Source organism: Liolophura sinensis, chromosome 11, assembly GCF_032854445.1.
Source record: "Liolophura sinensis isolate JHLJ2023 chromosome 11, CUHK_Ljap_v2, whole genome shotgun sequence".
NCBI lineage: Eukaryota > Metazoa > Mollusca > Polyplacophora > Chitonida > Chitonidae > Liolophura > Liolophura sinensis.
This window is the reverse complement of record NC_088305.1, coordinates 23,033,802-23,168,900: the sequence shown is the minus strand read 5'-3', so window position 1 is coordinate 23,168,900 and position 135,099 is coordinate 23,033,802. Positions and strand designations below refer to the sequence as shown.

The window sequence follows — 135,099 nt, the reverse complement described above, 5'->3', positions numbered from 1 at the left end:
GTACATTCAAAAAACCAATCTGCTAATGTCAACAGAAGTGTATTGTCTGAATGGTGCTAGAATGTCTTCTGTTATTATAACACAATATGCGGTTATATTCAGCATAATATCTTTTTAGTCCCATAGAATTTTGTTCAATTAAAGTAGAATATGTGTATCACAGAACAGAATATGTGTATCACAGAACAGAATATGTGTATCACAGAACAATCTGCTGGAATAACATAAATCACTCAGATGCTATTTCATGTATGTATAAGTATAGTTATGACTGGACGTCCGTGTTCGAGTATTTATATTTTTTTAATTTATTTGGTTGTTGCATTAAGCCGAGTGGTTATATGATACGTGCTCCCCAAGCACAACAATGCAAATCGTGGTCGCTAGACGAGAGTCCAGTCTCTTTCTACGACTAAGAAATCTTATAATTCCATACCTCCTAGCATAATCCTGGCCGTCGCCGTATATGTGAAACATCGTGAAGCAGGGCAGATAACAACAATCAAATAAACAAACTTTCATTGTTGTCGACGGTGCTTTCTGTGTGGTCTTGTACGAAGTTCTCTGGGAATTACGTGTTTTACACCAATATAACAAATGTTACACAACTAAGAGAGTTCGCACGTAACTCGCCAATAGTGGGTTACATTTAACAGACGGGCTCTTGTTGGCTCAGTCATATAAGGTGTTGGTCGTCGATGTATCGATCACAAAATGTTGACCAGTCACATCTAGTGCTCGAATTAATCGATGATTGGGCCGACGTTTTTCGTCAGGGGTTTGTCTGGTATATGGGCTACCGAATTTGTGGGGGTAATGCGCAGTTTTCCACACCACGCATCTATATTTACGCACGAATCACAGGGATATCTTACTATAGGTACCTAACTACATCTGGGGCCTATCCCTGGACTGTTAATACATGAGGTTTTCAAAATGGAGATTTCTCAATCTTAAACCGACTGTCCATCCAGGTTTGTGTTGATAAACAAGGGAACCAGCACTTTCAAAATTTCATTTCTCGAACAAACTGTAGATAATTTCAATAAAACGCTAAGAAAAATAACACTTTTTCAGTAAAAAAAAGTATGGAATACTCGGTACAATGCTCACGCCAGTCAAGCCAGTCGATAATGTAATACACATTGCATACACTCAAAATATTAAGCTTTTATTTTAACAGACAGTCTGTTGTTTGAGTGATTCTAGAGTGTATCCTACTGTTGTAACATATTATTCTGTTACATATAACACGCATATTCTATTAATTCAACATAAAGATTCTAACAGACCAATGGGATATTATGTTGAATAGGACAGAATATTATGTTATAAAAACAGAATACATTTCAGCATCGCTCAGACAGTAGACTTTCTGTTCAAATTAACAGACTAATTTTTTGAGTGTAAAAATCACCCGATGAACATTACCAATAATGTAATAATTGCATGCATTCCATTATGCGATACGCATATTGTAATGATCTTACATTAGCAAGCGCTGCTCTGCATAGTTTAATAATTATTACATTGCAAGATTTTATTACAATCCGGGAGCACATATAAACTATCGTATGAATAAAAAGCTCTATGTATTGCGTTTACCTCTGATGAATTAATCTGTGGGCAATTAGTTCAGTGTCTGTGCCTGGTCCCTTTGTATTGTGTTTTTGTAAAACAAAAAAAAATGTGATAAATGTAACGGCAACACCGCATTTTGAGTAATCTTGGACCAGTGATAGTCCATCACTGATGGTCATTGCAAATCTAACGAATTGCAATTAACACCACTGCGTTTTCGTTACCTAATTTGGCTTCAGGCATGGAAGTAGAGAGCGTGCAAATTGCTGGTAGTGTGGCGTTCACATGAACAGAACGAAAAACTTATAATAGGGGTAAAGGGTGTCGCTACTCGCTGTCGAACGGGATCCTTCGTCATCATCTTAAAGTGTTCGAATGTTTAGATGCAGTGTTTGTTTCCGTGATAGCAATGCAGCTCGAGGTTTCGACATTTTCAAAGGGCCTAAGGTGTTGTTCTACCAATATTTCTGACTTTTTTCTGTAAGCAACTTTTTACCTCCACTGTTTTCCCTCGGCAGTGCTCACTACAAACTCAGCATCAAAACCACCGCCACATACGGAAACATTTTCTATGCGCGTGGCACCTACTATGACTTTGAGAGGCTGTACATAGAGAACGGGATCCTTCATTATTTCCTCTTCAATCCGACCCGATACGGGATAGGCGGAACGTACGGCATCCATGTTGAGGGTCAGGGAGTTCTGGCTAACGGCAGCCTGGGGCCGATCAGTATAGCAGATGACAGGTGGCACACGGTAAGTGCAGAAACCTTCACCTGTTAGCGCCTTTCTTGCGATGTTGCAATGTTAGCAAAGCCGCATGTAATACATGCGTACGACATGTACATTAGCAGTATGCGCATAAATTGTCATTACAAAATTAAGAGGGGGAGACACCTCCGTGATCCAGGTGGATAGCGATCCAGTGCGGGGAAGTGACCCAAGCAAGGATCCTCTTTCCAATGTGTTAGCTGTGAGTTCAAGTCCAGGTTAGGCTGGTTTCCTGTCTGGCCGTACCTGAGAAAGCCTGCAGCAACCTGCAGCTGGTAAGGGGCTTCCCTTGGGCTTTGCCCGGTTTCCTCTCCTTGTAATGCTGCCGGCGGTCGTATAAGGAAAGTATTCATGAACGTAAAACACCAATAAAATAAATAAATAAATGAACAAAAGCAGTAACTCAACACAATTTTAGTCCTAATTTTTTTTAAGGCGAGAAAGATTTTCCCTTACCATTCTGGGGCCACTTTCACAAAACTTTGTAAATCATTTCTGGTAACATTTTTCTTAAAGGACGTTGTCTGGGTTATACTGCCATAAGGCGATGTTATGCCATGCACTCCAGCAAAAACAAAATGTTGTTAGTGTACTTCTTTCGTCTGAACAGGTGGAATTTTTCCGGAACACAAGGTTACCTGGAATGAATCGCACATCTTCTGGACTCGTTCTGGACGACCACAAAAACGTGGACAGCAGACCCAGGAAAAATGTGGCCATAAAACCGCCATTTTACATCGGAGGGGTCAGTATATGAATGGGCATTCATGGAGGAAATTCATACGACGCTTAACGACGCATTTTTATTTTGGTGAAATAGGTCTATCCGTATTTTATACTCCAGAGAAAATAATTTCACCCTGCGCAGCAGACGCCACGACCGCATATTGGTGCTGACACAGTATTACAACCATAGCCTTGATGGGCAGGTTGATAAGTTCAAATCACAGTAGAGTGAGTGTGCGTTTTAAAGGCGTGCAATTGTCACCTAGGAAGTAGAATCAACGTATGGAAGCGTCTCTTAATGTCAGATATCTACATGTACACTTTTGTATTCTGCGATATATTTGTTTATATAGTCATAGTATAGCAATGAAAAGCTCAAAATAATCCTTATAAAATGGGAAAGATGAACATATACAAACCGATTAGAAATTAAGCCTGTCCTAATTGTATGACAACGACAGACAGTGAAATTGGGCTAAAGCGTATTAATCCCCTTCTGGTTTTATATTTATCAGTTATGATAAAGAAGTCATTATGTGTCCTTTTAAATAAATATTAAAATTAAATATTTCGATTTTATTCCATGTCAACGTCATACAAGTTAGTAATATAGCATTAGAAAGGATTTGATCGGTGTGTAATCCAGATGTATTCTGCATATCGATCTGATGTGTTCTGAGAGCTTGTATAATGGTTTGTTGTGGTGTTCTGCAAAATAGGCACAAAGACAGTGTCTGTTACACACTTGCATTTCTTCGCAGAAGTCACATATGGATACCCTCAGTCGTAGCTTTATTCTTCATCGGGTCCAATCTGAACTAATAAATTCGGACCATTTGGATACTAGCTAACTCACGACAAAATGTGTCAATTTATGTAGCCTGCAGACAAGTTTCTACGCTGAGAAAGCCTTTACACTGCAAAGAAAGCTTTTCCAGCGCAGTGTATGCGTTAATTTGCTTTTGAATATAGTTTCTATTCTGTACAAGAGTAAAACATTAATAGTAAATTTTTGTCAATCAGCTCAGGAGAAAATGTTAAGATATTTTTGAATGACCCTAACAGGCCACCGTAGTTAACTCACCTTTTGTGCTTTTTGTTTCAATGAATTTCCTCATTGTCGTTCCTCAAGCCGCATAACGAAGTGAGATTCATATATTCACATTCGCAACCTTTTTTTTCAGAGTCCGGTGCACGAAGGATTCCAAGGTATTATCAAAGATTTCGAAGAAGTCAGAAATAACTTCATTTTCCACGAGACATCTCAGCCAATGAACGTGAAGCATTATAGGGAACCACCATGTTGAGCAAATCCAAGATGGCGCCATTGAAGTGCCTTCCGTGACTGAAAATTGTTAACTTGTTCTTTTGTTGCTTTTGTTTTTCCGCGTCCTAAGTGAAACACTGTTCTACAATTAAAAAGAACAACTTTATGAGTTCTTAAGCAATGTATCAATTAAACTATGTATTATAAAGTGTTTATCCGCTAACCTATACGGAAATACGAAAGATGCATTTCGGCACTAAGGGCTGAATACAAATTCACTGCTCGTAAACATTACCGGTGCTTTTGAGTAATTTAACAAGATGCAACATGGAAGTATATGTTAGCCCATGTGTAAGGCATTAAAACATATACCATAATTTCAGTAGTATTATAAATGATTGATTACGTCTCAGTTTCATCGCCGGTATATTCGAATGTGAACGTAAAAGCACACTTATATTTTAAATACGAATGTGTCTTTCCTGGGAACTAAGAATGTACGCTGTAAGATATAGGCCTACCTCTCGCGACGTACATGTACCATTTCTTACCTCTGAAGAGGAACTGTGTAATGCCCTGTATACTCTACTCTTATCATATCTACAAAGTTATTCTTTTAACTTGTACAAATAAAGTTTTTAGAAATTGACATAAACGAACGTATGTTTTTTTTTTCTTTTTTTTTAAATTTATTTATTCCACGATGTAATTAAAAGATAGCAACCTGCTTAGGGTCGAGGGGTTTGTCCCGGACTCTGTCCGGTTTCCACCCACCATAATGCTGGCCGCCTTCGTTTAAATGAAACATTCTTGAGTACGGCGTAGAACATCAATCAAACAAATTAATAAGTATTAAATAACAGGCTATCTGGTGAGATGTATGAGGCGGTTAATAATAAAACCGTTATGAAGCTGAATTGTCCATTAGTATCTGCGACACACCTGACAACTTCGGCTATGGAATCCTCCGTGTTCCTATGGTTCCTGTGTTCTCAGGGACTTTCTGGCAGTAATCCCCCACATTCCCATGATTCCTATGTTCTGGAGAACTTGTGGCAATAATCGATGGATCGCATTTTATGGGATCATTCTTGCTGACACGTCTGAAGTTGTCTTCCACAGGACACACCTGACAACTTCGGCACTGGAATCCTCCATATTCCCATGATTCCTGTGTTCTCGTAGACGGTGACAGTAATCCTCCATATTCCCATGATTCTTGTGTTCTGGGAGACTTGGTGACAGTAATCCTCCATATTCCCATGATTCTTGTGTTATGGAAGACTTGGTGACAGTAATCCTCCAGATTCCCATGATTCCTGTGTTCTGGCAGACTTGGGGACAGCAATCCTCCATATTCCCATAATTCCTGTGTTCTGGAAGACTTGGTGACAGCAATCCTCCATATTCCCATAAATCCTGTGTCCTGAAGGACTTGGTGACAGCAATCCTCCATATTCCCATGATTCTTGTGTTCTGGAAGACTTGGTGGCAGTAATCCTCCATATTCCCATGATTCCTGTGTTCTGGAAGACTAGGTGACAGTAATCCTCCATATTCCCATGATTCTTGTGTCCTGAAGGACTTGGTGACAGCAATCCTCCATATTCCCATGATTCTTGTGTTATGGAAGACTTGGTGACAGTAATCCTCCACATTCCCATGATTCCTGTGTCCTGAAGGACTTGGTGACAGCAATCCTCCATATTCCCATGATTCTTGTGTTCTGGAAGACTTGGTGACAGTAATCCTCCATGTTCCCATGATTCTTGTGTTATGGAAGGCTTGGTGACAGTAATCCTCCACATTCCCATGATTCCTGTGTCCTGAAGGACTTGGTGACAGCAATCCTCCACATTCCCATGATTCTTGTGTTCTGGAAGACTTGGTGACAGCAATCCTCCATATTTCCATGATTCTTGTGTTATGGAAGACTTGGTGACAGCAATCATCCATATTCCCATGATTCTTGTGTTATGGAAGACTTGGTGACAGCAATCCTCCATATTCCCATGATTCTTGTGTTCTGGAAGACTTGGTGGCAGTAATCCTCCATATTCCCATGATTCTTGTGTTATGGAAGACTTGGTGACAGTAATCCTCCACATTCCCATGATTCCTGTGTTATGGAAGACTTGGTGACAGTGATCCTCCACATTCCCATTATTCTTGTGTTATGGAAGACTTGGTGACAGTAATCCTCCATATTCCCATGATTCTTGTGTTATGGAAGACTTGGTGACAGTAATCCTCCACATTCCCATGATTCCTGTGTTATGGAAGACTTGGTGACAGTAATCCTCCACATTCCCATGATTCCTGTGTTATGGAAGACTTGGTGACAGTAATCCTCCATATTCCCATGATTCTTATGTTATGGAAGACTTGGTGACAGTAATCCTCCATATTCCCATGATTCTTGTGTTATGGAAGACTTGGTGACAGTAATCCTCTACATTCCCATGATTCCTGTGTTATGGAAGACTTGGTGACAGCAATCCTCCATATTCCCATGATTCTTGTGTTATGGAAGACTTGGTGACAGTAATCCTCCACATTCCCATGATTCTTGTGTTATGGAAGACTTGGTGACAGCAATCCTCCATATTCCCATGATTCTTGTGTTATGGAAGACTTGGTGACAGTAATCCTCCACATTCCCATGATTCCTGTGTTATGGAAGACTTGGTAACAGTAATCCTCCACATTCCCATGATTCTTGTGTTATGGAAGACTTGGTGACAGTAATCCTCCATATTCCCATGATTCTTGTGTTATGGAAGACTTGGTGACAGTAATCCTCCATATTCCCATGATTCTTGTGTTATGGAAGACTTGGTGACAGTAATCCTCTACATTCCCATGATTCCTGTGTTATGGAAGACTTGGTGACAGCAATCCTCCATATTCCCATGATTCTTGTGTTATGGAAGACTTGGTGACAGTAATCCTCCACATTCCCATGATTCTTGTGTTATGGAAGACTTGATGACAGCAATCCTCCATATTCCCATGATTCTTGTGTTCTGGAAGACTTGGTGACAGCAATCCTCCATATTCCCATGATTCTTGTGTTATGGAAGACTTGGTGACAGTAATCCTCCACATTCCCATAATTCCTGTGTTATGGAAGACTTGGTGACAGTAATCCTCCACATTCCCATGATTCGTGTGTTATGGAAAATTTGGTGACAGCAATCCTCCATATTCCCATGATTCTTGTGTTATGGAAGACTTGGTGACAGTAATCCTCCATATTCCCATGATTCTTGTGTTATGGAAGAATTGGTGACAGTAATCCTCTACATTCCCATGATTCCTGTGTTCTGGAAGACTTGGTGACAGCAATCCTCCACATTCCCATGATTCTTGTGTTATGGAAGATTTAGTGACAGCAATCCTCCATATTCCCATGATTCTTGTGTTATGGAAGACTTGGTGACAGTAATCCTCCATATTCCCATGATTCTTGTGTTATGGAAGAATTGGTGACATTAATCCTCTACATTCCCATGATTCTTGTGTTCTGGAAGACTTGGTGACAGCAATCCTCCATATTCCCATGATTCTTGTGTTCTGGAAGACTTGGTGACAGTAATCCTCCATATTCCCATGATTCCTGTGTCCTGGAAGACTTGGTGACAGCAATCATCCATATTCCCATGATTCTTGTGTTATGGAAGACTTGATGACAGCAATCCTCCATATTCCCATGATACCTGTGTCCTCGAGGACTTGGTGGCGGTAATTCTCCATATTCCCATGATTCCTGTGTCCTCGAGGACTTGGTGGCGGTAATTCTCCATATTCCCATGATACCTGTGTCCTCGAGGACTTGGTGGCGGTAATTCTCCATATTCCCATGATACCTGTGTCCTCGAGGACTTGGTGGCGGTAATTCTCCATATTCCCAAAATTCCTGTCTTCTCTAGGACTTGGTGGCGGTAATTCTCCATATTCCCATGATACCTGTGTCCTCGAGGACTTGGTGGTGGTAATTCTCCATATTCCCATGATACCTGTGTCCTCGAGGACTTGGTGGCGGTAATTCTCCATATTCCCATGATACCTGTGTCCTCCAGGACTTGGTGGCGGTAATTCTCCATATTCCCATGATACCTGTGTCCTCGAGGACTTGGTGGCGGTAATTCTCCATATTCCCAAAATTCCTGTGTCCTCCAGGACTTGGTGGCGGTAATTCTCCATATTTCCATGATTCCTGTGTCCTCCAGGACTTGGTGGCGGTAATTCTCCATATTCCCATGATACCTGTGTCCTCTAGGACTTGGTGGCGGTAATTCTCCATATTTCCATGATACCTGTGTCCTCGAGGACTTGGTGGCGGAAATTCTCCATATTTCCATGATTCCTGTGTCCTCGAGGACTTAGTGGCGGTAATTTTCCATATTCCCATGATTCCTGTGTCCTCCAGGACTTGGTGGCGGTAATTCTCCATACTCCCATGATACCTGTGTCCTCCAGGACTTGGTGGCGGTAATTCTCCATACTCCCATGATACCTGTGTCCTCGAGGACTTGGTGGCGGTAATTCTCCATATTCCCATGATACCCGTGTCCTCGAGGACTTGGTGGTGGTAATTCTCCATATTCCCATGATACCTGTGTCCTCGAGGACTTGGTGGCGGTAATTCTCCATACTCCCATGATACCTGTGTCCTCGAGGACTTGGTGGTGGTAATTCTCCATATTCCCATGATACCTGTGTCCTCGGGGACTTGGTGGCGGTAATTCTCCATATTTCCATGATTCCTGTGTCCTCCAGGACTTGGTGGCGGTAATTCTCCATATTCCCATGATACCTGTGTCCTCGAGGACTTGGTGGCGGTAATTCTCCATATTCCCATGATTCCTGTGTCCTCCAGGACTTGGTGGCGGTAATTCTCCATATTCCCATGATACCTGTGTCCTCGGGGACTTGGTGACGGAAATTCTCCATATTTCCATGATTCCTGTGTCCTCCAGGACTTGGTGGCGGTAATTCTCTATATTTCCATGATTCCTGTGTCCTCCAGGACTTGGTGGCGGTAATTCTCCATATTCCCATGATACCTGTGTCCTCGAGGACTTGGTGACAGCAATCCTCCATATTCCCATGATTCTTGTGTTCTGGAAGACTTGGTGACAGTAATCCTCCATATTCCCATGATTCCTGTGTCCTGGAAGACTTGGTGACAGCAATCATCCATATTCCCATGATTCTTGTGTTATGGAAGACTTGATGACAGCAATCCTCCATATTCCCATGATACCTGTGTCCTCGAGGACTTGGTGGCGGTAATTCTCCATATTCCCATGATTCCTGTGTCCTCGAGGACTTGGTGGCGGTAATTCTCCATATTCCCATGATACCTGTGTCCTCGAGGACTTGGTGGCGGTAATTCTCCATATTCCCATGATACCTGTGTCCTCGAGGACTTGGTGGCGGTAATTCTCCATATTCCCATGATTCCTGTGTCCTCGAGGACTTGGTGGCGGTAATTCTCCATATTCCCATGATACCTGTGTCCTCGAGGACTTGGTGGTGGTAATTCTCCATATTCCCATGATACCTGTGTCCTCGAGGACTTGGTGGCGGTAATTCTCCATATTCCCATGATACCTGTGTCCTCCAGGACTTGGTGGCGGTAATTCTCCATATTCCCATGATACCTGTGTCCTCGAGGACTTGGTGGCGGTAATTCTCCATATTCCCAAAATTCCTGTGTCCTCCAGGACTTGGTGGCGGTAATTCTCCATATTTCCATGATTCCTGTGTCCTCCAGGACTTGGTGGCGGTAATTCTCCATATTCCCATGATACCTGTGTCCTCTAGGACTTGGTGGCGGTAATTCTCCATATTTCCATGATACCTGTGTCCTCGAGGACTTGGTGGCGGAAATTCTCCATATTTCCATGATTCCTGTGTCCTCGAGGACTTAGTGGCGGTAATTTTCCATATTCCCATGATTTCTGTGTCCTCCAGGACTTGGTGGCGGTAATTCTCCATACTCCCATGATACCTGTGTCCTCCAGGACTTGGTGGCGGTAATTCTCCATACTCCCATGATACCTGTGTCCTCGAGGACTTGGTGGCGGTAATTCTCCATATTCCCATGATACCTGTGTCCTCCAGGACTTGGTGGTGGTAATTCTCCATATTCCCATGATACCTGTGTCCTCGAGGACTTGGTGGCGGTAATTCTCCATACTCCCATGATACCTGTGTCCTCGAGGACTTGGTGGTGGTAATTCTCCATATTCCCATGATACCTGTGTCCTCGGGGACTTGGTGGCGGTAATTCTCCATATTTCCATGATTCCTGTGTCCTCCAGGACTTGGTGGCGGTAATTCTCCATATTCCCATGATTCCTGTGTCCTCGAGGACTTGGTGACGGTAATTCTCCATATTCCCATGATTCCTGTGTCCTTCAGGACTTGGTGGCGGTAATTCTCCATATTTCCATGATTCCTGTGTCCTCCAGGACTTGGTGGCGGTAATTCTCCATATTCCCATGATACCTGTGTCCTCGAGGACTTGGTGGCGGTAATTCTCCATATTCCCATGATACCTGTGTCCTCGAGGACTTGGTGGCGGTAATTCTCCATATTCCCATGATTCCTGTGTCCTCCAGGACTTGGTGGCGGTAATTCTCCATATTCCCATGATACCTGTGTCCTCGAGGACTTGGTGACGGAAATTCTCCATATTTCCATGATTCCTGTGTCCTCCAGGACTTGGTGGCGGTAATTCTCCATATTTCCATGATTCCTGTGTCCTCCAGGACTTGGTGGCGGTAATTCTCCATATTCCCATGATACCTGTGTCCTCGAGGACTTGGTGACGGAAATTCTCCATATTTCCATGATTCCTGTGTCCTCGAGGACTTGGTGGCGGAAATTCTTCATATTCCCATGATACCTGTGTCCTCGAGGACTTGTTGGCGGTAATTCTCCATATTTCCATGATTCCTGTGTCCTCCAGGACTTGGTGGCGGTAATTCTCCATATTCCCATGATACCTGTGTCCTCGAGGACTTGGTGGCGGTAATTCTCCATATTCCCATGATACCTGTGTCCTCGAGGACTTGGTGGCGGTAATTCTCCATATTTCCATGATTCGTGTGTCCTCGAGGACTTGGTGGCGGTAATTCTCCATATTCCCATGATACCTGTGTCCTCGAGGACTTGGTGGCGGTAATTCTCCATATTCCCATGATACCTGTGTCCTCCAGGACTTGGTGGCGGTAATTCTCCATATTCCCATGATACCTGTGTCCTCGAGGACTTGGTGGCGGTAATTCTCCATATTCCCATGATACCTGTGTCCTCGAGGACTTTGTGGCGGAAATTCTCCATATTCCCATGATTCCTCTGTCCTCGAGGACCTGGTGGCAATAATCGATAGATCGCACTAGTAGTGTCATTCGTGCCGTCACGTCTGAAGTTGTCTTCAACAGGTATACCTCAAATGCAAAATGAGCTCAAGTAAAGATGATACCCCAAAGCTGTATTTTTTCTATATCTATCGAGCAGATTGAGAGCAGAATGTTCATAAAGTGAAATAAGATGATGTAGATAGCAAGCATGTTGGAAAGAAATGTGAATGCGCTAGGCTATACGATGTCCTGTATTGCGCGTTGATTTCTACCGGTACCGAATTAAGCCGCCTGAATAATAGCTCGCAATAGCCAAAGAGTATAACAGAGTGAATTGACAACAGATTTGTTTAATTAAGGTAGTCAAGGTCTCCAGCGTCTGTGCAGGGTTCTTCAGACCTTGTCGAGGTCCCTCCAGCCTCGGTCTACAGTACCTGGCCATGTTCTTCCTGCCTTCCTGCATTCCTGCCACTGCCAAGGTGCCTTCATCCTCTGTCCAGATTCCCCCAGCTACACGTAGCTTCTACAAGTTTCCGCAAACCTCTGTCAAGGTTCCCCATCCTTAATTTTGACCAGATATTAATGTATCGCGAAGTTATAGGTGCATTTGGTCTACAGTTTAATCCACATAGAGAGGTTAGAGCAAGGAAGCAGGACTGGATGACCTGGTGTCAATACTAATAATGTGACTGGGAGAGGTGTCACGTCTGGTGTAGCGACAGCACTTGTCACAAGAGATCACAGCATGTTACGGAAGCCGAATGAGGACGGTCACCATTTGCGTGATTTGCTCCATCCTCGTGCAGCGGGCCGCGACCATGTGATGTAGGTCACGTGAAGGCAGATCAATAGTAGTAATCTGGGGCGCAGCCCGCTGAAAGTAATTGACATATGTTTGTTTGGGACAGTCTTAAACCTAGCACTATACTCGTGAAATGGATAAACTTCCTCTCCCCTTGTATACACGTGGGTAGATATGCCAGCAACCTGTTGATGGCTGTGGGTTTCCCCAGGGCTCTGCCCGGTTTTGTTTCACCATATTGCTGGCCACCGTCGTGTAAGTTAAATATTCTTGACTAAGGCGTAAAACAACAATAAAATAAATAAATAAATCGATGAGACAACGTTGGACGGTCACTGAGCCGCAGCTGTGATATATCTGTGTGTGTACATGCGTGCATTGTTCACGAGGTTTATCTATAGCGCCCAGATTCCGTATACTGTAAACTTCCGCGCCGACAATTTCACAAAAAAAAACATGCTCGAACCCTACCTTATTTTAATATCCACCGTTTCCCTGTAACCCTCGAAATGTAATATGTCAAACCCAGCATTGGTAAACCATCTTTCAACAGTAATCCAACCTTTTAAACTTTCGCATCGGACAACTTAAATCAACGACTGTCATGTTTTTTTTTGGTTTTTTTTGTTCCACCCAACATTCTGTTTACAGGGCAATTCTTAAAGGGAATGTTGGGGGGAATAAGGTTTCCTGACAATCATTCTGACTGACAGCAGGATTCCAGAGGAACCCTAGGCCCAGCCTACCTGTACACCAGCTGTAGGTCTACAGGTAGGCTTATAAGCATTTTAATACCAGTTCGGTGTTGGTCTGCGCTCCTTCAGATAAATGCCAGATGTGAAATATTTTACTTTTACTTTTACATTTCCTGTCAAAGTAGCAATACTGGGACAGGTGAAATTGTCAATTTCTGCACTGCTAAAATCAGACGCGCCCTCTCGCGGTCGATCTATTTCAGGTCATGTGATCTCCAGCTTGGCCAAGATGGCGGTAGCCGCGAATTACCCGGCGGCGATGTTTTTATTGACGATTCTATATTTCATCGGTGTTTGTGCCTCACAGGACCTTCCATCTCTGCGATTAGTCAACCTGGTAAGACTCTTCAGTGTTCTGAATGAAAACTTTATTTATATACCGAGTCTGAGTGTCATTTTTTCGAAATATTTGGTGTTCGATAGACGCATGTGACGTGAAACTGAAACTGACTACAGACTGGTACAATAATAGTAGACCTACTCTCGCTAGTACTATTAAGTGCAACAGCCGAAAACATGTACCGCACACTTTTCTGCTGAAAAACTTGACACTTACGAAATACCGTATCTGAATACTGCATAGTTCAGGTGAGCACAAGGTCAAATTTAGCCCCATTAAATCCATCGACATTCTTCGTCGATTAATTTTTAATATCCCGGTACAACGTATGACAGAGAATTTTAAAATAACACACTAAAGGCTAGGTCTAGGGGTCACATAAGACAAATTCAACTTATAGGTGAATAGTTTTCATATTAAACCTCTCTTTTTTTCCCAAGTTTATGTTGTAGTGAGAAATTGCGGTTTTGGGATCTATAGCTGTTAGAGGCGTGACCAGCTGACAGAGACAGCTACAGTGCTGGTTTATTTATATGTTCATCCTGTGCTGTATATAGAGCCCCATTTGCTGGTAACACATAAAATATTTTTGAACAGACAGATGGCAAGACTTACAGCTGTACAAACTAATTAATTCAATAACATTATATGTAGGCCTACAACTTTCATATTTTATATTTCTGACACTCATTCAGTAGGTAGACACGGACAACATAATTATATAAATGTCAGAATGTTAAATAAGGAAGGTTATTTAGCACACTGAATTACAAATTAGCATGCTTCGTGCAATTTATTTGTTACGTACAGTCTGAAGTCGTCGTCATATGACTGAAAAATTGTTAAGTACGACGTTAAACCCCAAGCACTCACTCACTACAGTCTAAAGAACATGTGTATTTATCTAAAAAGTTATATCCCAGAAGAGAGGCACAAGCACCTGAATGTATGCTAAGGTTATGAGGTCAGCATGTCCTGGGGATTGAGGGCTCTTCTCTTCCCTCTGTTCATTAACACCCCCTCTCCCCCCCCCCCCCCCCCCCCACACACACACACACACACATCCTCCCTGTTTGAAAGGCACATCAAACATTTGTTTGTATTTCTTAGTATGTGCAGAAGAAAAATGACATCAACTTTTAAAACCACCAGGATGACCCAAATTACCATTTCATCCTAAATGACTACAGTTTCCCAAACAACGAGTGTGTCCAAAATCAACAGGGTGTCTAAAATAAAAAGTGTACCCAAAATGATCAAGCTGCATTTTAAATGAAGACAGTGACCAAAGTGATCTGGTTGCATATTACATAAAAATGAAGAGAGCTAGGGCTCAAAATTATCCTGCTGCATTAAATGAACATGGTGTGTAAAATGATCTGGCTGGCTAAAATGGAGAGGATGCTGAAAATGAAGAGGCCCGAGTGGGAATTAAGTAGCCTGCATAGGTGAAGCTAATGGTAGTACCTGTCAAAACGACGCCCCTCTCTCTGGGGGAAAAAATCGGAATTGGGAATGTTAAGCTGGTTATGCATTCCAGGCATGATGATTTAAAGATGTCATTTTTTCCAAATTTCTGTCTTTTGATGGAAAGTCTGCATAAAAAAGAGGGAATATGAAAACGGCTACAAAAATTTTCAGTGTTTTGGGGGAATAATTTTCTTTATTCCCCTTTAAACCATAATCATTGTTTTAGGGCTCCTATTCTTCATATTCCTATCCTTTAAGGGATAATTTAGTATAAATGGATAACTTAAGCCTAGTTGGCATATTTGTGGAAATGTTTCTGCATTACAAATAATGGATCAGGATGTGCAGTACTGAGTATTAAGGCACACAAGGTGCTGGTTCAATTCCGACCTTTAATTTAGAGAATTTGTAGATTTTTCTGCATTCAGCATTTACGAGAAGGCATGGAAGAGGACAGTGAGATTTCAGGAAGCTTTCATGTAGTCTGTCTTAAAAACACTGGTTCAATCCCAGCCTTTAATTTAGAGAATTTGTAGATTTTTCTGCATTCTGTATTTACGAGAAGGCATGGAAGAGGACAGTGAGATTTCAGGAAGCTTTCATGTAGTCTGTCTTAAAAACACTGGTTCAATCCCAGCCTTTAATTTAGAGAATTTGTAGATTTTTCTGCATTCTGTATTTACGAGAAGGCATGGAAGAGGGCAGTGAGATTTCAGGAAGCTTTCATGTAGTCTGTCTTAAATTGCTGGTTCAAACCCGGCCTTTAATTTAGAGAATTTGTAGATTTTTCTGCATTCTGTATTTACGAGAAGGCATGGAAGAGGGCAGTGAGATTTCAGATAGCTTTCATGTAGTCTGTCTTAAATTGCTGGTTCAATTCCGGCCTTTAATTTAGAGAATTTGTAGATTTTTCTGCATTCTGTATTTACGAGAAGGCATGGAAGAGGGCAGTGAGATTTCAGGAAGCTTTCATGTAGTCTGTCTTAAATTGCTGGTTCAAACCCGGCCTTTAATTTAGAGAATTTGTAGATTTTTCTGCATTCTGTATTTACGAGAAGGCATGGAAGAGGACAGTGAGATTTCAGGAAGCTTTCATGTAGTCTGTCTTAAATTGCTGGTTCAAACCCGGCCTTTAATTTAGAGAATTTGTAGATTTTTCTGCATTCTGTATTTACGAGAAGGCATGGAAGAGGACAGTGAGATTTCAGGAAGCTTTCATGTAGTCTGTCTTAAATTGCTGGTTCAACCCCAACCTTTAATTTAGAGAATTTGTAGATTTTTCTGCATTCTGTATTTACGAGAAGGCATGGAAGAGGACAGTGAGATTTCAGGAAGCTTTCATGCAGTCTGTCTTAAATTGCTGGTTCAACCCCAACCTTTAATTTAGAGAATTTGTAGATTTTTCTGCATTCAGCATTTACGAGAAGGCATGGAAGAGGACAGTGAGATTTCAGGAAGCTTTCATGTAGTCTGTCTTAAATCAATAGAACTTGTCTTTCACCAGTATAATGAATATGACGTAAAAGCATGTAAACAAGTCCTAGAAGTTGGAAAGTTTGTCAGTAAGTTGCTGAGGGTCATTGGTTTACCTTTTGGCACTCTGGATTCCTGCACTGATAACACCAACCATGAAATTCATAGCTTGCAATGGGTAATAAAATGGTCTTTGCATTATTAGATGTTTTGTTTTTTTCCTGTTTCATCAAGAAGCTTTAATATTTTAACTCACTTAACATGCACTGTGCCTTTAATATAGCTTTATCGTCATGGAGACAGAAGCCCTGTGGAAAGTTATCCAACCAATCCGATCACAGAGAATGACTGGCCTCAGGGATATGGCCAACTGACCAAGGTACATGTACTACATATCAAATCACATTTGTCAAATCTACTCAGATTTTTGTACCATACATTGTATACAACTGTGACATAAAGTTCAAACTATTTCACTGTCAATTGCATTGTAAAAACTGAAGTATACTTTTGTTTTTGATTTTTTTATTGTTTTGCTGTCCATAAAGTTTTAATTTTAATCTTGAATGTGTATTTTATTACAACACAATAAAACACATTTGTGAAGTCTGCTCTGATATTCTCCTATTCATTGTGTATGATATAAGTTTGTTTTTGTTTTTAATTTTTTATTCTTGGCTCTTACATTGAAACCTGAATGTGTATTTATTCCAAATGGCAGCAGTTCCATGTGTTAATGTACTGGTATTACAATGATCGGGCATGTCAGCAATCTGCGGATGGTCGTGGGTTTCCCCCGGGCTCTGCCTGATTTCCACCCACCATAATGCTGACCGCCGTCGTATAAGTGAAATATTCTTGAGTACAGCGTAAAAAACCAATCAAATAAATGATCAGCATGCTCCTTTTATTTTGCAGGAGGGGATGAGGGAACATTACCAACTTGGTCAATTCTACAGAGAATATTACAAAACTTTTCTTAATGCTTCCTATGACAGATTCCAGGTGAGTTTTGAAATGATGTCTTGAGTTGTAAAAGGCTAATAGTTTAAAAGTGAGTTTTCCCATACATGGGAAGGTCTGTCAGCAACCTGCAAATAGTCGTGGGTTTCCACCGGGCTCTGCCCAGTTTCCTCGCACCATAATGCTGGCCGCCGTCGTATAAGTGAAATATTCTTGAGTATGGCATAAAACACCAATCAAATAAATAAAAATAAAAGTGAGCTTTCTCTGTGTTGATTTACATGTACGTGTAGGCTATAAAACAGTGAGTGTTAAAATAATGTCATGGTTGTAACATGCTAGCAGTAGGCATGAAAATGATTTCTGAATTGTAATAGGCTAACAGTGATAGCTGAAATAATGTCTTAATCGTAATACATGTAGAGATTGGTGAAATCTTGTCAAATTTAACCTGTTTCCTAACTTGATATTGTCCTTAACCTTTTCAACAGGAGACGTGAGCAGAATTTTTCTGTGACATCATATATATAATGGGTCGTACTTTGATGCTGCATTGCTCCATTATCCTTTGTTTAAACCCTTTCAAACTTTAGACATTCAAATGGCATGATCTTGTTAATATGCTGACCAATTTTCTAGATCATAACTTGAGTAGTTTGCGCACAGAGTTAAAATGAAAACATAGCCTCAAAATCGCATGGTCTGGTGACCCACATTGCATCACCTGTCAGGTGTCATGAGTAGAGCGCGGGCTGCTCCTGTGTGACACACGTCAGTGAGGTGTTGTGTGAAAAAAATTGTCTGACTCTAGTGTTAGAGAAACCTTTCTGCCAGGTAGGCACAAGTTTTGCTGAATCAAGATGGTTTTCTCTGCGGCGGACAAGGAATTGATCACCTTTTCAAGTAAAACAAGGTAGAACATTATTTTCAAATGTCTGCAACATGCATTTTTGACTTTGGTCCCATGAACAGAAATCTGAAAGGATGAAATTGAAATTTGGTCTATATATTTAGGACGTAAAGGCTTTTAAGTGTGTAAATTTTTAGAACTTGAAATAAGATGGTTTCTGAAATATTGAATGTCAAAGGACGGCCCATTTTATTATGCCCACCTGATATATAATCTCATAAAAGGGAAAAGAGAGAAGCAGGACTGTAATACCATTCTTTGCTGTACAACTGTGTCACCTGTTTCAGATATCAGGACACACCTCTATTCTGGGCAGGTGTCTCCGCCGTGACGCAGGACTGTGATACTTTTCTCCCTATCATCAACTGTGTCACCTGTTTCAGATATCAGTCCGTAGCTCTAACCTGGATCGGTGTCTTCTCAGTGCTGAGTGCCACCTTGCAGGACTGTACCCACCCACTGATACATTCCTACCTAATGTTACCTGGCAGCCCGTTCCTATTCATACAGTTCCGGAGAAAAATGACAGTGTAAGTTTTGGCATCAGCTTACATATGTAACAGTACTTCAGGCATACATTAAATAACCTAAAATTTTGCCCCCAAAATTACATTTTTAGATATGTCATTTTTTAGGTACAGGTACACGTTATGGCATAAAGTGTTTCTTCTGGGACTGAATATTATATTTCTCCATCAAACCTTCCAAACAAACTTTAAAACATCTTTGTAAGATCAATAGAACTCACACAATCAGGCAGATTGTCATTGGCCAAAATTTAGGTAATTTACCGTAAAATAAGAAGTTTATTGTTTGGAGCATTCCCTACACTTCCCTACACAATAATTACTTTTAAAAAAGGTACATCTTTTTTTACAGTTTTTCTTTTGAAATATTCTGGTATTGGGAAGTTATTCAACAAAATTTAATCTGTATCATTTACTTTGACCATTAAATCAGACTTTCACATGGAAATTCTTGAATAAATATTCTCTAAATATTCTCCGTATCCCTGAGGCCACTCTCTAATATATCTTTAAAAAAAAAATTAGAAAAATGAGCTAACTTGTTACTAACATGTAAATATTTTTTTATACATGTGGTAAAACCATTATTAATCTTTTTCCACTTGATAAATGTAGTAGGCAACGAAAGACTACAATGTATATGCAAGTTGATAGTTACGATTGATGTCAAATGATTACATTTTTTTGATATGTCAAATAATTATTGCAATAATTTTTTGTAATGTCCGAGATACAGCGTGTTCTTAGAGCTATCCCTCTTATGAAGGTCATGGGTTTCCTCCACCATAATGCTGACCACCGTCATATAAGTGAAATATTCTTGAGCACAGCGTGAAGCCCTGTGTCCTGCACCAAAAAAAGCCATTCGTGACATTCTGATGTATGGAACATGTACCATGTACATGTAGATCTTTGTAAGATATCTAAAGCTGGCAGTAATGTGTGTAATGTGTCGTAATTATATAGGTATGATTATTTTAAACTATAATTGCCCATGTAATACCAGTGTAATTATCCATTGTTTAATTTCCTGTTTGTTTTAGGTGCTAGCTCTCCAAGCTCCTTGCCCAGCTTATGACAAAGCCTATGATGACATTTTACATTCTGACATTGTTAAGGAGGAAGAAAAACGTAATAAGGTTGGTGTTTTGTTATCAAAATCAACATCAAATCCCTTATTACAAATTCAAATAAAATTGTCTGATAGAGAAAATAATGGTTGTCAATTCTAGAAGTGATCTATCCAAGTTTTAAAATGATAATTTGTAGAGTTATGCCCCTTGATGTACAGTTACAGGGATAACTTCAGAGTAAATCAATGTAGGATCATATAATACCATTTTGGCATGTCACATATCAACATGCAGTTTGTGGAAGGTCTACTGATATTAAGTTATTCAATTATTGTTTTACACATATAGTTTGGTTTGTAAAAAAAATGTACTTTCAGAAGCAAATAAAATTTTTAAAGTGATAAATCTTGCCAATCACAAAAAGTGTGTAATGCATATATACATGTAACTGTTGCAGTGTTAATAATATTGCAGTATTGTGACTTGCAAAATTTTCCTTTGGAACTGATCCCAAAATTTGTAATGAAAAGGTTAGTAATAATTTGCCTATATAATTTATAAACCTATAAAATTAATAACTTGTGTTTACAAGCACACAACAACTACAAGTGTTTTATGACTTATATGAAATCCTTATGCAGATGCCTGCATTTACAACCTCTACTCTAATTCCTTGACCTATCACATATTAAAGAGCAACTTTCAGGGCAGTTTATGCATATTTTAATTAGATTTTGGACTGGAGACAAAACTGCATTGGTTGGATAGGTCAGCTTCAGAGATTCACAAGAGGTACAATTTTATCAGTCAACACAGAATATTGTCTTCAGAATAGGCTGGAATAAACCCGTTGCAACTTGCACACAGGTAGAAGAATTTTGGTATATCAGTTTACCTCTGTAGGGATATACATGTATTCATTAGGACAAGTGAATACACCTGAATATTTGGAGGTATTCTTTGTGTTTTGAGGACTAATCGGGTTGAATTATTATCTGAATGAATGATACATGCGTATTTGTTTGTATGTATTTGAAATAATTATCATGGCTTTATCAAATGTGATCACGGATTGACATCAAATAGTCCTTTTAATCCCTAACCTGAAAATTTAATATTTTGAGAAGATAAAGTTTGGACACTCAACGAATTCTTTATTAGTATTTAAAAGGGTATTTATTAGTATTGCTGTATCTCGCAGCAGCTGATAGGCTTTAGACCAGTGACGTGTGTATGTACCAAGAATAGCTCAAAATATTGCTTTGCAGTAAATATTAATACCTGTACTAGATATTACAGTGTGAAAATGATTCAAAACTTTGAAGATGTTATTTAAGAACTTAATTAACAATTTTGAACAGTAATATGTGCATAGAAGAGGCTGGTATTTTGTAAAAAGTAATTATTGGGGTGCTTGTTAAATTAATAGCAAAAATTGGAATGGATTTGCACTGATGGATTTTCTGCTGAAGCTATCTCCTGTATAATCACTTTACAAAGTGAAACGCTCTTAAGACCTGTGTTAAATCACCAGTAACAGTAATGAGTGAAAAAAGTAGTCTCATTATACAGGCATTACACAGTGGACATGTAGATTGTCTATGTTGTTCAGCTTAAGAGACTGGCCGCGATAGCTCAATTGGTAGAGCGTTGGACGGTAGATCCAGGGTCAGCCCTTGATTGGGTCACACCTAAGACCTTAAAAGATGAAGTTGTAGCTTCCTCGCTTGACCTTCAGTGTTAAGGGGATAGTGCAAAGACTGGTTGACCCGTATCAGTAAAATGGCTCAGGTGGGGCGGCTTGCTTGCCTTTGGTAAATCATCTCAGTGAAGCAGCACTAGATAAAAGAGCAGTGGAAATCGGACCCTGCAACAAGGAGGCACATTACATGCACTCTAAGGTCTCCTTTGTTGCCATGTGACTGAAAAATTGTTAAGTACAACGTTAAACCCTCAGCACTCACTCTGTATAAGGGGACCGCTTCAATTGCCTAATGGATAGAGCACCCGCCTTGAAGTCGTGGGACTCAGGATCAAAACTGGGTCGGGTCAGATCAAAGAGTTTAAAAATGGTACTTGTTACTGCCTCGCTTAGCGCTCAACACTGTGAAGTTGGAGTAAGGAAAGATGACTGGTGACTGGTTATTGGGTAAGGTGTCATATCTGGTGTCTTCCGCATGATACATGTACTTCAGTGGCAGCAGCACTTTGGCAGCATGGACTCGTCCTGCCGCAAGAAAACACAATATGTATGTACATGTATGTACACACACTTAATGACTCCTCATCGTCATATGGCTGAAAAATTGTTAAGCACTACATTAAACTCCAAGCATTCGTTCATTCATTCTACTGAAGGGTTCACAGGCATTCACCATAACAGATAATAGAATCTTTTACTGTCTTCAGGATTTCTACATTTTTGTTGGAGAGAAGACAGGGTTAGGTCATGAAAATATCTCTAACATTTGGCCAGTGGCTGATACACTCTACTGTGAGGTGAGTTTGTTGGCAATGTCTCTAACATATGACCAGTGGCTGATACACTCTACTGTGAGGTGAGTTTGTTGACAATGTCTTTAACATATGACCAGTGGCTGATACACTCTACTGTGAGGTGAGTTTGTTGGCAATGTCTTTAACATATGGCCAGTGGCTGATACACTCTACTGTGAGGTGAGTTTGTTGGCAATGTCTCTAACATGTGACCAGTGGCTGATACACTCTACTGTGAGGTGAGTTTGTTGGCAATGTTTTTAACATATGACCAGTGGCTGATACATTCTACTGTGAGGTGAGTTTGTTGGCAATGTCTTTAACATATGGCGAGTAGCTGATACACTCTACTGTGAGGTGAGTTTGTTGGTAATGTCTCTAACATATGGCCAGTGGCTGATACACTCTACTGTGAGGTGAGTTTGTTGGCAATGTCTCTAACATATGACCAGTGGCTGATACACTCTACTGTGAGGTGAGTTTGTTGGCAATGTCTTTAACATATGACCAGTGGCTGATACACTCTACTGTGAGGTGAGTTTGTTGGCAATGTCTTTAACATATGACCAGTAGCTGATACACTCTACTGTGAGGTGAGTTTGTTGGTAATGTCTGTTACATGTGATAAGTGATTGACACACTCTACTATGAGATGATTTTTTGGGTATAAACATAAAGTTTCATGATACACCTGTGCATGTCTGGTTCTGAGATACTGGGAAAATGACGCATTTTTTTTTAGCTCACCTTTACAAAGTATAGGCATAGCTTAGGTCATACAATGAACTCCTGTGTCCAATAACAGGGAAAACATGTGGAACAAAATGTTAGGGGTTGTATCTTAGAAAGTACTCCAGGTGTTCATATCAAGGTTTGAACACATGTAAAACACAATAGCACGAGAGGAATATTCCATTGTTGATATGGTGTGTACATATTAAATACCGTAAATTACTGAATTCCTGACTTTAGTGTATTGTGTATTAGACTCAGTGTTGGGAGTTGGTATCCCAAAAAGTACTGCATGTATTGAGCTCAGAGTTTGCACATGTGCAGAGCGCCATCGCACAAGGGAGATATTCCATTGTTGATATGGTGTGTACATATTAAATACCGTAAATTACTGAATTCCTGACTTTAGTGTATTGTTTATTATACTCAGTGTTGGGGTTGGTATCTCAAAAAGTACTGCATGTATTGAGCTCAGAGTTTGCACATGTGCAGAGCACAATAGCACGAGGGGGATATTCCATTGTTGATGTGGTGTGTACATATTAAATACTGTAAATTACTACATTTCTGAAGTTTCACATGCATATAAAGCATAATGACACAAGCAGGTTGTTTCAACGATGATGCTCTGTGTACATATTACTTACTGTAAATTACCAAATTCTAGATTTTAGTGCTTTATGTATGAGCTGAAGTTTTGCAAGCATGTGTCTGTCAGCTGTGCTACTAAATGTAAGTCCTTTCTAAAGGTTTACTTTTGTTGGCAAAGTTGAGGGTAAATGATGAAATATTTTTGAATATTGCATTGACACAAAGCAAGTATTTGTAAATGCAGAATTTTAATATTTAATTTTGGTTTTTTTATGTAGATGTCTTTAGTATTGTTGTTTTTGGTTTTAGAGTCGTCACAACTTCTCACTTCCCTCCTGGGTGAACAGCTCTATCATCAACAAGCTGAGAACCCTGGAGTCTTTCTCCTTCACCCTCATGTACAACACTACTCTCCTTCAGAGGCTCAAAGGAGGTGGGTAGCTCTGTGTGTGGATATCAACAAAAATCTGGTACACACAAGTAAATGTACATCTATAAACACAAATGTGTCACATGTAACAGTGAGTATGCGGGGTCCTCCATGACCATGGCACAATGAGGATGGTTATGCATCATGGGTTTCTCCCGTGTTCTGCCTGGTGTCTTCCCACCATAATGCAGGCTGCAGTGAAATGTTCTTGCCAAGACACCAATCAAATTGCTAAAAGCAGACCTGAGTAGTTCTGTGTGTGTACATGTATGTATATCATCAAAAGTCTGCTACATATAACCACAAGTCTGCTGCATGTATGACGTGGAACTAAAAGTGTACCATACAACAGCACTGTGCTACAGTGGCTGAAAGCAGACCTGAGTAGTTCTGTGTGTGTACATGTATGTATATCATCAAAAGTCTGCTACATATAACCACAAGTCTGCTGCATGTATGACGTGGAACTAAAAGTGTACCATACAACAGCACTGTGCTACAGTGGCTGAAAGCAGACCTGAGTAGTTCTGTGTGTGTACATGTATGTATATCATCAAAAGTCTGCTACATATAATCACAAGTCTGCTGCATGTATGACGTGGAACTAAAAGTGTACCATACAACAGCACTGTGCTACAGTGGCTGAAAGCAGACTTGAGTAGTTGTGTGTGTGTACATGTATGTATATCATCAAAAGTCTGCTACATATAACCACAAGTCTGCTGCATGTATGACATGGAACTAAAAGTGTATCATACAACAGCGCTCTGCTACAGTGGCTGAAAGCAGACCTGAGTAGTTCTGTGTGTGTACATGTATGTATATCGTCAAAAGTCTGCTACAAGTATGACATGGAACTAACAGTGTGACTTACAACAGCACTCTGCTACAGTGGCTCAAAGCAGACCTACATGTAAGCAGACCTACACTAAAGTCTATAACCACAAGTGTTCTACATGTAAAGTAAATCTGTGACGTACAATAACACTCTGCTACAACTTCATTATAATTTGCTTATTGAATTGAAACTTTACAGAAATAAATAAATTTAAGGGTGAACCAACAATGCAAACTATTCACAAAATTGACCTTTTTTTCTTATTTACAGGCCCACTTTTAAAAGTAATGCTGGAAAATATGAACAACAAGATCAATAGAATAAATGGGACGTTAGATGCCGAGAGAGCCAGAATGTATATGTATTCAGCAGTAAGTCAGTGGAATCATTTAACAGCTTACAGCTGTAGAACAAATGGAAAATGTGTTTTGCAATTACTGTATTTTATTTTGAATTACTGTATTTAATCCCAAATTTCATCCACAACTGAGTTACTCTGGTTTTTTTTTGTGGACCGTGTCATGTTTCCTTTATAGATTATTTCAGGTTTTTACTCCGAGCCTTTTCCTCTAGGCCTATGGCAGGATTTCCCTTCGCTGTTTCTGGTTTCCTCTATACTTTACCAGGTTTGCTGTAAGCATGTTTCCTCTATACTATGTCAGTTTTCCTCTATGCTCTTCCAGGTTTCCTCTAGGCTGTATCAGGTTTACTCTATGTTCAACCAGGTTTCTTCTGTACTCAACAAGATTTCCTCTATACTCAAGCAGAGTATGTTTTGTCATGATTCTTCTAGTCTGTGTCAGGTTTCCTCTATTCTCAGTGTATGTTTCTTTTATGTTCTGTGAAGGTTCCTTCAGGCCCTGAAGTTTCCTCTATACTGTCATTTTCACTCTGTACTCTACCAGGTGTCTTCTAGACTGTATCATGTTTTCTCTATGCTCGATCATTTTTCCTCTATGCTCTGTGTATGTTTCGTTTATGTCCTGTGAGGTTCCTCCATGCACTCTGATTACTTCTTGGCTCTGTCAGGTTTCCTCTTGGCTCTGCCAGGTTTCCTTTTGGCTCTGCCAGTCCTCTGTCAAGCTTTGGAAAATTAAGTAAATCATTCTAAGTGACTTTTAGAATCACAAGGTCCAATGAAATGTGTTGACGTCTTTCCCTGTAATGGTGAATAAGTGTACTGTACATGTACTGTTTCCATCTAGCATGACACAACAGTAGCTGCCTTGCTGAGTGCCCTGGGTGTGTTTAATGATATCAGCCCACCATATGCTGCCTCAGTGATTCTGGAGCTTCATGAAGATCCGGCCAATACGTACTACGTCAAAGTGTTTTACAACAATGGTTCTCAGCCAATGCTTTTAACAGTACCAGGTAAGTTTATAATATAAAATATTTTAGCATTTTATTTTGCCATTGTTCTGGTAAAATAAAATAAGTGTGCTCTTAAAAAAAATGGGTTATTCACTAGGTGAAGCTACGGAGATTTATAAGAATAGTTCCAAAGAATGGTGTACAATGTATGAATCTATGTGAAAGTAGTCCCATTTTGATTATACTAAAAGCCAGTTACTGTCGGTGATACCAAGCTTTCTTTTTTCATACGATTTTTTTCATATGATTTTTTGGCTACGTTTTTGTTGGTGTTTATTTATATTTCTGGCTATCAGTGCATCTGTTAGCAACTTATTGGGGGATTTCTAAGAAATTTTGTTCACATGTTGACCTTGGCCTGATAAGAGTTTATAAAACACCAGTCCATTCGCTTTTGGGATCAAGATACCGATTCAGAAAATTTTTGTCAATTTTTCTGTCAATGATTTTTTACCTGTCCCTTGACAAATACAAGTAGGACAGAGGACAGTGTTGCCTCTGGGTCTGTATAACTGGAATTCGTAAGTGAGGATTTGACTTCAGATTACCTTATTTGACATACAGGGGCCTCGTGGCTCAGTTGGTTAGCGCGCTAGCGCAGCGTAATGACCCAGGAGTCTCTCACCAATGCGGTCGCAGTGAGTTCAAGTCCAGCTCATGGTGGCTTCCTCTCCGGCCGTACGTGGGAAGGTCTGCCAGCATCTTGCGGATGGTCTCGGGTTTCCCCCGGGCCCTGCCCGGTTTCCGCCCACCATGATGCTGACTGCCATCGTATAAGTGAAATATTCTTGAGTACGGCGTAAAACACCAACCAAATAAATAAATAAATTATTTGACATACATGTAGAGGTTAACCATGTTAAGGTTACTGATGAATGTATTTCCCATTGCCCATTTTTGTGAGCTGTTGGACCATGTTAAGGTTACTGATGAATGTATTTCCCATTGCCCATTTTTGTGAGCTGTTGGACTTTTCACAGCCTGTACACCCAATTGTTGATGACACTTGTTATAGCATGGACTCAAAAAATTATTCATTAACTTTGCATTTTCTACTGAAATAATAAACAAACAACACAGGAATAAAAAGCAACATTTTATTTCAGGCTGTTCAGAAAAGTGTCCCTTTGAGAAGTTTGTGCAGCTGACATCCAATGTGATACCTGACAACTGGGCGAAAGAGTGTGGTGTACAAGATGCAGCTGCAGTCATCCTTCAGTTTAGTGAGTATTTCCCTTGTGTGGTGTATAGGACGCAGCTGTGGTCATCCTTCAGTTCAGTGAGTATTTCCCTTGTTTGGTGTAGAGGATGCAGCTGCAGTCATCCTTCAGTTTAGTGAGTATTTCCCTTGTGTGGTGTACAAGATGCAGCTGTGGTCATCCTTCAGGTTAGTGAGTATTTCCCTTGTGTGGTGTAGAGGACACAGCTGCAGTCATCCTTCAGTTTAGTGAGTATTTCCCTTGTGTGGTGTAGAGGATGCAGCTGCAGTCATCCTTCAGTTTAGTGAGTATTTCCCTTGTGTGGTGTATAGGACGCAGCTGTGGTCATCCTTCAGTTCAGTGAGTATTTCCCTTGTGTGGTGTATAGGACGCAGCTGCGGTCACCTTCAGTTTAGTAAGAATTTCCCTTGTGTGGTGTAGAGGATGCAGCTACAGTCATCCTTCAGTTTACTGAGTATTTCCCTTGTGTGGTGTAGAGGACGCAGATGCAGTCATCCATCATTTTAGTGAGTATTTCCCTTGTGTGGAGTACAGATCTGCTGATGTTTGGGATAACCTGTGTTTATGGATTGTTTATGATTTGGTTTGTTTCAGGTTTGCTGATATTTGAGATACTCAGGGAGTATTTTTGATGTGGTTATTTCAGGTCTGATGTTGTTTTTGATGACCTCTACCTGTACTCATTGTGTGTCTTTGATGTGGTTTGTTTCAGGTCTACCGATGTTTTGTATGCTCAGTGTGTGTCTTTGATGTGGTTGTTTCAGGTCTGCTGATGTTTGGGATAACCTATACCGGTGCTCATTGTGTGTTTCTGATGTGGTTTGTTGCAGGTCTGCTGATGTTTGGGATAACCTATACCGGTGCTCATTGTGTGTTTCTGATGTGGTTTGTTGCAGGTCTGCTGATGTTTAGGATAACCTATGGTGGTACTAATTGTGTGTTTCTGATGTGGTTTGTAGCAGGTCTGCTGATGTTTGGGATAACCTATACCAGCGCTTATTGTGTGTTTCTGATGTGGTTTGTTGCAGGTCTGCTGATGTTTGGGATAACCTATACCGGTGCTCATTGTGTGTTTCTGATGTGATTTGTTGCAGGTCTGCTGATGTTTGGGATAACCTATACCGGTGCTCATTGTGTGTTTCTGATGTGGTTTGTTGCAGGTCTGCTGATGTTTGGGATAACCTATACCGGTGCTCATTGTGTGTTTCTGATGTGGTTTGTTGCAGGTCTGCTAATGTTTGGGATACTTGTTGGAGGTTTCGTGATCATAACAGTACTCTTTGTCATCATAGCCATCAAGTGTACAAGGAAATCTCCGAGGACAAAATACTCTTTAGTGGCTCAGGAGGATATTAATTAATGGTTAATTACATATACAGGTGCTAAACACATGAAAATAGTACCTGGGAATACAAGTAAATATGGTGCAATACAGGAATTACATGTCAATCCTGAAATTCTCAACACATTTTTATAATGTGATAGACATTTGGCTGAATGTATGTATTTGTGAAAATATTTGCTTTTTGGAAAAATCAGAAGCAAGTTCATTTTTTTCACCGTAAGCTTTTGACTTGTAACACTTGAAGCCCTTTTTCATTCCAAGAGTGCTCAAAAAGCCTTATTCACATCATGTGACATGTCATATCTTCTCATCCAGGGTATCATGTCAGACGAAAACAGATCAAACTATACCTGTTTTGTCAGTTGTTAAATGGAAATATAAGTTATGGGTTTGATTCACCTTCAGTTAAAATTTAGAGCTTCGATCTTATTTGGGGCAGTATATTTGGTCACATTACTTCGGTTGAAACTGAGGGTGAAAAGAATGAATGACTAAGATTTACTTCCTTGTCAGCAAGATTTCAGCTATGTTGTTGGGAGGGTGAAAGGAATTGTTAAGTGTACTTAATGTTGCACTCAATATGCAAGTCTTATCACATTACACATTTTTCAAAGCCGGTCCAAGTAAACATTATTACTGTAAGATTTTCAGACTAATTTTCCATTTGGATTTTGTTATTTATTTCGCATAATTTTGACAGTACATTACAGGTATAAAAATTATTTGCACATCCGAATCCATAATCAGTATTTAAGAGGTGGCTGTGAAGTCTTACAGGAAACTTAGAAGTTTTAAGATTTTAAGAAAAAAGTTCAAATCTGGCAAAGGAGGTAATCAGTCCATCTGATATGGATACTAAGGCATATGTGGTAATTTTGTTAAATTAAATAAATCACAGCTCTGGTCGGATTTTTGAAACAGGAACATAATTATTGTGATTTAAATTAGGCTCGCAGAAATACATTTATCATGCATGACAATAAAATATATGTGTTCTTGCATGCTAATAGAGATGAGAGAAATGCTGAGGAAAGTTAAGGCAACACATTTGAGTATTCATACCAATTTATAATTTACAACGAAAAAGTTATTGAACAGAATCGTTTTTTGGAACAGAAAACCAGAAAACGACGATATTAAAATCAGTGAACAGTGAAATAAGGGGGTGGGGGGTGGGGGTGGGGGGGGCGAGGGAGAGAAAAATTAAATAGATCGCCCAAAAATCTGTGAATGTGTAGGAAGGTTACTATAATGGGTTGAAGTGCCTATTCTGATTTCAGTGGGCTTGGGAAATGTGGCTCTTTAAGAAGACATTGTGGCCGACATACAGCTTTGTGTTTTGTATATATCAGAGGATAAGGAAGAAATATTCTTGTTCAAACTTGTACATATATTTCAGAGACAAACTGTTACTAACTTATCTTCCTAGGTAAAACATAAAAAGTCTCGAGATATATTTTGTTTTTACAGGGTTTTTTTTGTCTATACCTTCTTAAACATTCTTTTTTTTCTGTGTTCAATAATATCAGTATCCTTAATAACTGTGTAGAATCTGTACATTGCATGAAGGACATGAGGATTGCATGACAAATATTGCACAAGTGTTGTATTCCATGCCTTGGGTGACCTCTGTGGCCGAGATGGGTAGCCTGCCAAAGCCGCGCAATGTTCTAGGAGCCTCTCGCCAATGCAGTCTCTGTGAGTCCAAGTCCAGCTCATGCCTGCTTCCTCACTGTCCATAAGTGGTAAGGTCTTCCAGCAACCTGCGGATTATCGTGGATTTCCGGTTTCCTCCCACCATAATGCTGGCCGCCGTCGTATAATTGAAATGTTCTTGAGTATTGCGTAAACCACCAGTCAAATAAATAAATAAATAAATAAATATTCCTTTCCTATCGTAATTTGACCTGCGTAAACAGAAGGTTCAGCTAGTAGTATAATTACCAATACCTTCTTAAAATAAAGCTACGTGTCGATCTTATAGGAAGCTTCATGTGCCTGCAAACCTGGAGTGTTTGATGTTTGTTTTTACTCTGATATGTCACATTATTCATTGGCTTAATAGGTCCACGAAAACTTTCTGGTTCTGGTATAGCTGCCTTATCATTTACAAAGTAAGCCCTTATCGGGTATATTTGAAGAGCTTGTCTGCTTTTATTTGTATTCTCGCTACAGCTGACGGGTTAATTTCCCACTATCCTACATAGCATGATGACTTTGTTGATAAAGCTTTAATTGATTTCTGTTCATTACACTTTGTTTGGGCGTTTTCATGAAACAGCTGCGAATTATGATATATTGTTGTTCGATAGCGGAGGCAGTTCTTTCTTGACAGTTTCACTTAAGTTGTTGTTCGCTACTTAACAGCTTTATACATGTACGACCTTGTTCCCAGCAACAATTTTTCCTTGTATTATACCATATAACTAAACCACTGCCTGTTTTGACATGCACGTAACATGTTCCTTAGTTACTGGTAACAGATATCCTATATAAAGACCTCTGTGGAAGTTTGAAACTGCAGTTGGAATATAACAGAATATAGAAACTTGACAAAGCGTTTTATTAATTTTCCTATGTAAATTCTCCTCACCAGTGGATATATATATATATTATATATAAAGTATGTCTGCCAAATAAACACATTAATGAACTCTGACGTATTAAAAGCGATCCGCAAAGATTTCAGTTTCCACACATAAAATATTTCCAACAGGATTGCGTCGGTTATTGTATAAGATTTTGAAAGTTTTCTTTGCGAAAATAATTCAGTATGATTTTCTTTAAATATAAATGTTTACAATCGACCAATGTGGCTTTGTTTTTAGAAGTTCGCTTTGTCATAGCCGGTGTACGTCATTTATGTTTGAAAACATGTAAGAAAGTTTGTGATGTCGTTGATGGTATGATGAATGAACCACGGCCACTTTATCGACACGACTTCAAAATCCAAATGCTAATTATAAACTGTTTAGTTCAGTTTATTTCTGGCCTTAGATAAGCTACATGTCAAAAATTATGAAAAATCATCAACACAATCATCAACAGTGTTTTACTGTGATAAATATTAATTTTTGGTTAACGAACGTTGCAGATCATGTTGAGGTGCTTGGCAGGTTCCCTCACCCTGACGTCAAATGGTATCCATTTATTCAGCCGTCACTTACAAAGCACGCAGAATACACCACGGGCCCGTTCTAAGAAGCGTTCGCAAGCTGCGTCTGGCAGAATTTCCATGACAATATTAAGTGAAAAGATACGTCACCATGGAAAATGCGCTTCACCCAGCTTGTGAAGGCTTGTAGAACGGGTCCTTGAGAACCAGACTGTTTTAAGGCTGGGTATATAGGGAATCGGTGAAATTTGCCTGCCCGTGTGTTTCCGGTCTGTCCACCCAATGTCTGCCCCGGGATCTCACCTGTGAACAGTGGAAATGATGGATCTTGAGCAGTTTGCAGGGGTTTAACACAGCAAAGTTTAGGATGGATTTAAACGCCCAAATAATCACATTTTCCGAACCGTACGCGTTGCTGGCGAAGTCTACCTCTTTGAGGAAGTCTTTGGAAATAGCCGAGTGTACAAAGAACAGAAATGCGTCGTGAGAGTCCTGGTACCAGCTTTTCTCTTCGCAGTAAGACGCAATGGGGTAATGACATCCTTTTGGCATCGGGACAGGGTACCGTCGGGTCAGAGAATACATAACTTTATTCTCTCTAAGGTAGTCCAGATCGAGGCTCTCGAAACCGTCGCCCAGATAATTGTCGGCGTTTACGACCATCACGAAACGGCGTAGGAAAAACTCGGAGACAAACTCGAACATTTGCCTGTAGGTTGGGTTGTCGGACGTGTCATGGACGAATACTTTTGTCATGTCGACGCCGTAGTCTTGTCTCAGTTTGTCGTACAGTTGATGAGGTCTATGACTCAACAAGTGGACCGACGCCACTAGAGGGTTATGTACGTTTCGAAGTAAACTGTAGACGTATTCACGCTGTCTTCTCAGGAGATTGGGCCGAGAAACATGAGGGTAAAGAGAACCGGCAATTTCTCCACTTTCCATGAGAGGAAAAACGCAAATTATGTCAAGGAACGGTTTTAGCAAAAGACTGTGCTGATAGAACGACTGCGTCGATTGGTTGTGCTGAAACATCGGCGGTGCCGTTTGGTTCAACTGTTGGAACAATTGTGCTGATCGAAGGGCTGGAATGGGTTCATCACAGATGACGGTGCATGAAAAAGTTCCGTGGTAAATATAAACTAGAATGAGTCCGGTGATCATTGTGATACAGATGTATACCATCCTCTGTGAAGTGAGCTGAAACATCACAGAAACATGCGATATAAAAACACCAGTACACTGAAGTTAGCAGCAGGTTAGTTATTAGTTATTAATTATTCGAATAACTAATAACTAACTCAGCAACGGGTTAGTTATTGGAATAACTAATAACTAACCAGCAGCGGGTTAGTTATTCGAATAACCAGTAACTAAACCAGCACCTGGTTAGTTATTTGAATAACTAATAACTAACCAGCACCGGGTTAGTTATTCGAATAACCAATAACTAACAAGCAGTGAGTTAGGTAATCGAATAACAAATAACAAATTTGCTGCTGATTAGTTATTTCAACTCAGTTATTTGAATAACTAGTAACTAACAAGCAATGGGTTAGTTATTTGAATAACTAATAACTAACCAGCAGCGGGTTAGTTATTCGAATAATCAATAACTAAACCAGCACCTGGTTAGTTATTTGAATAACTAATAACTAACCAGCAGGGGGTTAGTTATTCGAATAACCAATAACTAAACCAGCACCTGGTGAGTTATTTGAATAACTAATAACTAACCAGCGCCGGGTTAGTTATTTGAATGACTAATAACTAACCAGCAGCGGGTTAGTTATTCGATAAACTAATAACTAACAAGCAGTGAGTTAGGTAATCGAATAACAAATAACAAATTTGCTGCTGATTAGTTATTTCAACTCAGTTATTTGAATAACTAGTACCTCATAAGCAACGGGCTAGTTATTCAAATAATCAGTATCTAACCCAGCAACGGTGTAGTTATTCAAAATCATTTATTCGAATAAACCAGCAGCGGGTTAGTTATTTGAAATTAGTTATTTGAACTAGCAGCGGGTTACAGTATTATGTTATTAACATAATACTGTGTCATATTCAACATAATATCCTCTTTGCCTAATTGAGTTTTTCTGTTGTATTAATAGAATGTGTGTGTTATATTTAACGGAATAACCTGTTGCAGTAGCAGAACACAGTCTAGCATCAGTCAGACTTTCTGTTAAAATTAACGGATTAATTTTGGAGTGTATAAACGACAAACATGACGACCTTAATTGTGTTGACTTAGCTATATATAACCAATAATGTCAAAACATTATCATTTCTGAGTAGTTTGAGACGTGATTTTTTTAGTAAGTGTTCTTGAGTGTCCTTGCAGTAGTTTTTGATGAACGTGTATGTAACATGGTTCAGTTTACCCGTCCCTTGTTGCCGACTCCTTAGTAATCCTGTCTATATACTTGGCCAGTCTGTCATTCTGGCCTCGTTTCCGTGCTAATGTTTTGTTCTGTAAACTGCATTATGGACACTTTTCTGTAAGGTTTGTGTTTCTCTATAGAGGATCAATCCGTCAAAATAGTTTCCAAGTTCTGGCCTTCGTTCTAACTAGGTGCCAGAAATTTTAGTACCATGGGTCCATACTAATTTATCAATGTGCTGAAACAATCTAAACGTTGGAACGTCTTATATGGGAGGCCAAAATTAGGTTCTAACCAAGTTCAAATCCGGTCATGTCATGTATGTGTATATGAGATTAATCTAACATAGGCATGATTAGCTATATTCCTCTAATAGATAACGTACCGGTAGGCCCTATTAAATGTGGTTAACAGCGCATGAGTGTTGTACCTCTTTATTAAGGTATACCAGTATACACATAGCGTACACCTATTCGCATGGGAGACATTGATTATGTTTTACTTAGGTCTAGTTATATACCCTGCCCATGTACGTGTCTTTTGTAGATTCATAATGACGGATATTTTCATGGTTATGGGTGATTTTTTTTCTTGTTTGCTTTTGAACAGTTTAGTCTAATTTGGTATAGGTCACAATCAGTGTAGTTATAGTATATGGGGATGCACTATGTATCATTATAATCCATCAGGTGAATTGTGGAGTCAGCGTAATGATTTGCATTTATTAGAATTCAGTGGAATTCAATTCAGTAGAATTCCATTACTTTGAAAAGAATGGAGTACATCGCCATAAAACTACAGCCATCATCACCATCATTCTGCATAGAGATTCAGACATTTGCATTCTCCTCACGGCCTAGAATATCAACCACAGAAGATAATATCAACTACACAGCGATGGCAGGACATCTTTGGTTCAGAATGTTGGGATCTGTACGGTGGTGTTCTTTGCCGTGTGGGCTGTTTCATGTCAGCACTTTGTAGACGTGGCATGGTGCAGTTCAGTCTAGAACCACGCAGTACTACATGTGGCTGAGTCGTGTCACATCTGCTCGCTTCTGTTGTTGTGAGATAGGAGTTTCATGTTGAATACTGCACTACATTATAAAAAAAATATTCAAACCTGCTGTCCCCCTAATACACTGATCTGGTTTTAAGATAATAAGGTTTTTTGAAATTGAAATGCTGTATACAAATTTAGTCATGCTAATTCCAACATGCTGACAGTGGTGGAGGTATCACAACATTTAGAATGCTAGGTTAAGCCCTCTGCGGTTTAAGAAATTTAACATTTTATGTAAAGAGACAGTGCAGTAATGTACCATTATCTTACGTCAAACAACACTTGTTTTGTGTATGTAGCCTAAGGCATTTTATGTTAAAGTCTTTTGATCTAACATTATGTACCTTAGATTACAGTCATTACTCGATTTAACAGTTTTAAGGTGTGGGCAATCACATTTTACAGTATTTAGCACGATTTATCAGCTTAACACTTATAGAGAGTGTTGATATTCTGACACTTGCGTTTATATCGCAAGGATTATAGAATCACCTTGAACGGAAATATTACCGCACTTAAATTAAAAGTATGTACTGAACAGTGTAACAATGACAACATGATTTCTAATGAACAACAAGGTAGTACGGGTCGAGCATCAGTAAAAAGTCTTTGGCAGACCTGCTTGCCCGCCGGGTTAAAATTGTACCTGGCCTACAAACCGTATTTTGGTTGACCGAGCCGTTCACGTCTGTCTGTGCGAGTGTAAATTATTTTCTTATCTAAATGGATGTTATGCTACCTGCAATTGCCGAGAACAGAGTCTTATTCACTGCGCACGGAATTCATCGAAGGACGGGCCCTTGTTGGCCAGCATTGTAGGCTACCAGAAACTGTTTTTTTTTTCTCACATGTGCCTTGAGTAATGAGATGGCCTAGTTGTAATAATCTGTTGCTGTAGATGGCGAATGGAATGGAGATAGAATTTGTTAACTAGACTACATGTAGTAGAAAACTTTGTACTTGAGGATAACTTGAACCAGTTGAAATGAATATTTTAACATATCTGTAAGTTACAAGTCCAATGACTTCATGTTTATAGGGAAAATATTGTTTCTAGGAAGGTTACCTTTTTAGCCATATCATCTGTTTTCTTGATAGTGAAGGCCGCTGCTTAAGAATTCACCCTAAGGTGAATTACTTATCATTGATTTAGCCAAATTTAAAAGACTGCAATGTCTGTAATTATGCCCGATTTCTTCACACAATACTGGGGCAGTGACTTCCTCAAACGTCTTTCGGCACTTTATTTGGTGCAAATCAAATTTTATTACAAATCATATAAATGCAAAGGGAAATCAAGCCACACAGCAGAATATATGGTCAAGTGACAGTAAAAGTTAAGATGAAAATCCTTTTTATAGGGTGGATCAGGTATACTGTAGTTGTTGCTGTGCCGCTCGACTGCCTATTTACCTGTAGCAGGTGAATATTTAACATTTGCGAGATAAATTCAAGACCCTGCATGATGAATACAATAGGACAAGGCTTATTCAATCTACTATGGTTCAGACATTATCGGTATATCATCTTGCATCTCTGGGCGTAATCTTTATATCTCCCGCCGTACACTACTTGTCGTCCCGAACTAGCCCAGGCCATCATTCTTACGTGCCGGGTCTGAGAGACTGCGTCAGAGTGGGGGGTGTAGCAAACCGCATGTCCGGGTTAACAAGACAAGCAGTGATCCAGTAACCGCAAAGTTCATTTATGAGATTTCTGCCTAGAAATCAGACAGTGTTTGTATATATATCCATGTATGAAAGAAAGATTTTTTTCTTTTGATGTATTGGAGAAATGAACCTCTCTTGTCTTTCCGCATCTGTCTACTCCGACTGTAGTTTCCAACGTGTTAGTATCAAGGAATTGTTCACTCTTGATAAGAACAACACGTTGGAAACCAGGACTAGATAATCCCTTAACAAAAACAACAGTCAGAATTACTGGTGGAAAACAAAGATTTAGAAGGTAGAACAGGTTCGTTTGTTCTTATATTAGTGCACTCAGCACTTGGAGATTAGAGCAGGAAAACATGGCTGATTGAACCAGTGTTGGTACAATGTGACTGAGTGGGGTGTAATTACTTGTGCCTGGTATTGGACTGGTATTGGAGGCAGCAGTATGGTGGCTTGGACTCGCTCTGCCATAAGAAGAGGCAGTATATGTTCACACACCTTATCAATCCTAAAACATTGTTAAGTACGACGTAAAACCCAAAGCATACACACTCATACGCCGAAGAAAAGACTTGGGTTGAACCCAAGACGCCACTAATAAAGCCCATGCCATCAAACGCAAGGAAGACGAAGTATTCCGCCATCTCGGCCGTTTAAAACATAAGTGGAGCTCTTTCACCTAACGCTACTCACCCGATTTAAATACAGTGCACCCGCCATCACTCCAACCTGATGAACCCTAATAGCTCAATTAGTCTAGAGAAACCTGTGAGAATACAAATGTTCATTAGATAGGCCACAAAAACATACATGTGCAATGGCTTATAACTAAATCCGTCTGAACCGAACAACTATTGCAAATTCCTTCTTAGCTGTTTTGTTTTCTCTCTGTGTGCTCGTGGTCTGTTAGACCAAGTGACAGATTTCATTTTCTCTCCTTAGGCAGAAGCCGTAGCCTTGCAGTCACCACTTGTATAACAGGGGGCCCCCATGTCTCAGTTGGTGAGCGCTCTAGCGCAGTGTATTGACCCAGGAGCCTCTCACCAATGCGGTCGCTGTGAGTTCAAATCCAGCTCATGCTGGCTTCCTCTCCGGCCGTACGTAGGAAGGTCTGCCAGCAGCCTGTGGATGATCGTTGTTTTGCCTCGGGCACTGCCCGGTTTCCTCCCACCATAATGCTGGCCAGCGTCATATAAGTGAAATATTCTTGAGTACGGCGTAAAACACCAATCAAATAAATAAATAATTCTTCCCTAATAGGAAAATGATCCACTGCATTCCACCAGTTTTTGAATAAATATGACGTCACGCGAGGTAATGAGTTTTAGCCGTCGAAACCGAGCTTATGCAATTTAGCATTATGAATTAGAAAAAAGTGTTCAAGTTTTATCTTCTGTGCAAGAATACGAACTTCCAACATATCCACGTGTAGAGCTTGTGTTGTTACGTGTCACTGACGAAAGGAAATTTTAGTAGCGAGTATGACTGATTTTACTCATGGCTGAATATAGGTTACTGGCTAAAAAGAATAGACTACAAAAAAAGATTGATCACGCAAAGCCTATTTAAATAGAATTCGTGGGTAAATAGTTAACAATGTTGAAAAGTAGAGCAAAAATGAAAAGTTTACAAAACAGGCCAATCTTTTCTTTTTAAGAGTCCATGAAGATTTGTTTTACACTTATTTGTTAGTAGTATTAAGCAGTCACACTGAAGATTACAGAACTATACAGGACCCAGTTATACATGAACAAAGATATTAGTATGAGGTGGGAAGGTAGTTAGGCACATATAAAAACGTGAGGCTTACAGCCATTTTCCAGAATGCAGGATACATGGGTGAAACCCCACACGTTGTTCAGGTGAAGAGCGGGTGACAAACTGACAGCGAATAAAGAGGCCGAAAATATACGGAAGGACGCATTATTGCAACATCCTTTAATTACATATGTTGAATTTTTTCTCAACGGTTAGTTTTAGGCGTCACCCGATTTAATTAATGTATTTATTTGTTTGATTGGTGATTAAGCCCGTACTGATTTCTTTTTTTTTGATTGGTGTTTTACGCCGTACTCAAGAATCTTTCACTTATACGACGGCGGCCAGCATTATGGTGGGTGGAAACCGGGCAGAGCCCGAGGGAAACCCACGACCATCCGCAGGTTGCTGACAGACCTTCTCACGTACGGCCGGAGAGGAAGCCAGCATGAGCTGGACTTGAACTCACAGCGACCGCATTGGTGAGACGCTCCTGGGTCATTACGCTGCGCTAGCGCGCTAACCGACTGAGCCACGGAGGCCCCGAGCCCGTACTGAAGAGTATTTCATTTATCATTTACGACAGACAGACAGCAGTATGATGGGAGGAAACCGAACTTACCCGCTCTGTCAGCGACGTCTGTAGCAAGATAAGTCGGCGTACAGATACGCTGTTCTTTGAATGAGCCTTAGCACACCTGCTCCTCTCTGGGTCATTATATTCAGACGTGACACGAATAACGATTTTTTTTAGAACGATGTTATTGATTACAGCAGCTTATGTCAACGCTGTCAACAGTGCTCATACAACTACGTACTCAAGATGCGTGGAACACTACTCTGAAGCCCCCCAGCTAGACGTATGGCATTAGACAATGTCTGTTTAGAACTCGTCATATATCCTCCACACTTATTTATTTTAATTTATTTATTTACTTATTTATTAACTTATTACTTTGCTTAACGGCATACCAGTACGCAGGGTTTATGAGGGTTTCTTCATTGTGGTTTCCTTCACCTATAACACTGTCATGGTACATGTATGCAGGTAAAAAGTGAAGCAAAATGGACGTTTGCGGGTCAATAATCATTACATCAATTTCCAAAAACAACGTTCAACACAATCCAACAAAGACCTAAAAAAGTATATAAAGTAACACTAAAGTTACGACGGGGGCTTCTTCCAAAGAGAAGCAGTCAGCACATCCAATGCAGTAATGTGCGGGAAGACGCAAGAAATGTAAAAGATATATAACTAATAACTTGCAAACAGAAGCAGCTCCCAGTGGTGTGCTGGCAGACTCACGGACTCTGCTAGGTGTATAACTAGTGACTTGCAAACAGAAGTAGTCAGCAGTTGCCAGTGATGTGCTGAAAGACACACAGACTGTGCTAGGTGTGCAACTAGTAACTATCAAATAGAAGCAGTCAGCAGTCGCCAGTGATGTGCTGAAAGACACACGGACTGTGCTAGGTGTGTAACTAGTAACTTGTAAACAGAAGCAGTAAGCAGCTCCCAGTGATGTGCTGAAAGACACACGGACTGTGCTAGGTGTATAACTAGTAACTTGTAAACAGAAGCAGTAAGCAGTTCCCAGTGATGTGCTGGCAGACACACGGACTGTGCTAGGTGTATAACTAGTGACTTGCAAAGAGAAGCAGTCAGCAGTTGCCAGTGATGTGCTGGAAGACACACGGACTGTGCTAGGTGTGTAACTAGTAACTTATAAATAGAAGCAGTAAGCAGTTCACAGTGATGTGCTGGAAGACACACGGACTGTGCTAGGTGTGTAGCTAGTAACTTATAAATAGAAGCAGTAAGCAGTTCACAGTGATGTGCTGGAAGACACACGGACTGTGGTAGGTGTGTAACTAGTAACTTGTAAACAGAAGCAGTAAGCAGTTGCCAGTGATGTGCTGGAAGACACACGGACTGTTCTAGGCGTATAACTAGTAAGTTGTAAACAGAAGCAACCAGTGGTTCCCAGTGATGTGCTGGAAGACACGGAATGTTCTAGGTGTAAAACTAGTAACTTGTAAACAGAAGCAGTAAGCAGTTGCCAGTGATGTGCTGGAAGACACACGGACTGTGCTAGGTGTAAAACTAGTAACTTGTAAACAGAAGCAGTAAGCAGTTGCCAGTGATGTGCTGGAAGACACACCGACTGTGCTAGGTGTAAAACTAGTGACTTGTAAACAGAAGCAGTAAGCAGTTGCCAGTGATGTGCTGGGAGACACACGGACTGTGCTAGGTGTGTAACTAGTAACTTATAAATAGAAGCAGTAAGCAATTGCCAGTGATGTGCTAGCAGACACACGGACTGTGCTAGGTGTGTAACTAGTAATTTGTAAACAGAAGCAGTCAGCAGTTCCCAATGATGTGCTGGAAGACACACGGACTGTGCTAGGTGTAAAACTAGTAGCATGTAAACAGAAGCAGTAAGCGGTTGCCAGTGATGTGCTGGAAGACACACGGACCGTGCTAGGTGTAAAACTAGTAACTTGTAAACAGAAGCAGTTGTGAATGTCCCAGGTGTATAATTAGTAACTTGCACTTGAACAGTTTGTACCTTCCTGGAGGTACATACAGTTTAGGCCTCTGTATGTACTCTATACGTGTGTACTCTGAACTATTATTTTTCTGTGTGTTAGCATTGTGCTTATTACATAGGAAGCATTGTCATAGTGCACAAGTGCATTTATTACATAGGAAGCATTGTCATAGTGTATACATACACTTATTTCATAGGAAGCATAGTCATAGTGTACACATACACTTATTATGTAGGAAGCATAGTTATAGTCTACACGTACACTTATTACATGGGAAGCATAGTCATAGTGTACACGTACATTTATTACATAGGAAACATTGTCATAGTATACACGTACACTTATAACATGGGAAGCATAGTCGTAGTGTACACGTACACTCATTACATAGGAAGCATAGCCATAGTGTACACGTACATTTATTACATAGGAAACATTGTCATAGTGTATACATACACTTATTACATAGGAAGCATAGTCATAGTGTACACATACACTTATTACGTAGGAAGCATAGTCATAGTCTACACGTACACTTATTACATGGGAAGCATAGTCATAGTCTACACGTACACTTATTACATGGGAAGCATAGTCATAGTCTACACGCACACTTATTACATGGGAAGCATAGTCATAGTGTTCATGTACACTTTTTTACTTGGTGCTGTATTATCCCTGATTTGATGAGATTACCCAAACTGCGTGCACTCGTTTTATGCTTTACAATCGGTCTTCTATTACTTGGGCTTACTGTTACTGTTTTCTGAGCATGTGGGTCAGAAGACAAATTTCAGTCTAACGTGAAAAGGTACTCACTGAAGTTAGCCCATTGGATACATCAGTTTTTATTCCGTTATTCTTCCTGCAGGTTATTCGTTCAACACCAATAATCAAGCAATCACACGATGTGATATACTTTCACATAACAGTCGCCACCGGAAGTTATCTTTTGTTGAAGTAACCATAACTATTTAGAGTTAATATTCAACATAGGCCCATCGTCGTTACGTTTTCAGATGGCCGAGCTACTACCGTATAATAGGCCCATTGTCGACAGATTTTGATATGGCCGAGCTACTACCTTATAATAGGCCCATTGTCGTTAGGTCGTTAGCTTTGTTGTAGTAGCTAACTTCGTTCTCCGCGTGAGTTACAAAAATGTACTTTTCTGGTCTTGGATTTGGCTCTAAGCACAGATCTTTATGTTTGTTTTGACACTTTGCATCTAGATGTGTATGCTCTTGGCGTCACTCTGTAACGGTCAATAACAAAGTTGACACGGCTATCAACTCAGAACCTAAGACTAAGGGTGTGCTAAGTCAAATGTCAGCTTCAAGAAGCAGGGGCATGACGCTTCCAAACTTTTTAAACTTAACTTAACTATGGTTTTCGTCAAGTAGTGCATGGACCAAAAATATAAAAAAAACCACTTAACCTGAATGTACAGAAATGTTAGTAGTGGCTGTAAAAGCTGAATAAAGAGACTGTATAAGATTTTGAAGGTTTTCTTTGCGAAAATAATTCAGAAAGCATTTCTTCAAGTGTAAATATTTACAATCGTCCAATGTGGCTTTGTTTTTAGAAGTTTGCTTTGGCATTGCCGGTGTCCGTCATTTATGTTTAAAAAAATGTAAGAAATATTGTGGTGTCGTTAATGGTCTGATGAATGAACCAAGGCCACTTTATTGGCACGACTTCAAAATCCAAATGGTAATTAGGGGTCCGGCTAGGTAGTCCTGCGGGACACCTATTGGAATCGTTCGGATTATTATTATTATTATTTCTTAAATTTTGTGTGCAGCCTACAGCCTCGATCACTCTACCGATTGACTTGAAATTTTGCAGTGTTATTCCCTGATGGCTGAAGTTGTGCACCGCGGAGACGAAGTCATACGTTTTGGCGGCCATATGTAATTTTATATGAAATCGTTTAAACATCTTCTTCTTAAGAATCACTGTTTTGAAATTTGATATGCAGGTAGACCGTTGGTAGTTACAATAAGTTTGAGAAAATCGTTGCCTTCCGGTAAAAACTTTGGAAGCTCGCCGTTGGGCGAAGTTGTGACGTCACAAATAGTTTTGAAATTTCAATTTTTTTAACGTATTCTGGTGTATTCCCGCTATGGCTCCCGCTGAGCCGCTGATTCTGAATCTACTTTTACTTTTTGCATATCTTTGTAACTTTTTGAGATATAGTCAAAAAACTAAAGTTTTGTTAGGCAATTTCTGCAATGTGCAGCGGATTTGAGCTACGATCAATGGTTTTCTCGTTAGAAGCATTTAAATGACAACACCGTTTTTTCGTTTAGAAATAGATGTTAATGCTATTTCTTTACATGGAGTTAGATGGAAACTGGACTGGGTGTATGGTATTTGACTTAATGCTTTCTGTGCACTGTCCATGATTTCCCAAAACGGCTGTACGATGACATACAGCTATGCTGTCTTGTATTTGATGGCGTTGAATAACTACAACAACAAACGACGTGAACCCCGCTGAAACCGCAGGGCTCAAAATTAATAGTGCACAAGCTATCGACACTGTCATTGCAATTGTCGATGTAGGAGAGGCCGATTATTTCCCTTTGACTGGTGTTAGGCGATATTTACTGGATTCAATAGACGCAGATTGCAATATAAACGAGTTGCCCCGTTGCAAATTCATAGCAGCAGAAATCTTAGCATTAGTGTAGAAATATGTGTTTGTTCACAAAAATTGTATGCCACCAGTCTGTCTAGAATAAGTCTGAGTGCAGACCAAGGAGGTTCATGTAGGTCAGGCGGATGATGCAAAAGCCGGCCGTTGTGATTGTAGCCCTGAAGTACATAAAGGCCTTTTTTCTGCTAACCACCCTTTTCAATCTTTTCCGTTGGCCGCATAACAATCTCTATAAGCCTACCAACTATATAGCTTCGCGTCTTATCTATTGCTTAGCAGTTACGAATCACAATGTCGATTTCAGTTGTTGTGATAACTACCAGGGCCCGTATTAATAAAGATTCTTAAGATTTAGCCAAGAATTTACACTTAAGTATAGAAGTTACCCTTAGCTAAGAAAATATTTAAGAATGTAATCATAAAATTTCTTAACACGATTCTTAGAGAAGAAAATACTTAAAAGATAAGTTTTTCTCAAACGCGTGTCCCGTAGCAACGAGAGAGGTCTCTAATAATAAAGATAATTTTGGTACATCATAATGTCACGTAAGCAGCAGACGACATTTCGATGTAAACACAATCTGAAATGGAGAAAAAAAGGAAAAGAAAGCCGAACTTGTCAAACGACGAGTGTTTGAGCCTGGCCAATTACATGGCACAATACAAGGACATACTGAGGGGCAAGCTGGATCCAGGATTGACCTCAGAAAAGAAAAAAACTACATGGAAGTTGGTGACGGACAGGTTGAATGCCTCCTTCACAGCCGTCAAGCGGTCACAAGAAGAAGTGGAGAAAAAGTGGCACAATATTTTCTCCCAAACCAAATCGGAAATCTCGGCCTACAAGAAAGTGCAGTGTGCGACGGGTATGTAAACTTAAATTATTTTATGTAAAATATTTAATTGGAATAGTGTAACGGTATTTAATATTTGTAAGATTAGACCAAGTCTAGCTAAACTGTAGTTTCGGTAGTTATTTTGGAAATAATCAACCGTCGGAACTGCCTTTGAAAACTAATCCAATTCAACTGTTTGTACCCGGAAAGCTGTCGGCTCGATTATCTCTCATAAATGCAGCTAAACATTGACTAGGATTTAAACATTGTAGTAAAACAAAAATGGCACAGAGTATAATTAAAACCATAGTTCTTACTTGAAGTTGAGGGTGTATGAAGTGCAGTGCACTGGATAAAATAATATTGCAAATGATCAAAGTGAAGGACACATTAAATTAGGATGATGAACCTTATTGACTAAATTTTTGTAAAGTAAGTGAAAGCAGTTCATTTATTAAGCTTAAGAATATTTATGTACGAGGGAAACTGATTTATTGAATTTAAAATGGAAATTTAGGTACTTCTCTAATATATGTAGACTTCCACACTGTGGATGCTAGATGTAAAATTATCATTGAGTCAAGTAGCAGTTTTATACTGAGCACTACCACAGACAAAGACTCATTGAAACAGACCTATATTCTGATTCATGTCATAATGAATTACGTGTATAAATGAAATTTTAGAATATGTGAGGATTAATCCAATAAGCAAGATGTTGTGAAGTATGGCATAAAACAAATCACGAGGCCGCCGTGGCACAGTTGGTTATCGCGCTAGCGCTGCGTAATGACCTGGGAGCCTCTCACCAATGCGGTCGCTGTGAGTTCAAGTCCAGCTCATGCTGGCTTCCTTTCCGGCCGTACGTGGGAAGGTCTGTCAGCAACCTGCGGTTGGCCATGGGTTTCCCCCGGGCTCTGCCCGGTTTCTTCCCACTATAATGCTGGCCGCCGTCGTATAAGTGAAAGATTCTTGAGTAGGGCGTAAAACACCAATCAAATGAATGAAATAAATCAAAACAAATCACTTTCTGTGTGTTACATAAAAAGTGATTTATGCATCATATTCTCCTAGCAAACAGACCATTTAACCTGTCCCAACACTTGCATACCTTTTATCTTCTCATGTGTTCATGTTTCAAACTTTGACCAAGAGACCATCTGTACCCCATTGGCCTATTTGTATTATTTTGTTTTAATTCTAAACAACTCAATGTCATCTTTTACTGAATCGAAAGTTCAAAGGATTTTTCATATTAATTTTTTTCCCAAGTTGACTAGTAGTACATATTCGTTTACTTTCAAAAATAATCTTTATTTATAACACAACCTATTGTCAAGATTATTGATTTCATCATCAGCTCTAAGTGTAAAATGATTTGAGATCAAATACGATGAAAGATCTTATTATTTGGACATATACAATTTTATTTTACAGGTGGAGGACCATCACTAAAGCCATTAAGTGCTATCGCGGAGGTGGTGATGTTCATTCTAGGGGAGAACACTGTTTGTCTTGGGAGAGTTGGCGATGGCATAGATTTCACCTTAATTCAACTTAATGAATCTCAGTAAGTAATTTTTCTCAAAATGCAATGTGCAGTGATAAATTAAAATGAATGAGGAAAATGTGGTATTTATCACAGAGCTTCAGATACATGTTGTGTTAAGCAAGTTTAAGCAAAAATCCAATTTTTGTTTTTCTTAAAACAATTGCTACGTTTTATTCGACTTGGGTTATATCTGTTGTTTAAAAGTCCCACCAACTTAAGTTTCTTTAAAGGGTCAGCTATAGTTGTATAACTGTATTTTTGATATAGTATGTATGTTTTGTATAGTTGTATAAATGTATATGTCTACATTTTGGCACAACTGACATGCCATGCTTTCCACCAGCGCCTTTGCCCATCACATATTTGGATGCTCGCCCTAGTGCCAGTCAGGCAGAGGACATCACCCATCTACAGGATCTAGTGGAGGTACCTTCACCTGTCGCACCAGTGGTTCATCATGAAACACTTCCAAACCCAAGCAAGGCCGAGATTATTCAGGACCTTAAGATCAAAAAACTCAAACTTCAGATTCAGCTTTATGAAATGAAATTGCAAAAAAGAAATCAGGAAAAATAAATTCATTGAAAATATTGTGCCACCTTTACTGCATTTCTTCCTCAGATCCTTGATGTTTGTGATAAGGGCATTTAGCACTTACATATTCATTCGACTGGATGTGTACAGGAATAACAGTTTAATATATCACTAGTATGAGATAATGGGGTAGGTGGGCTAAACAAAAACAGAGGCTTATTTTGAACACAATGTTTTTTGAGAAAACACATGCAGCATGAGACTGAGTGAAAGAGGGAGAAGTCACTGTCAACAGGCCGATCAGTCAATAATAAATTCAAAAATGAGTTTCGGCAAATTGCTGTCTGTATCGAACGCCTTCAACATTGGCATCTGGGGCAATGTCACCATCCCCTTGTTGATCGACTCCATAATTTTCACCCTCCTCTTCATTACCTGGAAGAGGTATTTGTCTCAATTCGCAGATATTATGCAGAACGGCGCATACCAAAATTATTTGGCAGGCTTTGTTCGGTGACATCCTTATTTCTCCATGCAATACATGAAATCTTCTCTTCAACAGGCCTATACCTCTTTCAAGTACACTACATGTCCGGTTTTTGGACCTAAACTGTAACAAAACGAACAAATAATTTTATCCAGAGTTTAAAAAAAAAGTTGCAAAAAATATAACTTCCCACAAATGAGATTCGATCTCAGAATATCAAGATTATGAGAAGGTCCAACTTAACCACTATACCAGTTATCCCCCCTGTTGTGAGGAATGATTTATGTCTTCTTCATCAATTTTTTTGCGATGAACTCTTATAATGTTTACATTTCAGTAATTATGCATCTTTATAAAAACTCATGTGTTTGAAATGAAGATATATTTTTTTCCAAAAAAAAACAACATTTCCTATCAATTACCAAGTACAGAAAAGTGCGCGCCGCTAATGAATGTCAAGGGAAACAACTCAATGTTCGCGATACAAAGCTCAGTTAGGTGATATTTTAATACCTGTTGTAATTTGTTTGAGGGCCGGGTTGTGGCCTGAGGAAAGAGGTAAGAAGCCAGCGTTTAGATTGGTACCCGCTATCTCCGATCAGATGATTGTCGATGGGTGTGTGGTGGTTTTCAAAAAGCTGTCTCAGTCCACTTTCAGCCAGAATTCGAGCGTCATGTGTTGACCCTGGCCATTTTGTGACAATGTCGAGAATGTTATACTTCCCATCCACAACAATTTGAACGTTAACACTGTGGTAATGGTGCAGATTAATAGTATAGGGGCTACTCTGGAACTCTTATGATTATGCAACGTATTACGCAATATATGACATAATTTATTACATAGGAAGATGAAGCAAGGCATGACGCAACATATTAGAACGTCAATATCGCGATATGTAAATATATGAATGTTATGATCGCGCAATAAGTTCCAATCGCATACTGCAAGGGGAGATAACGTTGGTAAAATTCAGCATCTGAATAGGGTGACATTCTCATATAAAATTTGTTGATCTGCGTTTTCTGAAATGTAACGACACCACCACTTTCCCACGTTCCAATGGTATTTTCTTCCCTGAATCGTCTCTTATATCCACTTCTACTGTGAAAAATGAGTTATTTTGGAGGGGAAAATACTTGACATGTTCGAATGTGTGGGCTATGGACTGCCCCGGTTTACCCTGGACAGGTACGTTTCTCATCAGGGGCATGAGCTTATCTCCGACTATGTGTGGCTGAACCATATCGGGATATATGTAAAGAGAATCCATACCCCTATTAACGTCTAATGTAGCAGAGCTCATGTGTATCCCCGGTGCGCACTTGCTATCCGTAAATCTCAGTATTTCTTGCAAAGCATCGCTGAGCACTACCTTCGCATTATCATTAAATATCAACACGGCTTTCTGATTAAACTTGTCGTAGCGCAGATTTATACTGTCTTGATGGGCTGTTCGAATTTCATTATTGAGTGCATCTACGAAGGCTATGCCCCAATTATAATATCCCTCTCTCACTGTGATTTTCACTGATTTGACATCGTCGTCAGTTTTCGAAATACAAATAAGCGATAACTCGTCGGATTGTACATTGTACCATGAAAATGGGTAATGAAACTTCACTATTCCTACTTCCCACTGCCCGTAAAGCTCTAGTGGACGGGGTAATCTAGTGATGTAATTCGTGAGTGTATTATTCGGAACATAATCTAATGAGCTGTTGGGGCCTCCATGGCTCAGTCGGTTAAAGCGCTAGCGCAGCGTAATGACCCAGGAGTCTCTCACCAATGCGGCCGCTGTGAGTTCAAGTCCAGCTCATGCTGGCGGCCGTACGTGAGAAGGTCTGTCAGCAACCTGCGGATGGTCGTGGGTTTCCCCCGGGCTCTGCCCGGTTTCCACCCACCATAATGCTGGCCGCCGTCGTATAAGTGAAATATTCTTGAGTACGGCGTAAAACACCAATCAAAAAAAAAAAAAAAAAATAATGAGCTGTTCGACGGTAGAGTCAGGTAGAACATATCGAATTATAACTGTATTAGAGCACACCTCTGCGATTGTGGGTATTGGTTATCTTTAATGTAAACAAAAAAATAGAAAACTTAGAATTTCGACTACTTCAGGCGTTTGGTCTGCCAGATCTAGTTCTGGGAGTGGTCTCGACCGATCTAGTAGACCGCGCTGTACCCGTGGGACTAGGTGTGAAAACCGGTATTTTAGAGGGGCTGGGAGTAAACTGGCGTCTATGTCTCAGCACGTCATTAACCAAATCCGAAATGTTAGTGTCAGGCATTGTATTATCTTTATATATAAGCTCGACTTTGTCATTCCATGACATCAAAGGCTTGGACTTTATTCTCTCAATAAGTTGTCTGGCCTTTTTATGCATGGTTTTTGGTACACTCTCGACTATTTCACGCTCGATATTACTCCGCACAGTTCATTCACGGCGTTGTCAGTTGACCTGTCTTGTACGACTTTAACGGGTAGGGGGTTAATTGACGATGTTCTCTGGTTTTCAAATGTGAGGTATTTCTGTAACGCATCATTGTACATTCTAACTTTTTCACGCTCCGTTATATTATTCCGTCGAAGCACAGGCCCCATGTCTCTGTCTAGGCTCTGCATCATCGATAGAGTGCTATTGATAGGTATTTGTTGTTGTTGTAACGCCTGCAACAACTTGGGCTCTATTAAAGCCATCTTTTTCACGTGCTCCATGGTCAATTTAATACCTTAGAAACGATAAGTGCTAGTATGAAGGCTAGGGGTGCTAACAGCGCTCCTAAAAATCTGCCTTTCTTCAGTATGCGTTTCCTTCTCTTAATGCTCGTATTTTTCTTGGCCAGGTTTCGCAAGCCCGTCTTGTGTCGCTGTAGTTTCGATTTGTGAGCCTTATTCAACGGTACATTGCCTTTTAAGATATTCGAGGCGCACTGGCACAAACTATAGATCAATTCCTTGTCAGCCCCTCTTAGTATTGTTTTCACGAGTTTCGGATTAGCCTTAGAAAGTGCCTTTAAAGTAACAGAGTGCTTACGCAGTCTTGGACATGATGACTCATAACAAAGTGATGATAATATCTTGTGAACATTTCTTTTTATTATATTTTCAGATACACATACTGAATTTGACCTGGATAAATGTTTGTTCGAAGCCTCAAATGTTCACGTGTGTCCTGTTTAAAGTCCACCAGAAGATAACCGTGAGGCTGCTAGGTGGCGTCCCTATAAGCTTCCTGTATAAACTGTGTGTGTCCAGGGTACATCTGTTTGGCGAGATGCATGATCTGCGAGGCGTCTCTTGGATTTTTAAACAACACGAGGTAATGTGTGTTTAGATTGATAGTTCTCTGTTCTTTGTTTTTACTGAACAGGTTTTGTGTTATGTATATAACACTTCAGGAGCAGTGATGGGATTGTTTTGTGAAAAGCTGTGACACTATCCTGTCAGTCTCCATCATCAAATCGTCTATGACCAATAGCTTGTTGCCAGGTGCTTCGATGTCCTGTAGGCAATTAAATCCTTCCCTAAAATCCACGTTTTTGCACTCCGCATATCCTTTTTGCCATACACCATAGCACCATATCACTTTGTCCGGGGGTGGCTGGATTATAATAGACGCGTCACGGATAAGTCTCCTGACGAATTATGATTTTCCACATGCACTAGGTCCAGATATGATAGATGTAAAGGGATGTCTTAACGTAACGTCCATCGTTACCTACTGATAGGTTTAGTACCGTTCTGCAGGTTTATATAATATCTCCAGATCTGTTCGCATCCCTCATCTGGCGAATTATTGCATACAGCCAGTGTATACGCATGTAGTACGACTAATCTCCTGTGGTTGACAACATCATCACTAAACGTCTCGTTCAATACTGCTACGACCCAAACTGTCTGTATTATAAAGAGATGGCTTGTTCAAAATACACGACAGTTTAGCCGCACAAAAAAGTAACCAAAACCAGCAGATTTTATTTTTCAACAATTTATTAGTTTTAACAAGAACAGATAACAGGACTTATACAAATACTAAAGCACTTAAGTTTAACAAGAAAGGATAGCAATATCTATACAAATACTAAAGTACTTACATGTACAACGGTGTCAAGTCCAAACGGACGCATATATTCCACAATTCCACAAACAGAAAACCACACAGGCATAAATGCACAGAGGCAATATTCACAAGAGGGGAAATCCACAGTATAACTGAGTGTATGACGAAATATACACAAAATTCCACGGACAGGGCCCGTGTACTAATAAGCACTGTGTACACAAGAGCACAAATTAAATGTACAAGTTCAGACTGAAACGTGCTCGGTGGAGATAGGATACAACAAAGCCAGAGGCTATAAAGACATCAAAATTCAGCACAAAAGGCCTACTAAAGTAACACACAGCGAAAGCATTAAAGGCTCTCAATAACTCTACTTTCTCCTCCTTTGACCTGTTTTCATAGGTCTTATATAATTTTCCTAACTTTTTTCTACTTACAATGTATGTTAAACAATACATACATACTCGAAGCTGTTACATAAACTTCAAAGTGTTGCAGAGCTAAAATAACAGACAAACATTCCTTTTCAACAGTTGAATAAATTCTCTGAACCTTATTAAGTTTATTGGAAAAGAAACAAATTGGATGATCAACACCAAGATTGTCTTCCTGGAGCAAAACAGCACCTACAGCAACATCGTGAAAAATGTCATCAGCTCTTGATGGTACATCCGGAAACAAATGTGAAAACTCATAAACAAGTTCAGACAGTTGCTGTTGCTGAATGGACTCCAGATGTTGCAGTTTAGGATCAAGTTGTCAACAACATATGGACCAAAATATCTGACATCAAAGCATTTACCAGGTACAGGTAACAATACTAAAACTTTCTGACCAGGTTAAAATGGCCGAACAACAGATTTCTCATCATATCTACGTTTCATATTCTTCTGAGTACATTCAAGATTGACTTTAGCCAATTCAGATGCTCTGACAAGGTCAGCACGAAAACCAGATACATAATCTAAAAGATTTACATTACTTATGTCATCATTGAGAGACTGTTCCTTGTAAATTAACAATGGTCCTCTAACAGTATGTCCAAATACTAAATCAAATGGACTGAAACCCAATGATTCTTGTACTGACTCTGGAACAGCAAACATAAGAAATGGAATACCTTCATCCCAGTCTTTCTCTGTGTCATAACAATAAGTCTTAATCATGTTCTTTAATGTTCGGTGAAATCTTTCAATTGCACCTTGACTTTCTGGGTGGTAGGCAGAAGACTTGTTTAATTGTTTAATGCCTAACTGGTACATAACTTGCTGAAAAACACCAGACATAATGTTTGAACCTTGATCAGACTGTATGGATTTGGGTAAACCAAAGAGAGTAAAAAAGTTTGTTAAAGCTTTGACAACAGACTTGGTGTTTATATTCCTTAAAGGAACAGCCTAGGGAAATCTGGTTGCTGTACCCATAATAGTTAACACATACTTGTGGAATTTTCTAGAATAAGAAAATTCTTGAACACTTGTAAACAAACTGGCCCCGAACTGAGCGTATTCTGGAACATTCTAAGGCAGAGGCAGACAGCAAGCCCTCAACTCAGCATATGTAAACAGTGGCAAGCTAAATTTAGAAGCTAACGGCAGTTGTTCACATAACAATACTGCCTTGTACGATTGAAGGGATGTGACCATGGACACCATGTCCAGCCAGTCATGTTTTCTAGGCCTCCTCACAAATAACTGACGGAATAAAGGGAAGGTCACCAGCATGTCGCACGTGAGCCCAGCCGTCAACTGTGACTAGGATAACTAGTCATGTATTTTTAAGGCCTTGTCTATGATTCTCACGTGTTCTTTCAGAGCTATCCATTGGTTAATTCCCAGTCCTATACCTATCCTAGTAGGTTTGTCGCTCACAAACTTTCTGATGTCAATACGTGGGCTATCTCTATACATGCTCGCTGTTAGTCTCACATTCTTTCCAATGGGCAAACCTACGGCTTTAGCGCACGTAGTTATGTTAAAAGGATTTAAGGTAGTATTTCGAGGCGGTGGCATACTACTACAACCACAAATGTGATTAACACTCAGTGTTATGGTTGTAGCTATGACAATAACCAATGACAGACTGATCAATAAACCACCAGCTGCTTATTTTTATCGATGCCTAGCCTCCACGTTGGTGTTGATACCTGCCATGCCGCCTGTATGAATGGCTGCTTAATAGTATATCACTTTTTTTATAATGTTTTCAACATTTCTTTAAAATTGAAACATATGAATTAAAAGTGGAAGGCCAGCCTTTCCATCTGACTTTATAATAAGCCCCGCCCCCCCCCCCTTCGGCGTTTTCATTCTAGGATTTTTTCTATTTTATAATACTCATTATCCTTTTTAATAATTTGCTGTAGCTCTTGTTCGTAAAAGGTACCACGTAATACTTCGCCATTTAAATCACGTAACTAATACACAGGGGGTATTCTGGTATGTCGACTGTGAATTTTGATCAGTCCACGACGGTATATAGCCTTTATAGAAAATGGCTTTCACCTTACTTAGCCTAACGCTATCACCCACATTAAATTTAAATTTGGATTTAGTCTTTTCGGCGGGATACAAGTTCTTGCGTACCATGTTTTCTGCAAGTTTATTCACTTGTTCGGGAGCCATTTTAATCCTTCTGTGAAGTGATTTGTTATAGCTGGATATGAAGGCGGGTAAGACATCCACATATCGTTGTTCTTAGCTGTGAAGCATTTATACATTTTTGACTTTAAAGTCCTATTGAAACGCTCTACAGTACTGGCGTGCGTTTCATTGTGTGTATTAAAGTGGTAAACCTCATTGGATTTGAAAAATTGTTAAAATTTTCTGTTAAAAAATTCAGATCCACTATCGGTTTGGAGATACACAGGCTTTCTGCCTTGTTTGAGTATTTTGCCGAATGCCTTCACCATTGTTCCACCGGTCTTATCTTTCATGGGCATAGCCCAGCTGATATTCGAAAATACATCTATACAGGTCAATAAATACTTATGCCCTCTGTTAGATTTGGCCATATGACATATGTCCACCAGAACAGCTTGCCATTGATCTTATCTTATCAACCTTAACTCTGTTTCGCTTATACCTCTTTGCAGCCGGTTTATGCAATGTATACGCATCTTGTGTCTTTAACCACTCCTTGATTTCTTTTTTAGATATGGTATACCCGTTCTTCCTGACTGCCCGGTACAAGGCCTGTTTACCACCGTATGATGATTGGCTTGCGGGGGTATAATACAGTTTCTGTAAGATCTTATCAACCTCAGATCGTGACGGATCCATGACTATCTTTCCAGCTTACTTCGGAACGAATGGTGGGGAACTAGTGAAACGCATCGTATAAATAACAAACGACAGTAAGTACATTTTCAAACTGTATTCTGTGAATATAGACACATGATAATAATCATACATAAACATTAGGCACAGTCTATACCCTCGTCTTCCAAGTGATCATTCATGTCATCTTCATCTGTAACCAAAATGTTCATAACTTCAGACTTTAAATTGTTCATGAAGCATCTCGTCTTCAGGTAACAATCACGCCACACTTTATCTTCATAACTGATCAAGAATACAGGACGCACGTACACATCCGTCGATTTGTAGAGGAGGCATTTCACCTCCTCGATGAGGGCATCTTCATCCAGAGAGGCAAATGCATTTTGAAACTGTTCATCAAATGCTGCTAAGACATCAATGCCTTCGTCTCTCTTCAGGCAGATGGCTTTCACAACCGCGTCCTTGTATACACCATTTACAGTTTGTCGCAAGAATTGGGGACTTTAGCTGCGAAGGCCCCCACCACTTACGAAAAAGTCCATATCATCATTGTCTATATCACCTTTCTTTATTTTCTTTCTAGCCGGAGCATTCGGGACGGGTGCATTCATCTCCATAGGCAAGAGTGGTGTCCCCTGGAACATACCGTCACTCTTCATATAGTCTCTCAGCACATTGATGATGTCTTCCGACACTTTCTTGAGGGCAACCCAGGCTTGCACGGAGAAGGCCACGCCTTTCATAGTAGGATACAGCAGTCCCCTCCTACTCCTCTCCCGCTTTCTGATATGTACTAGTGACACCCCCTTTTAGTCTCTGTACGACATGTGTATGTCTTCCCCCAACAACAGAGGTTGAGGAGTGGGTTTGCCATGACTCGATCTGCATGTCAGTGGTTGACATGTAAAAGATGAAACGTTCCCACGTCCTCTGGGTCACGGTGATGGCTTTGACACTCTCCCTGCCAGTTGTATCACCCTTCTTGCTCAGCTCCACGTAAATAGTTGTCCTCTCCTGGAAGACTCTAGCGACGAGATCTCCACAGACTTCGTAATTCATAATGTCGCTAAAACTCGTGTTGTTGTGGTAAAGACGAGTGTTGTTGTTGTAGAGACAGATGTTGTTGTCGCTAAGACTGGCGTTGTCTTGTAAAGGCAAGCGTTGTTGTTGTTGTTGCATCTGCTGTGATCTGTTGGAACTGGATGCTGATATGATTTTTGGCGCGCATTATACAGCAAAATGTCACGTGATTGTTTCCATATAAGAGGTCTGCGATTGGTCTTAGTAGGTAGCACGTGATCCCTTGCTTCATGTTCTTATGTAATAAATTATGTCATATATTGCATAATACGTTGCATAATCATAAGAGTTCCAGAGTAGACCGTATACTACTCCGATTAACCAATTCGTTTTCATATGTGCTAGGAGCGGTGATTTGTACGTGTGTCCCATCAATAGCCCCAACAATGCCTGGAAATTGGGCAGCAGCGTAGAACGTTTCCTGTTTGTCACGCATTTCGCGAGCTGTCAGTGGAAAACGAATGAACTGAGCAATTTGCTGGTTTGAAGATAGACTTCTTACGGTAGCTATGATAGCCCTAGATACAGTAGGCTGTGAGACCCCTATGTCATCACCATTGCATAGCTGCATTTTCCCAGTTGCCAAAAAACGAAGAGTAATCAACACTTCCTGCACAGGAGTAAGTGCACAGTTTCAATTCTATCCACTTACAACGTCATCCCTAACTAGTGATTCGATATACCGAATTCCTGCAACATCCAAACGAAACCTTTCTAATAGCTCCCTATCATTATATTCGTTCAAACAATCTCTTCTTTCCTTAAAGTGGCGTCGATTTGGTTGAGCGGCCGCCATGTTGTTGTTTAAGAAATAATTAAGAATTTAAGAAAAAGATTAAAGTGGTCATGGGCACACTTAGAATTTAAGAATTTCTTAACAGTGAAGTTTTTTATGAATGGGACTTAAGTATTTTTAACAATTTAAGAATTTTTTAGCGTTAAGAAATACTTAAGAATCTTGATGAATACGGGCCCAGACTGTTTTAGGGCTGGGTATAGAGGGAATCAGTGAAATTGGCCTGCCCGTGTGTTTCCGGTCTGTCCACCCAAGGTCTGTCCCAGGATCTCACCTGTGAACAGTGGAAATGATGGATCTGGAGCAGTTTGCAGGGGTTTAACACAGCAAAGTTTAGGATGGATTTAAACGCCCAAATGATCACATTTTCCGAACCGTACGCGTTGCTGGCGAAGTCTACCTCTTTGAGGAAGTCTTTGGAAATAGCCGAGTGTACAAAGAACAGAAATGCGTCGTGAGAGTCCTGGTACCAGCTTTTCTCTTCGCAGTAAGACGCAATGGGGTAATGACATCCTTTTGGCATCGGGACGGGGTACCTTCGGGTCAGAGCATACATAACTTTATTCTCTCTAAGGTAGTCCAGATCGAGGCTCTCGAAACCGTCGCCCAGATAATTGTCGGCGTTTACGACCATCACAAAACGGCGCAGGAAAAACTCGGAGACAAACTCGAACATTTGCCTGTAGGTTGGGTTGTCGGACGTGTCATGGACGAATAGCTTGGTTCAGCTGTTGGAACAATTGTGCTGATCGAAGGGCTGGAATGGAGTCGTCACAGATGGCGGTGAATGAAAAAGTGCCTTGGTAAATATAAACTAGAATGAGTCCGGTGATCAATGTGATACAGATGTATACCATCCTCTGTGGAGTGAGCTGAAACATCACAGAAACATGCGATATAAAACACCATCCAGTTCACTCGACTATAAGCACAGTGGCAAGGCATAGGCTGTCTATGGGATAATGGGTATAATACAGACTTATAGCATAAAGAGTAAAACCAGAGCAGCGATGACAGTGTGCTAGTTAGCAAATGGTCCCACGTAACCGGTGAAATGGGACCTCTTCTTAAATTTACCTTATTAAGGGCCCTGTTCTAACTTTTTAGGTCGATTCAGTTAAATCATCTTAATGCGTGCCTTCATTGAGCGCGCCCCACAAGGGCCTGGGTGGCTGATGAGTGGGGTGGGGGTGGGGGGTGGGGGTGTAGCGTGGGGTTCAACACAAGCATTGAGCTCATCGTACGTTACAGAGATAGCCTTATAAAAATATATGAACATGTCACGTAAATCTTTTTCACAGTAAAATGCTTGATAACTGACTCATGTAGCGTGAGCCTCTGCCCAAAAGGCAAATCTGACACAAATCTTAACATCGTGCGGGTTCAATTTGCAAGCTCTGCGGTCTTTTAGGAGGAAAGTTTGTATTTGTTTTTTGGGTGAGCCTGAAAATGCCGTAAAGCTGTGTCAGTACTGTTGTATAACCATACCACTACATGTCACGCTACGTCATTTATGCAACTTGAAGTTTGCCGAGGGTGCAATTTCCATTCATCTGAAATAATAATGTGCACAAAAAACAACTTCCTCACAAACGACACACAGCTACACTCTAAAAATTAATCCTTTTAGTTTTAACAGGTAGTCCTGTTTCCTCAGTGATGCTAGAATATATTCTGTTATAAAAAAATACTGTGTCATATTCAATATGATATCCTCTTTGCCTAGAAGGATTTTATTCTTTTGGTATATTGGAGAAATGAACCTCTCGTCTTTCCACATCTGTCTACTCAGACTGTAGTTCCAAACGTGTTCTTCGTGTTAAGGAATTGTTTATTCTTGATAAGAACAACACGTTCGAAACCAGTCATAGATAATCCCCTTACGAGAAAAAAACAAAGATTTACAATGTAGAAATAAGTTCATTCGTTCTTATATCAGTGCACTCAGCACTAGGAGATTAGAGCAAGAAACATGGCTGGTTGACTCAGTGTCAGTGGAATGTGACTGGGTGGGGTGTAATGACTGGTGTCTTTGGCATGATGTTTTAGTGGTGGCAGCACTATGGTGGCTTGGACTCGCTCTGCCACAAGAAGAGACTACATGTTCACACGCCTATTCACTCCTCGTCGTCCTCCTATGACTAAAAATGTTAAGTCCGACGTAAAACGAAAGCGTACACACACATACGCCGAAGAAAACGCTAGGGTTGAATCCACGACGCCAAAGGCTATGCCATCAAACGCAAGGAAGACGAAGTATTCCGCCATCTCGGCCGTTTAAAACATAAGTGGAGCTCTTTCACCTAACGCTACTCACCCGATTTAAATACAGTGCACCCGCCATCACTCCAACCTGATGAACCCTAACAGCTCAATTAGCCTAGACAAACCTGTGAGAATACAAATGTTCATCAGATAAGCCACAAAAACATACAAAAACAACATACATACAAAAACAACATACATAGTTTCCTCTCTGTGTGCTCGTGGTCTGTTAGACCAAGTGACAGATTTAATGTTCTCTCCTTAGGCAGAAGCCGTAGCCTTGTAGTCACGACTTATACCAGAAAAACCGGTTTCTTTTGACATAGCCTGAAACCATGAGGTTAAAGGGGCCTGTCGTAGAGACATTACATGCAATGTAGCACCCTATCGGAAATGATTTTTTTCACATATAATAGACCTTAAAAGTGCAAGCTTGCCTTTCATGAAATATTATCATTTAATGTGCTAAGTTTTCCTTAACAGAAAAATCCACTGCATTTCACCAGTTTTTTTAATAATTATGACGTCACGCGAGGCAACGCGTTCTAGCCGTCGAAACTGAGCCTATGGGGTGTAGTATTATGAATAAGAAAAGAAGTGTTCAAGCTATATCTTCTGTGCAAGAATACGAATTTACAACATATCCACGTGTAGAGCTTGTGTTGTTACTGTCAATGACTAAAGTGAATTTTAATAGCGAGTTTGATTGATTTTTCGAATAGCTGAATATAGGTGAATGACTAATAGGAAGAGACTATAACAAAGAATTGAACAGACTAAGTCTGTTCAAATGGAATTTATTTCTAGATAGTCAACAATGTTGAAAAATAGAACAAAAATGAAAAGTTGACCAAAAAGGTCAATATTTCATTCAAAGGTGTTTTGAAATATTCATGTTTTACAATTATTTGTCAGTAGTATTAAGCAGTCACACTGAAGATTACAGAACTATAGAGGACCCAGTTATACATCAACAAAAGTATTAGTACGAAGTGGGAAGGTAGTTAGGCACATATAAATACGTGAGGCCTACACCCAATTTCCAGAATGCAGGACACATGGGTGAAACCCCAGCTGGGATGTGCAGGATGACGCAAGAAATGTGAAAGGTGTATAACTAATAACATGCAAAGAGAAGCAGCTAGTTGATCTCAGTGATGTGCTGGAAGACGCAAACACTGTGCTAGGTGTAGAGCTAGTAACTTGTACAGGGAAGCAATAAGCAGTTCCCAGTGATGTGTTGGAAGACGCAAGGACTGTGTTAGGTGTATATGTAAAGCACATGGAATAAAAAAAAAGACTGCAAAACTCATTCGGATTGACGTTCTTTTATATATCCATGGAGATGGTCACTGCATACAGGTGGTACAAAGAGACAGAAATACCCGAGAAAACAAGCATATCAGAACGACATTTAGTACTTTTACAGTATTATTAAGTAAAGTGGTGATATGTGTATTACACATTGCTACCTGTATTTGGTACTTCTCTTACGTATGACTCCTATACTTTTTACAGTGTATGATCATAAATCTCTGAAACTGGTTCTGTGTACTATCAGTGGGGGTAACCCTGGCCCTTATGTTTTTAACTTAAAACAATAAACTTTCCAAAGAAATGAAGTTGGGAACTTGAAAGCAATATACATGTAATATAAGTAAGGTGCTGCTATTAGAAATTACATGTGAATAGCAAAACATCAATTATTCTGAAACAATACTTTGCTCAGTGTAACACGTTTACCTAACTAGAAGTATTTACATGAACAGCTATGCTGTCTTAGCTATATCACCATTATCTAATGGGGCGGTCGAAGTACCATTTTATTATACAGCATCATAACAACTTGCAACTTGCAGGACATGCACTATTACACGCAGGTGCCAATAAACAATGATGTTTCATGACTACAGTCAGACAATTTGACCATCTTACACCAAATGCTGCCTATAGTTCCTGACAGGACCCCACTGGGATGTCTCCTATGTTTGTCCAAATGGCATAACTTACTACAGGTGTCACATGTAAGAAAGTCAAACATAATGTTACATTCATTATTTATCAAAATACATGGGTCTGCATTACACTGGCAGTAATCAGTATTAATGGCCAACACACTAAACCATAGTAATTTACAGTTTTCCTGTTTTACATTATACATATACTCATATGACCAAACTGGTAAATCATTGTAAAGAATGCAAGTTTAAGTCAAGGGAGCTAACTTATACAGTGCAAACACTCTAGACATCAAATTGCCAAGATTACAAACCCTGTTAGCACTGTACAACCTACTCAGTACAGTATGTAACTTCATAAGAACTGTTAACACTGTCCCGGTATCTTACAATTTATGTATAGGATGAGACAGAGTTAAACATCCAATTGGAGCTACAATATGTGGTTTTGCTTACTGAGAGGAAACCATTACAGCCGTGTGCGTTACAACACAATCGATCAGCTGTTCGAGTACACGTAAACATTTCATAACTGCTCAGATTACACACGCTAAAACTATCTTTGTTCATGTTACCAAGCTTGCTTAAACTTATAACATGATTTAAACTTACACACCTGGTAATCTTTGTATGTATGAACAATTGACACTTATATAATTTGTCAGGTGAGCTCCTTGTCAAGCTATTAAAAAAATGGCGGACACTGAGCAAGTGAATCATGGGTACATATCACTCAAGGTATCAGAGAAAAAGTAAACCGCAAAGAAGTTTGTGTAATAGTTTTATGTTAACATCTTTTGACGTAAGAAAGTATAAATAAATAAAGGACACGAAACAGGGTCTCCATTCAATCAATCACACTATTCCACTCACTTAATCACCTTGAGCAGTCCCGCAGTATGTTACTTACGTAATATTAAGCCATCGCTGTGCTGCAACGTTCGTGAATATTAATATAGGGAAGCTGATCATGTGATGTAAACATACACAGGTGCTATGATGTAAACAAATGCACGTGGAAAACTATGACAATATCACATTCCCCTTCTTTTGGACAAAAGCTAGTGGTATTACATTCGTTAACAAATTTTGCTTCTAAAGATCTGCCCAAGTATATATTTCAAATGCAACCAATTTCAGTTGAAAACAAAATAGAACACATTACAAACTGTAATTATTTGTAGAGTCGGTTTGATACTTAAAACTTGAATTGGAGTCAGTGTCAAATGATTTCCGGGGTTCACCGGGTTTTAAAGCTAAACACAAATTTGTCCATCCATTAAACTTTCATACCAGTGTTGAAATTAATATTCATGTCCATACTTCAATCCTTGTCGGTCAGATGGCAATAATGTCAATAAATTTGTCAAATAAAATTACAGTGCATTGTCAGTTTCTTTTAAAACAATGTCAAGATCACACAATTTGGAACAATTTAATATAGCAAATAAAATCAATCATAGCACTTTGAATCATTCAAATCAACGAATCTGAGTGATGGAAAATCTGAACATATCTGCAAATGCATCACTCACTGAGACGCCGAGGAATGATGGAATCCATTGAACTGAATAGAATGCACACATTGATCATTTGATTCACAAATTCACTGTTGGAGCTGGAATTTTCATTCTGACTGAGATCTGTAACTGAGAGCAACACAAACTATGCTCATAAAACACACACAAACACTTCCACTTGATCCATTTATATAATCAGCCAAAATCTGGCCTTAATATGTCAACCAAAAGGTGAGGACTGTGAGGTTGGTGATGTGTGAGGCGGTTTTGGAGTAATAGGATGAGTTTGGAGTTTCTAGCGGTGGTTAGTTTGAAGTGTCACCCGATTGAATGTATTCATTTATTTGTTTGATTGGTGATTTAGCCCGTACTGAGGAGTATTTCATTTATTATTTACGACAGCTCCCAGGCAGCAGTATGATGGGAGGAAACCGAACCAAGCAAATGTCATACCCACAACCATCCGCTGGTTGCTGAAAATGAAAATACGTGAGGCTTACAGCCAATTTCCAGAATGCGGGACACATAAGTAAAACCCCAGTAGTAATGTGCTGGAAGACGCATAAGATGTGAAAGGTGTATAACTAATGACTTGCAAAGAGAAACAGTCAGCAGATCCCAGTGATGTGCTGTACAGAAAAGCAGTAAGCAGTTCCCCGTGACGTACTGGAACACACAAGAGATGTGAAAGGTGTATAACTAATGAATTGCAAAGAGAAGCAGTCAGCAATCTCAGTGATGTGCTGGAAGACGCAAAGACTGTGCTAGGTGTACTGCTAATAACTTGTACAGAGAAGCAGTAAGCAGTTCCCCGTGACGTGCTGGAAGACACAAGAGATGTGAAAGGCGTATAACTAAAGATTTGCAAGGAGAAGCAGTCAGCTGATTTCATTGATGTGCTGGAAAACGCAAGGACTGTGCTAGGTGTACAGCTAGTAACTTGTACAGAGAAGCAGCAAGCAGTTCCCCGTGACGTGTTGGAAGACACAAGAGATGTAAAAGGTGTATAACTAATGACTTGAAAAGAGAAGCAATAAGCAGTTCCCAGTGATGTTTTAGAAGACGCAAGGACTGTGTTAGGTGTATATGTAAAGCACATGGAATAAGAAAGACTGAAAAGCTCATTCGGACTGACTTTCTTTTTTATACTCACGGAGATGGTCACTGCATACAGGTGGTACAAAGACAGAAAAAACCGAGAAAACAAGCATATCAGAACGACACTTAGTACTTTTACAGTGTTATTAAGTAAAATGGTGATATATGTATTACACATTGCTAGCTGTATTTGGTACTTCTCTTACGTATGACTCCTATACTTTTTACAGTGTATGATCACAAATCTCTGAAGCTGGTTCTGTGTACTATCAGTGGGGGTAACCCTGGTCCTTATGCTTTTAACTTAAAACAATAAACTTTCCAAAGAATTGAAGTAGCGAACTTGACAGCAATATACATGTAATATAAGTAAGGTGCTGCTATTAGAAATTACATGTGAATAGCAAAACATCAATTATTCTGAAACAATACTTTGCTCAATGTAACGCGTTTAACTGAATAGAAGTACTTACATGAACAGCTATGCTGTCTTAGCTATATCACCATTATCTAATGGGGCGGTCAAGGTACCGTTTTATTATACAGCATCATAACAACTTGCAACTTGCAAGACAAGCACTACCACATGCAGGTGCCAATAAACCATGATGGTTTATGACTACAATCAGACAATTCGACTATCTTACACCAAATGTTGTCTATAGTTGCTGACAGGACTCCGCTGGGATGTCTCCTATGTTTGTCCCATTAGCATAACTTACAACAGGTGTCACATGTAAGAAAGTCAAACATTATGTTACATTCATTATTTATCAAAATACATGGGTCTGCATTACACTGACAGTAATCAGAATTAATGGCCAACACACTAAACCATAGTAATTTACAGTTTTCTTGTTTTACATTATACATATACTCATATGACCAAACTAGCAAATCATTGTAAAGAATGCAATTTCAAGTCAAGGGAAGTAACTTATACAGTTCAAACACTCTAGACATCAAATTGCCAAGGTTACAAACCCTGTTAGCAATGTACAACCTACTCAGTACAGTATTTAACTACCTAAGAACTGTTAACACTGTCCCGCTATCTTACAATTTATGTATAGGATGAGACAGAGTTAAACATCCAATTGGAGCTACAATATGTGGTTTTGCTTACTGAGAGGAAACCATTACAGCCGTGTGCGTTTCCACACAATCGATCAGCTGTTCGAGTACACGTAAACATTTCATAACTGCTCAAATTACACACGCTAAAACTACCTTTGTTTATGTTACCAAGCTCGGTGAAAACTTAGGACATAATTCAAACTTACACACCTGTTAATCTTTGTATGAATAACTGACACTTACATAATTCAGATGATAAAAAATGGCGGACACTGAGCAAATGAATCATGGGTACATACCGCTCAAGTTATCTGATAAACAATAAACGCAGAGAATTTTGTGTAATGTTAACGTCCTTTTGACGTAAGAAAGTGTAAAAAATAAAAGGCTCGAAGCAGCGTCTCCATTCAGACAGTCACGTTATTCAACTGACCATATGACCTTGAGCAGTCCCGCAGGTATATTACTTCGGTAATATTAGCCAATCGCTATGCTGACCACAGACCCCCATTAGTTTTCCATAAGCGACAATGTTAACGTTCAGCGCTGTAGCTCAGTCCCAAACATTCCGTAGCCAATGAGCTTTGGTACATATCTGGCCCAGCCTGTGAGAAAGAAGCCATAAAAATCTTGACATAGGTTGGCCGTGAAAATCTGGACCTTTCTATGCCGGCAGCCGGGAGGGGTGCCTATCAATGCCAAGGGACGTCACTCACAGCCTCTTCACCACCTGTCTCCTTGTGTCCTCTCGCCCAGAATTTCAAACTTTCATTATTAAAACTCATACCTGCCCAAACCTTAGACAATTTCCACCACTTTGATACCAAGGATGCACCTGTACTCCAAAAACGGCAGGCTGGCAGCAAGAAAAGACTTTACACCCTAAAATACACAGAATTACATTCGTACCGAATGGAAGTTCTAATTGGGGGTCTGTGTCCTGCTGCAACGTTCATGAATATATATATAGGGAAGCTGATCATGTGATGTAAACATACACATGTGTTATGATGTAAACAAATGCTCGTGGCAAACTATGACAATATCACATCCCCTTCTTTTGGACAAAAGCTAGTGGTATTACATTCGTTAACAAATTTTGCTTCTAAAGAACTGCCCAAGTATATATTTCAAATGCAACCAATTTTAATTTAAAACAAAATAGAATACAATGCAAACTGTAATTATTTGTAGGGTAAGTTTGATACTTAAAACTTGAATTGGAGTCAATGTCAAATGATTTTCCGTGGTTCACCGGGTTTTAAAGCTAAACACAAATTTGTCCATCCATTAAACTTTCAAACCAGTGTTGAAATAATTATTTCATGTCCATACTTCAATCCTTGTCGGTCAGATGGCAATAATGTCAATAAATTTGTCAAATAAAATTACAGTGCATTGTCAATTTTTTTTAAAACAATGTCAAGATCACAGAATTTGGAACAATTTAATAAAGCAAATAAAATCAATCATAGCACTTTGAATCATCCAAATCCATGAATCTGTGTGATGGAAAATCTGAACATATCTGCAAATTTATCACTCATTTAGACGCCGAGGAATAATGGAATCCATTGAAATGAATGCAATGCACCACATTGATCACATGATTTACAAATTCATTGTTGGAGCTGGAATTTTTATTCTGACTGAGATCTGTAACTGAAAGCAACACAAACTATGCTCATAAAACACACAAACACTTCCACTTTATCCATTTATAAAATCAGCAAAATCTGGCCTTAATATGTCGACCAAAACGTGATGACTGTGAAGTTGGTGATGTGTGAGGCGGTTTCGGAGTCTCAGGATGAGCTGGGGTTTCTAGCGGTGGGTTAGTTTAAAAGTGTCACCGATTGAATTTATTTATTTGTTTGTTTGATTGGTGATATAGCCCGAACTGAGGAGTATTTCATTTATTATTTACGACAGCTCCCAGGCAGCAGTATGATGGGAGGAAACCGAACCAAGTACATGTCATACCCAAAACCATCCATTGGTTGTTGAAAGTGAAAATAGGTGAGGCTTACAGCCGATTTCCAGAATGCAGGACACATAAGTGAAATCCCAGCAGTAATGGGCTAGAAGACGCAAATGATGTGAAAGGTGTATAACTAATGAATTGCAAAGAGAAGCCGTCAGCAGATCCCAGTGATGTGTTGTACAGAGAAGCAGTAAGCAGTTCCCCCGTGACGTGTTGGAAGACACAAGAAGATGTGAAAGGTGTATAACTAATGACTTGCAAAGAGAAGCAGTCAGCAGATCTCAGTGATGTGCTGGAATGACGCAAAGACTGTGCTAGGTGTACAGCTAGTAACTTGTACAGAGAAGCAATAAGCAGTTCCCAGTGATGTGCTGGAAAACGCAAGGACTGTGTTAGGTGTATATGTAAAGCACCATGGAATAAAAAAGGACTACAAAACTCATTCCGATTGACGTTCTTTTATATACTCATGGAGATGGTTACTGTATACAGGTAATACAAAGAGACGGAAAGACCCGAGAAAACAAGCATATCAGAACGACACTTAGTACTTTTACAGTATTATTAAGTAAATTGGTGATATGTGTATTACACATTGCTAGCTGTATTTGGTACTTCTCTTACGTATGACTCCTATACTTTTTACAGTGTATGATCATAAATCTCTGAAGCTGGTGGTGTGTACTGTCAGTGAGGGTAACCCTGGTCCTCATTTGTTTAACTTAAAACAAAAAACTTTCCAAAGTAATAAAAGTAGCGAACTTGAAAGCAATATACATGTAATATAAGTAAGGTGCTGCTATTAGAAATTACATGTGAATAGCAAAACATCAATTATCTGAAACAATACTTTACTCAATGTAACACGTTTAACTGACTAGAAGTATTTACATGAACATCTATGCTGTCTTAGCTATATCACCATTATTTAATGGGGCGGTCCAGGTACCGTTTTATTACACAGCATTATACCAACTTGTCAATGAGTTACGATATAAACAAAAACTAACAGGATAAACAAAAACTAAGAGGAAAATAAAATCACAGCATGTACAAGTATGCACAAGACTGTTTGAAAACATTGCAAGACAAGCACTACTACACGCAGGTGCCAATAAACCATGATGGTTCATGACTACAATCAGACAATTTGACCATCTTACACCAAATGTTGCCTATAGTTGCTGACAGGACCCCACTGGGATGTCTCCTATGTTTGTCCAAATGGTATAACTTACTACAGGTGTCACATGTAAGAAAGTCAAACATTATGTTACATTCATTATTCATCAAAATACGTGGGTCTGCATTACACTGACAGTAATTAGTATTAATGGCCAACACACTAAACCACAGTAATTTACAGTTTTCTTGTTTTACATTATACATATACTCATATGACCAAACTGGTAAATCATTGTAAAGAATTCAATTTCAAGTCAAGGGAGGTAACTTATACAGTGCAAACACTCTAGACATCAAATTGCCAAGATTACAAACCCTGTTAGCACTGTACAACCTACTCAGTACAGTATTTGACTACATAAGCACTGTTAACACTGTTCCGCTATCTTACAACTTATGTATAGGATGAGACAGAGTTAAACCTCCAATTGGAGCTACAGTATGTGGTTTTGCTTACTGAGAGGAATCCATTACAGCCGTGTGAGTTCCCACACAATCGATCAGCTGTTCGAGTACACGTAAACATTTCATAACTGCTCAGATTACACACGCTATAATTATCTTTGTTCATGTTACCAAGCTTGATGAAAACTTAGGACATAATTCAAACTTACACACCTGTTAATCTTTGTATGAATAACTGACATTTACATAATTAAGCTGATAAAAATGGCGGACACTCAGCAAATGAATCATGGGTACATATCGCTTAAGTTATCTGATAAACAATAAACCGCAGAGAATTTTGTGTAATGTTAACGCCTTTTGACGTAAGAAAGCAAAAATAAATAAAGGGCTCGAAGCAGCGTCTCCATTCAGACAGTCACGCTATTCAATTGACCATATGCCCCTGAGCAGTCCCCGCAGTTATATTACTTCGGTAATATTAGCCAATCGCTATGCTGACCACAGACCCCCATTAGTTTTCCTTAAGCGACAATGTTAACGTTCAGCGCTGTAGCTCAGTCCCAAACATTCCGTAGCCAATGAGCTTTAGTGCATATCTGGCCCAGCCTGTGAGAAAGAAGCCATAAAAATCTTGACATAGGTTGGCAGCGAAAATCTGGACCTTTCTATGTTGGCAGCCGGGAGGGGTGCCTATCAACGCCAAGGGGACGTCACTCGCAGCCTCTTCACTACCTGTCTCCTTGTGCCCTATCGCCCAGAATCTTAAACTTTTATCATTAAAACTCATACCTGCCCAAATCTTAGACAATTTCCACCACTTTGATACCAAGGATGCACCTGTACTCCAAAAACGGCAGGCTGGCAGCAAGAAAAGACTTTATACCCTAAAATACACAGAATTGCATTCGTACCGAAAAACGGAAGTTGTAATGGGGGTCTGTGTCCTGCTGCAACGTTCATGAATATTAATATAGAGGAAGCTGAAAATGTGATGTGAACATACACATGTGTTATGATTTTTCTTCTAAAGATCTGCCCAAGTATATATTTCAAATGCAACAAATTTCAGTTGAAAACAAAACAGAACACATTACAAACTGTAATTATTTGTAGGGTCAGTTCGATACTTAAAATTTGAATTGGAGTTAGTGTCAAATGATTTCCGTGGTTCACCGGGTTTTAAAGCTAAACACAAATTTGTCCGTCCATTAAACTTTCATACCAGTGTTGAAATTAATATTTCATGTACATACTTCAATCCTCGCGGTCAGATGGCAATAATGTCAATAAATTTGTCAAATTAAATTAGTGCATTGTCAGTTTCTTTTAAAACAATGTGAAGATCACACAATTAGGAACAATTTAATAAAGCAAATAAAATCAATCATAACACTTTGAATCATCCAAATCTATGAATTTGAGTGATGGAAAATCTGAACATATCTGCAAATGCATCACTCATTGAGACGCCGAAGAATGATGGAATCCATTGAAATGAATGAAATGCACATATTAATCACATGATTCACAAATTTACTGTTGGAGCTGGAATTTTCATTCTGACTGAGATCTGTAACTGAGAGCTAAACAAACTATGCTCATAAAACACACAAACACTTCCACTTTATCCATTTATATAATCAGCCAAAAACTGGCCTTAATATGTCGACCAAAACGTGAGGACTGTGAAGTTGGTGATGTGTGAGGCAGTTTTGGAGTAATAGGATGAGTTTGGAGTTTCTAGCGGTGGTTAGTTTGAAGTGTCACCCGATTGAATTTATTTATTTATTTGTTTAATTGGTGATTTAGCCCGTACTGAGGAGTATTTCATTTATTATTTACGACAGCTCCCAGACAGCAGTATGATGGGAGGAAACCGAACCAAGCAAATGTCATACCCACAACCATCCGCTGGTTGCTGAAATTGAAAATACGTGAGGCTTACAGCCAATTTCCAGAATGCAGGACACATAAGTAAAACCCCAGCAGTAATGTGCTGGAAGACGCAAGAGATGTGAAAGGTGTATAACTAATGACATGCAAAGAGAAGCAGTCGGCAATCTCAGTGATGTGCGGGAAGACGCAAAGACTGTGCTAGGTGTACAGCTAGTAACTTGTACAGAGAAGGAGTAAGCAGTTCCCCCGTGACGTGCTGGAAGACACAAGAGATGTGAAAGGCGTATAACTAATGACTTGCAAAGACTGCAAAACTCATTTGGAGTGACTTCCTTTTTTATACTCATGGAGATGGTCACTGCATACAGGTGGTACAAAGAGACAGAAATACCCGAGAAAACAAGCATATCAGAACGACACTTAGTACTTTTACAGTATTATTAAGTAAAATGGTGATATATGTATTACACATTGCTAGATGTATTTGGTTCTTCTCTTACGTATGACTCCTATACTTTTTACAGTGTATGATCATAAATCTCTGAAGCTGGTTCTGTGTACTATCAGTGGGGGTAACCCTGGTACTTATGCTTTTAACTTAAAACAATAAACTTTCCAAAGAAATGAAGTTGCGAACTTGAAAACAATATACATGTAATATAAGTAAGGTGCTGCTATCAGGAAAATAAATTCACAGCATGTACAAGTATGTTCAAGACTGTTTGAAAACATTGCAACACATGCACTACTACACGCAGGTGCCAATAAACCATGATGGTTCATGACTACAATCAGACAATTTGACCATCTTACACCAAATGCTGCCGATAGTTGCTGACAGGACTCCGCTGGGATGTCTCCTAAGTTTGTCCCAATAGCATACCTTACTACAGGTGTCACATGTAAGAAAGTCAAACATTATCTTACATTCATTATTTATCAAAATAAATGGGTACATACAGTAATCAGTAATCAGTATTAATGGCCATCAAACTAAACCATAGTAATTTACAGTTTTTTTCGTTTAAATTAAGCATATTATCATATGACCAAATTTGTAAATCATTGTAAAGAATTCAATTTCAAGTCAAGGGAGGTAACTTATACAGTGCAAACACTGTGGCCTTATAGTTGCCTAGGTCACCAACCCTGTTAGCACTGTACAACCTACTCAGTACAGTATTTAACTACATAAGAACTGTTAACACTGTCCCGCTATCTTACAATTTATGTATAGGATGAGACAGATTTAAACATCCAATTGGAGCTACAATATGTAGTTTTTCTCACTTAGAGGAAACCATTACAGCCGTGTGCGTTCCTACACAAACCATCAGCTGTTCACGTAAACATTGCATCACTGCTCAGATTACACACGCTAAAACTATCTTTGTTCATGTTACCATACTTGGTGAAAACTTATGACATTATTCAAACTTACACACCTGTTAGTCTTTGTATGAATAATTGACACTTACATAATTTGTCAGGCGAGCATTCCTTGTCATGCTGACAAAAAATGGCGGACACTGAGCAAATGAATCATGCGTACATATCACTCACGTTACCTGATAAACAGTAAATCACAAAGAAGTTTGACTTCGCCCTAGGCTGCAGCAGCGCTGGCTGTTATTATTAATACCATGCGGTTCAACGCTTATGTGGTCCACATTTACACAGCGTGTGTTGTGGCACACGTTAGAGCAATTAAGCTCGATAGCTTGTCTTAACGTAACGTCCATCGTTACCTACTGATATGTTTAATACCGTTCTGCAGGTTTATATAATATTTCCAGATCTGTTCGCACCCCTCATCTGGCGAATTATTGCATACAGCCAGTGTATACGCATGTAGTACGACTAATCTCCTGTGGTTGACAACACCATCACTAAACGCCTCGTTCAATACTGTTACGACCCAAACTGTTTGTATTATAAAGAGATGGCTTGTTCGAAATACACGACAGTTTAGCCGCACAAAAAAGTAACCAAAACCAGCAGATTTTATTTTACAACAATTTATCAACTTAACAAGAACAGATAATAAGACTTATACAAATACTAAAGTACTTAAGTTTAACAAGAAACAAGAAAGGATTGCAGTATCTATACAAATACTAAAGTACTTACGGTGTCAAGTCTAAACGGACGCATATATTCCAGAATATATATATACCACACAGGCATAAATGCTCAGAGGCAAATTCACAAGAGGGAAAATCCACAGTATAACTGAGTGTATGGCGAAATACGCAAAATTCCACAGACAGGGTCCGTGTACTAATAGGCACTGTTTATACAAGAGCACAAATTAAACATACAAGTTCAGACTGAACAAGTGCTCGGTGGAGATAGGATATAACAAAGCCAGAGGCTATAGAGACACCCAAATTCAGCACAAATGGCCTACTAAAGTAATATACAGCGAAAGCATCCAAGCTCTCAATAATTCTCCTTTTTCCTTTCACTGTTCTATCCGTTCTCCCTGCTTTCATAGGTCTTATATAGCCTGGTGGAATTGTCTAGAATAAGAAAATTCCTGAACACTTGATGTAAACAAACAGGCACCGAACTGAGCGCATTCTGGAATATTCTAAGGTAGAGGCAGACAGCAGGCGCTGAACTCAGCGTATGTAAACAGTGGCAAGCTAAATTTAGAAACTGACGGCAGTCGTGCACATAACACTAAATAAAGCACTCCCTTCCTGGCCATATAAACAAGTCTACTAAGGTGTTTTTTCTTCCACAAATGTGTGATGGAGTCATTGTAGGAGGCAAGGCCATATCAGCCATCCCTTGTCAATGCTCCAGTCCATAGTCAACAGGCTCCATTTTCACTATAAACACTGAAATTTTCAATTTTTTCAGCAATTTCTGCCCCAAATATCTCCATTTTCAAGCGTAGGAACACTAGAAGGTTGCATGTTGTTCATTTCAGAATGCCTATACACATGTTACACTACACTGAAGAACATTTTGCTATTTTTTCATCAAAATAGATATTTTCAGTAAATAAATAGCCCCAAGAAGCTATAAAATGGGTCAAGCAATGCAAAACACATCCCAGACATACCCACCAAAAATAATTAGGCTGCTGCAAAATCTGAGCGCACAGTGACATATTTTGGTGACTTTGTCAGTACAGGCCTCAGACCCTCATTAGTTTTCCTTAAGCGACAATGTTAACGTTCAGCGCTGTAGTTAAGTCCCAAACATTCCGTGGCCAATATGCTTTGGTATATATCTGGCCCAGCCTGTGAGAAACAAGCCATAAAAATGTTGACATGGGTTGACCGTCAAAATCTGGACCTTTCCATGCTGGCAGCTGGGAGGCGTGCCTACCAACACCAAGGGGACGTCACTCGCAGCCTCATCACTACCTCACACCTTGTGTCCTCTCGCCCAGAATTTCAAACTTTCATCAATAAAGCTCATACCTCCTCAAAGTTTAAACAGTTTCCAGCATTTTAATACCAAGCATGCACCTGTACACCAAACATGGCCGTTTGGGAGCAAATAAAGACTTTATACCCTAAAACACACAGAACTACAATCGTTACTACCGAAAAACGGAAGTTGTAATGTGGGCCTGTGTCCATATAGTTGCCAAGGTTACAAACCCTGTTAGCAATGTACAACCTACTCAGTACAGTATTTAACTTCATAAGAACTGTTAACACTGTCGCGCTATCTTACAATTTATGTATAGGATGAGACAGAGTTAAACATCCAATTGGAGCTACAATATGTGGTTTTGCTTACTGAGAGGAATCCATTACAGCCGTGTGCGTTCCCACACAATCGATCAGCTGTTCGAGTACACGTAAACATTTCATAACTGCTCAGATTACACACGCTAAACTATCTTTGTTCATGTTACCAAGCTTGGTGAAAACTTAGGACATAATTCAAACTTACACACCTGTTAATCTTTGTATGAATAACTGACATTTACATAATTAAGCTGATAAAAATGGCGGACACTGAGCAAATGAATCATGGGTACATATCGCTCAAGTTATCTGATAAACAAAAAACCGCAGAGAATTTTGTGTAATGTTAACGTCTTTTGACGTAAAAAAGTGAAAATAAATAAAAAGCTCGAAGCAGCGTCTCCATTCAGACAGTCACGCTATTCAATTGTCCATATGCCTCTGAGCAGTCCAGCAGTTATATTGCTTCGGTAATATTAGCCAATCGCTATGCTGACCACAGACCCCCATTAGTTTTCCTTAAGCGACAATGTTAACGTTCAACGCTGTATCTCAGTCCCAAACATTCCGTAGCCAATGAGCTTTGGTGCATATCTGGCCCAGCCTGTGAGAAAGAAGCCATAAAAATCTTGACATAGGTTGGCCGCGAAAATCTGGACCTTCCTATGCTGGCAGCCGGGAGGGGTGCCTATCAACGCCAAGGGGACGTCACTCGCAGCCTCTTCACCACCTGTGTCCTTGTGTCCTCTCGCCCAGAATTTCAAACTTTCATCATTAAAACTCATACCAGCCCAAACCTTAGACAATTTCCACCACTTTGATACCAAGGATGTACCTGTACTCCAAAAACGGCAGGCTGGCAGCAAGAAAAGACTTTATACCCTAAAATACACAGAATTGCACTCGTACCGAAAAACGGAAGTTGTAATGGGGGTCTGTGCCCTGCTGCAACGTTCATGAATATTAATATAGGGGAAGCTGAACATGTGATGTAAACATACACATGTGTTATGATGTAAACAAATGCTCGTGGCAAACTATGACAATATCACATCCCCTTTCTTTTGGAGAAAAGCTAGCGGTATTACATTCGTTAAGAAATTTTGCTTCTAAAGAACTGCCCAAGTATATATTTCAAATGCAACCAATTTCAATTTAAAACAAAATAGAATACATTGCAAACCGTAATTATTTGTAGGGTCAGTTTGATACTTAAAACTTGAATTGGAGTCAGTGTCAAATGATTTCCGTGGTTCACCGCACGGGGTTTTAAAGCTAAACACAAATTTATCCGTTCATTAAACTTTCATACCAGTGTTGAAATTAATATTTCATGTCCATACTTCAATCCTTGTCGGTCAGATGGCAATAATGTCAATAAATTTGTCAAATAAAATTAGTGCATTGTCAATTTCTTTTAAAACAATGTCAATATCATACAATTAGGAACAATTTAATATAGCAAATAAAATCAATCACAGCACTTTGAATCATCCAAATCTATGAATTTGAGTGATGGAAAATCTGAACATATCTGCAAATATATCACTCATTGAGACGCCGAAGAATGATGGAATCCATTGAAATGTATTGAATGCACACATTGATCACATGATTTACAAATTTACTGTTGGAGCTGGAATCTTCATTCTGACTGAGATCTGTAACTGAGAGCAACACAAACTACACATCTTTCATATACTCATGGAGATGGTTACTGTATACAGGTAATACAAAGAGACGGAAAGACCCGAGAAAACAAGCATATCAGAACGACACTTAGTACTTTTACAGTATTATTAAGTAAATTGGTGATATGTGTATTACACATTGCTAGATGTATTTGGTACTTCTCTTACGTATGACTCCTATACTTTTTACAGTGTATGATCATAAATCTCTGAAGCTGGTGGTGTGTACTGTCAGTGAGGGTAACCCTGGTCCTCATTTGTTTAACTTAAAACAATAAACTTTCCAAAGTAATAAAGTAGCGAACTTGAAAGCAATATACATGTAATATAAGTAAGGTGCTGCTATTAGAAATTACATGTGAATAGCAAAACATCAATTATTCTGAAACAATACTTTACTCAATGTAACACGTTTAACTGACTAGAAGTATTTACATGAACATCTATGCTGTCTTAGCTATATCACCATTATCTAACGGGGCGGTCCAGGTACCGTTTTATTACACAGCATTATACCAACTTGTCAATGAGTTACGATATAAACAAAAACTAACAGGATAAACAAAAACTAAGAGGAAAATAAAATCACAGCATGTACAAGTATGCACAAGACTGTTTGAAAACATTGCAAGACAAGCACTACTACACGCAGGTGCCAATAAACCATGATGGTTCATGACTACAATCAGACAATTCGAATATCTTACACCAAATGCTGCCTATAGTTGCTGACAGGACCCCACTGGGATGTCTCCTATGTTTGTCCAAATGGTATAACTTACTACAGGTGTCACATGTAAGAAAGTCAAACATTATGTTACATTCATTATTTATCAAAATACGTGGGTCTGCATTACACTGACAGTAATTAGTATTAATGGCCAACACACTAAACCACAGTAATTTACAGTTTTCTTGTTTTACATTATACATATACTCATATGACCAAACTGGTAAATCATTGTAAAGAATTCAATTTCAAGTCAAGGGAGGTAACTTATACAGTGCAAACACTCTAGACATCAAATTGCCAAGATTACAAACCCTGTTAGCAATGTACAACCTACTCAGTACAGTATTTGACTACATAAGCACTGTTAACACTGTCCCGCTATCTTACAACTTATGTATAGGATGAGACAGAGTTAAACATCCAATTGGAGCTACAATATGTGGATTTGCTTACTGAGAGGAAACCATTACAGCCGTGTGCGTTCCCACACAATCGATCAGCTGTTCGAGTACACGTAAACATTTCATAACTGCTCAGATTACACACGCTAAAACTACCTTTGTTCATGTTACCAAGCTTGGTGAAAACTTAGGACATAATTCAAACTTACACACCTGTTAATCTTTGTATGAATAACTGACATTTACATAATTAAGCTGATAAAAATGGCGGACACTCAGCAAATGAATCATGGGTATATATCGCTTAAGTTATCTGATAAAAAATAAACCGCAGAGAATTTTGTGTAATGTTAACGTCTTTTGACGTAAGAAAGTGTAAATAAATAAAAGGCTCGAAGCAGCGTCTCCATTCAGACTGTCACGCTATTCAACTGACCATATGACCTTGAGCAGTCCCGCAGTTATATTACTTCGGTAATATTAGCGAATTGCTATGCTGACCACAGACCCTCATTAGTTTTCCTTAAGCCACAATGTTAACGTTCAGCGCTGTAGCTCAGTCCCAAACATTCCGTAGCCAATGAGCTTTGGTGCATACCTCGCCCAGCCTGTGAGAAACAAGCCATAACAATCTTGACATGGCTTGACCGTCAAAATCCGGACCTTTCTATGCTGGCAGCTGGGAGGGGTGCCTACCAACGCCAAGGGGACGTCACGCGCAGCCTCATCACTACCTCACACCTTGTGGCCTTTCGCCCAGAATTTCAAACTTTTATCAATAAAGCTCATACCTCCTCAAAATTTAAACAGTTTCCAGCATTTTAATACCAAGCATGCACCTGTACACCAAACATGGCCGCTTGGGAACAAATAAAGACTTTATACATTAAAATACACAGAACTACAATCGTTCCTACCGAAAAACGGAAGTTGTAATGTGGGTCTGTGTCCATATAGTTGCCAAGGTTACAAACCCTGTTAGCACTGTACAGCCTACTCAGTACAGTATTTAACTAAGAACTGTTAACACTGTCCCGCTATCTTACAATTTATGTATAGGATGAGACAGAGTTAAACATCCAATTGGAGCTACAATATGTGGTTTTGCTTACTGAGAGGAAACCATTACAGCCGTGTGCGTTACTACACAATCGATCAGCTGTTCGAGTACACGTAAACATTTCATAACTGCTCAGATTACACACGCTAAATCTATCTTTGTTCATGTTACCAAGCTTGGTGAAAACTTAGGACATAATTCAAACTTACACACCTGTTAATCTTTGTATGAATAACTGACACTTACATAATTAAGTTGATGAAAATGGCGGACACAAATTTATCCATCCATTAAACTTTTATGGCAGTGTTGAAATTAATATTTTATGTACATACTTCAATCCTTGTCGGTCAGATGGCAATAATGTCAATAAATTTGTCAAATAAAAGTACAGTGCATTGTCAATTTCTTTTAAAAAATTGTCAATTTCTCAGTATTAGGAACAATTTAATAAAGCAAATAAAATTAATCATAACACTTTGAATCATCCAAATCTATGAATCTGAGTGACGGAAAAATTGAACATATCTGCAAATGTATCCCTCATTGAGACGCCGAAGAATGATGGAATCCATTGAACTGAATGGAATGCACACATTGATCACATGATTCACAAATTTAACTGACTCTGCATAGAGTAGTTTAGAGGCAGCCCTTTTCAGTTAAACCAGTGATTGGTGCGTCCTTTTGGATGTTTTCAATATTTACTCGTCTTTCACTGATATTGCCCCAGACTATGTCTGCATATTCCACAGATGGTACTATAGAACAATTGTACATAATTTCTAGGCATTTTCTACTAAGACGATATTTAAGTGCTCTGAACATGTAGAATTTTTTATTTGAGGCTTCGACAAGGTTGTCTATGTGATTACTCCGGCTTCCAGTGTTAAAGATTAATCCTAAATGCTTGTGCGATGTAGCCGAAGTGATATTTTTACCTGAAAACTAAATTGATAACTGCGATGGTTGTCTGCGTCTTGAAACAGTAAATGCTACCGTCTATGTTGAATTAAAGTCAACAAGCCAAGTTTTAGGCCAACAATCAGTTTTTTCAATGTCGTAATTATGGAACTATTAATGTTTTTCTGTGTAAGTTGGTCGGCTGGCAGGCGTCATCAGCAAATAACTTGATATCATTAGTAATTTAATTTGGAAGGTCAATTATATAGACAAGGAACAATAAAGGACCCAAGAGGGAGCCCTGGGGAACTCCGGCATTTAAAATTCTAAGATTTTATTGGGAACCGTTTAGTACAACCCTTTGCTTTCGATCTTTTAAATAATCCTCAAACCAAATGAGCAAGTCATTTTTTATTCCAAGTGTTTAATTTAGTTACTATGCCTTTGTGCCAAACTCGATCAAAAGCTTTAGAGATATCAAAAAATATGAAAAACACTTACTTGCCGCCATCCACAGCTTTAACGATGTCAAAATCGAGGCCTACGAGTTGCACTGTTGTTGAGTTTGATGGTAAAAAAAATGCTGGATCGGAGATATTTCGGGACGCAGGTGGCTAAATACTGTCCGAAAGACAACGCGTTCGAAGATTTTGCTCATGCAGCTAAGCAAATAAATTGGTCTGTAGTTTGAGGCCTTAGATGGGTTCCCCCACTTAAATATAGGGGTAACGTTGGCAATTTTCCAGGAAGAAGGATACTTTCCTGAAGTTAAAGACAGATTGAATAATGTCGTCAAAATTGGAAAAATTTCGTACTTAGCTTCAAAACGCATTTTGGAACTGATTACCTTGTGGTCCGGTGGCTTTGCTCGTGTCGACAGACTTAAGCACCTCAAGTACGTCATTGGCTTCAACAGTAATACCTAGTAATTCTGTGTTAGTTTTAGGTACAACATTGGGGCATGCTGCATTTGTGTCATTTAAGGAACAGACACTAGAAAATAAACCGTTCAGTAGATTTGCCTTGTTTGCATTATCACATTCGTAATTGTGATTGTCTGTTAACAGAGGAGGACCTGGGCTTGCATTGGATTTACCAGTAAGATTTGCGGAGTTTCCGCCAAGTCTTACTGCCAATATTCCCGGATTCTGTTTTATCATTTAATTTGTCTTCGTGAGATTTCTTGGCTTTTCTGTTAAGTGAATAAACGTGATATCTTTGTGTTTTGTAAGCCAACATGCAGATTTGCAAGATTTTTTGTGAAGTTTGTTTCTAAGTTTAATTTCTGTCTTAATTGCTGTTGATATCCACGGCTTATCACTACGATTTATTGTTACCCTACGATTTGGAATACTTATGTGAGCTGAGTGTAACATGGCATTTGTTATCAATAGGCACATTTCGTCAACATTCTCAACTGAGATTATTTCTTCCCAGTTTACCTGGGACAAAAAGTTACGGTACCTGTTCCAATTTGCTACATTATAATGCCAAATTAATATTTTATATTTTTGCATCTTCGGGACATTAAAAGAGAACCACTAGGGATATGACAAGTGAAATTGGTCTCGGTTAAAGCTATAACATCAAAGTCGCAGAGATTAGCAAAAACTAAGCCTAACTTGTGTTTGAGTCCGCATACATTAAGATGTACGATTGATAGAACAGTAAAGCATGGCGTTTTGGGCGGGCCAGGATTTATTTCAACATCAAAACAAAGTAATAGTGCAATTTTCATCAAGAAAAAGCAATGGATGAAACTGTATACGGTACTTTTGTGTGGTCTTGTGGTGTGTAAAGTTCGTAGTGGGCACAGTTTCATATATTTTACAGACAAGTATACAGGCAGTGTAGTAAAGAGAAGAGAGATCTCGTGGAACATAAATACTGAAGACAAAAATATGTACCGGTAGTGTTCATTGGGCACGTTAATTTGCCATTTGATAACAAACAAAAGAAATTGTAAGCAACTATCGTGAAAAAAGATCTTAGAAATTACTTATTTGTTTATTTATTTGATTGGTGTTTTACGCCGTACTCAAGAATATTTCACTTATACGACGGCGGTCAGCATTATCGTGGGAGTAAACCAGGCAGTGCGCGGGGGAAACCCACAACCATCCACAGGTTAATTGAAGACCTACCTGCGTGCGCGGCTGGAGAGGAAGCCAGCATGAGTTGGACTTGAACTCACAGAGATCGCACTGGTAAGAAGGTCCTGAGCGCGCTAACCACCCCAGCTACGGAGGATCGGTGTGGAAAATGCTACATTTCATCATTCAAAGTACATATTGATCTATGAATGCACTCGCTGATTTGGCCTTTAAATGAATTATTTCAGGCAAAAAATATGGATAAGTAGACGTAATTGATACATTCTGGGTCACAACAGACCACCGCAGAAACTAGAAAAATTCTAAAAAAAAAAATCCAACTTTTTCATGAAGAGTTTTTAATGGTCATTCATCTGACATATACTTCATTTTACCGTCGGTTTTGCCCTTAAGCTGGGAACAAGACCAGCTACCAGTGGTTTGATTTCCATCTACGTTCTTGATCCTAAACCTTTGGTTTTCTAAGCCATCTGAGATAACCTTTACTATTTCTGTTTGTTTAAATACTGGTTTTATGGTCACTTTCCTGGCGGATATCGTGGCCCATCAAATCAGTGTTTTAATTTTTTTTTAACACATGAATATTTTGGTTACATATAGCAGTGCGTTGGTATACTATTTACATATGTACATGAGTCAATTAGTGGGATTAAACCTCTTTGTGGTAGCATGTGTATAGCTTATTGTATAGGTTCAAATGCTGCCATGGTCATTTAACAGAAAGGGGATAAAAAGTAAGCTATTTACAGAGATTAACGTTATCTTTACATTCGAAATACATAGGTCTACATTAAATAATTACAATGAGTTGTCTATACAGAAATTTACACAGAGAGAAAACAACAGTAGTGCTTTTATTTATTGTTTAACAGTTTTGTTCTCTTGCTTGCGACAAGCATAAATGAGGAGCAAGGATGTCAGGCCTCATCCACTTAGTTGAAGCAAGAGATAGTCCTATTGTCATGATGTCTTTCATGTTTCTGGTCTTCGTTTCCTAGGTGTTAATTTTCTTTGGTCCCATGGGTCTTCTTATTGTTTTCCCTGTCTTCTTCTTTAATTGATTTCCTTCTCTATTTCCAATTTTTATTTGTGGCCTCCCATGGCGGCGCAGACAGCACGTTTCATAGACCGGTAGAACAGTTCCTGGCCTAGAGTGTTTAGGTACACTCAGTCGTTGGTTAGAATTTGCTTTTGTGGTCTGATCAGTCCCCGGTGTCTCCAGAAGGTGGCCAATTATTTGTTTGTCAGCTTCTTGTTAATTTCATGGATTTTCACAATACGTCACCTTCTCTGATTAAAAACTGCATTTTCCGAAATTACCAAACACATATACTAACATCGGCGATGCCTTAATTTTGAGTTCCGTTTATTCCACAGATACATAATTCCTTCCTACAACTTTATCTCCAACTATATCGGCGATACCATGATCTTGAGGGCCGATAAAACGTCCATGAAACCGATCTGCAAAAACATAGCACACGAAAACAATGTAACCACAAAAGTTGATAACTGTAGTAATTAATAATATTTATCCATTTACTAATCTGCCCTCTTGTTTGTTGTTATTTATCTACCGTATTCTTATTAGTTGATATTTATTTTCTATTTATTTACAAATGTGTATATATCATACGCGGGCAGACCCTCTATCAATTTTTGATTGGTAGCTATACCACTAATTTGCCCCTAAGTATCTGTTTTTATCAAATATCTTCTTGCTTAAGATATACATTATCTCATAAACAAAACCCCTTCGCAAATCAAAAATACAACAATCTTGTATACTTGTTTTTTCTATTTGTTTTCACAGGACAAAAAAAAAAAAAAAAAAAAAAAAACAAGGATGAAAATCTTTATTATCGGCAGCAGTTACGTTCATAGGCTGGAGAATAGTATCCTTCGAAATTCGATCCCAAACTCTAGAATCGACTTTGGAACAGGCCAGGACATTCGGTTCTTTGGCATTTGGGGAGCTAGAGTTGGGACACTTAGATGCTCTGGAAGATTGGAAAGTCTCCTTCAGGAGACAAAACCTGACCTAGTTATCCGCCACATTGGGGGAAACGATGCGGACTCTCACAAATCAGCATCAGCAATTTGCGCTGATATTTTAGACTATGTTGGTGCACTTAAATCGAAATTCCAAATTCCAAGGATCTACATCAGGCAGCTTCTTTACCGTCAGGTAACTCGGCGAATTTCGGTCCACATTTATAATACCTTTACTATTTCTTCACATTCTGCCCTATTTATACCTTTTTGCAGTTGTAAGAGTATAGCTAATCCTATATTCCCGTCTTCTCATTGGATAAAACAGAAAAGTACCCGTACGTGGTCTGACATTCATAAAAACAACATTGCGTATAAATTGCAACCCAACAGTTTTATGTAAAGTTGAAAAACACACAAAAGATAAATATAATACGGCTATATTGGTGCTTATGCAAAATCAAGTACATGTAGATGTAGTTATCTCTCTTTATGAATCTGAGATAAGCTGTGAGCTAGATGGACACAGGCCCCCATTACAACTTCATTTTTCGGGAGTTACGAATGTAATTCTGTGAATTTTAGGGTGTAAAGTCTTTTTGCTGCCAGCCTGCCGTTTTTGGTGTACAGGTGCATGCTTGGTATTAAAATGATGCAAATTGTCTCAGTTTGGGGCAGATATGAGTTTTACTGATGAAAGTTTGAAATTCTGGGCGAGAGGACACAAGGAGATAGGTAGTGATTGAGGCTGCGAGTGACGTCCCCTTGGCGTTGATAGGCACTCCTCCCAGAATTTGACCGTCAACCTATGTCAAGATTTTAATGGCTTCTTTCTTACAGGTTGGGTCAGGTTGCACCAAAGCTTATTGGCCACGGAATGTTTGGGACTGAGCTACAGCGCTAAACGTTAACATTGTCGCTTATGGAAAATTAATGGGATCTGTGGCCAGATGCCGTTGGGTGGACTGTCTGAGGGCGTCATGCCTCACACTAATCGTCATATGTACTTCTTCAGCTATGTTTCCTTTTCTCGCTCCCGGCCTGTGCGGAATTCGGCATTGCTATTAACTTTTCTTGTAAATTTAAACCTGAAAAGATAGCCTTTTATTTAACATTTGTCTTGCGTCATTTTTATACTGACCACAATCGTCAAACATCGATGTTCTTGTTTTTCGTCTGCACACTTAGCTCGTCTCTGATCAAGGCTGTATGTGCATAAATACACTAAAATACAAATCGTTCAAAGTTTGTCCTACGAAAATTCTCTATAATGTTTGCACGTCGACAGGTGTAAAAATTTTCGCCTGGAGCCAAATAGATTTACAACGCCACATCTCTAAAGTTAGAGTATAGGTATTAAGGAGGCTCACAAATGGGTGTGTCTAAGGTTTTAATATGCACATCGTTTAAAGTGAGGCTCCATACTGTTACAAGTATACACTGAAAACATTACCACGTTTATTTCCGATTTAAATAATAAAACATTTTTTTTGCAGAACTCGGATGATTTGCTCACATGGTTAAAAGCTAACTCACTGCTACTCCTGACCATAAGCAATAAGGTCGTGTCTCGAATCCAGTTCTCTCTTTTTTCGGTAGCGGCTTTAAGTCAGGTTGGTTGTTCAGCGCCTAAAGGAGAGCGGTGATGTCCTCATGGCTTTTCGGTTTCAACCACCCATTACATTCTTGAGGACTTTAACGCCACGCTAGGTTTTGCCGTTATACGCTGGCAATCGGCTTTGTGGGTGGGTGAAACTGGAGTACGCGGCATAAACCACCATACTGGAGGAAGATAAGTGGTTTCCAATGAACGCTTTATTATACGCAAAATCGGTCAAACACTTATTCTCACGAAGACTCTGAAAAGAATGACAGTAGGATATCTGTGTTAAACCACCGACGTTTTGCAAGTTACTGACAAGCTTTTCCACATATGACGCCTGTATGTGCACGTAGTATTGGTACATGACCCTCAACGGCTACGGCAACCTGCAGACGGTCGCGGATTTCCCCATGCTCTGCCGATTTCCTCTCACCGTAATGCTGGCCGCCATGGTATAAGTGAAATATTCTTGAGAACAGGGTAAAAACACCAATCAAATAAATAAATAAGTAAGGAAATGAATAAACAAATAAATAAAGCAATAAATAATAGTGCGGACGGTCGTGGGTTTCCCCCAGGCTCTGCCCGTTTTTTCTCAACATAATGCCGTCGTATAAGTGAAATATTCTTCAGTACGGCGTAATCACCAATTAAATAAATAAATAAATAAAATCAGCGACTACGCAAACGGGCAAGCAAGCCTCGTCGACTTCTTATTGCCAGCAAGATCTTACAGACAGTGAGGAGGCTTGGATTCCTGGGATTGATATTTATTTATTTATTTGATTGGGTTTTACGCCATATTTATTTCACTTATTCGACGGCGGCAGGTATTATGATTACATGTTAGTCAATACCTGAACCTTACCCCCACTCACGGGAGGTTTGATTTCATTTCATATATTTCCACGCCCCAACCACTCGGGACGGTAAGGGAAGTACAGCATCCTATATATTTACATAACATGGCGACTTTGCACAATGGCAATACCGAATACCATTTAAAACTTACATATAATCATACCTTCTCTTATGATCAAGGATATATAGTCTGTTCATGCTGGTCGAGTCTTTACAGTGCAGAAGAAGTTTTAATTTAGTCTGCGGTCAGTAGACATAAGTATAACTTATGTTGTACTTTACTCGTAAGTTCATTAGTTTTGGACAGACGAACAGAAAGTGATAACAGTAGCCTGTTTGACAAACCGTAGAGAGACGAGATGTCCTCATACCGAAATGCGTAACTTCACGTAGGCCTGAAGGCATCGATTCTGATCAAGAACTCATTTTTCTAATGGTATTCCTCGCGTATCTTTTACAATTACGCAGATGAAAACTGGTCTTGTCGTCCACTCAGCTGGGGTCTGCACAGGTTGCCCTTGATCCCTCCCCCCCATCCCCCCCACACACACACACCAGGAGAAATTAAATCTATCTGTCCCTACACCACCCCCTCAACACTTCCAAGCTAACAATTCCCCTGCTGTCTTCTTTTCCAGGGTCGTGGCAAGCTGAAAAAGCTTTAGTGTACTTTCAAAACTGCCATATAACTCACGCAAATCGAGTTCAGATGAAAGAGTGCGAAAAGTTAGCTTTGAATGTTGTCTTCAATATTTTATCCATACTTCTTTAAAGAGAAAAAGACACTTGAAAATAATTTTTGTATGGTGGGTATTTAGAACATTATGATCCAAATACGAAAAATACCAAGAGGTGGTCCCTAATCCCAACCATACAGAAATATTTTCAAATACTCAAAAATCGAAAAAAAATATGAAAGACCTTATTTGAAAAAAAAAGTTTTTACACTCTTTCTTCTGAATTTTGTATCATTTTTATGTTTCCATCTCCTTTAATTCAAAATGATGACACGTGAACACGAGCCTATCCGATAACTTGCAAGTCTAGCTCTACAAAGCGTGATTTCTCCTTACATAATGTACAAAACTGGTACGTTGCCAATGTCCACTGGCGGGCAGTTCACCCTCTCTTCTCTTTCTCCAGTATGTTAGATGAAAGCTTGTGACGGTTTTGAGATAGTTTGTCTGTCGGTCAGTGTGACTTCCACACCGACAACAATCTACTCCTTGCCCCCATGGAGGTAAAATGCTCTACGCTCATGCTAACCCCTTGTATAGTGTCTTGTTGCCGTAGGGGTGATGGCAGACTAGGTGCACACAACCAGTTTACCGTGGCGGAGTGTACAGTTCCCACTGATCAGCTCAGATAAAAGGCGGTATGTACGATTTCGGTGGAAATGTCACCAAAACCTCAACCCGGCGAGGAGTAAGGGGGGGGGGGGGGACACGCACTGTTGAAGGTGATTAGTGACCCATGACTGTCAAGACGTGCATACACCCGCTGAGTAGACGCCAAGCCGGTAACCGGTTTTGAACTGGACATTGTCTTAAAAGCAATCGCCTGTTTTCCTCTGGGAATTGCATGTTGCTTGACTCAGGTCGACGAATGCAGAGTGGAAGAAACGCAAAGCTAGCAATATATTGTGCCTGTCAGGAGCTTGTGATGTTTTATATGTGCACATGCACTTCAAAGTTATAACAGAACTCTGGTGTACAGCTGGTTTTAACTTTGGAATAACCGCATTACAACATGAATGTGTTTAGTCTATCAAGGCGGGTAAGTGGTCATTCTTTTTCTATACCTTACTGTATGATGTACATTTGTGGCAAAAGCCTGGGCAAAATTAAAAGCCAATAATCTGCGTATGTAGAATAGTGCATTTACCACGTAACTAACAGTTCATTTCACTTTAGATTGTCTTTCCGTAACCATAAATTTTGGTTAAACTTTGTCAAATCTCCTCTTTTCTGTGCACTAGCCTCCTGTCATAGTTGGGAAATCGAGGATAGAAAAGTGAGGCTCTCGCGTCTTGCCTCACGGAAACGTGCCGCCGTATTGGAAACACAAATGTTTTGCTTCTCACACAACGCGAGTACCTTTATGTAGGATCTAACTACAAAAAACAGCCTTTTTTGAAGCAAGTACTTTTCTGAGAAAGTGGCTAAGAATATAGGAAATTATTTTTCTTAAGGTGATTGGGCCTGCATGTTATAACCTAGGAATTGTTTTCAAATTAAATCGTCAAAAAAAATCAGATCAGATTGACGTTGTTCTTGCAGCACGTTACATAATTCTGTTCGGAATCATAATAGCGATGTTCGTTGAGAGAAATAAGCTATAATTTGGAATGGGTTTGAGAGTGTTTACCTGGCTGAAAGGTATTGCATAACCAGCGATTCCAAAGAAAAAGATCACGTGGTGGGATACAGACAGTCTTTGGCAACTGACCTCAGATGAGTGAATAAGTGAGTGCTTGGGGTTCAACGTCGGACGACGAAGGAATCATTAGGGTGCATGTACGTGTAATATACCTCCTTTTTGCAGGACAGATTCCCACCGCTCTTTTAATTAGTGCCGCTTCACTGAGACGACTTACCGAAGGCAAGTAAGCCGCCCCGCCCGAGCCATTATACTGATACGGGTCAACCAGTCGTTGCATTATCCTCTTCATGCTGAATGCTGAACGCCAAGCGAGGAAGTTACAACTTCCTCTTTTAAAGTCTTAGGTGTGACTCGATCAAGGATCCTGGATCTACCGGTCCCGAAGCGGACGCTCTACCAACTGCGCTATCCGGGCCGGTGACCTCAGATGAAGGTGGGACCAGGCCATGTGGGTTGGATAAGCTACTTACCGTAACGCGTCAAATGTATGGCCTTAATTAATTTTATCCAGTCCTGACGTGAACACATATCCATTTGGTATGTTACATCATCGTGGTTCATTTCCCTCTAAATTTCTTTATTTATCTATTTGACCACCTATTTTAAGCTTTGCACGATTCTGCTTGAGCGCGAACAAGGCATTAAGCTCTGATCAGGAGAAACATTCATCGACTAAACAAATCGGTTCTAGGCTGTACAAAACACCTAATTGTTCTTACGCCGCAGTGTTTGTAAACTATTTGTTTATTTATTTATTTAATTGGCGTTTTACGCCGTACTCAAACTCAAGAATATTTCATTTACACGACGGCGACCAGCATTATGGTGGGAGGAAACCGGGCAGATTGCTGCCTGGCCTTTCCACGTACTGCCGGAGAGGAAGCCAGCACAGCTGGTTTGTAGACTATCTCTGTTGTTTGTAGACTATCTCTGTTGTTTGTAGACTATCTCTGTGGTCTGTAGACTCTCTCTGTGGTCTGTAGACTCTCTCTGTGGTCTGTAGACTCTCTCTGTGGTCTGTAGACTCTCTCTGTGGTCTGTAGACTCTCTCTGTGGTCTGTAGACTATCTCTGTGGTCTGTAGACTATCTCTGTGGTCTGTAGACTATCTCTGTGGTCTGTAGACTATCTCTGTGGTCTGTAGACTATCTCTGTGGTCTGTAGACTATCTCTGTGGTCTGTAGACTATCTCTGTGGTCTGTAGACTATCTCTGTGGTCTGTAGACTATCTCTGTGGTCTGTAGACTATCTCTGTGGTCTGTAGACTATCTCTGTGGTCTGTAGACTATCTCTGTGGTCTGTAGACTATCTCTGTGGTCTGTAGACTATCTCTGTGGTCTGTAGACTATCTCTGTGGTCTGTAGACTATCTCTGTGGTCTGTAGACTATCTCTGTGGTCTGTAGACTATCTCTGTGGTCTGTAGACTATCTCTGTGGTCTGTAGACTATCTCTGTGGTCTGTAGACTATCTCTGTGGTCTGTAGACTATCTCTGTGGTCTGTAGACTATCTCTGTGGTCTGTAGACTATCTCTGTGGTCTGTAGACTATCTCTGTGGTCTGTAGACTATCTCTGTGGTCTGTAGACTATCTCTGTGGTCTGTAGACTATCTCTGTGGTCTGTAGACTATCTCTGTGGTCTGTAGACTATCTCTGTGGTCTGTAGACTATCTCTGTGGTCTGTAGACTATCTCTGTGGTCTGTAGACTATCTCTGTGGTCTGTAGACTATCTCTGTGGTCTGTAGACTATCTCTGTGGTCTGTAGACTATCTCTGTGGTCTGTAGACTATCTCTGTGGTCTGTAGACTATCTCTGTGGTCTGTAGACTATCTCTGTGGTCTGTAGACTATCTCTGTGGTCTGTAGACTATCTCTGTGGTCTGTAGACTATCTCTGTGGTCTGTAGACTATCTCTGTGGTCTGTAGACTATCTCTGTGGTCTGTAGACTATCTCTGTGGTCTGTAGACTATCTCTGTGGTCTGTAGACTATCTCTGTGGTCTGTAGACTATCTCTGTGGTCTGTAGACTATCTCTGTGGTCTGTAGACTATCTCTGTGGTCTGTAGACTATCTCTGTGGTCTGTAGACTATCTCTGTGGTCTGTAGACTATCTCTGTGGTCTGTAGACTATCTCTGTGGTCTGTAGACTATCTCTGTGGTCTGTAGACTATCTCTGTGGTCTGTAGACTATCTCTGTGGTCTGTAGACTATCTCTGTGGTCTGTAGACTATCTCTGTGGTCTGTAGACTATCTCTGTGGTCTGTAGACTATCTCTGTGGTCTGTAGACTATCTCTGTGGTCTGTAGACTATCTCTGTGGTCTGTAGACTATCTCTGTGGTCTGTAGACTATCTCTGTGGTCTGTAGACTATCTCTGTGGTCTGTAGACTATCTCTGTGGTCTGTAGACTATCTCTGTGGTCTGTAGACTATCTCTGTGGTCTGTAGACTATCTCTGTGGTCTGTAGACTATCTCTGTGGTCTGTAGACTATCTCTGTGGTCTGTAGACTATCTCTGTGGTCTGTAGACTATCTCTGTGGTCTGTAGACTATCTCTGTGGTCTGTAGACTATCTCTGTGGTCTGTAGACTATCTCTGTGGTCTGTAGACTATCTCTGTGGTCTGTAGACTATCTCTGTGGTCTGTAGACTATCTCTGTGGTCTGTAGACTATCTCTGTGGTCTGTAGACTATCTCTGTGGTCTGTAGACTATCTCTGTGGTCTGTAGACTATCTCTGTGGTCTGTAGACTATCTCTGTGGTCTGTAGACTATCTCTGTGGTCTGTAGACTATCTCTGTGGTCTGTAGACTATCTCTGTGGTCTGTAGACTATCTCTGTGGTCTGTAGACTATCTCTGTGGTCTGTAGACTATCTCTGTGGTCTGTAGACTATCTCTGTGGTCTGTAGACTATCTCTGTGGTCTGTAGACTATCTCTGTGGTCTGTAGACTATCTCTGTGGTCTGTAGACTATCTCTGTGGTCTGTAGACTATCTCTGTGGTCTGTAGACTATCTCTGTGGTCTGTAGACTATCTCTGTGGTCTGTAGACTATCTCTGTGGTCTGTAGACTATCTCTGTGGTCTGTAGACTATCTCTGTGGTCTGTAGACTATCTCTGTGGTCTGTAGACTATCTCTGTGGTCTGTAGACTATCTCTGTGGTCTGTAGACTATCTCTGTGGTCTGTAGACTATCTATCTCCGTGGTTTACGACTACACGTTTTACGCAGCAACACTGATTTGTTACAGACAACAATAAAATATTGGCCCATCTGGAACAATTTCTTATAGGCGGGATATGCCCCCCGTTGACCAAGATTAAATGACCTGTTACACGTACCACACGTCCACGAAATGTAGACTTCTCAACTTTCTACATTCTGCTATATTCCAACTTCAGTTTTAAACTTCATGTTATTTTCAAGGAATATGAATAGAGGTCTTTATATAGAATATGTGTTACCAGTAACTAAGGAAAATGTTGCGTATATATCAAAACAAGCAGTGTTTTAGTTACATGGCATAATACATAGATTAATTGTTGCTGGAAACCAGGTCGACATGTATAAAATGTATGTAGCGAACAATAGAAAAATCAGTACCTATGGGTGTCTATCCGCAGGACGACTTGTGATGATGCGTCTTTACTAGCATCGAACAGATGACCCGGCGGATAATCTGTGACATAATATTTGTACATATACAATGTATAATATATACAATGAGTAATAAAAATGAACTGATTTGACAAAATTAACCAACATAAATTATACAAGCATGTGGTACATGATCATATGAGATACGATGTTAGCTCCGATGACTACCATTGAGACATGGGTTGTATTTATTTATGAAGAAAGTTTCTTTTACATATAAGGTGGCTTGATTTCCATCTAATACTTTATAAAATGGAAAGACTTTAAACGGGGGAGTCAATGACAATGCGCATGAGCGTATGTGCTTGCTGATTGGAAGATGACAACATTCCTCGTTGTTGATATGTTGTCGATGCAGCGTCAATCTGGAGCGGAGATCTGAGGTCTGGCCAATATATTGTTTGCCACATCCCATGCAAACAAGTGCATATACAACATTTTTTACAGTGCAGCACATGTCAAATTTTACATTAAACAAAGAAATTCCTCTCTCAAACTAAAAGCTTGATCCTTCTAACATGTGTATACTTGCTCCACATCTAGGTTTATTGCATTTAGAAACTGATGGAGTTTTTTTTCTGAAAGTGAGCGCGAGTTAACATTTTTTTGAGGCTTAGAGCCTGTAGTTTGCAATTATTGACCTTAGATTTGGCTAGAATATTTGTCACCCTGTCACTGTTTTTTAGAAATGGTAAGGTATTCACAACGGTCCTAATTCCTTTGTCAATTAATCCTTCTGGATAGCCCCTGTTGCGTAGACATGATTTAAATTCTATTAATCTCTCATTTTGTTCGATTTTACCTTTACTATTGTACAGATTCTTCTGGCAAGGGAATATGGGATATTTTCTCGAGTATGACGCGGGTGACTAGTACTAAAATGAAGATAGAGTTGTGTGTCCGTGGGTTTTCGATAAATATCAGTTGATATAGAAGTCCCCTCCTTCAAGACAAGTATGTCTAAAAAGGGTATTGACTTAGAATTTACTTCCATTGTGAAGGATATTTGGGGATGAAGGTTATTGAGGCTATCAAAAAGATCAATCGGCCCGGCTCCCTTTGGCCAGAAAATAAAACAGTCATCCAGGTATCTTTTCCAAACATGTCCAAACATGGTTTCTATTTTTTTGTAAAGAGATGTTTCTAAATAGCCGATTACTAATGTTGCATAAACCGGGACCATCTTTGTTCCCATTGCTGTCCCAAGAATTTGTACATAATGACAATCGTTAAAACAGAAGGAGTTATTGTTTAAGATAAATTTTATACAGTGTGTTAGAAATTCGTTTTTGAAACGTTTGTCCAGTGATTCGGGATGTTGATTTAACCATTATTGTATTGCTTCTATTCCTAGCTCGGGCGGAATGTTTGCTATATAAACTGTTCACATCAAAAGGAGCCAATGCGGCTAAGCCTTTGTGTAAGAGAGCAAGGACCAGCTATAATTGGTCTAAATTTCAAATCGGATATCTCATAATATCATGATGTACCACATGCTTGTATAATTTATGTTGATTAATTTTGTCAAACCAGTTCATTTTTATTACTCATTGTATATATTACTCATTGTATACGTACAAATATTATGTCACAGATTATCCCCGTTCGTTCGATGCTAGTAAAGACGCATCATCACTAGTCGCCCTGCGGATAGACACTCTCAGGTACAGATTTTTCTATTGTTCGCTATTTAACAGCTTTATACATGTGCGACCTTGTTCTCGGCAACAATTTATCCTGGTATTATGCCATGTAACTAAACCACTGGCTGTTTTGACATGTATGTAACATATTCCCTAGTTACTGGTAACACAAATCCTGTATAAAGACCTCTGTGGACATTCATAGTCACATTCCTTGAAAATAACATGAAGTTTGAAATTGCAGCAGAAAGTTGAAGGCGTTTTTATTATTTTTTTTCCTATGTAAATTCTCCTCACCAGGGGATCTTTCTCATATATATATATATATATATATATATATATATATATATATATAGTTAACATACTTCTTACTTTCCGTTTATTTGCAGGCGTCATTGAAATGGTTGGTGTATGTGCTCCTACTCGCGAGTGTAGCCCTTCTGTATTCTCTCTACCTCTCGGTTCTCTCAAGCTTTCGGTTTGTCATTACGCATCGCAGCGCACCTGTGCTCCTGGAGCGCCCTCTACCGGTCAGTCAGGAAACAGACGCCAAGAAGCCCTATCTTGATCTGGTGTGTGTATTTCCCCTCATGGACACGGTTGAGTGGTCAAAGGCCAGGTACTCCCACGTAAACGGCACTGAGCTGATAAATCGGGAGAAGGAGTATATTATAAGTCTGAAAAGAAATTTAAACCACTCAGCCGTATCGTCCGTTCATTTGTTCAGTCATAAACCAAAACAGTTGTACAAGAAACTCACACTGCAATATGGCGTCGACATGAGCAAGGTGGTCTTTTACAACTCCACGGAGAATCCAACCTACCAAGAAATGTTTGGTTACGTGTCTCGCTTTTTACAAGGACGTTTCATTATGATCCTGAACGCTGACAACTATATGGGGGATGGTTTTGTGGACTTGGATTTGAACTATATGAGAAAGAATAAGGTAATGTACTCCTTGACACGGAGATTTCCTGTCCCGATGCCCACTGGTTGTCGCATAAGTAACGCGTCGCACTGTGAAAAGAACAGCGTTTATACTGGTTCTCATGACTCGTTCCTGTTCTTTGTCCGTTCACATCTACCACAGAACTTTCTAGCTCAGCTGAAATTTCCAAGTCATGTATTAGGGTCTGAAAACGTGGTGATTTGGGCTTTCAAGAACATTCTTAAATTCTCTGTGTTGAATCCTTGCAAAAAAGTGCACATTCATCATCTCCACTGCACCGGCACTCGCTCCAGTGGACGGATTCGTGTGAACCGCAAAGGGAAAAGTGAGCTAGCAAATTTTACAGACAAAATCTACGTTCCTAAGAAGCAAGCGAAGATCACTAACCTAAAACGGACTAAAAAAGTCAAGGCACTGTCACCGCTTTCTTATAAAAAAATGATATAGTGGTACACATATGAATTCGCAGGTGCATATATAGCTGTATCACATCTCTGCTTCTTCGACAGAGAGTGTATACGTTTGTGTTATGTTAACGTTTCTCTCTCTTGCGTTTTAGAAATATGTTAATTAATCGCTTATATCAAAACTGATTTAAGTCGGGGTTATGATTGTGAAAAAGGATCTAGAAATCTGTTGGCTTTGTCTTTTAAAGGCTTTTTGCAAGATTCCCACCGCATTAAATGCTGAATAAGGCCTACATGAAACGAAATTATAAATTTCTGATACCAAATTTGAATAGAAATTTAGACGGATTCGCTTTTAATGACATTTTAAATATCTCACCAATAATATTGCAAATCGCAGTTTGTTGATCTGTTGGAGCTAATTCCACAACATGTTTTGACAGAGGATTCAGATCAATTCCATGGCAGTGAGACGAGCATTAACTATACTGTATGATGACATTTATATCATTTTAACTTGGTTTGGTTGAAAATCTGGCCTATAAGGAGTGTAGCATATAGCATATGTTCCCCATCCTAGCCTGTTTTGAAGTACGCCTCTCGTCATACTTCCCACGGCACTGACATACGCTTACCCCGTGGTTGGTGGTTCATGACCACCTGTGCTGACCGCAGGTGTCTGGACGACACTCTCTGATAACCGGTTTTCATCTGAGAATTTTTTCCCAGTTGTCAATAATCAAAACTAAAGTTGAGTAGGTCTTGGGTTTCATTTAAAAAGTCGACAGATGAAAAGAATTAGCGCGACGTGAGCATATGTACAGTTGTCGTCAAAATGGAGTAATAAAGTAAGAGGCCGCGCGTTTGGCCATTCTGCTGTGTGTGTATTGGAATATAGCTTAACTAGTAGACAGACGGGCGACCGCTCGATATATCCAAGGTAACGCGTGTTTCTGGACATGTTAGAAAAGAAGCAAAGCGGCCAACAGATTGTTCCTGTCAGGGTCATGTGATGTGTACCCATGTGCCTGTCCACGGACTTCCACTATAATACAATCCAGCTGCCGGGAACCACATGATTGCGGTCTTGAGGACGTCTCAGCATGACATCATTTCGTCTCACTAGATGGGGTAAGTTTAATTTCCTGTGTTCTCATATTCCATTGTCTGCATCTTACCATGAAACATCAGATATGATCGCCTTGGTCCAAAGCTTGTGGGAATCCATTCATTGATTAGGGAAGATAGATTACGGTGCTGTTCGGCCATCAGTACACACGAAAATACCGTACTCGTTAGTATATCTTTAATTTACCTGCGAAAGAAACGACATTAACAATTTTTTTTGTTTCAAAAAAAATGTATTGAATAAGAGCACATATTTAGTCAGTACGGACCCGCGATGGAAATTGTTAAACACATGTATGGTAATGCTCTATCGGTAACCTTAATGTTTTGGGTAATCCAGAACATATCGATATAGGACATGTACGTGAACGCATGTAGGCTGATCAACAATTTTTCTCTGTGTTTTATAAAAACCCGCTCTATAGAAATATTGAAGCGAGAATACAGTTCAACTCGACTGCATATCTTGGACTATATGGCCAACAGTTTTGAGCCAGTTATCTTGGATGATTCCTCTCGTGAACCATGCTCTGTATTTAATTCATCAGATCGATTGATGTGAAGACATGGTTTTTTTAGTCTACAGGGCAACTCGTACTCTTACAAACACAAACACTAACATCAGTCAGTCCTGTCTATATTATTTCTTCTGATGTGCACGTTTGATAATAGGCTAAAGAATCTAACCCAGTCATTTAACATCGTCATTATTAAAGCAGGCTCTAAGTGAAACATCACTGAGCACAATGAACAGCACAGCAATCAAATAACATATGGCAACGTGTTGTCATTTAAGCCATAACTACGTAGGATTGGACTAATGTTGGGTCAGACATTTGTCAAAGTACGAGTTTGTGTAGGTACGAGTTAACCTAATAATTTACATGCATATATAAGTAAACGTTGGTAGCCTAAAGACTGCATTAGTAGTAGAACCTTCACTCATTTCTGTACTCATGGGTCAACATGGATTGATGGATTGACATAGGTTCGGTATATGTTAAATGGCAAATATCACCAATGCATTTAATATCAACCTACAATTTGGGTGATCATCCTGTGTACACAAGTACGCTAAGATTAGTTTTACCCAATTTACTCAAGTCCAAAAGAGAATTAGCGAAGCGTACAGGGCAGATACACCTGTAAACCCGTACCTTGACCAAGTCTATTCCCTACACAAACCCCAATCGAGTCATATTCAACTCCAGTTACAGCTATTACGTGTGCCTGTCTAATATTACATGTGTGCAATTAGCGATTATTACATGTTTCTGATTGTGTCTTTGTTTGTTACTGTATGTTACATGTGACGATAAAGCAACACGTGACCTCTAGTAAATTGAGATAAATTTGACAGCATCTTTTCTTAGGGAATTCGGTATATGCCATCATGGTAGGGACTTGTAAGTTGATACTCTTTTAAGCGTTTACTTCAACAGCTGGAATAAAACCTTAACTGAGCAAAGTTGACAAAAGGCCCTATTTCATCAATTATGCGAGATAACTTGCAAATCATCACACCGCTGCCAAAGCTCTGGGTTTACACAGAATTAAATAGCATAAGCAATACAAAATCTTAAAACATAAAATTTAATTTTCAAGAAATAAAGTTAGTACACAATTAAAGACTTACAGCATAGAGAATGAAACTAGAGCAGCGACGACAGTGTGATAGGTGGCAAATGGTCACACGTAACCGTTAACACGGCCTCGTGTCAATTCATGTCAGTCAAGGTCTTATTCTAAATATTCATTGTTAAAACACGAGAGTTATTTTTCTGATGTAAATTATGACGTCTTATCGGATCCAGTTGTTTTGGATTCCAACTGGACTGACCTTGTATTTGTGAATCAACCGTAGGTGTCACAAGATTTGATGGCCTTTTCCTCTACTTTGGCATTTTTCAGACATGTTTTCTCTCGCAGTCATTAGATACTTTCAAAAAGTTTTGGCAGGGGTCAAATGCAAAGTTGATACTGTAACCCTGACGAGGACAATAGTTTATATTGCCCCAACCTTTTGTTTGTACAGACTCCAAGCTTTAAGTCACAAACCAACTAAATGCATGTATATAGAAGCATGCAATAGATCTGACCACGGCATAGCGCAAATAACATTCCAACGTGTATGTTACATTTTTCACGAGTGCTGTGACAAACCTGTATGGTCAAGGCGAGACGTTAAGCTTCTAATTTACTAATCAAATAAATATGTAATTAGACACCCATAGTTACTTGTGGAAAGGACACCGCGAGTGTTTATGAATATCTCACGGAACACCTGTCATGCCTATTATCCGTAGTTAATGCATATGTAACCATCGGAGCGGATTTGTAACCATGGGAACCTGGTGGTGATTCTTCAGTACATAGTGACACTGGGTTTCTTGTAAGTTCTTGTAAGCTCCACGGTAAAGCAACATCTGTCCACACTGAGGAATAAAATGGTTTATAGCTTTGATTGACAGCTTCTTGAGTGGCATTCGCCGCAAGCGGCTGGCCAGTTGATGTGACTCAATAAACAACACTTGTGACCCCCCCCCCCCCAAAAAAAAAACGTTAAGCGGATGTAAATAAGTGTACATGAGGTTTTACGTCAAATAAATAATAACAATACTTTTTTTTATTGATCAGGCACTATTTAAAGAAGTTTCTAATACCAGCACGTGGTCTAAAAGGTTGGGAATTCCAATCCCGCTCTTGCCAATAAACCGTCTTCGGCTAGAGGATTTGTCAGCTGTACCTGATGCCCAGATTTGGCTGGTGTCCTCATTCTTGCAATGCTAGAGCACATGTCCCTTCATAACTTCAGGGTTGACTTTGGCATCTTTGGTGGGCAATTCATGATAAGCAGGATGTTTGGGCTAATGCATTACAAAGTGCTAGAGCGAAAGAGCTGCTTTCACAAGTCTGAGAATCTCTTTTCAAGGGTGGGCCGTAGACTTGAGGTTATCCAATCCACCCTTCTTGGATTTCTCTACGAACAAGTGACTGAAGATATGTGCCGAGAAATCTCATTGGATAGCCGAGTTAAAAACCAATGCTTACCTGGGTCGGATTTCCTACTCTGTTCAGTTCAGTCAAGGGCCTTACTGGTGCGAAACGACAGATAGTCGTGGACAGTGTGATTGGGGGTTTATTCCATATATAATCCCAAAAGTCGTTGTACTAGACAAATGTCACTGAGTGCGGAGTAAACACCAAATAAAGTAACAATTGGGTCACTGCATTGGACAGTGTTTTATATTGGAAAGATAAAGGACGTGCTCAGGTGTCTACATAAAGAAGCGCTGATTTCAAACATTTCGAATGGATGTGTTTACATCACTGATGTTGCAGTGAATGTAACGTTAAGTCATTTTATTCTATTTATTTGAACATCTTGGGAATCTCTAATTCAGTACCTAATTGGGTAAACCTTAAACAGCGTACGGTGTCGTGAATTCCAAGCAGTCTTCAGGAATGTCTTTTTTTGTTGAGGTATATTTCGGTGCAGGGCAGTTTATGACATGACAGTGTTGTGACACTTGATCAGCAAAGTTCAGCCCTGTTCCTGTATTAAGGTACACCCTAAGTCTAGGTTAAACCAGAAGATTTAAATGTCTATTCATTAAATAAAGTGACGTCAATTAAGCAATCGTGGCCGGAACCTATTTTTTGTGACTTAAATTGGTTCATATTCATCTAAAGGAGTGTATCTAGGGCGGCTAATCTATAATCGTAAAATCGATAGCCATTCTTTTGACTTGCGGATTTTGAAACAGGAAAATGAAATCTATACCGCTAATCACCCTCATCAAAGACAATGGGTACCAGTTGGCTGAAGTTGGGTACCAGTTGGCTGAAGTTGGGTACCAGTTGGCTGAGGTTGGGTACCAGTTGGCTGAAGTTAGGTACGACCTCACTGAAGTTTGGAACGGCCTGAAGATGGGAATGACGTGCTAAATTGGGTACTTGACTAACGTTGAAACGACTTGACTGATATTGGATACGACCTGACTGAAGTTGGATACCACTTGGCTGCAGTTGGATACCACTTGGTGGCAGTTGGATACGACTTGACTGAAAATGGGAACGACATGACTGAAGTTGGGTACGACCTGACTGAAGTTTGGAGCAGCCTTACTGAAGATGGAAATGGCTTAGTTGAAGCTGGGTATGATGTGACAGAAGTTGGGAAGGACTTGGCCGAGTTAGAATTGGCTCGATTTAACCTGACCCGTGATGATTAGGGTTGATGATTTTAGAGGGTAAAAACACCAACTAACAAGATTGTGTCATCGGTGTAAACTGAAGACCATTGTGTAATACTGCCATTTCTACCAAAACTATATCTGCTGACTTTCTGTTTATACAACAATGTATTTTGTACCCAAGTTTGTATACATGTTTACTTTCGGTTTATTTGTAGGTCTCCTTCAAATGGCTGCTGTACGTGTTCCTGCTCGTGAGTGTGGTCATTCTGTATTCTCGACATCTCTCAGCATTCTCTAGCCTTTACATCTCCACCACGACTCGCCGTGCTCCTGCGTTTCTGACGCGTCCTCTACCGGCCAGTCATGAAACAAGTGCCAAGAAGCCCTATCTTGATCTGGTGTGTGTATTTCCCCTCATGGACACGGTTGAGTGGTCAAAGGCCAGGTACTCCCACGTAAACGGCACTGAGCTGATAAATCGGGAGAAGGAGTATATTATAAGTCTGAAAAGAAATTTAAACCACTCAGCCGTATCGTCCGTTCATTTGTTCAGTCATAAACCAAAACAGTTGTACAAGAAACTCACACTGCAATATGGCGTCGACATGAGCAAGGTGGTCTTTTACAACTCCACGGAGAATCCAACCTACCAAGAAATGTTTGGTTACGTGTCTCGATTTTTACAAGGACGTTTCATTATGATCCTGAACGCGGACAACTATATGGGAGCCGGTTTTGTGGACTTGGATTTGGACTATCTGAGAAAGAATAAGGTGATGTACTCCTTGACGCGAAGATTTCCTGTCCCGATGCCCAACGGATGTGGGATAACCAACTATTCGCACTGTGAACAGAACAGTGCGTATGTTGGTTCTCATGACTCGTTCCTGTTTTTTGTTGGCTCACATCTACCACAGAATTTTCTAGCCCAGCTGAAATTTCCAAGTCATGTATTTGGGTCTGAAAACGTGGTGATTTGGGCTTTCAAGCATATTCTTAACTTCTCTGTGTTGAATCCTTGCAAAAAAGTGCACATTCATCATCTCCACTGCACTGCCATCCGAGCAAATGGACGGATTCGTGTGAACCGCAATGGGAAAAGTGCTCTAGCAAATTTTACGAACAAAATCTACGTTCCTAAAATACAATTGATGCGCAATAACCGAAAACGGACTCAGAAAAACAGGTTGGTCTCTACGATTGCTAATAAAAAATTGGTGCTTAGTCATGTTGCTAGACACCGACAGGACAGAAAATCTTGAACTGAGATCATACGAACAGTGCCTGTTGTGGAGAATTCTCCACAATCTATCTGGTGGTGAACCAGATGCGATCACATGTACCATGTCAGAAGGTATTTGACTAACACTTAAAATTATGGTTGAATCCTGCCTTCTGCTGAATTGTTGAATTGATGTTCTCGGTGAAATCAGTGCGTGGCATGTTTGTCGTCCTCAGTATCATATTTTTCAAAGGCAGCACTACGATGCAGTGGGAAAATCGATGGAATCTGACAGAGTAAAACAGAGTAAAAGAGCAAAGAATCTTTGCCAAATTGCTTGTTTCCATTCGTTGGCATAACTGAGAAAATTTCAGTCATTTTAGTGAACTAAACAACCCATTGAATTATGCGCCTTGTTAACTTCAGACCGTTAAATCTGCGTCAGTCAATATCTCTTGGTAATTATCTCTATGGAATATAAGATTAACTAGATAAGAAATGTCTTAAATGTTTTGGTCGACTTTCAGCTATAAGCTGTTATTATTGGTGTAAACAATACACTGGGGAAAGTTTACCTATACCTGTTTTCATATGAATAAGACTATGTGCAGAAATTACTTAAAAGTAATATCTTTAAAGCTCGATCCTTTTCATTTACCAAGCGGTATATTGATGATCTACTGGCGTTAAAAAATCCCCATATTGCTGAAGGGGTGAAGGAAATCTATCCACCTTCATTGGATTTAAAGAAGACAACAGATAGTCCTGATGGTACATCTTATTTGGATCTATATCTGTACAAATACGAACAAGGCCTCCTTTCACGCCTCCTTTACGACAAAAGGGATAATTTCAATTTTGATATTGTAAATTATCCTTATTTAGATAGCAATATACCAAAGGGTCCTGCATATGGCCTATACATATCTCGCCTTGTAGCTTCTTGCATTAATTGTGATGACTTTAATCTGCGTCACAAGTTGCTAGTTCAAAAACTAGTTTGCCAAGCATACTCCATCTGCATTGTCGATCTGCATTGTGATCAACCACATAGACGGCGCTGTTATCTCTATGTACATATCTATCACGTACATGGTATTTAACAACATAGATGGCACTGGTTGCCCAGTGTAACCGTCTATTTTGTATGTCATGTGTAACATCATAGATGGTGCCTCTTGTAGCATAAGATCTTTACATATTAACTGGAAACACATAATCGTCCGTTACTTTTGAATCACATTCTGATCGGTTAGGGTCTGTAACGCTCGTCATTTCCAAACTGTATCTAATACCGCTTAACCTGGGGCTAGGGGCCGTAAAGGTAGCCATGCTCATTACATCAGCATGATACCTTTATGAACAGTTGCAATTAAAGCGCGACTGAGATACTTGTTTAAGTGTTATTTGACATGCCACTCATTCACGGACTACGAATTTGAACTGTGACATGGAATTCATGCCTGGAATATTCATTGTCTGTCCGGCATCATTGAAAACTGATGACCGCTTCTCTCTTGTGTGTTACCGGTTTTATTTCTTATTTGTATAATTTCTTACATACCTTTGTCTTTGTGAGTTAGTGTTAAACGTTGTTTTGGAAATGGATCTTGCGATTATCGACTCAGAACGCCTTTTACGGACTACGAATGGCATATGAATGTCGGACTTGACGCTTATACTTATATAAGGGTGTTGTCTGTAGACCAAATATCAAATCCAGAAATCTGGAGCAGAAACTGATATACACAACTAAACAGGATAAGTCATTAAAAGCATTTTTATTAATGTATGTGGACTAATAAGTAAAGCAATTCTTCCAGATTGTTATGTTTTTAATTGCACGGTCCGCCAGATGACGATTGTATGATTTAAGATGTAATTTAGATGTTTATATCCAATATCTAACACCGGTGCCTCATATATATAGTTTGCCGTAATACAGCCTTCTAGAAGATAAATGTTTTTTAACGAGAGTTTGTTTTAGAAATACAGAAGTAAACAAGGTACTGTGACGAACTCATGGACTTTGTAATCAATTAATAGGAAGAGTTCCAGAAAAAACTTAATGAATGCCTACATGTTGTATAAAACCCACACAAATTCACCCTGCTCAACTACACCCCCAATCAATTCCGCCCAACTGCACCCCTCTCCACCCCGCCGAAGTCCGCCACACCGCACCTCTCAACTCTACACCACGCCTCTCTATTTCCATATTAAATGTCAATGGTAACCAAGGAATGTAGACCTCATTCTCATTCCATTAGGGTATGTAACTACGGAATACTGTAAATATTTGCCGAATATTTTTTGTTGATATTTTTGAAATAGCATTATCTCTAGTTTTACCAAACATAATTTATATACCAAATATGCAAATCCGTCCAAGGTCAGCTTTTAAGCCAAGATGTAATAGGGAACTTTCCCTCCTGTAGTAATAATTTGGGTCCAAGCTGTGTAGTCTGTTGTTCATTCCTGTCTATGCGATGACGTTTTGTGAGCATACTCATGACGTAGTACTCATGTATTACACGAGAAAAATGATCAATCGAGCTTGGGACCAAGTCGCTATTGCTCTGGAGGAGGTATTCCTTCGATGGTTTCTCTATATAGAGTCCAAATTTTTGGCATTTTACAGCAAATATAAAATCGCGTGATATCTACAACAAATTGTGCACGTTACATGGAAAACATGTTCAAAATGATGATACATCTGTAAGATACTGTACACATTTCAGAACACGTGTAAAATGTTTTAAACTTGTTTTAAAGATTGTATTTGTAACATATATTGTACACATTTTAGAATACGATGTGATCTCCGTTACGTATTGTACACATTTTATATTTAATTTGTTATTTGTTTAGTCGGAGATAAATAATTATTTCTGGATGGAAACATATTTTAAACGATTGTAAATAGATTGTACGACAGTAAAAAACATTCAAGATAGTGTATTTCTTTACTTTTATTACTGCTTGATTATTTTTTCTTGAGTTGTGCAAAAGTTCGTCGGTAACTTGTCAATATTGGGTGGTTTATCCCGGTTACTTTGATTTCCATCGTATAATTTAATTTGAATTTGCACAGTGGCTTGCCGCGGGTTATTCATCGTCCCGTTACAATCTTCTATGGAAGCCGGGTAAGGCCATCATCATACCATTGTATTATATTTTCTCCATACTGACACTTTCAAACTACAACAAGAGCGCGTCGAGTATAACGTCCTTTGCCCCAACTATCTAAAACAACTGAAGATAAACATGTTTCCATTTTAAGTACAGCGGATTAAATTTCACGAGCTACTGGATTTATTTTTCAAGCCAATTGGTTATTCGCAATAATCAGAAAATATCTATTAAAGCTTCCAAATGAGTTGTTTCATATATCTGCAAAAATTATTTATTTCAGCGGTACATAGCACATTGCTGGGATTTTTAGTTTGGCCTATGCTATTTGTTGCCGTATTGAGAAATATCATTTCCCTTGAGTCCTTCAATATATCAAGCTCTGCAGGTAGAACGTGTTTGAAGGCCATATAAACATAGAAATTTGCAACATTCTTTCAGGCTAACGTATGATACTTATTGGGCACCTTTAAACTCTGTTCGAAAAACTTACTAAGCTGGTTAATGTGAATATAAACGATAATACGAAGTAAACGTATGTAGTTTGTCGCGGCACCATCTGTATTGGATAACATCTTAAAAGCTTTAATAATATCAAATCAATATCGTCGACATTAGAACAATTCGTACGACTCGCTAAAATGGGGATTACATAAAACAAATGACTGTTGCCAAACAATGAAACCACTGTGTAAGTCAGTTACCACATTTGGTTTCGGTGTCCAAGCTAGATGATCACCCAGTCTTGGTCGTCTTTTGTCAAAAGATTGAGTGATCATCTAGCTGGAACACCTCAGCCTCAGGCAGTAACTGTAACTTACACTCATTCGGCCCAACGCTCAAACCACGGGGTTTATTGCTGATGGTTCATAGAACACCTGCTCCATGCCAGTAAAGATCCCATGTTTGTTGAATAAGCGAGGATAATATGTCATTCCCGTGTAAAATCAAATGAAAGTCACCGAACTTTGAAGATTAAGGCTTTTAATCTAAAGGTCAGTTTCCGTCATTCAAAAATCTGTAGAAAAAATTTGATGAGGAGCAATAGTTTGGTACAGGTCCTATCATTCTAGCATAAAAATTTTAACTATACACAGTAAAATGTGATTTCCTCATAATGGCTGATATCCGGAAATCCTCTAAACGCCACTAAAGCGGTCTTCAGTCTGCGACTTAAAGGGGAAAAATTTGGGTGGCTTTTATTTGTTTTTCTCACTTCCGGTGAAATCTTGAAACTTCTAGCAAAGCTATTGCTATATTTGTTACGTCAGATGATGCCCCATTGTATGATAGCAAGAAAATGGAAGAAAGCTGAAAAAATGTCACAGGATATTTTAAAAATACATAATCCAAATTTGCATACAAAAGTCAGCACATGTTCGAATTTTAGTAGGCCTACTCATTTGGTAACTGTATACCAAGCTGCAGACTGACCAGCTCTTTGGTTTATGGGAAGATTTTATAGGTCTTAGGAAAAATTCAAAATAACCGCCAAACCATGTGACAAGTGAAGTATCAATCAGTTGCAAAAGTTAAAGAAAATGTTCACTGTGATGGGTTTTCTATACAGTTTTGGAGATATTAGCTTCTATAAATCCACAAAGATTAATGATCCTAACGATTTCAATCAATGTCCCGCCAGGACGGCGTGGGCCCCTGATAATCCTATCCATGGTAAGAAATGTCCCGCCAGGACGGCGTGGACCCCTGATAATCCTATCCGTGGTAAGAAATGTCCCACCAGGACGGCGTGGGCCCCTGATAATCCTATCCATGGTAAGAAATGTCCCGCCAGAACGGTATGAACCCCTGATAATCCTATCGATGGTAAGAAATGTCTCGCCAGGACGGCGTGGACCCCTGATAATCCTATCCATGGTGAGAAATGTCCCGCCAGGACGAAGCGAACCCCTGATAATCCTATCGATGGTAAGAAATGTCCCACCAGGACGGCGTGGACCCCTGATAATCCTATCCATGGTAAGAAATGTCCCGCCAGGACGGCGTGGACCCCTGATAATCCTATCCATGGTAAGAAATGTCCAGCCAGGACGAAGCGAAGCCCTGATAATCCTATCCATGGTAAGAAATGTCCCGCCAGGACGGTGTGGGCTCCTGATAATCCTATCGATGGTAAGAAATGTCCCGCCAGGACGGTGTGGGCCCCTGATAATCCTATCGATGGTAAGAAATGTCCCGCCAGGACGGCGTGAACCCCTGATAATCCTATCCATGGTAAGAAATGTCCCGCCAGGACGGTGTGGGCCCCTGATGATCCTATCCATGGTAAAAAATGTCCCGCCAGGACGGCGTAGACCCCTGATAATCCTATCCACGGTAAGAAATGTCCCGCCAGGACGGCGTGGACCCCTGATAATCCTACCGATGGTATGAAGTGTCCCGCCAGGACGGCGTGGGCCCCTGATAATCCTATCCATGGTAAGAAATGTGCCGCCAAGACGGCGTGGACCTCTGATAATCCTATCGATGGTAAGATAGGTCCCGCCAGGACGGCGTGGACCCCTGATAATCCTATCCATGGTAAGAAATGTCCCGCCAGGACGGCGTGAACCCCTGATAATCCTATTGATGGTAAGAAATGTCCCGCCAGGACGGTATGAACCCCTGATAATCCTATCGATGGTACGAAATGTCCCGCCAGGACGGCGTGGACCCCTGATAATCCTATCCATGGTAAGAAATGTCCCGCCAGGACGAAGCGAACTCCTGATAATCCTATCGATAGTAAGAAATGTCCCACCAGGACGGCGTGGACCCCTGATAATCCTATCCATGGTAAGAAATGTCCCGCCAGGACGGCGTGGACCCCTGATAATCCTATCCATGGTAAGAATTGTGCCGCCAGGACGGCGTGGACCTCTGATAATCCTATCGATGGTAAGATAGGTCCCGCCAGGACGGCGTGGACCCCTGATAATCCTATCCATGGTAAGAAATGTCCCGCCAGGACGGCGTGGACCCCTGATAATCCTATCCATGGTAAGAAATGTCCCGCCAGGACGGTATGAACCCCTGATAATCCTATCGATGGTAGGAAATGTCCCGCCAGGACGGCGTGGACCCCTGATAATCCTATCCATGGTGAGAAATGTCCCGCCAGGACGAAGCGAACCCCTGATAATCCTATCGATGGTAAGAAATGTCCCACCAGGACGGCGTGGACCCCTGATAATCCTATCCATGGTAAGAAATGTCCCGCCAGGACGGCGTGGACCCCTGATAATCCTATCCATGGTAAGAAATGTCCCGCCAGGACGAAGCGAAGCCTTGATAATCCTATCCATGGTAAGAAATGTCCCGCCAGGACGGTGTGGGCCCCTGATAATCCTATCCATGGTAAGAAATGTCCCGCCAGGACGGTGTGGGCCCCTGATAATCCTAGCCATGGTAAGAAATGTCCCGCCAGGACGGTGTGGGCCCCTGATAATCCTATCGATGGTAAGAAATGTCCCGCCAGGACGGTGTGGGCCCCTGATAATCCTATCGATGGTAAGAAATGTCCCGCCAGGACGGCGTGAACCCCTGATAATCCTATCCATGGTAAGAAATGTCCCGCCAGAACGGCGTGGACCCCTGATAATCCTATCCATGGTAAGAAATGTCCCGCCAGGACGGTGTGGGCCCCTGATAATCCTATCCATGGTAAGAAATGTCCCGCCAGGACGACGTGGACCCCTGATAATCCTATCGATGGTAAGAAATGTCTCGCCAGGACGGCGTGGACCCCTGATAATCCTACCGATGGTATAAAATGTCCCGCCAGGACGGCGTAGACCCCTGATAATCCTATCCATGGTAAGAAATGTGCCGCCAAGACGGCGTGGACCTCTGATAATCCTATCGATGGTAAGATATGTCCCGCCAGGACGGCGTGGACCCCTGATAATCCTATCCATGGTAAGAAATGTCCCGCCAGGACGGCGTGGACCCCTGATAATCCTACCCATGGTAAGAAATGTCCCGCCAGGACGGCGTGGACCCCTGATAATTCTATCGATGGTAGGAAATGTCCCGCCAGGACGGCGTGAACCCCTGATAATCCTATCCATGGTAAGAAATGTCCCTCTAGGACAGCGTGGGTCTCTGAGACTTTTTTTAGGGTTTCAATAAGTGTTCCTTAGATACAGCTAGTGTGAACCCTCAAAATAATCCTAATAATATAACTATGTCGGAAGCCCCATCAGGGCGGCTTAAACCCCTAATAATAAGAATTTCAACAATTTCGAAAGACGTTCCCCCAGAATGTCGTGAAACATAATTTTAGTTTATTTACTCATTCTCATACAGACAGCAGAGATGAGAGCAAAATAGATGGTAATGGATATGCTTGGCTAGAAAACAACTGACGGTGTGTAAAACAGACCAGATAACGACACTGTACAGATTAATAACCAAATATGTGAGAGCCAAAACATATAAAAAGCTGAATAAAGACATGTTAATAGAGCAAGCCTCTGTATTTGGTTTTGAAAAGTTGTAAACCGGTAAAAATATCAATGTCCGATCTGGAGAATAGTCAAAAGAGGTCCTTTGGTCTTACTAAAACACGCTTCTTCCGTAACAATAAAGGACTAGATGGAGAGTAAAGCAGAGATTTTGAGCAGGATGTCCGGACAGGTGCTCTATAAATAGTTCAATATATACAACTGGAAGCGCTATTTTCGCATGTAAAAACAGGTCAAAATATTTGCGTCTGGTCTCGAGCACCGGAAGATTAAACCGTTTGTATAATTGTGAATACTAAAATCTGTGACATCCAATCGATGACTTATAACACAAATACCTAAAGAATTTCTTCTGTACATTTTTAATTCTTTCTGCTAAGCAGTTTTGAGGAGATTCTAATTAATGGCTTCTAGATTTCAAAATATTTTCAATTGCGTTTTAAAAATCGAAAGCTACAATGTTTTAACACGTGTCGAGAAGTTTAGTTTATCAGTGAGATACGTATCAAGATCTTTGACTTCATGCACTGTGGATAGTGTGTCTGGTCCTAGACTATACTGAAATAGCTGGACCTCCTTTTTGACAGTGAAGGTAATTAAAAGCATTAAGAAGCATTCGGTTTCAATTCTCAATCTTGGCGCCAGTTTAAAAATTTGTCCACATCAGACGGTAGATGAGAAAAATCATTAAAATCAGAAGCAGTTTTGAAAATGTTGAGGTCATCGGAAAAAAGTAGACGTTTAGATTGAGAGCGGCACGTCGTTTACATACAAGTTAAAAAAAGTGTAAGGTCCCAAAATGAAGCCTTTCGGAGAAACCTAAAGACACAGTAGTTTAATCTGACACTGCACCGTTCACCACAACTTGCTGCGTCCGGTTATATGAAGACGAATGACACCATTTTAACACATTATTAGAAATCTCTATACATATTAACTTGCGATTAAGCGATGATTGACACAATCAAACGCTTTTGAAAAATCTGTATAGATTGCATGTGCTTGAAAAAAGCTATTCAGTGCAGATGACACATAGTTGGTCAAACATATCAAACTTGTTACCGTAGACAGATTTTCCCTACAGTCATCCCCTTCACTACAAAATATTGGTTCACAAAACTGTTTAAAGTAAACATTGACTATCTTTTCAAAAGCTTTACCAATTAGAGGTAGTAAAGACAAGTCTGTAGTTTTTCTTGCCTCCAATTTTGAATACAAGGTAAAACGTTTGCGAATTTTAAAATTTTTGAGAACACACCTTGCTTTAAAGAAAAGTCGATACAATGTTGCAGCTAGTTCATCTGCAGTATTGCCTGTAATGCCACCGTAACCGCTTGATTCAACAGAACTTCATATATCTCTTCAAAGGACAATTTGATGTTACACGATGTCTCTTTTGAGATACAGTGCACTTCTGGAAATTTCAACAGATCACTGTTTTAAAAACTGACATAAAATACTTGATTATTGAGCCAGCAATATCAGAAAAATTTCTGGAGTTATTACCTTCAGCAAAACATGACTAAGAAAAGAAGTTCGACGCTTTCTTTCTTTTACGAAACTTAAAAAGCGCTTAGGATTATACTTTACATTTTGCTCAATTGATTCCATATGTTCTTTATATTTAACTTTTTGTGCTTTTTTCAATTCTTTTCTCAGTTTACTAAAGCGGAAGAGTTCGTCGATAATTTTTTTATTGCCAAATTTTCTTGTATTCTTTAAAGGCATACTCCTTTTCTTTTACCAGCGTCATACCGTATCGAAAATGAGCGATTTCGTAAATACGTTTTAGGAATACATTCTTTTATAATACAGAATAAAATATCATAGAAGTAATCAAATGCTTCATCAACTGAGTGAAAAGAGTCAACAAAAGACCCGTCCAGACATGACAGGAGTGCGTTCATGAGGAGGAGAGTCCGCTTTCTTGCAGCTCAACACTGTCTCGTCGATCCGCCGTGCAGTCTGTCGTTTCAGCTGAATATCTATGTGGTCCACGACAGCCCCGTGAGTTGATTGCATCGAATTTTCAGTATCACGCACAAGAATGCTACAGCCCCGAGCTAGCGCGGAATCAATCACCTTGTCCTTGCACTTTTTACTCGAGTTGCATTGATTTAGGTGGTACAGGGACAATAAGTCCAAGAAAGGTTGGCACAGTTGAGGGCGACCAGACGTGTGCAGTGGATCAAATTTGTTGGGCATATTCATTGAATCCCATGTAATTTCACGCAGGCTAAAAATCACCACAAATAAGAATTGTCATTGTCTCTCATGAACTTACTAATTCCACAGATTTCTCTAGCTGGTCAGCGTCTGGAGGGGTGACATCAGGTGGTATGTATACACAGGCAGACACCTAATAAATATACAAATCTTGTTCTGATTAATGACAATGCTTTGAACAACACAAAGATTCATAAAAATGATATCGATGTGGTTTTTGCCAGTTGCCAAATAAGCTAATTTTGCCCATGTAAAACCAGGATTCTGTTCTTGGCCCTTGAGTCCCTGAGGCTTGAACTTGGGTACTGTTACTATAAAAATGTTAGTGTGGTGACAACACAGAATTTAGAGCATGGGAGCGTGCAATATGCCACTTTTAAAACATTTACATGACTTAAAATCAAAGTCTAAGTGAGGTGATTCGAATTGAGGCCTGATTTCTTCGGTCAGACCCATTAGATATACGTGTTACCATGCACCAACTACACCTGTAGGCCCTATTATATTGATGCTCTAGTCTTACACTCCATGTCATCATCTTTTGTATCGCTTACACGCATCATTCAGGATTCTGCTGGTGGATTAAGCATCCGACAGCATGGTCCCTTTTCAATGGTTGTATGAGTTTGTACAGTGTATATTAAATTGGATAACCAGATCAGTATTTTGAGTTATTCTAAACAAACGACGTCTAATACGTTGCAAATTAAATCGCTACATTTTTCAATAAATTTACATCATAAACTATGGTGCTATGGGCGTGTCAATTGCTACTGTTCTGAGCATATACATGGACAGATAGAATTAATCCTCACGTTACTATTTACCATGATCCACATCTACAATACGTAAACACATATCTCTTATATTTTGGTTTGTTTAAATGCAGATATCCGAGAAAAATTATTTCTCTATTTCATGGGTTTTTGACATCATTTTGCCTTAACTTACATGTGCAGCTGCAACCAGGTGTGTAAGGGAAGAAAGTCGGAGTGCACAGAATAAACCCTTGTACCCGTCAGTCTTCCTGGCCTTAACTTGAACTAGCAAGAAATGGTTGAACTCGTAATAATCCCATAAGCTGCAGTGAAAACAGCGGTATATCCGCATGACACAGCAGTACCCAGGGTATTCCACTCTCAGTAAGAGACCCTGTGTGAGCACGTCGGTTATAGCCTGCATCCTGCACTGATAACAAAGAACAAAGAACGCAGTCAATCCCCTGTTTGACTAAATAACTATCCATGCACAACAAACATTTCCATGGCAATGTGATCGACGTAGAGATTGTGCTTGTATTTACCTGAGACGCTGAGCAAAGGAACGTAAGCATTATCAGCGCAGGTTAGGGAAAATATTGATCCCGGGTCCTGGATAGCAAAGCTAGTTCAGCCCAGGTGTATGACGTATTCGCCTATCTGAGGTAAAATCAGAATGGCACGATGACGACTCACGACCTTCCCCAGCTTGCTGGCAGACCTTCCCACACACGGCCGGAGAGGAAGCCAGCATGAGATGGACTTGAACTCACAGCGACCCCATTTATAAGAGGCTCTCGGGTCATTGCGCCGTCCTGGCGTGCTAACCTCTCTCGGTCACGGAGACCCCTAAGGATGAGGATTCCATTCTGTATTATTACTTCCAAAGATCTTTTAATTGAAAAGCTGTCCTTTGACTCCCAATTCTTCAAGAATCTGCTGATATGTGTAAATCATCATCTGACTACTAAGTCTTTTGTTTGTCGTTTGTCAGTGCGAAACAATTACTTAACATTCAATTCCATTCTCTTTATTCGCTCAGGCTATAATTCAGGTGGTCAATGATTTTCTGGAGTACGGCGTAAAACACCAATGAAATAAAAAAGTACATTTATGGTCAGTGAAGACAAAATCAGTCACGCTTGAACAGATATGTGTAGAAATATGTTGTCATAATGACTGTTAGCTAATATTGTTGCGAGAATGGGTGAAAGCGATTTAAGAAACCTAACACTTCAACTTTATTGTTCATTCAGTTGACGTAAAACAGTTTATAGACATGCATTGAAACTTCCTCGTTACACCTGAACGATGATAGTGATAAGTTGTAACATGTTCATGGGATTTTGTGCAGTTAATCCTTTTTGACGCAGATTAAGCCTGTGTCCATGAGATCCATCATAAATGCTGTAATTAATCAGCCAATCATCTGCCCCCCCCCCCCTTCCCCACGCGATTCCAACACAGGTTGGTCATTATGTTAGTTACCGGTCAGTCTACTCAATGTTGACACATGCCCATTCTTAACCAGATAAATAGGAATTTATCATAAAGAAGCCTTGCAAAAATCAATTTCCAATCGAAATATTTCGGATATGCATTAATCGTCATCATTCATGTCATTATTAATAACAATATAAGACAGATCGCCCAACTGGTTGCTTGTATGATACGAAGTACCAAAGACTCTAGTCTTTATCCAGCTCTGGTTGTACATGTACCGAGATAATACTGTCGTATTTGGGCCGTCTGAATTCTACACGGGACTGCTTTTGTCACGTTAATGTACTCAGTCAATGCTGACACCTTTGTATCCATAAACGGAACAAGGCAAATAAACAAAATGACTTGACCAACTGTGTACATGCATGCGCATGTACTCTCACTGCCGGTAATAACATAATCCAGGTGTGGTAAGCTTAAGTCGCCACGAGATAGCCACAACATTGCCGAAGTGGGGTTAAGCCATAATACATTACCCGTAAGCTAGAGGCTTCCATTCCCCCTGGCTCTGTCCGGTCTCCTCCCACAATAATGCTGGCCGCCGTCGTATGAGTGAAATATTCTTGAGAACGACGTACAGCACCAATCAAATAAATAAATAGAAAGATAAATAGAAGCCTCCAGCTGCAAACAACTCGGCACGGCCTAAAGAGGATTCGGTCCATTCTATTCACTTCGCATATGAAGCAAAATGCTTGTGTATGACTGCAAATTTCAGTTCTGATTGAAATTTATATCACATACAAGAATGTCTCATTTCAGAGACATGTCGATCATGCTCTGTCATGTGTCAGACCTGCATAGCTACTCGAAACCGTGAGTTGAGTAAAATAAAAAAAAAAACAATTATAAATTCTATAATTAATTTTTTTATTATTTCAAAAGTACATTTCACATGTGTGTTTTCAATTTTCGTAGTGAGGGTGAGTAGGCTTTCAAAACAGAATAAAATCACTCGGTATTTATTATGCAAAATTATTAAATAACGTGAAAGAATAATAGCCAAGCCTGAATAATTGTCGTCACAGAGGAAGGGGAGTGGTGTGGAAAATATGGGCGTTGTTGGGGGGAGAGGTGTAAACAAAGACGGTTGGGTCTGAACAGGTAAAGTCTCGTTTCGCTAAGTGATCTGACATAAAATTGTGTGTAGTACAAGTAGCTTGACGGTTGGTCAGTTCGACCGACTTACAAGTGACCCTTGTAAAATCTTAGTTAACGATGTACGGAGAATAGCGAGGTGACTAACAGTCTGTTTTTGAGGATATATTTATAGACCTCAATACTCCTTCTCAGTTGACTGCGCCTGTTACACGACGGACCGGGTGATGTTAATATACCTATATACTCATCCCCAGAAATAATATAATCCAGCGGTGGTAAAGTTAAGGTTTCCTGGTTGTGAGATTTCAACATGTCATTGTTTCGACACTTGAGATGGGTAAGTGAATATTTCCGTCTGTTCCAGTGTTGTTGTTTTATTTCTTTCTCCTCATCGAACCATAACACCGGCCCGGATAGCACAGTTGGTAGAGCGTCCGCTTCGGGACCGGTAGATCCAGGATCAATCCTTGGTCGAGTCACACCTAAGACTTTAAAAGAGGAAGTTGTAACTTCCTCGCTTGGCGTTCAGCATGAAGGGGATAGTGCAACGACTGGTTGACCCGTATCAGTATAATGGCTCGGGCGGGGCGGCTTACTTGCCTTCGGTAAGTCGTCTCAGTGATGCAGCACTAAATAAAAGAGCGGTGGAAATCCGTCCTGCAACAAGGAGGCACATTACACGTGCATGCACCCTAATGATTCCTTCGTCGTCATATGACTGAAAAATTGTTGAGTACGACGTTAAACCCCAAGCACTCACTCACTCACTCGAACCATAACGTCTCTATGATGAGTTTCACGCGAAGCTGCTAAGATATATTGATTTTTTGTGTTACACTGCGGTAGTCCACATCTATCTATACATATTTGCTTCATCTATTCGGCTTCCACGACTGAAGATAGATTTAAATAATATCCCATTCGAAGTCCTATAAATACAAAGCTTCTAAAATTGTTTAATTCACCTTGTATTTACAGTTTAAATTGCTCGTAAGCTATTTATTTATTATTTATTTATTTATTTTTTTATTTATTTATTTATTTATTTATTTATTGTTGTTGCTTGTTGCTCTCCTATAAAATGGCGGAGACATTTGTGGTTGTAGTTAGCATGAGTGCGTAAACCACATGTCACCTTCAGATATGCACACCATATTTACTTGGTGGAACATAAGTTGCCTTCGACAAACGTTAGACATCACTTACGTTTTTGGTTTTAACAACAATTTAATTTAGTTAGTTATATATTGCAATGGAGATTTCTTAATTTCGCGAGCATGCTGGTTTCCTCTCTAGCCGTACGTGGGAATGTCTGCAGCGATCTGCGGATGGTGGTGGGTTTCCATTGGGCTGTGTCTGGTTTCCTCCCAACATAATGCTAGCCGCCGTCGTATACGTGAAACATTCTTGAGTACGGCGAAAAAAACCCCAAACAAATAAATAAACAAATAATTACGTGAGTGTCGATTTATCCCAGTATATATCATTCTTTTCGCCCTTGCTGTTTTGGAATTTTTTGCACACTTATTTTGCATAATGACGCCACTTCCAAAATTGATGCATTATGGGTGAAAAGGAGGTCTCAAGCACCGGGTTCAATTTCCAACGAAAAATGATAGCAGTAAAGTTGACTGAAAAGAAAAAAAAGACAGAAGTGTCAACATAACAAATTACGAGAAAAAGTACACAAGTGTTGGCCAACTTAAAATTTTATGTATTTATAGCAGAATGTTAAAACGTAACATAGATCCAAATCGCCCTGTAAATGAAGCCTGAGGTCATATAAATATAAATATGAAAATGTTTGATGTCAATGAGCACATCATTGACATCAATCAACTAAAAAATTATTGATGTCAATGAACACATCATTGACAACAATCAACTAAAAAAATAAATAAATTATGTGCCAACAGGACAGATTGATGAATGAAGCAATGGGCTGTCATTCGCAAACAGAACTGTTAGGAAACTCTTCGATATCCTGACTCTGGGAAACGGGTTTGGGGAAAATCCTAGCGAATCTATTAAGATACTGGGGTATATTGGCCTTTTGTTGTCTGGAATGAACCGCTGTACTATAGATGCACGTCAGTCTTACCGGATGGACAGTGCAATGGGCTCTGTTAACAGTCGACTGAACCTTTCCTGTTTACAACTAAGCACTGTTAGTTTGTATTGGCGTTCAATCGAACTGACGATCATGTCGTCTTTCAGTGGTCATCATGTATTGATGGGATAACACGAGTCTGGAACAAATGTCTCTTTGTGCAAAGTCCATTGACATTGAAGTCGATTCTTGTTCAAAAGAATGCTCCACTAATGTACTTTACAAGGGGATTCTGCACCTACCCCTTCGCAATATGCAGCTTTATCCTGCTGTGTGTACACAAGTATTTCAGGATTGACGTCGTTTATCTTTGAGCAAAACAGCGATCAGAATATCTAAACGAACTAGAACTGTAGAACTATAGGTAGAAAGACGTGTCTCCATATTTGGGTCAGCACCAAATTATAATAAAATTATGTTAGAGATTTAAGGGCGTAAGTTGTGAAAAATATAACTAGATGACTATCGGGGATTGGTGATTGTGGTAAAGTCTAGAGGACAGATTGTGTCAAAAATTTTTCATCAATTTATCCGAAATGATGCAGAAAAGCATTTTATCATGGTGAAGAATCGATTAAGAGTCTACTACATCCGAAAGTAAATTTGGATCAATACCAAAATTAAATGGAATGGTTCTTGGTCCAAGGCCAATATGTGCACTAAATTTTGTCTAAATCTGGCAGATGGACAAACAGGCGGAGGGATGCCAGCAACACCACAGCCTTTTTTAACAACATGTGTGTAGGTTAGCGATGTTATTCTGGGCTGCGCCTCAGTTCCCGTGCAACAACTGACCAGACCCTTGGGATGAACATTATTTATGCGCGATTTATGCTCTTTTGAATGTCGAGCATTAACAAAAACCATCCATAATTAACTAGCATGGTGTTTACACTGAAAAAATACTAAAACCGATAAATAAGTTTTTGTGATGTCCGCTTACAACTGCTGCTTCAGCTAATGTGAAGAAAATTTATCCATATCTCCTATTGTATTATTTAGTGTGAAAATGACACATTGGAAGAATGTTGTAGCTGTGTCGGGAATTTATTGTTTACTGGTTTGTGGCTACAGTTTACAAAAGCGGTGTGGTTAAGGGGAAACATCTGGTCATAGGTCACTCATCCAAGTAATACTGCAATTTCCTGCTTGTTTACATGTCCTTTCCGTTATTTTCAGGCGACTTTCAGGAAGCTGTTGTACGTGTTCCCCTTCGTGAGTGTGGCCATTCTGTATTCTCTACATCTCACAGCTTTTTCAAGCCTTTATATCTCTACCACGACTCGCCGCTCACTGAATTTCCTGACACGCCCTCTACCGGTCGGTCAGGAAACAAGTGCCAAGAAACCCTATCTTGATGTGGTATGTGTATTTCCCCTCATGGACACTGTTGAGTGGTCCAAAGCCAGGTACTCGCACGTGAACGGCACTGAGCTGATAAATCGGGAGAAGGAGTATATTATAAGTCTAAAAAGAAATTTAAACCACTCATCCGTATCGTCCGTCCATTTGTTCAGTCATAAACCGGAACAGTTGTACGAGAAACTCACAGTACAGTATGGCGTCGACATGAGCAAGGTGGTCTTTTACAACTCAACGGAGAATCCAACCTACCAAGAAATGTTTGGTTACGTGTCTCGGTTTTTACAAGGACGTTTCATTATGATCCTGAACGCGGACAACTATATGGGAGACGGTTTTGTGGACTTGGATTTGGACTATCTGAGAAAGAATAAGGTGATGTACTCCTTGACACGGAGATTTCCTGTCCCGATGCCCACCGGATGTGGCCTAAGTCACCAGTCGCACTGTGAAAATAATAGCGTTTATACTGGTTCTCATGACTCGTTCCTGTTCTTTGTCCGTTCACATCTACCACAGAGCTTTCTAGCCCAGCTGAAATTCCCAAGTCATGTATTTGGGTCTGAAAACGTGGTGATTTGGGCTTTCAAGCACATCCTTAACTTTTCTGTGTTGAATCCTTGCAAAAAAGTGCACATTCATCATCTCCACTGCACCGCCATCCGAGCAAATGGACGGATTCGTGTGAACCGCAATGGGAAAAGTGCGCTAGCAAATTTTACAAACGAAATCTACGTTCCTAATACACATTCGATGCTCAATAAGCTCACCAAGGCGCTGTCACTACTGGCGAATTAAAATGATGCTAAATCACCTCATTAGAGGCCAAAAAAGCAAGACAGTTCTGAACGGTAATGGTCTGAACTACATCTGCTGGAGAGAATTTTCCAGGAACTATAGTCGGCCGTGAATTGAATCCGAACAAAAGAACCATATATGGAGGTGTTCCACTCAGGCTTATAACGACGGGTAAATATGTTTAACTGAATTATTAAATCATTGTGCAATGATGATGTAATTGCAATTTTATGTGACTAATGAAAAAATAAGTGAGTACAAGACAGTACCGATGCATTTACAAACTTGTGTCACAGGGAAACTAAGGGATTGCCTGTCAGTGCGGATGTGTTGACAAACTTGTGTAACAGGAGAACTGAGTGATTGCACGTCAGTGCTGATGTGTTGACAAACTTGTGTAACAGGAGAACTGAGTGATTGCAAGTCAGTGCTGATGTGTTGACAAAACTTGTGTAACAGGGGAACTGAGTGATTGCAAGTCAGTGCTGATGTGTTGACAAAACTTGTGTAACAGGGGAACTGAGTGATTGCAAGTCAGTGCCGATGTGTTGACAAACTTGTGTAACAGGGGAACTGAGTGATTGCAAGTCAGTGCTGATGTGTTGACAAACTTGTGTAACAGGGGAACTGGGTGATTGCACGTCAGTGCTGATGTGTTGACAAACTTGTGTAACAGGGGAACTGAGTAATTGCAAGTCTGTGCTGATGTGTTGACAAACCTGTGTAACAGGGGAACTGAGTAATTGCAAGTCTGTGCTGATGTGTTGACAAACCTGTGTAACAGGGGAACTGAGTGACTGCAAGTCAGTGCTGATGTGTTGACAAACTTGTGTAACAGGGGAACTGAGTGGTTGCAAGTCAGTGCTGGTGTGTTGACAAACCTGTGTAACAGGAGAACTGAGTGATTGCAAGTCAGTGCTGATGTGTTGACAAACCTGTGTAACAGGGGAACTGAGTGGTTGCAAGTCAGTGCTGATGTGTTGACAAACTTGTGTAACAGTGGAACTGAGTAATTGCAAGTCTGTGCTGATGTGTTGACAAACTTGTGTAACAGGGGAACTGAGTAATTGCAAGTCAGTGCTGATGTGTTGACAAACTTGTGTAACAGGGGAACTGAGTAATTGCAAGTCAGTGCTGATGTGTTGACAAACTTGTGTAACAGGGGAACTGAGTGATTGCACGTCAGTGCTGATGTGTTGACAAACTTGTGTAACAGGAGAACTGAGTGATTGCAAGTCTGTGCTGATGTGTTGACAAACCTGTGTAACAGGAGAACTGAGTGATTGCAAGTCAGTGCTGATGTGTTGACAAACTTGTGTAACAGGAGAACTGAGGGATTGCAAGTCAGTGCTGATGTGTTGACAAACTTGTGTAACAGGAGAACTGAGTGATTGCAAGTCAGTGCTGATGTGTTGACAAACTTGTGTAACAGGAGAACTGAGTGATTGCAAGTCAGTGCTGATGTGTTGACAAACTTGTGTAACAGGGGAACTGAGTGATTGCACGTCTGTGCTGATGTGTTGACAAACTTGTGTAACAGGGGAACTGAGTGGTTGCAAGTCTGTGCTGATGTGTTGACAAACCTGTGTAACAGTGGAACTGAGTGATTGCAAGTCAGTGCTGATGTGTTGACAAACCTGTGTAACAGTGGAACTGAGTGGTTGCAAGTCAGTGCTGATGTGTTGACAAACCTGTGTAACAGTGGAACTGAGTGATTGCAAGTCAGTGCTGATGTGTTGACAAACCTGTGTAACAGTGGAACTGAGTGATTGCAAGTCAGTGCTGATGTGTTGACAAACCTGTGTAACAGTGGAACTGAGTGGTTGCAAGTCAGTGCTGATGTGTTGACAAACCTGTGTAACAGTGGAACTGAGTGATTGCAAGTCAGTGCTGATGTGTTGACAAACCTGTGTAACAGTGGAACTGAGTGATTGCAAGTCAGTGCTGATGTGTTGACAAACCTGTGTAACAGTGGAACTGAGTGATTGCAAGTCAGTGCTGATGTGTTGACAAACCTGTGTAACAGTGGAACTGAGTGGTTGCAAGTCAATGCTGATGTGTTGACAAACCTGTGTAACAGTGGAACTGAGTGATTGCAAGTCAGTGCTGATGTGTTGACAAACCTGTGTAACAGTGGAACTGAGTGATTGCAAGTCAGTGCTGATGTGTTGACAAACCTGTGTAACAGTGGAACTGAGTGGTTGCAAGTCTGTGCTGATGTGTTCTGAATCTTATGTACGAGGGGAACTGAGTGACTGCAAGTCAGTGCTGATGTGTTTACATATTTGTGCACTATTGGAATTAAGTAACGGCAAGTCGGTGCTGATGTGTTCACAAACTTCTGTAACATGGGAAACAAGTGATGACAAGTCAAAACTGATTTGTTGATAAACTTATGTGACAGGGAAACTAATTCATGGCAAGCCAGTGCGGTTAAGTTATTTTGTGTATTTCATGTTGAGAAGACGACTATCACGCTGTGTGTACTTAAGGTCAGTTCTCAGGTCCCATACTCTGACGTAAGGTAACAGACCAAATAAGATATGAACAAATAAACATTTTTATTTCCATGATTTTATTATCATTATTACAGCTACAACAATGACCACAGCACTGATTTTTTGTCTTTTACGAAAGTGTGTAATTATAAAAAAGAGACAAGTCTTGCAGAAATGTACTTTCCAGTCTTTACCTCAAAGTGAAAGGATTATAAATGTATACATTTTTATATTATTTTCAATTTACATTTTCTCCTTACAAAACGTGTAATATTAGCGTGTTCTAACTCTAAACCTATACGAGGGATATTTTGTATTTAAGTTAATGAGCTATTATTGAAAACCAAAATATATTATACCAAATATCCCTGACGTTCCAAAATGATAGGTTTGTTTGTTACAACTGATATTTGTTGTACATACCTTAGAACATGTTTAAAGTGACGTAATGCCTGTTGGAAGTTGTACACAATTCAGAACATGTGTAAAATGACGTGATATGTATTACTAATTATACACGATTTAGAACACGTCTAAAATGACGTGATATGTATTCCAATTTGTACACGATTTAGAACATGTGTAAAATGACGTGATATCTATTACAAATTGTACACGATTTAAAACATGTATAAAGTGACGTGATATCTGTTACATTTTGTGTACAAATTAGAACATGTATAAGAGTGAAGTGATATCAGTTACAAGTTGTACCCAACTTAGAACATATGTGAAGTGAAATGATATCAGTTACAAGTTGTACACAATTTAGAACATATGTGAAGTGAAGTGATATCTGTTACAAGTTGTACACAATTTAGAACATATGTGAAGTGAAGTGATATCTGTTACAAGCTGTACACAATTTAGAACATGTATTTAAAGATCTGATACCGGCTGAAATGTCCAGCTATACCTTTTCCAGTGTACACGTGGACTTGTAGTTTAGTCATCTGTTGAACTGGTAGGATATTCTTCTCTAATTTATTAATTTATTTATCTGTCTTTGTGCAAAATACATTTACAAACATGTACCGCATGGGTGAGAGGCTCCTAGGTCATTGCGATGGGCTAGTGCACTAACCAACTTGAGCCATGGAGGCCTCCGGAAAAAGGTAAACTTGTTGAATGTTTGGATTGAATCCTAAAAAATATACATAATTAAAAAGATTGACCACGTGTCTGGGAGTCTTAACATTAATTTGTGTATTAACAATGAACTGAAAGAACTACAAGGAACTATTGTAGACAAAAGTAGATCATAATTCTGGGGAGAGCCGCCTATATTTCACCTTAGCAAAGGACTAGCGCGATTCGAAAATGCCGGCGCATGAAGTTCTGATGCTGTCCGAGTGGATGTCGGTTACATTTGCGTTAATTTAGTAAAAAAATTTTATCGTCTTCATTACACCGCAAGTTACACTTGGTCAGAAAGTTTTCTATTTTTTTAACCATTCCGACTAAATTTAACCTTTTCACCAGTAAACGCGTGACACCGTGAGAATCTGGGAGGAATACATAAATGTAACATCACAAAGTTTCCGTATAGATAACAGCTCCTGATGTATTTTTACCGACGTTTCGATGTACATCACGGGAGCGGTAGATCCGGGGTCATTTCTGGGTCGAGTCACACCTAAGACATTGGCCGTGGGTTTCCCCCGGGCTCTGCCCGGTTTCCACCCACCATAATGCTGGCCGCCGTCGTATAAGTGAAATATTCTTGAGTACGGTATAAAACACCAATCAAACAAACAAACAAATCAAACACCTAAGACCTTAAAAGGGGAAGTTGTAACTTCCGCGTTTGGCGTTCAGCATGAAGGGGATAATGCAACGACTGGTGGACCTGTATCAGTATAATGGCTCGGGCGGGGCGCCTTACTTCCCTTCGGTAAGGCGTCTCAGCGAAGCAGCACTAGATAAAGAGCGGTGGAAATCTGTCCTGCAACAAAGAGGGATATTACATGTAAATTAAGGATTCCTTCGTCGCCATATGACTGAAAAATCGTTAAACACGACGTTAAACCCGAAGAACTCACTCACTCAATCGATGTATATTCTAACATCGTTATCAAACATGTGAAGATACAATCAAAAAATACTGATTATATACAAGAGGTAAAGAGAAGTGTAGAGAAGACATTGGTATTGTGTGTACACCTGTTATGTGGAGAGACATCTAAATCATAACAGTATAAGGTATATTATAAAGTACATATTGTAAAAACAAAGTATGATAGCTGCAGAAAACACAAGCATGGTAGCTGCACTAAAAAAAATAGATACATTGTATATGTACCCAAACAATTTGTATTGAGTTTTGTCAATGTTAGACTGCTTGTCTATTAGCTTTTTGCAGTTGCGCTTTGATTGCAACTGTTTATACTATCCAATGTGGCGATCTCATTCAACATGATGAATATGTTGTCTCTAGTCCTTCCAAAGGCGTATTTGAATCCGCGTGGAACTCGTGTATCCTAGCGGTTGAAAAAACGAGCAACTGTAGCCATTAGACAACGGCCAACTTTTTTTTTTTTTTTTTTGGCTGATAAGCAGTCACATCTGATATTAGAAATATAGTTAATCCATAGAAAAAAAGTTCTATAATTGATTGTATATATAGTAATATATAGTGTAATATATAGTGTATAATAGTAATATCGTTAGTATTATATAGTAGCATAGGGCTATAAGTTACTATACTTTAGGTATAGTGTACAATTGTGGGATAGGAAATCCTGTACTTACACTGTCTCTTCCACACCTAACAGAGCGCCTTTCGTCTTTTCTCCCTGGCTCGGAGCAGCTCCCGAGCAACTTCTGCTATTTTTAACTGTCGTCTTGTAATAACTCCCCTGTGCATACACCACTATAGTCATTAGTTACAGCCATGGATGACGCAGAAGGAGACGACATGGAAGTCGTGGAAACGCGATCCACTACAAAACGAACGCGCGATTTTTCAACCGATAGAAGCTCCCAGGAAGGGAAGAAAGCAAAGCAGGTGGGTCAGAAGCAGGGAAATAACAATAACAATGTTGTAATTTCATCTATGGGGGGCTTACCCGTCACTGGGTGGAACCCAATTAAATTTGGTCAGAGTTTACAACAAGCAATTGGCAATGTAAAACAAGTAAAGAAAATTAACGGTAAAGACCTAATGATTGTTTGTAATAGTGCCACTCAAGTCAAAAAGGCACTCAGCATAACAACGCTGATGGGAAGAGATGTCTCCTGCAGGCTGCACTCCAATATCACCCTTTCACGTGGGGTGATTTATGGGTTAGGGGAAGACATCACTGAAGAAGAAGTACAACAAGCACTGAAAAAATACAAAGTAACGAAAGTACAGCGTCTGACTAAAGGGAAGGAAAAAACTAAAACCAAATGTATGTTGTTATATTTTAATTCGGATGCACTACCGGAAGAAGTTTCTCTCGGTTACGAAATATTTCCTGTCAAGCAATATGTTCCACCCGCCATACGTTGCTTCAAATGTCAGTCCTTTGGGCATATTTCAGGGGAATGTAGGGGGCGCCAGCGATGCCCAAGATGTGGCGGCCCCCATACATTTGATGAATGCCACAACCTGGATCGCCCCAAATGTGTCAACTGCGTGTCCCTGAGCCATAGCTCGGCGTATATGGGTTGCCCATATAGAAAGCAGGTATGTAAAGCGCAGTTCATAAAGGTTACCAAGAAAATTTCTTTTGCTGATGCTTTAAAATCAGTACGTGAAGAAGATAACCCCCATAGAATTTACCCAGAGGGGTCAAATGAGCGAGCTCTAACAGAAGGGCCGGTAGTAGATACCCCCCCCCCCCCCCTGAACAGCCCCATTCTATTACGATTACACCCGTCAAGCCAATCCTTAGGTCCATAGCTACTCAAACCCCACGTGGTGAACCCACTCAGACAGACGATATGTCCTTCACAATGGCCACAAGGCTTATCGCCATCTTTTCGGAAATACTAATAAAAGTCTTCGAAATCGAAGACCCTAAGAGTTTGGTACAAGTAGTGTTTAGCATCGCTCAGAGTCGTCTTGACTCTGAGGCTGTTGATTTTAAAAGACTGAACAATATTCTATTTACTGTGTCCTCGGATGGTGAACATTCATAATGTATCCTTTATATAATATAAATATATATTCCTATCTTGTTTTACCTCTATTATCAATGAGTTTTAACATGTTACATCAAAATATTTGCGGTCTTGGCGCTCATGGAGAGGAATTCAAGTGTTATATTCAAAATCTTAAGCCCGCTCCTCATGTTATATGTCTTCAAGAAACTTTTTTAAAGCCACATATGGATTTTACTTACCCTGGGTATTTTATAGGTAGAATGGATAGGAATACAGACGGGAGAGGGGGCCTGGCCATGCTTCTAAAAGACGGCCTATCCTTTTCAGAACTAAAGTTACCTCCCTTTAACAGTATTGAGGCACAATGTTTTAATATTGCTACGAGGTCTGGTGCACCCACAAGTGTTGTTAATATATACAATCCTTCTAGTCGTATTGATAGAAAAGATTTTGATACTCTTATGTCTTATATTAATAGCACTTATATATTGTGTGGGGACTTTAACGCTTACGGACCCTTATGGGGTAGCATTACAACGAATTTCAATGGAAGGGTAATGACTGCTCTAGTTAATGATTATGAAATGTGTGTTTTAAATGATGGGACGGGCACTCGTGTAGATCCTCATTCTGGTAATCTGTCTCACTTAGACCTTACTCTTTGCTCAGCAGATATAGGTCTGTCTTTTAATTGGTTCGTTGATACCATAAGCCCTTGTCCTAGCGACCACTTACCAGTTCTAGTCACCTGTAATATAGACCACCATGTGAATCCTGTAGGCCAGCCTCCCAGATGGTGTGTGAAAAGGGCAAACTGGGATGTATACAAAGAAGAATGTTTGAGGTCTTTTTCTCAGGATGTGTATAATAATGATGTTGATATTTTTGCAGATAATGTACTTAATGCCATTGATGTGGCTGCACAAAAATGCATTCCAAAATCCTCATGTAAGGTGTCTAGTAAAATACCTGTTCCTTGGTGGAACGACGATTGTTCTAATGCTATAAAAAATCGGAAACGTTTAAAAAATCGTGCAAAACGCACTCGCCTATACCAAGACATTGTTTTATTTAAACGAGCTAAAGCTGTAGCACAGCGGGTGATTAAAACAGCTCAGAGAGATCACTGGCGACAATACTGTTCGAATTTATCTGAAAATACAAATACCAAAGAAGTCTGGAATAAAATAAACTCGATTAAAGGTAAAAGAAAATCAAATAACACCCCAACTATTGTTCATAATAATAGTAATTATGTTACTAATATTGACAAAGCCAATATTTTGGCAGACAGTTTCTCTTTCGTTTCCAGTTCAAACAATTATTCTCCTGAGTTTATATCCCATAAGGAAAATATTGAAGAAATGCATCCTTTTAATAATATTCTTTTTGATGACATGCCAATTAACAATGATTTTTTCTTTACTAGAATTAAAGCAGGCCTTATCCTCATGTTCGGATTCGTCACCGGGTGAGGATACTATTACGTACTCCATGTTGTACAATTTGCCATATCACTGTATGACTATATTACTATTGCTGTACAATGCCGTTTGGTCTAGTATGAAACTCCCTGCTAAATGGAAAACGGCAATTGTTGTGCCCGTTGCTAAACCAGGTAAGGATCCCTCGTTCACATCTTCGTACAGGCCTATAGCCCTCACGTCCTGTCTCTGCAAGGTCATGGAGCGTATGATAAATTCTCGATTGATGTGGTTTTTGGAGAAACACAATATACTTAGTCCAGTACAGAGCGGTTTTAGAAACAAACGTTGTACTACTGACCATGTGGTTAATTTAGAAACCTCCATCAGACACTCTTTTAAATATAAAGATTATTTACTTGCCGTGTTTCTCGATATAGAAAAAGCGTACGATATGGTTTGGAGGACTGGGGTGTTAATTAAGCTGCGTAATATTGGCATTGGTGGGAAAATGTTGGGTTTTTTGAAAGATTTCCTGTCCGGACGTTTTATTAAAGTTCGAGTGGGACAGAGTTATTCTCGCATGGTTCCGGTGGAGAATGGGGTTCCCCAGGGAAGTGTCTTATCTCCCACTTTATTTAATGTAGCCATAAATGACTTACCCAATGCCATATCCCCTAAATTAAATTGCACGCTTTTCGCTGATGATAAATGCATGTGGTTTTGCTCTAGGTCCCTTGACCTCTTGTGTCAAGCATATTCAGCAAGGTCTAGATGATATAATGAAATGGAGCCGGGACTGGGGGTTTAAGTTTTCTTCTGTTAAAACAGAAGCTGTTGTGTTTACACGGCGCCATACTGGTAATGTTTGTCTAACCCTTAATAACTCGACGATCAAAATCTCCTCTTCTTTTAAGTATCTCGGGGTTATATTCGATAATAGGCTTACTTGGGGTAGACATATTGACTATTTGATAGCAAGATGTGATAAAGTTCTAAATTTAATGAGGTGTGTATCGGGCAAATGTTGGGGGGCTGAGAAAAAATCATTACTACTGCTATATCGCTCTCTCATCCGTACCAAACTTGATTATTGTTGTGAAGCCTATGATTCTGCTTGCATTACGCTTAAAGAAAAATTAGATTCTGTTCAGTGCGCAGCGCTGCGGATATGTACAGGAGGTATGCGCACCACACCACTTAACGTTCTACAGGTATTCTGTAACGAGTGGCCATTGTCTATCCGTCGGCGCCTGCGCACCCTCAAGTTCTTTTTCAGGCTCAAATGTTCGGTTAATAATGCTTCGTCTCGTTTGCTCGAACCTTCCTTTTATGACAACTTGCATGACTTAAATAGTTATGCTGGGTTACCATTTAGTTTGAGATCAAAGAACATATCTTCGTCTTTAGATTGTGATAATGTTGCTTTGCAGTCATCCCGTGTTCCTGATTTCCCCACATGGAATCTAGAACCTCCCTACATTTCGACTACTCTGAACGATGATAGAAAAAAATCTGATAATCCGAATGTTTCCTTACTATGTGCTACGGAATATATACATACAAGCCTATCCCAGTACTTGCAGGTATACACTGATGCCTCCAAGTGTCCAGACAGCAACAGAGTTGGTGCAGCTTTTTGTGTCCCAGAGTTAAAATATTCCAAATCCTTTAGATTATCCAATTTTATCTCAGTATTTACAGCAGAACTTACAGCTATCATCTGTGCTCTTCAGTTTCTCCTCGACCTAAAACCTTCCAGGGCTGTTATACTTACCGATTCTTTATCTTCCTTGCAGGCCATGTCAAATTATGTCTGGTATAATTCTTCATCACTTGTGTTTGAAATACTACATTTATGCACCGCTCTTCGTTACCAGGGCGTCTCTGTGAATTTTGACTGGGTACCAGCTCATGTCGGTATTGTGGGAAACGAAATGGCAGACTCCCTGGCGAAGAGAGCTTCATCCTTTTTAGATATATCCATACACGTGCCCTTAAACATTAATGAAATCATGAGTCATGTCGCACCTAAGTTTGTGGATATTTGGCAGCGGCAGTGGGATGAAGCTAATAAGGGGAGGTTTTTTTCACCAGTATAATCGTTCTGTCTTGTTAAATTCGCCAATATCATTACGTTCCCGACGAGATGAAACGCTAGTTTTCCGCCTTATTTCTGGACATGTACCTACAAATACCTATTTATTCAGAATGAATCTGCACCCATCTGGGTTATGTGACGTATGCCTAATTAACGATGATATCGCTCATCTCTTATTTACGTGTACCCGGCACTCTAACGCTCGCCGTGTTCTTTACCGGGACTTACGCTCCATTGGCCTTCGGCATTTTACGTTAGCATCTGTTTTAAATCCTAAAGCGAACCGAAGTAAGACTTTCCAGGCCCTGGCGAATTTTCTTAGCAGATGTCGTCGTTTTTAATAATGTTTTTTTTTTTTAATGTTAACATGGTTGGATCGGCCTATTTGTTGCTTTTAAAGTGGTTGTTGTCGTTTTTTTTACCCGAACAGAACTGATGTGAGCTGACGCTTCTACTGTTTTTTTTTTGTCCAGGTGTTGTGTATGTATACTGTTCAGTTCCTCCTGTACTATACTCTGTGTTCCATATATGTTATAACATCGTGAGTGTTCTAACGCCCACCTTTCCCAAAATCTCTCTTTAACCCATGTACCTGCCCATCTTGTACTGTAAATATGGATTGTACACTAAGAAACGGTCATCATAGTGAATAATGACCCTCTGCAAACCCTTTTTTTTTTTTTTTTTTTTTTTTAGTCATGAAGCCCAAAATTCGTCGGCTATAATGCTACAATGTCCATAGCACTAGTACTGAAACTTCTTCTTCTTGTCCTAAATAATATACTCTTCCTTTATATACTATCCAGCTTAAAAGCATTTTCAATGACGCCAAGTTTTGGCGCGCATCGGCCCTTTGGGCCGGAAAAGCGCCAGTGCAAATCAACCCCCCCCCCCCTTTCACACAGGTCCGCAGACTAACAGTACATGAAGACGTTAAATAGTCATACATAACAACTGGCACCGGGCTCACCAGTATTAGACCTATTCGTCTCAGGATATAAACCAGGCAATGTTATACAGAGGTCTTATGTCAGCCAGTTTATATATATATATATTTATTATTATATGGTGTATACAGGCACAAAAAGATTTTTAATGCAACAGATATGTACTGCATAAATACACAAAACAGTATATAGTACGATGTATTAGAGAATACAAATATAACATACATGTATATATACACTGCCGCTGCGAAATTCGAGAAATCGGTTTTTCCCCAAGACTACACACGAGCTCAAACTCATGTGCACTTATATATTACGTTAATTCTCATATAAGTAAATATATGAACAAACAAATATCACTCACAGCAGATGTCATGCCGTATATAAATCGTACAGTCATATTATGATTAGTTTGTTCAGCACAATTATTATATTTACAAGAGTACACAAATAATCCATATTTAGATGTACGGGTGTACATCTGGAGTAGTTCTCTACATGATCACACAAATATATTACAGCGTATAATAATCTTGAGTAAAGCGTAAAACATCAATCAAACAAATAAATCAAATACAGCATATATTTCTACATATAATTATGTACCAGTGTAGAGTGTATATGATGTTTTTACGTATATGTATGTTTGGTTCACACACAGATAGGCCTACTCCCCTTTCCATACATATTTGTATACAAATACATCACTTATGGCCTCTGGCATTTAATCTTACAACGTAAAAAAGCGGGAAGTATTTTAGGAGTATCTTAAGTGGATTATCGCCATTATATTGTTAAAATAAATTCCTACAGATAGATAGAAACTGCTTTGTATGTAATAATAAGGTATTCTTTCTTCCATTAAGGCTTGTTTAAAGAAAGTATAAATAGATACTTTTGTAGTGGATTATCTCCCTTTTATCGCTAAAATGAATTACTACAGACGGATAGGAAATGATTTGTATGTAATGATAAGGTATCCATTTTTTCCATTAGGTCTTGTTTAAAAAAAATATAAATAGATAATTTTGTATTTTAAATAAAAACATCTGATTACTTTAAGTGGCGCAATGTGATACAGTATTATGATTGCCGATATGACCGTCTACAGGTATTATAGTTTGTGTATTACATCCATCGACTATATCTGTTATACTAATAACACTTATAGCCCAAGTGTTCATTCCAAAACGTGCATAATGTCACAGTGCCTATATACTACCGTGGACACAGTAAAACGGTTGTGGAATAATTAATCTTCATAACAATCACCTTCAAGTAAAGTCTGCTTACTGTTACTTTTGGTGACACTGGCTCAGGGGACATAAATATTGTCGGTAATCTTTGCAGTGCCATATCTCCCTCTAACATTTAGCCTTATCCGTCCTTTGGCGCTGATGGCAGTGCAGTGGAGATGATGAATGTGCACCTTTTTGCAAGGATTCAACACAGAAAATTTAAGGATATGCTTGAAAGCCCAAATGGCTATGTTTTCTGATCCGTAAACATGACTTGGATAATTGAGTTCAGCTAGGAAGTTCCCCGGGAGTTGTGAGGCGACAAAGAACAGGAACGAGTCATGAGAACCAAGATAGGCACTGTTCTGTTCACAGTGCGCCTTGTTAGTTACCCGACATCCGGTTGGCATCGGGACAGGAAATCTCCGTGTCAAGGAGTACATCACCTTATTCTTTCTCAGATAGTCCAAATCCAAGTCCACAAAACCGTCTCCCATATAGTTGTCCGCGTTGAGAATCATAATGAAACGTCCTTGTAAAAAGCGAGACACGTAACCAAACATTTCTTGGTAGGTTGGATTCTCCGTGGAGTTGTAGAAGACCACCTTTTTCATGTCGACGCCATACTGTACTGTGAGTTTCTCGTACAACTGTTCTGGTTTGTGGCTGAACAAATGGACGGACGATACGGATGAGTGGTTTAGGTTTCTTTTTAGACTGACAATATACTCCTTCTCCCGATTTATCAGCTCGGTGCCGTTCACGTGGGAGTACCTGGCCTTGGACCACTCAACCGTGTCCATGAGGGGAAATACACACACCACATCAAGATAGGGCCTTCTTGGCATTTGTTTCCTGACTGACCGGTAGAGGGCGCTCCAGGAATACAAGCGAGCGGCGAGTCGTAAAGGACAAATGTGGCCTTGAGGAAACCTGTGAGGTGTAAAATCTCAAAAAGATCACATCTACCAGTAGGAAAACGAACATCAATCGTTTGACCTGCAAACAAACAGAGGTTAAACACATCAGCGGAGGATTAACAGCTTTGTCTGGTAACATCTGCAAAAAAAAGGAAAATCCAAATAGTCTTTGAGAGAGGTTTTGGATGATGGGTGGCATGGGGGACGGGATGGGGGTGTTTGATTGGGTATGACAGATCCCCGCCTGAAATACATATTGCAAGTATTATAACAATATTTTACTTTACATTCAATATAACGTATCTTATTTACTTTACTTAATTGTATTTGTGCTATCATTTCACCTTATCTTTACAGGCAAAAAGACAAAAGCAATACATAGATGTGACTAGCTACAGAGAGAGTCCCTCTTGATTTGTTACTGGATTTTAAAACCCATTCGCGTAATGGGGAGGAATAGCAAAGAAAGTGACATTTCAATTTTTTATGGCCAGTAGAATCTTCTTTCACTATCTTTTCGTGCATGGATAAAGACAGTAAAAATACAGATTTGGACAGCCTTTCTGGGATTACAGACTTCTTGTTGACACTGGAGAACCGTGTGGTTGTCTTGTATGCAGACAGGATTGTAATTACATGGGACACATTTTTATGGTAAACATTTACAGAATAGTTGGCTGCCACACCCACAATTTGGGACACGTTCAGCAAACATAAAAATGTATTTTGAAAAAAATTTTTATAAAAAATTCTTTGATGAAAATGGCTATAATAAATTTTTATTATGTTTTACCGATTTTTAAAAATATATAAACATCTTGTATAAAAACCTTCTTTTCCTCATTTTCCTTAACTATTGATAAAAATAATGCATTCTCTAACTTCAGTTGTATTTCGGCGCAGTACATGGACACGGTCCCCATTACAACTTCCGTTTATCGGTAGTTCTGTGACTTTTAGGGTATAAAGTATTTTTTTGCTCCCAGGCGTCCATTTTTGGTGTACAGGTGCATGCTTGGTATTAATATGCTGGAAACTGTCTAAACTTTGAGGAGGTGTGAGCTTTATTGATGAAAGTTTGAAATTCTGGGTGAGAGGACACAAGGTATGAGATGCTGATAAGGCTGCCCCTTGGCGTTGCTAGGCAAGCCTCCCAGCTGCCGGCAAGGAAAGGTCCAGATTTTGACGGTCAACCTATGTCAAGATTTTTATGGCTTGTTTCTCACATGCTGGGCCAGGTATGCACCAGAGCTTATTGGCCACATTGTCGCTGATGGAAAATTAATGGGGGTCTCAGGCCACATGCTTTGTGGATGTGTGGGCTAATCGAAACGTACACTAGTGACCGTCACACCACTTATCTCCCTTGCCGATGCCAGCCTCGGCGACCATGATCGCATTTCACCACGGTCGACTTCGTTCCGGGTAGGATTAAAGTACTGAAATTGATGGTTAATAACAGTAATACAGTATGTTTCGAAAGCTTAGATACCTGGGTACTGCTGTTCCGGGTTTTCTTGTATTGATGGTTTTCATTCCCGTCCCGTCCCCAACCCAAAGGTTTTACTGTGACTGGGATAAGTGACAAAATACCCTAGGCCCAAAAAACCACCCACTACATAAAAAATGGACAAAACGCCGACATCCATAATCAAGTCCATCCAAAATTGTTTTAGAGAGATATATGATGATTTCTAAACTTGATAAATAAATTAATGACTAAACAGAGTCGGTATAGGTAAATTTAGCATCAATATTGACAATGTTTATTCGTTTTTTCAGAGTATCTTTTTATTACACCTGTGATAAACACCTACCTATATGTAATAGCTACTCCAGCTTAGCTGAATTTTGGATGTCTTTCTTTTATGACAGAATCATAAATTATTTTATTTAAGAAAAATCATCTAACATTATTTTTTCTATAATATAAATTAGCCTTTTAGAATATAAAAAGGGCCTATACTGTAATATTGAAAGCGAAAGAAAAACAATTTCAAAGAAAGCAAGCAAACGTATTACTTTGTTGAAAATTTGCTCCCAAGAAATATAAAAAAGAAACGATACATGCACTATCACGAAATAAGGCGCATATATACATGTATTCAAGCTTTCCAGCTGGAGCGGCTATAAACGGATGTCATGACCAGTTCCATGCAGATATTCTTGTCTTCCGTTCCGCTGTAAGATCTAATCACAGTTTTTCAACAGTTGGTGCAAGTCTGTGGTGGCACACTGTACCCTTTTTGCTAGGCGAGATCCAATGGCATTATTGGCAAGATGTGTTGTAATTACACATAAATCCTTTTGGATTTTTTCGATTACGCCCCAATATAACCATTAAAAACTTGTTTTAAACACTTAGGAGAAAAATATTATTTTTTCTCTTTCTGCTTAAAATTTGTCACAGATTATATGTATGTTATCAGAAATTTGTTAATATCATCGAAAAGGTATATTTTTCAGAAATTAAGAGCGATTACAACACTTTCAGCCTTTTTTTTGTTTTTTTTACTCACATTTATACAATTATCAAAAAACGAATACAACTTCTATTTATTCAGTAGCGATGATTCGGTATAGGGAACTAATACCGTCATTAATTACAATGGTCAATTGGTTACAGACTTGGGTATTTAAGGCAACGCTAAGTTGTTGATTGCAGGATATGGACAAAGAGGAAACATACAACAAACTGACAAGAAGTGTATTTGAAGTTCCAACAAAAGAAGTCCTGTCTGTTATACCTGACCATTAATTAACACTTTCCCCTCCACCCAGTGAGGGGCAGTTTTGATTGGTTTTAAAACAACGGAACATGACACATTTCACACTTTCTCCAGGCCAACACAATGTGCTTTGTACCTTGCATTTTTTAATCTTAACTTAAATGCACTATAAGCAAGGGGAAATAATACAAAATAGATCCCCAAACATAACTGTCAAAAACGGATTTTCATTCTACACTGATATTAACAAGTGAAGATGTTATTAATGTAATAATTTTAAACATGACATAGTTTAACTAGAAATACGAAATTCTCCTGCCTTTGGGTACAAGTCTAAATCCTAACACATAACACTGAATATCGGAATCCTGATGAGATTGCATGTATATCAGAGCAGATATAATATGGCGCAGAATTATGTTAAGTTTTACAGCTTTTATGGGGTTTCCACATCCGATTTTTGGGCTTTTGCTTTAGTATAGATCCATTTTAGGATGAAAGCAGTTGAGACTTCCATACTTAGTTGTAACGTTTACACTGACAGTGGTTAATTCCTGAGACAAAAAAGCCACCTAATGAAAACATAAACAGATTATTTAATATCATGTTTATCATAAATGTTGACAGATTTATTTTGTATATGCATGCATGTATGTAGACAACAAGCCCACATACATGGATTAATATATTCCTTTAATTGATTTGTGTATCATGAAGTACTCAAGGATATTTCAGCTACCACA

At 39.7% G+C, this 135,099-nt stretch overlaps 3 protein-coding genes across 4 annotated transcripts in view; 2 read left to right on the top strand and 1 right to left on the bottom strand.

The window, feature by feature from the left end:
* LOC135478205 (F-box/LRR-repeat protein 4-like) overlaps positions 1–5,004 on the top strand; it is a 35,198-nt gene extending 30,194 nt beyond the window's left edge. Inside the window, exons 15-17 of the mRNA XM_064758477.1 lie at positions 2,100–2,337; positions 2,963–3,097; positions 4,263–5,004. Coding sequence (XP_064614547.1) covers positions 2,100–2,337; positions 2,963–3,097; positions 4,263–4,385 — 496 coding nt within the window. The 3' untranslated portion in view covers positions 4,386–5,004. The remainder of the gene's footprint in view (positions 1–2,099; positions 2,338–2,962; positions 3,098–4,262) is intronic.
* Positions 5,005–13,516: 8,512 nt separating this feature from the next.
* On the top strand, positions 13,517–30,217 carry LOC135477643 (lysosomal acid phosphatase-like). 2 transcript variants are annotated; one of them, XM_064757816.1, is made up of 11 exons: positions 13,517–13,615; positions 16,845–16,940; positions 17,480–17,566; positions 18,818–18,964; positions 20,005–20,100; positions 22,444–22,533; positions 24,163–24,286; positions 25,392–25,492; positions 26,327–26,495; positions 27,602–27,718; positions 28,942–30,217. In XM_064757816.1, the coding sequence occupies exons 1-11, from the start codon at positions 13,538–13,540 to the stop codon at positions 29,073–29,075; spliced, it is 1,239 nt and encodes a 412-aa protein (XP_064613886.1). In that variant the 5' UTR covers positions 13,517–13,537; the 3' UTR covers positions 29,076–30,217. The 2 variants fall into 2 exon arrangements, with proteins under 2 accessions (XP_064613886.1, XP_064613887.1); XM_064757817.1 differs by lacking the exon at positions 27,602–27,718.
* A 17,975-nt stretch (positions 30,218–48,192) lies between these two features.
* LOC135478204 (putative nuclease HARBI1) lies at positions 48,193–57,617 on the bottom strand. The gene is made up of 3 exons (XM_064758476.1): positions 56,477–57,617; positions 54,783–54,807; positions 48,193–48,482 (listed from the first exon to the last, which is right to left on the bottom strand). The coding sequence occupies exons 1-3, from the start codon at positions 56,684–56,686 to the stop codon at positions 48,193–48,195; spliced, it is 525 nt and encodes a 174-aa protein (XP_064614546.1). The 5' UTR covers positions 56,687–57,617.
* Positions 57,618–135,099: the final 77,482 nt, after the last annotated feature.

Coding starts and splice junctions, on each gene's coding strand:
- LOC135477643 (XM_064757816.1), top strand. CDS start 13,538: ATGTTTTTATTGACGATTCTATATTTCATCGGTGTTTGTGCCTCACAG. Junction 16,941..17,479: donor GATATGGCCAACTGACCAAG/GTACATGTACTA, acceptor TTTATTTTGCAG/GAGGGGATGAGGGAACATTA. Junction 27,719..28,941: donor TGCAGTCATCCTTCAGTTTA/GTGAGTATTTCC, acceptor GGTTTGTTGCAG/GTCTGCTAATGTTTGGGATA.
- LOC135478204 (XM_064758476.1), bottom strand. CDS start 56,686: ATGCAGCTATGCAATGGTGATGACATAGGGGTCTCACAGCCTACTGTA. Junction 54,808..56,476: donor GGGCTATTGATGGGACACAC/GTACAAATCACC, acceptor AAGGTTGATAAG/ATAAGATCAATGGCAAGCTG. Junction 48,483..54,782: donor ATCAATGGCAAGCTGTTCTG/GTGGACATATGT, acceptor CATAATCATAAG/AGTTCCAGAGTAGCCCCTAT.